The 111,533-nt window shown below is 44.9% G+C and overlaps 3 protein-coding genes across 9 annotated transcripts; all 3 read left to right on the top strand.

Annotated features, from left to right (window-relative positions):
• Positions 1-17,707: 17,707 nt before the first annotated feature.
• Positions 17,708-60,191, top strand: LOC139171451 (solute carrier family 2, facilitated glucose transporter member 5-like). Its single transcript, XM_070759690.1, has 12 exons — positions 17,708-17,971; positions 18,606-18,698; positions 27,148-27,284; positions 47,566-47,690; positions 49,779-49,931; positions 51,348-51,473; positions 51,638-51,831; positions 53,332-53,442; positions 56,266-56,367; positions 56,955-57,030; positions 58,526-58,653; positions 60,054-60,191. Exons 1-12 carry the CDS (start codon positions 17,708-17,710, stop codon positions 60,189-60,191), a joined length of 1,647 nt encoding a protein of 548 aa, XP_070615791.1.
• Positions 60,192-61,577: 1,386 nt separating this feature from the next.
• Positions 61,578-76,730, top strand: LOC139170760 (solute carrier family 2, facilitated glucose transporter member 5-like). 7 transcript variants are annotated; one of them, XM_070758262.1, is made up of 13 exons: positions 61,578-61,678; positions 64,717-64,785; positions 65,429-65,527; positions 65,665-65,825; positions 66,411-66,535; positions 66,704-66,856; positions 67,776-67,901; positions 69,503-69,690; positions 70,407-70,517; positions 72,713-72,814; positions 74,091-74,166; positions 74,881-75,008; positions 76,246-76,730. In XM_070758262.1, exons 2-13 carry the CDS (start codon positions 64,753-64,755, stop codon positions 76,384-76,386), a joined length of 1,443 nt encoding a protein of 480 aa, XP_070614363.1. In that variant the 5' UTR covers positions 61,578-61,678; positions 64,717-64,752; the 3' UTR covers positions 76,387-76,730. The 7 variants fall into 7 exon arrangements, with proteins under 7 accessions (XP_070614363.1, XP_070614361.1, XP_070614362.1 ...); XM_070758260.1 differs by lacking the exon at positions 61,578-61,678 and adding an exon at positions 64,132-64,262; XM_070758261.1 differs by lacking the exon at positions 61,578-61,678 and adding an exon at positions 64,132-64,434.
• Positions 76,731-79,294: 2,564 nt separating this feature from the next.
• Positions 79,295-107,904, top strand: LOC139170761 (solute carrier family 2, facilitated glucose transporter member 5-like). Its single transcript, XM_070758267.1, has 12 exons — positions 79,295-79,348; positions 80,542-80,640; positions 81,809-81,966; positions 85,338-85,462; positions 86,597-86,749; positions 86,843-86,968; positions 92,645-92,832; positions 95,855-95,965; positions 97,107-97,208; positions 104,225-104,300; positions 105,491-105,618; positions 107,584-107,904. The coding sequence occupies exons 1-12, from the start codon at positions 79,295-79,297 to the stop codon at positions 107,830-107,832; spliced, it is 1,569 nt and encodes a 522-aa protein (XP_070614368.1). The 3' UTR covers positions 107,833-107,904.
• The last annotated feature ends 3,629 nt before the right edge of the window (positions 107,905-111,533 follow it).

Raw genomic sequence — 111,533 nt, 5'->3', positions numbered from 1 at the left:
TTCTCTCCCTTAAAAATACTATAAATCATTCTTAGAAAAAAATAGGAGGTACAGGAATCTGCGGGCATCAAAGAGAATTTGAAGATTTACGATTTCAAGCAAGGAACAAGGAAGTGATAAGTGAGTACAATAAATCTTAAAATGGCGGAGGGAGGGAAAAAAGAAGACGTTTCCAGCTTAGCGAACATTGGAAAAAAACGGGATAAATTGCTGGACATTTGTAGTGGATTTGAACAGAGATTTAATAAAGTAGAAACTAAAATGGAACAGCTGGATTCAGAAGTAAAGCAAATTAAAAAGGACGAGGAATCCTCTGCTGGAAAGATTCTGAAATTTGAGAAACAAGTGATGGATTACGATGGAAAAATAAAACAAATAAATGATAGAATCGCAAATTTAGAGGACCGACAGAGAAGGAGGAATTTACGTTTACGTGGGTTCAGAATGGATTCGGCCTCTGATTTAAAGTTAACAGAAGCTGTCTGTGCTTGGTTAAATAAACAGACAGAAGTGCATGTCAGCTTGGAGGAGTTGTTGCGAGTTCACTGGGCGGCCCCCAGAAGAGACGGGAGGCAGAGAGATGTGGTCATCGCTTTCCTCAGTGAAAAAAAAGCAGAGATGATTTATAAAACTTTGAAGACTTCTACGAGCCTTAAACAAGACGGAAATGAGATAAGGGTTGTGAGGGATCTTTCCTGGGAAACCCTGAGAGCGAGAGCTGTTTTGAAACCAATTGCAAGCCGGTTATATCAAAGTGGAACCAGATTTAGCTGGGGCTACCCAGTGGCCATCTTGGTGTTCCAGGACAATAAAATGTACAGAGCACGTTCATTGGAGGAGGGAAAGGCTTTATTGGATCAACTGGGGATTAAGTTTGATGAAACTGGAGCACTAGCATATGAAGGAGAAGAGGCTTTTGACGGTCGGAGTACCCCAGACGAGGAGGAAAGACGAAGGGAAGAGCAGCTGAAGGAGTTAAGCGGGCAGGTGGAGGCCATCAGAAAGGAGCAGAGAAAAACACGGGCTCTGCGTGAGAAGAGAGCCAGAAAGTGATGGTGTTTGGTCCCTTGTCTTGTTGTGGGGGGGGGAGGGGGGAGGGAAAAGAATTATTACTATTACTATTACTATTATTGTTATTATTATTTTTCTTGGAGATGCCTTGGGATTCCTGTATATCTGTCATCCAGTAAGGGAAGTCTAAGGGGGAGAAAAAGGTGGTTTAAGAATTTAAAATTAAAGAAGGAATTATTTAAAGGAGAAAGGAGGGGGGGGAGAAATTTTCTCTTTATTAAAATTAAAAAGGGTTGAAAGAGGAGCTAGTTAAGTGGGAACGCAATCCAGATAATGTGCCTCATGTATGGGCAAGGTTTTTTCTTGTCGTCTCCCCTCTCAGTGGGGGGAGCACAGGGAGAGGTACGTTGGGGGGGGGGCTAATAGGGGTAAAGAAAGGGGTAAAAAATAAACCAAGGGCAAAACAAGAGGGGAAAAGGGTGATTTTGGTATATTATGACGGAGTGTAAGATAATGGTTTTAAATGTGAATGGTTTGGGATCGGATTTGAAACGTTTTAGGATATTAAGGATGGCTAAGCAATACAAGGTGGATATTATGATTTTGACAGAAACACATAAAAGAAGGGGAGGAAGGGATAACTTGATTAATGATAGAAATTGGAAATGGGTGTTTGAGTCGAGAGGAACACAAAAAAGCCGAGGCACAGCGATTCTGATTCATCGGAGGGTTAATTTTGAAGAGGTGGGAATTCAGAAAGACAGAGAAGGAAGGTGGATATTTGTTAAAGGGAAAATAAATCAAAAGAAGCTGACATTAGCAGCAATTTATGCCCCAAATGTGAAAACAAAACAATTTATAATAAATACTAAGAAGAAGTTAGACAACTTTACGGAGGGCTCAACTTTTTTGGCAGGAGATTTTAATATGCAATTAACAAATGGGACTGCAAATAGCAGGATGTTACATTTAAACAGACTTAATATGGTGGATCTACATGCAGATATTTTAAACAGAGCTACATATTATTCAGCAAGATATCATACATTTAGCTGCATAGTCTATATATTAATGAATAGGGGAGGCAATATACAAGTTAAAAAAGTAGACATTAAAAGTATATGGATATCAGATCATGCCCCACTATTGGCAGAATTGGAAATAGGTCAGGAACGTAGTCAAAGAATTTGGAGATATAATGCAGTTGTAACTGCTAGGGAACAAGATAAAGAGAAATTATCAGAATATTTTAGAATTAATGATGTGGGTGGTACTAAACAATCAATTGTATGGGATGCATGTAAGGCCTTCATGAGGGGACAATGTATATGTATGGAAGCGGATATTAGGAAGAGGTGGGGTAGAGAGAGGGAAAGGAAGATAAGGGAAATAGATTTGATACAAGAGCAGTTAAGATTAACGAAAAGTAGAGATTGGAATAGATTATTGAAATTGAAAAAGAAACAGTTGATGGTGTATGATGAGATTAAATGGAACAAGATGAGAATGACGATGCGACAAAAAATACAGAGCTGGGGGACAAGATCAATGCAGCAAATGGCGAGATATTTGAAGAAGAGGAAAGAAAAATCATGTATTTTAGCATTGAGGGACACTAGTGGAGTGGTTAGATATGGTAATGACCAGTTAGAGGAGATAACGAGGAAATATTATGAAGATTTGTATAAAGAGGAGCAAGTGAAGATAGGAGTCCTCAAGGTTGGGAAAATAGTAAGTGAAGAAGATAAACAAATTTTGAATGCAGAAATTACACAAGATGAAATTGCTAGAGTAATTAAAGGGTTAAAACAAGCCAAAGCACCGGGCCCAGATGGGTTTACAGGGGAATTCTATAAATTTTGCTCTTTCCCTCCCTCCCTCTCTCTTTCTCGTTCTCTCTTTCTCCCTCCTTCCCTCCCTCTTGCTCTCTTTCCCTCTCTCTCTCCCACCCTCCCTTTCTCTCTATTTCTCTCTCCCTCCCTTTCTCTTCCTTCCTTCCTCCCTCTCTTTCTCTCTCTTTCCCTCCCTCCTTCCCTCCCTCTTTCTCTCTCTTTATCTTTCCCTCCCTTTCTTTCTCTCTGTTTCTTCTTCCCTCTCTCTTTCTCTTTCTCCCTTCCTCTCTCTCTTTCTCTCTCCCTTCCTCCCTCTCTCTTTCTTTTTTTCTCTCCCTCCTTCTCTCCTTCTTGCTCTCTTTTGCTCCCTCCGTCCATTTCTTTCAATTTCTCTCTCTTTCTCTCTCCCTCCCTCTCTTTCTCTTCCTTCCTTTCTTTCTCTTTCTTTCTCCCGAGCTTTTATTTCTTTCCTAATGGGTTTGCATGCATTATTCGCTTTTACATTGATTTCTATGGGAAAATTTGCTTCTGCTTAAGAACTTTTCTACTTAAGAACCTGATCATGGAACGAATTAAGTTCTTAAGTAGAGGTACCACTGTACTAGCTTAAAAATATAGAATTTTTTTTCTTTAAATTATGAGCTTGATAATGTAAAGTGTTGGAGTATGAGAAGTTTTTTTTTAACCTTATTGCTCTATCCCAGGCCTACGCAGCTTGAAAACAAAGGAGGAATCCACCTGCTGATAATTCAAATCAATCTTTTTATATAGAAAGTCTCATTTAGACAAGCCGAAGTCATGCATGTGAGTTCATCTTGGCAGATTCTCAGTGAGAGTAATTAAGAGATAATAGTTCCGTGGCTACGCTTCTGCCAAAGATCAAAGCTAATTTGCAAATTCCTTCATGAGATAAGGAGTCTCCAGTTTCACAGACTTACTTTTACATCTTCCCAGCATCTCCGCAGGCACTTTTACACCAAGGATTTTAGCAGGAAAATAACAGTTGGCAAACATAACCTGGCTAAAACGTCAAATATTTATCCGACTCCATTGCAAAATGTTGAAACTCCACCCTGAAACTTCACCCATATGCCACCCAAACACCTATAGGGAATGGTCAACAATTCCCTAGAGTTACAAACTACAGACTACTTCTTTTCCCATACAAGTATTCTTGTCTTTTATTATTTATTATTTATTATTTATTATTTATTATTTATTATTTATTATTTATTATTTATTATTTATTATTTATTATTTATTATTTATTATTTATTATTTATTATTTATTATTTATTATTTATTATTTATTATTTATTATTTATTATTTATTATTTATTATTTATTATTTATTATTTATTATTTATTATTTATTATTTATTATTTATTATTTATTATTTATTATTTATTATTTATTATTTATTATTTATTATTTATTATTTATTATTTATTATTTATTATTTATTATTTATTTAATTATTTATTTATTAGATTTGTATGCCGCCCCTTTCCGTAGACTCAGGGCGGCTCACAACATAATAAAACAATTCATAACAAATCTAATAATTTAAAAGTTAAAGTAGTTAAGAAAACCCCATTCTTAAGCAGACATACCTACAAACATACCATACATAAATTATATAGGCCCGGGGGAGATATCTCAATTGCCCCATGCCTGACAACAAAGGTGGGTTTTGAGGAGTTTACGAAAGGCAAGGAGGGTAGGGGCAGTTCTAATCTCTGGGGGGAGCTGATTCCAGAGACTCGGGGCCGCCACAGAGAAGGCTCTTCCCCTGGGTCCCGCCAACCGACATTATTTAGTTGAAGGGACCCGGAAAAGGCCGACTCTGGGACCTAATCGGTTGCTGGGATTCGTGCAGCAGAAGGCGGTCCCTGAGATATTCTGGTCCGATGCCATGAAGGGCTTTATAGGTCATAACCAACACTTTGAATTGTGACCGGAAATTGATCGGCAACCAATGCAGACTGCGGAGTGTTGGTGTAACACGGGCATTTTCGGGAAAGCCCATGACTGCTCTCGCAGCTGCATTCTGCACAATCTGAAGTTTCCGAACACTTTTCAAAGATAGCCCCATGTAGAGAGCGTTACAGTAGTCGAGCCTCGAGGTGATGAGGGCATGAGTGACTGTGAGCAATGAGTCCCGGTCCAAATAGGGCCGCAATTGGTACACCAGGCGAACCTGGGCAAACGCCCCCCTTGCCACAGCTGAAAGATGGTTCTCTAATGTGAGCTGTGGATCGAGGAGGACGCCCAAGTTGTGGAGCCTCTCTGAGGGGGTCAATAATTCCCCCCCCCAGGGTGATGGATGGACAGATGGAATTGTCCTTGGGAGGCAAAACCCACAGCCACTCCGTCTTATCCGGGTTGAGTTTGAGTCTGTTGACACCCATCCGGGCCCCAACAGCCTCCAGGCACCAGCACATCACTTCCACTGCTTCGTTGATTGGACATGGGGTAGAGATGTAAAGCTGAGTATCATCAGCGTACTGATGATACCTCACCCCATGCCCTTGGATGATCTCACCCAGCGGTTTCATGTAGATATTGAATAGCAGGGGGGAGAGGACCGACCCCTGAGGCACCCCACAAGGGAGAGACCTCGGGGTCGACCTCTGACCCCCCACTAACACCGACTGTGACCGACCAGAGAGGTAGGAGGAGAACCACTGAAGATCAGTGCCTCCCACTCCCAACCCCTCCAGCCGGCGTAGAAGAATACCAGGGTCGATGGTATCAAAAGCCGCTGAGAGGTCAAGAAGCACCAGGACAGAGGATAAACCCCTGTCCCGGGCCCACCAGAGATCATCCATCAACGCGACCAAAGCAGTTTCCATGCTGTAACCAGGCCTGAAACCCGAGTGTTGAGGACCTACTAAGAAAGCATTAAAAAGACCCAAACCCCATTTATTATATATAGAAGCATTATGATGCTGATGCTGATGCTGATAATAATAATAATAATAATAATAATAATAATAATAATAATAATAATAATAATAATAATAATTTTTTAAAGGAGGTTCCACTGAGATTTGAACCCAGATTGCTGGATTCAATATCCAGAGTGCTAACCACTACACTATAGAACCAGCAATGCTTCTGCCCTCTCTTCCAAGCAAACAAAGGGAGGATCTTTCAGCAAAAGGAGCTGGGAAATCCCACAATGGGATTCCGGGGGAGGAGCTTCGACGTCACGGAGTGTTCAGGTTTGGGTTCAGGTTTGGAAATTCACAGTAAGTTCAGCCGAATTCGCCGAACCCGAACACCATTGGGTTCGCCCATCACTAATCAGAACCAAAACCCGCTACTCTGTCTTTAGACATATAGTCAGGCATATTACAGATTGTATTCATTTTCATTATAAATATCAGATTTTCTTAATAATCAAGAGTTCATGTATTATTCCAAAACAATCAGTTCAAACTTTCATATAGTAAATCTTCACATTTTCCATTTAAACATTATCTCATAAATTAGGACAATTACTAACTCAATAAATATCAAATCAGGAATTACTCCATCCTTAATCATGTAATCTTTCCTCTATAAAATAATATTCACCTTGTACAAGGAAGAACCAATCTCTCAAAAAATATATTTGTATTAATTAAATAAATCAAATCATCAGCATCAAAATTCGTACTGTTATCATGTTATCGTAACCATTGTATCATTATTAAATCTATTAAACAGCATATAGAATATATTTGCTTATTTCAAACAGAACTTTTACCTTTAAACGAATCTCTTTTATTGTGTTGTTTGTTCAAACTGATAGAAATATAGATGCCTTAGCTGACTCCTCCGGACACTTAAAAACGACTAATCCTGACAAAAAACAAGTTATCCAAAATTTTTACCAACAACTTTATAAAGCCTCAAATCTGGATGCCGATTTACTATTGAAATACTTACAAACAAATGAACAAAAAAACATGATAACAGATGATCAAAGAACACTCCTAAACAAGTCAATCTCCATCTCAGATATTGAGGCTGCAATAAATAAACAAAAAAAACAATAAAAATCCAGGACCAGACGGAATCCCATCCGAATTCTACAAATACCACATTGATACAATGGCACCTATACTTTTAGATATTTATAATAACGCACTCTTACATGCAAAATTACCTATGTCCTGGTCCGAAGCCTACATAACTCTTATCCCCAAGGATACCCAAAATAGACACCTTTTGGAGAATTATAGACCAATCGCACTACTCAATACCGACTATAAAATATTTACATCTATAATTGCGGACAGGCTAAAAAATATACTAAACAAAATTATTCACCCCGACCAAAATGGATTCTTACCAGCAAGAAACATTTCCACAAATACAAGAATCATACTGAATACCATGGAATATTACGATAAAAACTATGATAAAACAATTGCACTAATATTCATGGATCTAAAAAAGCTTTCGACAGTCTTCAGTGGCACTACCTTATAAATCAAATTGAATATATGAATTTCGGCTCCAAATTTCTCAATTTAATTAAAACCATTTATACTAAGCAATCGGTCAAAATCCTTTTCAATAACGATATTACAGACACAATCTCTATAACCAAAAGCGTGCGCCAAGGATGCCCTTTGGCCCCACTCATTTTTATTCTTGCTATAGAAACATTCCTGAAAACCATAAGAAACAATACACAAATTCAGGGTATCACGATCAAGAAAGAACATTACAAATTACAGGCCTTTGCGGACGACATTGTATTTATCTTACAAGATCCCATACAAACAGCACCCATTCTATTTGATGAAATACACAAATTTGGTGAAATATCCGGTCTGCAAATTAACAGGAATAAAACTCAAATTTTGACAAAAAATATGATACCAAAAGATATACAGTGATCCCCCGCTCGTTGCGAGGGTTCCGTTCCAGGAGCCCCCGCAACGAGCGGGTTTTCGCGAAGTAGCGCTGCGGAAGTAAAAACACCATCTGCGCATGTGCAGATGGTGTTTTTACTCCCACAGCGCTAGCGAGGAGCTGAAGATTGGGGGCAGCGCGGCTGTTTGCCGCCGGCATGGGGGGCTTCCTAGCAGCCCCCCAAACCCGGGTTGGGGGTCCGGGGGGCGCTGGCTCTCGGCGCTTTCGAGCTGAGTCCGGGAGCGAATTCGCTCCCGGACTCAGCTCGAAAGCGCCGAGAGACAGCGTGGACGAGCCGTTCCTTGGCGCTGTCTCTCGGCGCTTTCGAGCTGAGTCCGGGAGCGAATTCGCTTCAGGACTCAGCTCGAAAGCGGCGAGAATGAACGGCGTGGGCGGGCGAAGGGCGGGCGGCAGCGAGGAGTTTGCATGGGCGGTGGGGAATCTCCTCGCTGACGCCAGCAAGAGGGGAAGACCCAGGAAAGCCACCCAGCAGCTGATCTCCCGGTTGCCATCTACGCATGCGTGCCCATAGAAAAAACGCACGCATGCGTAGATGGTATTTTGACTTCCGGGTTGAAAAATCGCGAAGTACCCTGTTCGCAATGGTTGGGGACGCAATAAACGGGGGATCACTGTACTTTCCTTGGAAGAACTAATTAGAATTAAAACCACAAAAAAAATTAAATATTTAGGAATTTGGATGACCTCAAATTATACTATGATTAAAAAGGATAATTATGAACGACTTCTTAAATACAACAAGATTTCAATAAATGGTCGAAACTAAATCTATCCATTATGGGGAAAATATTTGCTATAAAATCGAACATTCTTCCAAGGTTTCTCTATCTATATAAAATTGCCCCAATAAATTTGAAGAAATCTTTCTTTAACACTCTGCACAAACAAATAAAGAAATTCATTTGGACAAAGAAAAAGGCCAGAATAAAACGGAAAAATCTTCAAGATCATAGATCCAAGGGCGGACTTGGACTTCCGGATTTCTACATTTACTACCAAGCCACAATTCTAACAATGATAAAAGATTGGATCACCCTAAAAAATACAAGACTCCTAACTCTAGAAGGTTTCGATCTTCTTGCTGGGTGGCACGCTTTTTTAACAACAGATTACCACAAAATACCTAAATACTTCAAAAATCATTATTTGCGTAAAACTCTAATAACAATTTGGTTTACTATAAAAAAAAATTACTATACTTCAATACCAAAATGGATATCTCCCAACGAATTACTAATTTTTCCCAACCTTTTCTCCCACACCAAAATTCTGAGATACCAACAATTACTTGATAAATCAGATGCTCTTATACCTAAACAACAATTGAATGATCAAGGAACTAACATAGATTGGCTAACATACTTACAAATTAAATTAAAATACGAACAACACAAAAAACAATTTGGATTCCAAAATGACAATGTGATAGATACGATTCTTTTCGGCCCCCCCACAAAAACGATTTCAAAATTATATAATTACTTACTAACACAAGAAAATTGTGAAGAACAAGTGAAAGGTTGCATGATAGCCTGGGCTCAGAATTTTGGGTATACGATCAACTTAATCGAATGGGAGAAAACCTGGACACTAAACTACAAAATGACAACAGCAATGTCTTATAAAGAGAATCAAATAAAAATGTTTTATCGATGGCATTTGCCCCCAGCAAGAATATCCAAAATGTTCCCCAACTTTTCACCTACCTGCTGGAAATGTAAAATTAAACCGGGAACATATTACCACACATGGTGGACATGCCCACTTGCGCAAAAATATTGGACAACCATCCAAAACTTAATTGACCAAGTCATGTCAATTAAATTGCCACTTAAACCTGAGCTTTACCTTTTAGGTATATTTAGGCAAAACCTTACTAAAGCACAAAAATATCTCATCCTACAAATTATAACAGCAGCTAGAATATCATACGCCTTCTTTTGGAAACGTGACCAAATACCTTCTTTATTTGTAATAATCACAAAAATCATAGAGTGTGCTGAAATGTCAAAAACAGCAATGGAAACACAAAATAAAAAAGATTCAGAATATTATGAAATATGGGAAAATTGGTATAAATGGGTTTCTCAAAAAAAAAATCAAAATTACTTATTGTAAAACCACTATCTTATTAAACTACCAAATGTACCTTCGAACACTCAAATCAACTTCAAACCAATTTAAAAATTGAGCACCAAAAACCAATTAAATTTGCAATAAAATTCATACCATATCTCTTTTTATCTGTCTTTCAACCAATTCAACACACATTATAACACTAACAACTTCCATCAACACAACTAATACATATAACTTACTTATCATACTACTTATATACTCCCCATACTACTTCCAGACAAAAGTCGTCCCTGAAAACATCTGCGCTAAACGCAGATTTTTCTTTTCTCCCTTTTCTTCTGCTTTTCCTTCCCCCCTTTTTTTCCTTTCTTTTTCCTCCCCTATCTCTCTTTTTATCCCTTCGAGATTTATTCCCCTTCTGAATTTAAAAATATGAATTTGTAAAACAGCTTGTACAATATGAAATTAAAATCCTGCTAATTTAAAAAGAAAAGAAAAAAAAGAATATATTTGTTATTTCAAACAGAACTTTTGCCTTTAAACGAATCTCTTTTATTGTGTTGTTTGTTCAAACTGCTTCTTCTGTTCCAATATTGAAACTTGCCCCTTGGATCTCCAGGGTTTTTTGCTTGTCACAAGAATTGGCCACTATAAAGCAGAAGCTGCAATATGTACCATACACATTTAATTTGATTTACTCCCTTAGATAATTTCTTAATAAATTTATTTTAAAAATGCTTGCGTTGTATTATAAAATTCGGAATTGCCTTTTTGTTAAATCCTAAAATGCCCCTGTGGGAATACTCCTTTAAACCTTGCCTAAAATATACCCGTGCTCAAATATTCATGTGAATTTTTTGACCGTAATTCTACCACGTGTAGTTTGAGAACAGGCACCGATCAGGCGAGGGCGGAGAGAGGGGCGGGGGCGGAACTTCCTTGCCTTTGGAAAGAGTGGAGAGACACTGCAGTTTTTGCTCCAGTCCACGTAATGACCATTAAATTTGGCTTGGGTGCAGCTCAGGTGGGCTGCTGCCCTGACAGGGTGGAACGCAGTGGGGTAGCGAAAATGGAGCTCCACCACAGAGCACCCAATTTGCACTGAAAGATGTTGAAAGAAAATGCAGGGCATCTTGCATAAGCCACGCCCACAGTGTGGTGGTCAAAATTTTGGTAGCCCTTCACTGCTTGGGTGTTTCAAGGAAGATAGAGGTGGCAAAAGGGGGCTCTGTAAGGAGGCAGAGCGGAGTCCTCTCTGCAGAGCCTTGGGCTCCTGGGTGTCTTGTCCTCTCCTTCCTTCCTTCCTTCCTTCCTTCCTTCCTTCCTTCCTTCCTTCCTTCCTTCCTTCCTTCCTTCCTTCCTTGGCTGATTTCAAGAGAAGCCCCCTACTCTGTTGAGGCAGGGGGGTCTTTTAGGACATGGATCTCATGGGGTGGCTCAGGGGTTCCTCTGGAGAAAACAGATGCAGGAAAGGCCTGCGGGCCCCATAGGACATACCAGGGGATTTCCTCCCAGCCTGTTGACATGGTGCAAACACACACCGCACTCACAGCCACAACTGTAACTGCCTGCTGGATAAGCTTTCTGTGCGTGGCCTCGCTTCCCTTAAAGGAACTGTTAAAGTAGCGTTGGTGGGGGATAGGGGGAGAGAAGTGGTAGAGAGTGGGGAGTGTCACTTTGTGTGTGTGTTCCCACTTTGGCATAAAGGTGCGCCCAGAACCCCCAAAAGGCAACGAAAGCCCCCTCTGGAGGGCAGGGCACTTGCAGCCTCCTCCCGCTGTTGGTTTTTCCGGGACCTCCACCCATTTCCCCACATCCGGGGCAGGACAGTTAAGCGCTACTTCTCGGGCATTGGAGTGGGGTCCCCAACGGGGCTGTTCAAGGGAAGCCTCATGCAATGGGCCCGGGATCTCCCTACTCTACTAATGTTGTGAGAGTGTTAAAATCCCCATTGAAGACAGTTGATTTCATATTTTAAAGTGAGCAGCATTATATAAAATCAGCTGTCTTCAATGGGGATTTTAGCACTCTGACAACATTAGTAGAGGACTAATGAAAGCTTAGTGAATTTTAGTAGTTTTAAATAAATTTTAAACATTCCAGACAACAAGCTCAAAATAGATGTACAGTATACTAGGCTCCCTTTCTTTTCACTTATCAGCAAAAATATGTAACTATATAATATATATGCACTACTCATTTTATGCATAGTTTGTGACTGAAAGAAATAAATGTGAGAAAAACCTATGAAGTGAAATGCACTTTGATGGTTGTGATACACTATATTGTAATATTGAGCTTGGGGTTTAAACTGTTATGTCAGTTTCACATAGACATTTACATAAACAAAATGGCAAAAATAAATTAATCATGCAAATTATTAAAAGCAATATTCAATTTATAAATAATACTGTTTACTTAGAAAATAAACGTTACAAACTTTAATATTAAAATAAAATTCCTGTTAAAATTAACTTAATATATCAAATTAACTGTGGACTATAAAATTTTTAGCATGCTTTCTTTGAATGAATGAAACAAACAAATTGAATTCAGTGTATCAAATATGTATAAGAAAGTTAATATAATTAATTTAAAATTATTTATAAAATAAATGCACTTATTATCTGGGCCACTCTCTGCTCTAAGCCCTGGTGATCTGTGGGAATTCACCTAACAGATCATTTTCTTGCTAAAATATTGACTAAGCTATAAAAGTTAATAATTGTGCTTTGGATTTTTTTCACAAATGTCTTGCTACATTGATATGCAGAGCATAAAGACATTTTTTTATATAGCTTGTACTATTAAAGGTCCAAATAAATAGAAATAAATATTGACAGAGAATGAAATAAAACAACTTGCCTGAGAGCAAGTAAAGAGAGGAGGCCCAGAAAGGAAATTTGTGAGATCTCAGAAAGTAGAGTGAAATACTGTATAAGAACAACAGTAATCTGAGAGGAAAAAAATAAAATAAATTTAAATCGCTGAATATAAGAATATTGAGGGGAAGGGAAGATTGAGAATCTTACTTGAAACAGAAGATTCTGAGGTAAAAGTCGCTGACAAGAAAGCAGGCCTCAAAGGAGCAGTCAGTGGCTTGCTGCAGTACAGAGAAGCAGTGATAGGTGGCAGCATTTTTTATTTATTTTATTTATTCGATTTTTAAAATTAGTATTAAAAGTATTTTTTAGTATTTATTAATATTAAAAGAAAAAATAATATTAACTAAGCACAGTTGAATATAATTATTCAATTATAGTCAGTATTTTGGAGAATTTAACAGATATACATTGAAGGGCGCACATTCTGCTAGAAATAAGAGACTTCTAAATAGAAATAAGAGATTAATCGGCCACCAAAACACGTATTTATCATAACAGGGGCCCTAGAACCATATGAAATGCAAAGAAGTCACTATTAATAAATAATTCTCAATTTGTCCCCCTCAAAAATCAAATTGATGAATTTGCCCCACTGTAGGGCATGCATGTTTATGTATATATACACTGTACTGTATATTTATCTATGTATTTATGTATGTATGTGTGTGTGTGTGTATACACACATATACACACATATACACATACAGTGGTACCTCTACTTAAGAATTTAATTTGTTCCGTGACCAGATTCTTAAGTAGAAACGTTCTTAAGTAGAAGCAATTTTTCCCATAGGAATCAATGTAAAAGCAAAAAATGTGTGCAAACCCATTAGGAAAGAAATAAAAGCTCGGAATTTGGGTGGGAGGAGGAGGAAGAAGAGGAGGAGGAGAGTCACTGCCGAAGGAAGAAGGTGAGGTGAACGCCCCCTTTTGCCTTTCTGCGCCCAGACGCTCCAGGAAGCAACTTCATGCCGCGTGTATGGGAAGCAGCTCGAGGGAGTCCCCACAGCGAAGTGGTTTATTCCCTCTCCAAGCGCCCAAAGAAAGGAAAATGCTCCGTTTGCTCTGGGCTGCCAAAACCTCCTTAAGCGCCACCGAAAGGCTCCTCTGGCAGCCCAGAAAACCTCAAGATGGTCAGGATTAAAGAGGGAATGTCAGGAAACTGGCCAGGCCTTCGTGCCGCTATATTTCCCAGCTCGGGTTCTTAAATAGAAAATGGTTCTTAAGTAGAGACAAAAAAATCTTGAGCACCTGGTTCTTATCTAGAAAATAATGGGTTTTTTTTACTAGTATCATATATATAAATCTTTGTATATTACCAATACGTACATTACAAAACAAATAAATAAATAAAAGTGTCCAATGCTACATGGTACTTTGGGAAAAAAAACCCCATCGGGTTGTAAGTTTAACAGATACATTTAAGCAGAGCTTTTTGGGGTGACAACCCTGCGCAGTGGGCCAAAGCAGAAAAATAAACCCTGCAGGAAGGCTAAGAAAAATGTCCATTATTGAGATTAGCCATAGAATAAGGTGACCAGACATCCCGCATTCAGCGGGACAGTCATGCTTTTTAGCAATTTGTCCCACGTTCAGGGCCATTTTTAAAAAGTCCCAATTCCCCTGCCTTTTATTTTTCGTTTTTTTTCTTCTTATTTGCTCACTTCCCTGCCCCCCCTTCCACTTCCACTGTTGCTCGCTCCTTGCCCGCGGCTTGACACCTTCCTGTGGCCACCACTACGGGGCAGAGACGCCCAGGCAGAAGGGCTCACTGGCCACGACAACAAAGGCGGGAGAAGGAAAGGGAAGCGCGGCTGAGGCATTCGCCCCCCTGCTTCTGAGTGACGTCAAGTTGGCCACCTTTAAGCTAGTCACATGACTTTTAAGCCACCCCCGGTGACATGATTATCAAGCCACTCCCACCTGGTCACATGGCTGGCAAGCCACACCCACAAAATAAGGCATGCTCGCAGTGTGGTAGTAAAATAATTTATAGCCCTTCACTGTGGGCAGCAACTGATGTGGTCAGGTGTTCCATCCCGGTAGGAAATTCCGGGATGCTCACGGAGCTGCACATCCCTGGTGTACACATGCGCACCCCGCACAAGGTTTGGCTTCTGCGCATGTGCAGTGTCAAATCACATGTGATAACACTTGCATGAGGGAGAATTGGGTGATTTTCGCTGGTTTTTTGCTTTCTCGCATACTCACTCAAATCTCACTCAAACAAGCATCCTCACACAATATTTTGCTTGCTGAGCATGCACAGAAGCCAAATTTCATGCTGCCAGGTGCACACGCTCACCAGATGCGCCCGTCCACAACGGCCTTGGAGGGCGCACTGATAGCGCCGAAGACAAGCAGCCCTTTACTGCAACGTCATTTTCCGACCTTCTGGAGAGGATTAGGGGAAAGAATCCAGCTGAAATTTCCTTTATATCAGAAATAGAGCCGGGGTGGTGCAGCAGGTAGAGTGCTGTACTGTAAGCCACTGAAGCTGACTGTAGATCTGTAGGTCAAATCTCATCACTGGCTCAAGGTTGACTCAGCCTTCCATCCTTCCGAGGTGGGTAAAATGCGGACCCAGATTGTGGGGGCAATAGGTTGGCTCTGTTAAAAAGTGCTATTACTGTACTAACATGTTGTAAGCCGCCCTGAGTCTAAGGAGAAGGAAAGCATAAAAATTGAATAAATGGATGGATGGATGGATTTCTGTCACTTCTTGCGTCCACTATCCATTGATCTCCTTTTTTTCAACAAAAGGAAATGGTATTCAGCTGGTATGGACCAGTTTGTGCAAACCGGTAACGAAGATTGGGGGCACCCACCCCAGCTCCATGCCGTCCTAGTTAGGCATATTTTTGAGTCAGGAAGCATGCACAGAAGATGCATGAATGAGCAAAGCACCTGCATGGAAGGCTGGGCGCATCCACGGAAGGCGTGTGTCCAGCAGTAATGGCCTGCTACTGGAACAGTAAGGTGCTCTGCATCCCCAATGCATGCCTTTGCACACCTGCGTGAGATTGGGCTTCTGCACATGCGCAGCAAGTGAAATCTTGTGTGAAGATGCTTACGCGAGCGAGATTTCGGCAAAAGAAGTCAAATATAGAAGTCTAAACCTATTAAAACCCAGTTAAAAACCAACAACTCAACTACCCAATCAACACACATGCCTACTATTCAATACAATTTGGCCATGATAGATGTCAATTTCAGGGCGTCCAGGCCTGCCGGCAAAGACAGGTCTTCGCAGTCTTGCGGAAGGCCAGTAGGGTGGGAGCAGTATGGACGTAGGGGGAGGAGTTGGTTCTATAGAGCTGGGAAAACAACAGATAAGGCCTTCCCCCATGGCCCCGCCAACCTGCGTTGCTTAGTCGAGGGGACCTGGAGGAGCCAACTCTGTGAGCCCTTATTGGTGTCTGGGAGGTATGCGGCAGGAGACGGTCCTGTAAATAGTCTGGCCCTAAGCCATGTAGGGCTTTATAGGTAATAACAACACCTTGAATTGTGACCAGAGACTAATAGGAAGCCACTGCAGCTCGCAGAGCGTAGGTGTTATATGGGTGTACTGAGGTACACCCATTGTTGTGGTTAACTCTGGCCCAGCTCCTGCCCCAAGGACTGTGGATGTGGGGGAGTCATCCACATGCTGCAGGCCTGTTTTGCCCCCGGTGGAATCTGATGATGAAGGCTCCTCTGACCAAGAAGTCATGAATGACAGGGAGGAGGAGAGTGTGGCAGACAGCTCAGAAGGAGATCAATTATCTAGCTCCTCCTTGGATTCAGAACAAGAGTTAATGATACAGCCACGCATGCAGAGAGCGATGCATGGGCAACAACGACTGAGAGATTATTATCAAAGAAATTGAGGCCACCTGTGGTTGGGTGGGGCTGTGGTAATTAGTGAGGCTGCTATAAAGAGCAGCCTGTGGGTTTGGCCATTGTGGAGAATTATCTGATCGTGTTTTGTGACTGCTTTACTGAATTGGACCTTTTGTGTGGTGATTTTTCCCTGCTTTCAAACAAAACCAGAGCAAAGGTTGTTTCACTTTGTGAAAGAAGAAGGATTGTAAATTGCCTCACAGCTGTAAGCTAAGTATCACAGATCTGATAAGGGACTTGTACAAATTACCAGTTTGTTTGGAGAGAGTGCTCTTTGCTATACCAAAAGAGGGCTTAATTTAAGTGAATTTTCCTTATAAATAACATTGTTTTGAACTTTCAAACGGGTGTGTGTCTGAAATTTGTACCTGTGAATTTGTGAGAAGAGTCTACCAGAGAACCCGACAGAATACCCATGATAGCTCTTGCGGCTGCATCCTGGACAATTTGCAGTCTCCGAAGATGGGAGGTGATGAGGGCCTAAGTGACCATGCACAGGGCCTCCTGGTCCAAATATGTGAAACAGGATGTGAAATAGGGGGGGGGGGGGGGGAACCATATATCCAAAGTTTAAGGTTAGGGTTGCTGGATGCCCCCTTAAGGCCTTAAGGTTGTTGGATGTCGCCTGATGTTACATTCCATATGGAAATGTATGCAAATCAGCATCTAACTGCCAACCTCTTCTCCAGGACTGTTCCCACCTCCTTTCCTCGATTGGCTTCATCTGCTGCTCCAGCATTTGTATGAAACAAAATTCAGCTGAGCAAATGTGACTTGTCCCTTTTCATGCCATGAAACACAAAAAAGCTCAGTGAGTTTGTATTTATATTTTCTTCTTCCCCCCCCCTCACCCTTAACTGATGGAAGAATGAACGAGCAGACAGATTAATATTTTTTGCTTGTCTCTTTCTCTTTTTTCTTTTGGCTCGATCAGTGTTCCTTCCCCTAGAAGGGTATATGGCAAAGAGCACAAGAAACCAGCAACACAAAATTATGTGAGTGTAGCACACTATTTCTTGAATGGCGCGCACCCCTGGGGGCGGGGGTGGAATGACGCCAGGGGAGTGCGCGTGACCCTTGGAAACATGCGTGGTCCCCCTCCATCTATTGCCCTGGACGGGGAGCATTTTCCCAGTTGTATGCTGCTCCAAGCCCGGAAGAGAAAGCGGCCAGGCGGGGTGGAGCACCTGCGTGGGTTCTTGTTATTCTTGGTGGACGCCACAATAGCCATGAATGGCATGGTGAACCTGCTGCTGGACAAGGAGGAGCATCCTCTGCAGCCGGGCGAAAGCTTCGAACGGCACCCTAAGGCCTCCTTCCACACCATTCGCTGTGTGTGCCCGGCAGAAGTAGTGCTTACGGGCCAGGCCGGCGACCCCAAAACACAGTCTTGATTAAGCTGGCCAGGCCCCATGTCAAAAGAGGGTCCTAACCACGGCAGCCTATGCCTGCCTAACCGAAAACAGGCCCCATTGAGTTCAGTGTGACTTACTCCCAGGTAAATGGGTAGAGCAGCCTTCCCCAACCAATAGTTTGCTTGCAGCTTAGAATAAGTAAAATAATAAATATGAACACTAAAATTCCATTGGGGTCCAGATCGGAGAGTTGGGGTGGGGACGTGCGAAATGTTTACTTCTTCCTAAGAGGGGGCGTAACAGAAAATAATTGAGTAGCACTGGTATAGAGTATTGGGTAAGTTGGGGTAAGACTAAATTAGATGTTCTCTCGATAGGTTATTATTTTAGCCTTCAGCACAAGCCAGGGCGGAGATCAGGGCTCAGCCCAAAATGACACAATTAAAAATTATATGTAAGGAGATTTTCTATTACTGGTACTCCAGAATATATATTTTATGGCAGCTTCCTCAGTGTGTCCATGAAGCCCGCAAGTCAGGCCTGATATAAAACCAAGTTACCTGGTTAGAAAGAAGAACCATGATTTACACCATTCCAGTAACCATTGTTTGTTTCCCTTCTGTTGAAGTTAACCAAGACATTGTTCATGTCGATGTTGGTTTCGTATCTCGGATATTTTCAATATGGCTACATTCTCTTAATGGTGACTAACCCAATTTCGGTAAGTCTCAGCAAGTCAACCAGGGTTTGTCTATAAAGTCAGTCAATAAATGGATAAGTAGAATAGAATAGAATTCTTTATTGGCCAAGAGTGATTGGATACACAAGGAATTTGTCTTGGTGCAAATGCTCTCAGTCTACATAAAGGAAAATATAGATTTGTCAAGAAGCATGTGGTACAACACTTAATGATTGTCATAGGGGTCAAATAAGCAATGAAGAAACAATCAATATTAATAAAAATTTTAGGATACAAGCAACAAGTTACAGTCATACAGTCCTGTTGTATCCTGTAATGGCTACCTTTGTATCATTGAAATGGTTTGTTCCTCTTTCTAACGCTGCCTGAGCCAAATAAGGAAGTCGCTCCTGATTGGCTCAGGCGCGCCTGGCTATTGCTTTGGCGGGAACCGCAAATGTATAAAAGGAGCGGTTTCTTCCAGGCAAAGTCAGACGGTACAGCTGAAAGTCACTTTTACTTACTGAGCTGAATAAACGTACCGTTCTCAATTCATCCCGTGTCCTGGGTCTACTTCACTGGCGACGACGGACGAAAGAGAACACGCGTGCAGGATGAACAACATCCAGATCGGCCGGGCTCCAGAGTTCTTCGACCCCGAGAAGACTTCCTGGGATGACTACCTGGCCAACTTCGAGATATTCCTCGAGGCAGCGGGAATACCGGACGCCAACGCCAACCGAAAACGGGCACTCTTCCTCAATTACTGCGGTCCAGAAATCCGCGCTCTCGCCCAGACTCTCACCGAACCTCTGCCAGCAAGAACCGTCGCTTGGGACGTCCTACAAGCCAAGCTCGCGGGCCATTTCAAGCCCACAAAACCAGCCATGGTTTTCCGGCATCAATTCTCCAGAATGGCGCAACGCGAGACAGAATCCATCAACCAGTTTGCTACGCGACTTCGTACGGTGCTAGCTCAATGCAAATTTGACAACCCGGAAGCTCGCCTCACTGATGCCTTAGTTTTCAGGATGAAAAACATTTCAGTCAGAAACAAACTCCTCACCGAGGACAACCCGTCTCTACAAACCGTGATCAAGCTAGCGCAAACCGCAGAGGTCACCGACGCCGCTGCCAAAGATTTAAAAGAGCACGAAAGACGAGAAGTCATCGCAAAGATCGACTCCACATCTCCCCGCGCCGGGAATCCAGACGACCTCAGCCCACCAGCCCGAAACAAAGACAACTGTTTCCTGCTCCAAGATCAACAGAGACAGCATAGACCGCCTCACTCCGCCGCCCCCTGCGCCGGCTGCCACGGGAGCCACCAGCGACAACGTTGCCCCTTCCGGGACGCCATATGCCGCCGCTGCAACCGACGGGGCCACATCGCCGAGGCATGCAGAGCATCTGCACCGGAGGACACCTTCTCCACGCCGTGAAACCAACGATCTCAAAATCAACCCCGAGAAAACCGACCCTTTCGCTTTTCGGGCTGAATGAATTACTCAGCCGCTAACCGCGACTACTCAAGAGGTAACACTCTATTTTCCGTGAATAACACGGCAACAAAGAATGGGGGGAAAATTGTAATTTCACTATTGCTTAACAACAAACCATGCTCTATGGAACTTGATACGGGGTCTAAATACACCATCATGCCATGAGAAAATCTCAAATTGTACATGCCTAACCTGGCTAAAGATGAGCTATTACAAACCTCACTGATAATCAGAGATTTTCAAGGGGGAATAATTTCTGTCTTGGGCATTGTGAATGTTCCTATTGTATTTAAGAATGTTAAATGTACCCTGCCTATGGTTGTTGTTACAGGGGCTAAGCACTCTCTCCTGGGTTTGGCTTGGATGGAACCTTTGGGAATTGAGGTTTCTGGTATTTGTACTGTTAACTGTGATAGCATGCCTAACTTTTTGCAAGAGTTTCCTGAAGTGTTTAGCCCCACCTTGGGATCATATAAAGGGCCCCCTATCTCATTTTCTATTGACCCCAAGGTCCCGCCTGTCCAGCTCAAACCTCGCAGGGTACCCCTTCCACTCCTCCCCAAACTAGACCTGCAGCTGGATAAGCTAATAAGCCAAGGCATTTTAGTCCCTGTGGAACAGGGGCCATGGGAGACACCCATAGTCACCCCTCTTAAGCCAGATGGCTCCTTAAGGGTTTGCGCTGACTACAAACCTACCTTAAACAAAGCCCTCCAACACCACCCTTACCCCATTCCAGTGGTACAACAACTCCTGCACTCTCTGGGGGAAGGGAAAAGGTTTGCAAAGATTGACCTCGCGCAAGCTTACCAGCAGCTTCCTGTCGATGAAGCAACAGCAAACGCGCAAACGATTGTGACCCACAGGGGTGCTTTCAAATGTACCAGATTACAGTTTGGAGTAAGCATAGCCCCAGGGATATTCCAGAGCATAATGGAACGATTGTTATCAGGGATAAAAGGGGCCATTCCTTATTTTGATGACATCTTAATTGCAGGAGAGAACCAAGAGCAACTCAACAAAAGGATAAGGGAAGTACTTAAGAGACTTCAGGACAAGGGATTAAGAATCAAGCCTGATAAATGCATTTGGGGAACCAACAGCGTAGAATTCCTAGGTTATAAAATTGATAAGGAAGGGATCCACCCCACAACCGAGAAACTGAGAGCAATTAGGGAAGCCCCAGAGCCACAGAGTAAAACCGAATTACAAGCTTTTTTAGGCCTTCTTAATTTTTACTCCGTTTTTTTAAAACAGAAGGCAACAGCAGCAGAGCCTCTACACCGTTTACTCCAGAAGGAAACTCCTTGGACATGGGGGAAAACTGAGCATGAAGCCTTTGTACAAATAAAACAGTTGTTAACTTCCAAAAGTGTGGTAGTCCAGTATAGCACTTCGCTACCCATTAGGCTCACGTGCGATGCTTCCCCGTACGGCGTGGGAGGAGTTTTGGCCCACGTGTTACCGAATAATACAGAGGCACCAATTGCGTTCTTTTCCATAACGATGACCAGTACTGAGAGGAATTATAGCCAGCTAGATAAGGAGGCTCTAGCTTTAGTGGCAGGGGTGAAAAAGTTTCATAATTACCTTTTTGGAAGGGGTTTTGAATTGGTTACCGACCACAAGCCGCTACTTGGTCTTTTAGCCCCCAACAAGCCCACTCCCCCATTTATGTCCCCAAGGTTAATCAGATGGGCCCTTTTCCTCTCTGGATACCAGTACGAACTCATCCATAAAGGGGGTAAATCCATCAACCACGCTGATGGTCTCAGTAGGTGCCCAATGCCAGAGTTAGTGGTAGACCCTGCCCCATCTGCTGATGTGTTAATGATAGAACTTGAAGACAACCCACTAACTACTGCAAAGGAGGTGGCTGCACACACGCAGCAAGACCCAATACTAAAACAAGTGGTAAATTGTGTACTCAAGGGTTGGCAAAATGATTCTGTAAAACCTGAACTGTGTGATTTCAAAACCAAGAGACTTGAACTGTCATAAGTAAAAGGTTGTCTATTGTGGGGAGACAGAGTGATTATTCCAAAAAACCTAAGGGTAAAGGTACTTGAAATGTTACATGTGGGCCATCCTGGGATTGTCAGGATGAAAGGCCTAGCTAGAAGCCATTTATGGTGGCCAGGTTTGGATGCTGATATTGAAGACTGGGTAGCCAAATGTGACCCATGTCAAGAATCACGGCCTAACCCCCCCAAAACAACTCCAGCAGAGTGGGAGCAACCTGCAGGGCCTTGGTCACGGGTCCATATTGATTTTGCAGGGCCAGTGGGGTCACAATATTTCCTAATAGTGGTTGATGCATTTTCCAAATGGGTGGAAATCATAGCAATGAACAACATAACCACAAGTGCCACCATCAAGGTTTTGCGCAGACTGTTCGCTACCCATGGTTGCCCCGATATCCTAGTGTCTGACAATGGGCCTCAATTAACGGCCAGGCAGTTTGAATTATTTTTAGATAACCTAGGGGTCAGACATGCACTCATCTCACCTTACTCGCCCTGGGCTAATGGGTTGGCGGAACGTTATGTTCGCGTGGCTAAGGAAGCATTACGCAAGTCAGGCCCAGGAGATGTACAACAGAATTTGGACCAGTTCTTGTTAACCCAGCACATTACCCCAAACTCTCACACGCACGTGAGTCCTGCTGAGTTACTAATGGGAAGGAAATTAAGGTCCCCACTGGATAGGTTACACCCAAGGTTTTGTACTAATGACCCAATATATGTGAACCCGGAAAGACAAATGTATTTGGGACAAAATGTATTTGTAAAAAATTTTGATGGAGGTGTAAACTGGATGAAAGGAATTGTTGTTAAACAGACTGCTCCAAAAACATATTTGGTGAAACTGGAGGATGGTCGAATGTGGAAACGGCACATTGATCACATTCGGAAACGCATGGGAAACCCCCTGGAGCAAACCGCTGACAAAAACTCTCCCATTCCAGCAGACTGTAACTCACAACCCGGTTTACTAGACATTCAAATGGACTTATCGGGTCAGGGGGAATCCTCCAGCGACGCCAAACCATCGTCCTCCTCCGAAGCCATCGTCGTGCCGGCCAGGCCGAATCAACAGGCCGGAGCCCCAACTAGGCCCCAGCCGCGCCGTGGGAGCAACAGCGAGCCAACCTCCACCGCCGATAGCGAGGACGCAACTGAACTGCGCAGGTCGGAGCGAGCCTCGCGGCGACCCAACAGATTGGACGACTTCGTCACATAGCTTTCATGATGGATGCATCCAACTAAGGAGGGAGGGGTGTTGTATCCTGTAATGGCTACCTTGTATCTCTGTAAATAGTTTGTTCCTTGCTAAAGCGCTGTCTGAGCTGGAAATCAGGAAGTCGCTCCTGATTGGCTCAGACGCGCCCTGCTCTTGCTTTGGCGGGAACCGCAAATGTATAAAAGAAGCGGTTTCTCCCAAGCAGAGCAGACGGTACTCGCTGAAAGTCACTTACCTATGCTAAGCTGAATAAAAGTACCGTTCTAACCAACCCTGCCTCTGGGTTTACTTCACCTTCCCCCCTGAGCTCCCAGGAGCATTCTGCAGGCCACCCAATCTCTCTGCTTACCCCATTTTGTTTTGCAAAAAATGTGTGAAAAATGGGCCCACTTTTTGTGAAAAAACCCTGGTGGAAACTGGGCCCCAAAAACCTGAGTGTGCAGTGGGTTTGGGAGGCCTGCAGGGCGCTCCTGAAGGTGGGGGGGGACAGAAACTTTTTTTTTCTTACTTATCCCTTTGAAATATTAGTGTGTCTCATAGTCTGAAAAATATAGCAGAGTGGGAGCAGCCTGCAGGGCCATGGTCCAGAGTCCATATTGATTTTGCAGGCCCAGTGGGATCACAATATTTCCTGATAGTGGTCGATGCATTCTCCAAATGGGTGGAAATTATAGCAATGAGCAGACTGTTTGCTACCCATGGTTGCCCTGATCTCCTAGTGTCTGACAACGGGCCACAATTAACGGCCAGACAGTTTGAATTGTTCCTGGACAGTCTGGGAGTCAGACACGCACTCATCTCGCCTTACTCGCCCTGGGCTAATGGCTTGGCAGAACGTTATGTTCGTGTGGCTAAAGAAGCTTTGCGCAGGTCAGGCCCTGGAGATGTGCAACAGAATTTAGACCAGTTCTTGCTAACCCAGCACATCACCCCAAATTCTCAAACGCACGTAAGCCCTGCAGAGTTACTAATGGGGAGGAAATTAAGGTCCCCACTGGATAGGTTACACCCAAGGTTTTGTACTAATAATCCTATGTATGTGAACCCTGAAAGGGAAATGTATTTGGGACAGAATGTATTTGTAAAAAAATTTGATGGAGGTGTTAACTGGATGAAGGGAATTATTGTTAAACAAAATGCTCCAAAGACATATATGGTAAAACTAGAGGATGGTCGATTGTGGAAACGACACATTGACCACATTCGGAAACGCACAGAAAACCCTCTGCAGCAACCCGCTGACACAGACTCTCCCATTTCTACAGACTTTAACACGCAACCCGATTTAATGGACATTCAAATGGACTTATCGGGTCAGGGAGAGTCGTCCGGCGATGCCGAGCCATCTTCCTCCTCCGAAGCCTTCGTTGGGCCGGCCAGGCCGAGTCAACAGACCGAGGCCCCAAGCAGGCCTCAGCCGCGCCGGGGGAGCTACAGCGAGCCGTCCTCCACCATCAATAGCGAGGAATCAACTGGACTGCGCAGGTCGGAGCGAGCCTTGCGAAGACCCAACAGATTGGACGATTTCGTCACGTGGCTTTCGTGATGGATGTCTCCAACTAAGGAGGGAGGGGTGTTGTATCCTGTAATGGCTACCTTTGTATCATTGAAATGGTTTGTTCCTCTTTCTAACGCTGCCTGAGCCAAATAAGGAAGTCGCTCCTGATTGGCTCAGGCACGCCTGGCTATTGCTTTGGCGGGAACCGCAAATGTATAAAAGGAGCGGTTTCTTCCAGGCAAAGTCAGACAGTACAGCTGAAAGTCACTTTTACTTACTGAGCTGAATAAACGTACCGTTCTCAATTCATCCCGTGTCCTGGGTCTACTTCAAGTCCTAAGTGGGATGAAAAGGATGATAGGAATGTTGAAAAAAACCCTAGTAGAAATAGAAGTTTGACAGTGTTGAGGGAATTATTTATTTTTATTTATTTATTTTGTCCAATACACAATAATACACAATGAAGGTTATAGAGGATATAGTAGAGAAGAAATATGAGATATAGGAGAGACTATAGGACAGGGGATAGAAGGCACTCTAGTGTGCTTATGTACGCCCCTTACTGACCTCTTAGGAATCCGGAGAGGTCAACCGTGGATAATCTAAGGGCAAAATGTTGGGGGTTAGGGGATGATACTACGGAGTCCGGTAATGAGTTCCGTGCTTCAACAACCGGATTACTAAAGTCATATTTTTTACAGTCAAGTTTGGAGCTGTTAATGTTAAGCTTGAATCTGTTGTGTGCTCTTGTGTTGTTGTGGTTGAAACTGAAGTAGTCTTTGACAGGCAGGACATTGCAACATATGATCTTGTGGGCAATACTTAGATCATGTTTAAGGCGTCGTAGTTCTAAGCTTTCAAGACCCAGGATTGTAAGTCTAGTTTCGTAGGGTATTCTGTTTCGAGTGGAGGAATGAAGGGCTCTTCTTGTGAAGTATCTTTGAACATTTTCAAGGGTGTTAATGTCTGAGATGTGATATGGGTTCCAAACAGATGAGCTGTATTCGAGAATGGGTCTGGCGAAAGTTTTGTAAGCTCTGGTAAGTAGTGTGAGATTTCCAGAGCAGAAGCTACGTAGGATTAGATTAACAACTCTTGAGGCCTTCTTAGCGATGTTGTTGCAGTGAATTATTTGTTTAGTAGAGTGATGGCGTTCGGGGAAAAACTGTTCTTGCGTCTAGTAGTATCACCCCCTAACCCCCAACACTTTACCCTTAGACAATCTACAGTTGACCTCACCAGGTTCCTAAGAGGTCAGTAAGGGGCGTACATAAGTGCGCCAGAGTGCATACCGTCCCGTGTCCTATAGTCTCTCCTATATCTCCTATATCTTCTCTTCTATCCCTTCTATCTCTTCTATCTTTTCTGCTATTCTCTCTAGTTATATTTTACTCCTAGATTTTACTCCTCTCTTTGATACATTCTACTCGTATATATCCTCTATAACCTTCATTGTGTATTATTGTGTATTGGACAAAACAAATAAATAAATAAACAAATAAATAAAATAAATTTTGAGGGTAGGAGTTGAAACCGTATGTGTCCAGAGTGCGAGGGGTCAGTAAATATTTTCACAGCTCTCTTTTTGACTCGTGCAGTATACAGGTCCTCAGTGGAAGGCAGGTTGGCAGCCATTGTTTTTTCTGCAGTTCTGATTCTCCTCTGAAGTCTACCAATCCCCAATTATAAAGGTCCCCAAAGTCTCTCTCTAAGCCCTGTTCAAATGTTTTGTGTGAACCCAGGTAGCGTGACGCCCCGGCTGAGGTTTTGTTATTTTTTAATTAAGCATATAACATACAAAGGAAAACAAATCTAAGTTATAGGAAGGTGGGAAAAGAAAAGAGAGAGAATTATGGGGAAAAATAGAATCCCCAAACCTCAATATTTTAATGGCCCCAACTTAAGGATTATGTCATAAGTGTTTGTATATATGAGTATATGCACAATGGTTATATTTGAGAGCTGAATGCAATGAAATTTTGTTTTAATGTATGCTGATTAGTGTACATTTAAAGTGGCAATACAGTTTTCTATTCTATTCTATTCTATTCCATTCTTTCTGTATTCTATCCTGTCCTATCCTATCCTATCCTCTGGTGCTAAACTTTCTGAAGTCCACCCCCGATTTTAAGCCTTTGCTTTTGTACTCCCACCCACGTCTTAAATTTAATTTCTGGCTGATCCAAAAATGGGCCATCTCTTCTTTGCTTCCTCACTGTGCTCATTTTTCCATTTTTTCTCCCCCAAGGTCCCTGTCTCCAACTTGACCAAAGAGGAAGTACAGAGAAAGAAAGGGGTCGACGCAATACCCGTGGGTGTATTCTTCCCCATAGGAGGGGTGTTTGGCATTATATTGTTCACATGCCTGGTGGACAGATACGGCAGGTAACAGAAGTGGCGAAATGATTCGGGCAGGGGGTTGCATGCAATTTCTCCATACTGTGATGCTGAACCTATGGCACGTGCGCCACAAGTGGCGTGCGGACCCCTCTCTAAAGGAAGTGATCCATGGACCGGCTCACTTCCACTGCGCATATGCCTGTGCGTCCTGCCAGCCCGATTAGACAAACTCATGCTTTCTCCTCACTCTCTGCGGCCTGTGTTGTGTTCCGGGCCTATGCGGATGGAAAACTGTTGGGAATTGTATAGTAAAAGGTATTAGTGTACTGATTTAGCCACTTTGGGGTGTGAGATCACTGCCGGGCAATATGAAGGCAAAGGATCTTGGGAAATTGGGTGTGGAATTTCAACATTGTTCAATGGAAGAGATGTGAGACTGGGGGTGTGATTGAACAAGGCTTTAAAACCATTACAGTGGTACCTCTACTTAAGAACTTAATTCGTTCCGTGACCAGGTTCTTAAGTAGAAAAGTGTGTAAGTAGAAGCAATTTTTCCCATAGGGATCAATGTAAATAATGCGTGCAAACCGATTAGGAAAGAAACAAAAGCTCGGAATTTGGGTAGGAGGAGGAAGAAGAAGAAGAGGAGGAGGACAGTTGCTTGCCAAAGGAAGAAGGTGAGGTGATGGAAATAAAAAAAATCCCAAACTTTAAGGCTTTAAAAAAAAAAGAGGGACTCTGAGGTGGCGAGGAGGAGCATGCACCTCCCATACACCCGGCACGAGGCTGCCTCCCATACACTGGCTGCTGCTGCTGCTACCTGCTTCCTCTTCCCTTCCCATGCTGAAGGGCTCCATTCTCCTCTTGCTCGCTCGCTTTGTAGCCGGCACCTTTCCTTCGCAGTGGTGACTCCTCCTCTGCCCAAAGCGAAGGGAGTGTTTCTTTTCTCTGGGCATTGGCAGAGGTTTACTCCCTGTCCAAGCGCCCAGAGAAAGGAAAATGCTTTGTTCGCTCTGGACTGCCAAAGCCTCCTTAAACGCCAGCAAAAGGCTCCTCTGGCAGCCTAGATGGCTGGGGTTAAAGGGGGAATTGCAGGAAACTGTCCGGGCCTTCATGCCGCTCTCAAATTTCCTGGAAAATTTTTCCGGGCTTGGGTTCTTAAGTAGAAAATGGTTCTTAAGTAGAGGCAAAAAATCTTGAATACCTGGTTCTTATATAGAAAAGTTCTTAAGTAGAGGTGTTCTTAAGTAGAGGTACCACTGTATTTCTGCCACAATAAAACTCTTTTCTCTGCTGGATGCTTGTTGCCAGGACTCCGGTGACTAGAAACCATAGGCTTAAATGATAAATGGACTTTGTTATCTAAGGAATACTGGTTAGGCCAAGTTTGGTGCCTTTCCCTGGACATTGTTGACGTTTAGCTCCCAAGAGACATAACTCCTTTTTTCCTGGCCGTTTAAAATCTGCTTCTCGTTATGTGTGCTTATATCAATAAAGAGTTTGATTTATTCATAAGCTGAAGGATTTTTGAGTCAGGGGTTTTACTCCGAGGGCCGTGCACAGAACAAGAAAATCAAGGAAGAATTCCACTCGGTGCTATTTTAAAGCAAACTCTTTATATAAAAAGCAGCATTTTTACAAGCAATTATAGTTCAGGTTGACCGTTTTCCCAGTGAAAGCGCAGGAGAGATTAGAGTCCCAGCTGATCAAAGCCAATTAACATTCCAAAGGGATGAGATCAATGTTTTTCTGAGTCACAGGGACACTTACAATTTTTCTAGGTCAGGGGTCCCCAAACATTTTACACAGGGGGCCAGTTCACTGTCCCCCAGACTGTTGGAGGGCCGGAGTATAAAAAAACCCTATGAACAAATCCCTATGCACACTGCACATACCTTATTTAAAGTAAAAAACAAAATGGGAAGAAATACAATATTTAAAATAAAGAAGTAATAAAGTAATAAAGTAATTTATACCTTTTTATTAACAAGTAAATTTAAACTTAAATCAACAAACTCCCTTCATTTCTCCTTCCTTCCTTCCCTCCCTCCTTCCTCTCCACTTCTCTCTTTCCTCTCCGTTTTTTTCCTTCTCTTTCATGTTTCATTTTCCTCTCCTCGTTCTTTCCCTCCATCATTTTCTCATTTTTCTCTTCCTCTTTTCTCTCTCTCTCTCTTTCCATCTCTCCCTCTTCCTTTCTCTCTCCCTCTCTATCTGTCCCTCAGCCCCCCTCTCTCTTTCTCTCTGTCCCTTTCTTTTTCTCTGTCCCTCTCTTTCTCTCACTCACTCTCTTTCTATCTCTCCCTCTTTGTATCTCTCCCTCTTTTTCTCTCTCCCTCTCTCTCTCTCTCCCTCTTTCTCTCTCTCTTTCCCTTTCTATCTCTCCCCCTTCTTTTCTCTCTCCCTTTCTATCTCTCATTTTCTCTCTCTCTCTCTTTCTTTCTCTCTCTCTCACTCTTTCTATCTCTCCCTATCTCTTTCTCTCTCTCCCTCTTTCTCTCTCTCCCTCTTTCACTCTCTTGCTTTCTTTCTTTCTCTCTCTCTCTCTTTCTCTCTCTCCTCCTTCCTTTCTCTCTCCCTCTCTCTCTCTTTCTTTCTCAATGCAGCACTGAGAAGGACCGACTGTTGGGCCCTTGAAGTCGCTGCCGCCGCCTCCATTTGGGTGAATTCGAAGGGTTCCTGAATCTCCTGTCCACTCACCGTGGAGGAGGAGGTGGGGAGGAGGAGGTGAGCTGAGCTTCCTTCTGCTTCCTTCGAGGTGGCAGGTGAGCTTTGCAGCTTTGCCTCCAAGGAAGTGGAAGGAAGCTCAGCTCGGGGGCGGTCCTGGAGCAGCAGCAGCCGCTTCCACCACCTACCCTGCCCCGCGCTTCGGCCGTACCAGGGCCAAGTAAGCTGAGGCTAGACCCGTCGCCCCTGGCTCCAAGCGCAGGACCTGGACAGCGGGCGAGCGTTGGTAGGGCCTCGCCGTCGCCTGGCCAGGGAAGAGCTCCCCTCCCCACGATCAGGGACGGCATGGCTGTCAACCAGTTAGTGCGGGAAGGGGAGGGTCCTGTTCCCTTGCTTACAGCCCCAAAGGTACTCGCCCTGCAGTACCTTCAGCACCTCCAGCCGCTCTTGCAGAACTTCCAGGCTGAGGGCAGAGGCCAGCGCCCTCCCTGCGGGGCGGCGAAGAAGCAAAAAAGCAGCACTCTCCTGCTCTCTCTCTCTCCCTCTCTTTCTTGCTTTATTTCTCTCTCTCTCTCCCTCTCCGCAGCAGACCCCCCTCCAAAGCCAAAAGTGCCCAAACGCACGCAATCCTCAGCGGTGCAAAATCCCTGAAGAAAAAAAAAGTAAAAAAGCGTCACTGGAGGGACCAAGACAGCCTGCAGCTCAGCGTCTGGAGGAGGAGAAAGGCCAGGGGGCGGGGAGGAAAACGGGCCTGCAATTGGCCCCTTTCTTTCTCGCTTTTAGGGAGAGGAACTGTTGCTGCTCTGCCATAGGGCAGCAACAGTTTATCTCCCTAAAGGCGGCAAAGAAAGGGGCCAATTGCAGGCCCGCTTTCCTCCCTGCCCCATGGCTTTCCTCCTCCTCCTTGCCGCCACCAGACGCTGAGCAGCAGAGTGGACGGAATATTCGGGAGCTTATTATATAGATCGGTAAAATTTCGTACGCTGCCACGGACCGGATAAATGGCCTCAGCGGGCCGCATCTCGTCCGCAGCCCGTAGTTTGGGGACCGCTGCTCTAAGTGTTCAACAGACAAGGGCATTTCGACTCCATGGATTTTAACAGAGAAATAGCTGGGTGCTAGCATGGTATGTCTGGAGACCCCAAACATCAAACTGACTCCATTACAAATGTTGGAACTCTATCCTAATTTTTCCATGACACCACCTTTAAATGCCTATGGGTGGTGGTGGTGGTCACAATTCCCTAGAATTAAAAGCTACAGATTATTTCTTTTTCCTCTCCTCCAAGCTCCATTGGGGAAAGAGGCTTTTTCCTCTCTTCCAAGCTCCATTTGGGGAAGGGAGGTTTGTCCTCACTCCAAGCTCCATTTGGGTAAAGAGGCTTTTTCCTCTTCTTCAAGCTCCATTGGGGAAAAAGACTTTTTCCTCTCCTCCAAGTTCCATTGGGGAAAGAGGCTTTTTCCTCTCCTCCAAGCTCCATTGGGGAAAGAGGCTTTTTCCTCTCCTCCAAGCTCCATTGGGGAAAGAGGCCTTTTCCTCTCCTCCAAGCTCCATTGGGGAAAGAGGCTTTTTCCTCTCCTCCAAGCTCCATTGGGGAAAGAAGCTTTTTCCTCTCCTCCAAGCTCCATTGGGGCAAGAGGCTTTTTCCTCTCCTCCAAGCTCCATTTGGGGAAGGGATGTTTGTCATCCCTCCAAGCTCCATTTGAGTAAAGAGGCTTTTTCCTCTTCTCCCAGCTCCATTTGGAGAAAGAGGCTTTTTCCTCTCCTCCAAGCTCCATTGGGTAAAGAGGCTTTTCCTCCCTCTCCCAGCTTCGTTTGGGGAAAGAGGCTTTTTCCTCTCCTCCAAGCTCATTTGGGGAAAAAGACTTTTTCCTCTCCTCCAAGCTCCATTGGGTAAAGAGGCTTTTCCTCCCTCTCCCAGCTCCATTTGGGGAAAGAGACTTTTTCCTCTCCTCCAAGCTCCATTTGGGGAAGGGAGGTTTGTCCTCCCTCCAAGCTCCATTTGGGTAAAGAGGCTTTTTCCTCATCTCCCAGCTCCATTGGGGGAAGATGCTTTTTCCTCTCCTCCATCCTCCATTGGGGAAAGAGGCTTTTTCCTCTCTTCCAAGCTCCATTTGGGTAAAGAGGCTTTTTCCTCTCCTCCAAGCTCCATTGGGGAAAGGGGCTTTTTCCTCTCCTCCCAGCTCCATTAGGGAAAGAGGCTTTTTACTCTCCTCCAAGCTCCATTTGGGGAAGGGAGGTTTGTCCTCCCTCCAAGTTCCATTGGGTAAAGAGGCTTTTCCTCCCACTCCCAGCTCTGTTTGGGGAAAGAGGCTTTTTCCTCTCTTCCAAGCTCCATTTGGGTAAAGAGGCTTTTTCCTCTCCTCCAAGCACCATTGGGGAAAGAGGCTTTTTCCTCTCCTCCAAGCTCCATTTGGGGAAGGGAGGTTTGTCTTCCCTCCAAGCTCCATTGGGTAAAGAGGCTTTTTCCTCTCCTCCAAGCTCCATTGGGGAAAGAGGCTTTTTCTTCCCTCTCCCAGCTCTGTTTGGCGAAAGAGTCTTTCCCCCCTCCCAGCTCCATTGGGGAAAGAGGCTTTTTCCTCTCCTCCAAGCTCCATTTGGGGAAGGGAGGTTTGTCCTCCCTCCAAGCTCCATTTGAGTAAAGAGGCTTTTTCCTCTTCTGCCAGCTCCATTGGGGAAAGAGGCTTTTTCCTCTCCTCCAAGCTCCATTGGGGAAAGAGGCTTTTTCCTCTCCTCCAAGCTCCATTGGGGAAAGCGGCTTTTTCCTCTGCTCCCAGCTCCATTTGGGGAAGGGAGGTTTGTCCTCCCTCCAAGCTCCATTTGGGTAAAGAGGCTTTTTCCTCTCTCTCCCAGCTCTGTTTGGGGAAAGAGTCTTTTCCCCAGCTCCATTGGGGAAAGAGGCTTTTTCCTCTCCTCCAAGCTCCATTTGGGGAAGGGAGGTTTGTCCTCCCTCCAAGCTCCATTTGAGTAAAGAGGCTTTTTCCTCTTCCCCCAGCTCCATTGGAGAAAGAGGCTTTTTCCTCTCCTCCAAGCTCCATTGGGTAAAGAGGCTTTTCCTCCCTCTCCCAGCTCCGTTTGGGGAAAGAGGCTTTTTCCTCTCCTCCAAGCTCCATTGGGGAAAAAGGCTTTTTCCTCTCCTTCAAGCTCCATTGGGTAAAGACGCTTTTCCTCCCTCTCCCAGCTCCATTGGGTAAAGAGGCTTTTTCCTTTCCTCCAAGCTCCATTGGGGAAAGAGGCTTTTTCCTCCCTCTCCCAGCTCTGTTTGGCGAAAGAGTCTTTCCCCCCTCCCAGCTCCATTGGGGAAAGAGGCTTTTTCCTCTCCTCCAAGCTCCATTTGGGGATAGAGGCTTTTTCCTCTTCTCCCAGCTCCATTGGAGAAAGAGGCTTTTTCCCCTCCTCCAAGCTCCATTGGGGAAAGAGGCTTTTTCCTCTTCTCCCAGCTCCATTGGAGAAAAAGGCTTTTTCCTCTCCTCCAAGCTCCATTGGGGAAAGAGGCTTTTTCCTCTCCTCCAAGCTCCATTTGGGGAAGGGAGGTTTGTCCTCCCTCCAAGCTCCATTGGGAAAAGAGGCTTTTTCCTCTCCTCCAAGCTCCATTGGGGAAAGAGGCTTTTTCCTCTCCTCCAAGCTCCATTGGGGAAAGAGGCTTTTTCCTCTCCTCCAAGCTCCATTGGGGAAAGAGGCCTTTTCCTCTCCTCCAAGCTCCATTTGGGGAAAGAGGGTTTTTCCTCTCTTCCAAGCTCCATTTGGGTAAAGAGGCTTTTTCCTCTCCTCCAAGCTCCATTGGGGAAAGAGGCTTTTTCCTCTCCTCCAAGCTCCATTTGGGGAAGGGAGGTTTGTCCTCCCTCCAAGCTCCATTTGAGTAAAGAGGCTTTTTCCTCTTCTCCCAGCTCCATTTGGAGAAAGAGGCTTTTTCCTCTCCTCCAAGCTCCATTGGGTAAAGAGGCTTTTCCTCCCTCTCCCAGCTTCGTTTGGGGAAAGAGGCTTTTTCCTCTCTTCCAAGCTCATTTGGGGAAAAAGACTTTTTCCTCTCCTCCAAGCTCCATTGGGTAAAGAGGCTTTTCCTCCCTCTCCCAGCTCCATTTGGGGAAAGAGACTTTTTCCTCTCCTACAAGCTCCATTTGGGGAAGGGAGGTTTGTCCTCCCTCCAAGCTCCATTTGGGTAAAGAGGCTTTTTCCTCATCTCCCAGCTCCATTGGGGGAAGATGCTTTTTCCTCTCCTCCATCCTCCATTGGGGAAAGAGGCTTTTTCCTCTCTTCCAAGCTCCATTTGGGTAAAGAGGCTTTTTCCTCTCCTCCAAGCTCCATTGGGGAAAGGGGCTTTTTCTTCTCCTCCCAGCTCCATTAGGGAAAGAGGCTTTTTCCTCTCCTCCAAGCTCCATTTGGGGAAGGGAGGTTTGTCCTCCCTCCAAGTTCCATTGGGTAAAGAGGCTTTTCCTCCCACTCTCAGCTCTGTTTGGGGAAAGAGGCTTTTTCCTCTCTTCCAAGCTCCATTTGGGCAAAGAGGCTTTTTCCTCTCCTCCAAGCACCATTGGGGAAAGAGGCTTTTTCCTCTCCTCCAAGCTCCATTTGGGGAAGGGAGGTTTGTCCTCCCTCCAAGCTCCATTGGGTAAAGAGGCTTTTTCCTCTCCTCCAAGCTCCATTGGGGAAAGAGGCTTTTTCTTCCCTCTAGCAGCTCTGTTTGGCGAAAGAGTCTTTCCCCCCTCCCAGCTCCATTGGGGAAAGAGGCTTTTTCCTCTCCTCCAAGCTCCATTTGGGGAAGGGAGGTTTGTCCTCCCTCCAAGCTCCATTTGAGTAAAGAGGCTTTTTCCTCTTCTCCCAGCTCCATTGGGGAAAGAGGCTTTTTCCTCTCCTCCAAGCTCCATTGGGGAAAGAGGCTTTTTCCTCTCCTCCAAGCTCCATTGGGGAAAGCGGCTTTTTCCTCTGCTCCCAGCTCCATTTGGGGAAGGGAGGTTTGTCCTCCCTCCAAGCTCCATTTGGGTAAAGAGGCTTTTTCCTCTCTCTCCCAGCTCTGTTTGGGGAAAGAGTCTTTTCCCCAGCTCCATTGGGGAAAGAGGCTTTTTCCTCTACTCCAAGCTCCATTTGGGGAAGGGAGGTTTGTCCTCCCTCCAAGCTCCATTTGAGTAAAGAGGCTTTTTCCTCTTCCCCCAGCTCCATTGGAGAAAGAGGCTTTTTCCTCTCCTCCAAGCTCCATTGGGGAAAAAGGCTTTTTCCTCTCCTTCAAGCTCCATTGGGTAAAGAGGCTTTTCCTCCCTCTCCCAGCTCCATTGGGGAAAGAGGCTTTTTCCTCTACTCCAAGCTCCATTTGGGGAAGGGAGGTTTGTCCTCCCTCCAAGCTCCATTTGAGTAAAGAGGCTTTTTCCTCTTCCCCCAGCTCCATTGGAGAAAGAGGCTTTTTCCTCTCCTCCAAGCTCCATTGGGGAAAAAGGCTTTTTCCTCTCCTTCAAGCTCCATTGGGTAAAGAGGCTTTTCCTCCCTCTCCCAGCTACGTTTGTGGAAAGAGGCTTTTTCCTCTCCTCCAAGCTCCATTGGGGAAAAAGGCTTTTTCCTCTCCTTCAAGCTTCATTGGGTAAAGAGGCTTTTCCTCCCTCTCCCAGCTCCATTTGGGGAAAGAGGCTTTTTCCTCTTCTCCAAGCTCCATTTGGGGAAGGGAGGTTTGTCCTCCCTCCAAGCTCCATTTGGGTAAAGAGGCTTTTTCCTCTCCTCCAAGCTCCATTGGGGAAAGAGGCTTTTTCCTCTCCTCCAAGCTCCATTTTGGGAAGGGAGGTTTGTCCTCCCTCAAAGCTCCATTGGGGAAAGAGGCTTTTTCCTCCCTCTCCCAGCTCTGTTTGGCGAAAGAGTCTTTTCCCCCTCCCAGCTCCATTGGGGAAAGAGGCTTTTTCCTCTCCTCCAAGCTCCATTTGGGGATAGAGGCTTTTTCCTCTTCTCCCAGCTCCATTTGGAGAAAGAGGCTTTTTCCTCTCCTCCAAGCTCCATTGGGTAAAGAGGCTTTTCCTCCCTCTCCCAGCTTCGTTTGGGGAAAGAGGCTTTTTCCTCTCTTCCAAGCTCCATTTGGGCAAAGAGGCTTTTTCCTCTCCTCCAAGCACCATTGGGGAAAGAGGCTTTTTCCTCTCCTCCAAGCTCCATTTGGGGAAGGGAGGTTTGTCCTCCCTCCAAGCTCCATTGGGTAAAGAGGCTTTTTCCTCTCCTCCAAGCTCCATTGGGGAAAGAGGCTTTTTCTTCCCTCTAGCAGCTCTGTTTGGCGAAAGAGTCTTTCCCCCCTCCCAGCTCCATTGGGGAAAGAGGCTTTTTCCTCTCCTCCAAGCTCCATTTGGGGAAGGGAGGTTTGTCCTCCCTCCAAGCTCCATTTGAGTAAAGAGGCTTTTTCCTCTTCTCCCAGCTCCATTGGGGAAAGAGGCTTTTTCCTCTCCTTCAAGCTCCATTGGGTAAAGAGGCTTTTCCTCCCTCTCCCAGCTCCATTTGGGGAAAGAGGCTTTTTCCTCTTCTCCAAGCTCCATTTGGGGAAGGGAGGTTTGTCCTCCCTCCAAGCTCCATTTGGGTAAAGAGGCTTTTTCCTCTCCTCCAAGCTCCATTGGGGAAAGAGGCTTTTTCCTCTCCTCCAAGCTCCATTTTGGGAAGGGAGGTTTGTCCTCCCTCAAAGCTCCATTGGGGAAAGAGGCTTTTTCCTCCCTCTCCCAGCTCTGTTTGGCGAAAGAGTCTTTTCCCCCTCCCAGCTCCATTGGGGAAAGAGGCTTTTTCCTCTCCTCCAAGCTCCATTTGGGGATAGAGGCTTTTTCCTCTTCTCCCAGCTCCATTGGAGAAAGAGGCTTTTTCCTCTCCTCCAAGCTCCATTGGGGAAAGAGGCTTTTTCCTCTTCTCCCAGCTCCATTGGAGAAAAGGGCTTTTTCCTCTCCTCCAAGCTCCATTGGAGAAAGAGGCTTTTTCCTCTCCTCCAAGCTCCATTTGGGGAAGGGAGGTTTGTCCTCCCTCCAAGCTCCATTTGAGTAAAGAGGCTTTTTCCTCTCCTCCAAGCTCCATTTGGGGAAGGGAGGTTTGTCCTCCCTCCAAGCTCCATTGGGAAAAGAGGCTTTTTCCTCTCCTCCAAGCTCCATTGGGGAAAGAGGCTTTCCCCCCCTTCCAGCTCCATTGGGGGAAGAGGCTTTTTCCTCTCTTCCAAGCTCTGTTTGGCGAAAGAGTCTTTCCCCCCTCCCAGCTCCATTGGGTAAAGAGCCTTTTTCCTCTCCTCCAAGCTCCATTTGGGGAAGGGAGGTTTGTCCTCCCTCCAAGCTCCATTTGGGTAAAGAGGCTTTTCCCTCTTTTCCCAGCTCCATTGGGGACAGAGGCTTTTTCCTCTCCTCCAAGCTCCATTGGGGAAAGAGGCTTTCCCCCCCCTTCCAGCTCCATTGAGGGAAGAGGCTTTTTCCTCTTGTCCAAGCTCCATTGGGGAAAGAGGCTTTTTCCTCTCCTCCAAGCTCCATTTGGGGAAGGGAGGTTTGTCCTCCTTCCAAGCTCCATTGGGTAAAGAGGCTTTTTCCTCTCCTCCAAGTTCCATTGGGGAAAGAGGCTTTTTCCTCCCTCTCCCAGCTCTGTTTGGCGAAAGAGTCTTTTCCCACTCCCAGCTCCATTGGGGAAAGAGGCTTTTTCCTATCCCCCAAGCTCCATTTGGGGAAAGGAGGTTTGTCCTCCCTCCAAGCTCCATTTGAGTAAAGAGGCTTTTTCCTCTTCTCCCAGCTCCATTGGAGAAAAAGGCTTTTTCCTCTCCTCCAAGCTCCATTGGGGAAAGAGGCTTTTTCATCTCCTCCAAGTTCCATTTGGGGAAGGGAGGTTTGTCCTCCCTCCAAGCTCCATTTGAGTAAAGAGGCTTTTTCCTCTCCTCCAAGCTCCATTTGGGGAAGGGAGGTTTGTCCTCCCTCCAAGCTCCATTGGGGAAAAAGGCTTTTTCCTCTCCTCCAAGCTCACTTGGGTAAAGAGGCTTTTCCTCCCTCTCCCAGCTCCATTTGGGGAAAGAGGCTTTTTCCTCTCCTCCAAGCTCCATTTGGGGAAGGGAGGTTTGTCCTCCCTCCAAGCTCCATTGGGGAAAAAGGCTTTTTCCTCTCCTCCAAGCTCAATTGGGTAAAGAGGCTTTTCCTCCCTCTCCCAGCTCCATTTGGGGAAAGAGGCTTTTTCCTCTCCTCCAAGCTCCATTTGGGGAAGGGAGGTTTGTCCTCCCTCCAAGCTCCATTTGGGTAAAGAGGCTTTTCCCTCTTCTCCCAGCTCCATTGGGGAAAGAGGCTTTTTCCTCTCCTCCAAGCTCCATTGGGGAAAGAGCCTTTCCCCCCCTTCCAGCTCCATTGGGGGAAGAGGCTTTTTCCTCTTGTCCAAGCTCCATTTGGGGAAAGAGGCTTTTTCCTCTCTTCCAAGCTCTGTTTGGCGAAAGAGTCTTTCCCCCCTCCCAGCTCCATTGGGGAAAGAGGCTTTTTCCTCTCCTCCAAGCTCTATTTGGGGAAGGGAGGTTTGTCCTCCCTCCAAGCTCCATTTGGGTAAAGAGGCTTTTCCCTCTTCTCCCAGCTCCATTGGGGACAGAGGCTTTTTCCTCTCCTCCAAGCTCCATTGGGGAAAGAGGCTTTCCCCCCCTTCCAGCTCCATTGAGGGAAGAGGCTTTTTCCTCTTGTCCAAGCTCCATTGGGGAAGGGAGGTTTGTCCTCCCTCCAAGTTCCATTTGGGTAAAGAGGCTTTTTCCTCCCTCTCCCAGCTCTGTTTGGGGAAAGAGTCTTTTCCCCCTCCCAGCTCCATTGGGGAAAGAGGCCTTTTCCTCTCCTCCAAGCTCCATTTGGGGAAGGGAGGTTTGTCCTCCTTCCAAGCTCCATTGGGTAAAGTGGCTTTTTCCTCTCCTCCAAGTTCCATTGGGGAAAGAGGCTTTTTCCTCCCTCTCCCAGCTCTGTTTGGCGAAAGAGTCTTTTCCCCCTCCCAGCTCCATTGGGGAAAGAGGCTTTTTCCTATCCCCCAAGCTCCATTTGGGGAAAGGAGGTTTGTCCTCCCTCCAAGCTCCATTTGAGAAAAGAGGCTTTTTCCTCTTCTCCCAGCTCCATTGGAGAAAGAGGATTTTTCCTCTCCTCCAAGCTCGGTTGGGGAAAGAGGCTTTTTCCTCTTCTCCAAGCTCCATTGGAGAAAAAGGCTTTTTCCTCTCCTCCAAGCTCCATTGGGGAAAGAGGCTTTTTCCTCTCCTCCAAGTTCCAGTTGGGGAAGGGAGGTTTGTCCTCCCTCCAAGCTCCATTTGAGTAAAGAGGCTTTTTCCTCTCCTCCAAGCTCCATTTGGGGAAGGGAGGTTTGTCCTCCCTCCAAGCTCCATTGGGGAAAAAGGCTTTTTCCTCTCCTCCAAGCTCAATTGGGTAAAGAGGCTTTTCCTCCCTCTCCCAGCTCCATTTGGGGAAAGAGGCTTTTTCCTCTCCTCCAATCTCCATTTGGGGAAGGGAGGTTTGTCCTCCCTCCAAGCTCCATTTGGGTAAAGAGGCTTTTCCCTCTTCTCCCAGCTCCATTGGGGAAAGAGGCTTTTTCCTCTCCTCCAAGCTCCATTGGGGAAACAGCCTTTCCCCCCCTTCCAGCTCCATTGGGGGAAGAGGCTTTTTCCTCTTGTCCAAGCTCCATTTGGGGAAAGAGGTTTTTTCCTCTCTTCCAAGCTCTGTTTGGCGAAAGAGTCTTTTCCCCCTCCCAGCTCCATTGGGGAAAGAGGCTTTTTCCTCTTCTCCAAGCTCCATTTGGGGAAAGGAGGTTTGTCCTCCCTCCAAGCTCCATTTGAGTAAAGAGGCTTTTTCCTCTTCTCCAAGCTCCATTTGGGGAAAGGAGGTTTGTCCTCCCTCCAAGCTCCATTTGAGTAAAGAGGCTTTTTCCTCTTCTCCCAGCTCCATTGGAGAAAAAGGCTTTTTCCTCTCCTCCAAGCTCCATTGGGGAAAGAGGCTTTTTCCTCTCCTCCAAGCTCCATTTGGGGAAGGGAGGTTTGTCCTCCCTCCAAGCTCCATTTGAGTAAAGAGGCTTTTTCCTTTCCTCCAAACTCCATTTGGGGAAGGGAGGTTTGTCCTCCCTCCAAGCTCCATTGGGGAAAAAGGCTTTTTCCTCTTCTCCCAGCTCCATTGGAGAAAGAGGCTTTTTCCTCTCCTCCAAGCTCCATTTGAGTAAAGAGGCTTTTTCCTCTCCTCCAAGCTCCATTTGGGGAAGGGAGGTTTGTCCTCCCTCCAAGCTCCATTGGGGAAAAAGGCTTTTTCCTCTCCTCCAAGCTCCATTGGGTAAAGAGGCTTTTCCTCCCTCTCCCAGGTCCATTGAGGGAAGAGGCTTTTTCCTCTTGTCCAAGCTCCATTTGGGGAAAGAGGCTTTTTCATCTCCTCCAAGCTCTGTTTGGCGAAAGAGTCTTTCCCCCCCTCCCAGCTCCATTGGGGAAAGAGGCTTTTTCCTCTCCTCCAAGCTCCATTTGGGGAAGGGAGGTTTGTCCTCCCTCCTAGCTCCATTGGAGAAAGAGGCGTTTTCCTCTCCTCCAAACTCCATTGGGGAAAGAGGCTTTTTCCTCTTCTCCCAGCTCCATTGGAGAAAAAGGCTTTTTCCTCTTCTCCCAGCTCCATTGGGGAAAGAGGCTTTTTCCTCTCCTCCAAGCTCCATTTGCGGAAAGAGGCTTTTTCCTCTCTTTCAAGCTCCATTTGGGTAAAGAGGCTTTTTCCTCTCCTCCCAGCTCCATTGGGGAAAGAGGCTTTTTCCTCTCCTCCAAGCTCCATTTGGGGAAGGGAGGTTCGTCCTCCCTCCAACTTCCATTGGGTAAAGAGGCTTTTCCTCCCACTCCCAGCTCCGTTTGGGGAAAGAGGCTTTTTCCTCTCTTCCCAGCTCCATTTGGGTAAAGAGGCTTTTTCCTCTCCTCCATTGGGGAAAGAGGCTTTTTCCTCTCCTCCAAGCTCCATTTGGGGAGGGGAGGTTTGTCCTCCCTCCAAGCTCCATTTGGGTAAAGAAGCTTTTTCCTCCCTCTCCCAGCTCTGTTTGGGGAAAGAGTCTTTTCCCCCTCCCAGCTCCATTGGGGAAAGAGGCTTTTTCCTCTCCTCCAAGCTCCATTTAGGGAAGGGAGGTTTGTCCTCCTTCCACGCTCCATTGGGTAAAGAGGCTTTTTCCTCTCCTCCAAGCTCCATTGGGGAAAGAGGCTTTTTCCTCCCTCTCCCAGCTCTGTTTAGCGAAAGAGTCTTTCCCCCCTCCTAGCTCCATTGGGGATAGAGGCTTTTCCCTCTCCTCCAAGCTCCATTTGGGGAAGGGAGGTTTGTCCTCCCTCCAAGCTCCATTTGAGTAAAGAGGCTTTTTCCTCTTCTCCCAGCTCCATTGGAGAAAGAGGCTTTTTCCTCTTCTCCAAGCTCCATTGGGGAAAAGGGCTTTTTCCTCTCCTCCAAGCTCCATTGGGTAAAGAGCATTTTCCTCCCTCTGCCAGCTCCGTTTCAGGAAAGAGGCTTTTTCCTCTCCTCCAACCTCCATTTGGGGAAGGGAGGTTTGTCCTCCCTCCAAGCTCCATTTGGGTAAAAAGGCTTTTTCCTCTTCTCCCAGCTCCATTGGGGAAAGAGGCTTTTTCCTCTCCTTCAAGCTCCATTGGGTAAAGAGGCTTTTTCCTCTCCTCCAAGCTCCATTTGGGGAAAGGAGGTTTGTCCTCCCTCCAAGCTCCATTGGGTAAAGAGGCCTTTCCTCCCTCTCCAAGCTCCATTTGGGGAAAGACGCTTTTTCCTCCCTCTCCTAGCTCTGTTTGGGGAAGGCAGGTTTGTCCTCCCTCTCCTGTTTTGCTCCATTTTACAACCGTTCATGCCACAATGGTGGTTAAGGAAATCTGGTTTCTTCCTCCCCTCCCCTCCTGTTGACTTTATTGACCGAAACAAATGAATTTTGTGCCGTTTAATGACTTTCTTTGCTACTGTTAAGTGAATCACTGCAGCTATTTAAAATTAGCCAGACATCTGGCTTCCCCACTGACTTGGCTCGTCGGAAGGTCCCCAGGACCTAGGGACACTGTGACCATAAGTATGAGTCAAGCCACTGAATTTTGATCAGGAGACCCACAGGGAGCCTGCAATGTAGTAGTAGGCTCTAAAACCCATTGCCACCAGCTTGCACAAGCACAGAAGCCTCCTGGGCCTCCTGCCACTGCAGCTACCAGTTCGCAGATCCAGGCCGAACCGGGAGCAACCCACCACTGTTGCAATGGCCCTAAGTGTGAAAAACCTACTATATTTTTCAGACTATGAGACACACTAATATTTCAAAGGGATAAGTAAGAAAAAAAAAGTTTCTGTCCCCCCCCACCTTCAGGAGCGCCCTGCAGGCCTCCCAAACCCACTGCACACTCAGGTTTTTGGGGCCCAGTTTCCACCAGGGTTTTTTCACAAAAAGTGGGCCCATTTTTCACACATTTTTTGCAAAACAAAATGGGGTAAGCAGAGAGATTGGGTGGCCTGCAGAATGCTCCTGGGAGCTCAGGGGGGAAGGTGAAGTAAACCCAGAGGCAGGGTTGGTTAGAACGGTACTTTTATTCAGCTTAGCATAGGTAAGTGACTTTCAGCGAGTACCGTCTGCTCTGCTTGGGAGAAACCGCTTCTTTTATACATTTGCGGTTCCCGCCAAAGCAAGAGCAGGGCGCGTCTGAGCCAATCAGGAGCGACTTCCTGATTTCCAGCTCAGACAGCGCTTTAGCAAGGAACAAACTATTTACAGAGATACAAGGTAGCCATTACAGGATACAACACCCCTCCCTCCTTAGTTGGATGCATCCATCATGAAAGCTATGTGACGAAGTCGTCCAATCTGTTGGGTCGCCGCGAGGCTCGCTCCGACCTGCGCAGTTCAGTTGCGTCCTCGCTATCGGCGGTGGAGGTTGGCTCGCTGTTGCTCCCACGGCGCGGCTGGGGCCTAGTTGGGGCTCCGGCCTGTTGATTCGGCCTGGCCGGCACGACGATGGCTTCGGAGGAGGACGATGGTTTGGCGTCGCTGGAGGATTCCCCCTGACCCGATAAGTCCATTTGAATGTCTAGTAAACCGGGTTGTGAGTTACAGTCTGCTGGAATGGGAGAGTTTTTGTCAGCGGTTTGCTCCAGGGGGTTTCCCATGCGTTTCCGAATGTGATCAATGTGCCGTTTCCACATTCGACCATCCTCCAGTTTCACCAAATATGTTTTTGGAGCAGTCTGTTTAACAACAATTCCTTTCATCCAGTTTACACCTCCATCAAAATTTTTTACAAATACATTTTGTCCCAAATACATTTGTCTTTCCGGGTTCACATATATTGGGTCATTAGTACAAAACCTTGGGTGTAACCTATCCAGTGGGGACCTTAATTTCCTTCCCATTAGTAACTCAGCAGGACTCACGTGCGTGTGAGAGTTTGGGGTAATGTGCTGGGTTAACAAGAACTGGTCCAAATTCTGTTGTACATCTCCTGGGCCTGACTTGCGTAATGCTTCCTTAGCCACGCGAACATAACGTTCCGCCAACCCATTAGCCCAGGGCGAGTAAGGTGAGATGAGTGCATGTCTGACCCCTAGGTTATCTAAAAATAATTCAAACTGCCTGGCCGTTAATTGAGGCCCATTGTCAGACACTAGGATATCGGGGCAACCATGGGTAGCGAACAGTCTGCGCAAAACCTTGATGGTGGCACTTGTGGTTATGTTGTTCATTGCTATGATTTCCACCCATTTGGAAAATGCATCAACCACTATTAGGAAATATTGTGACCCCACTGGCCCTGCAAAATCAATATGGACCCGTGACCAAGGCCCTGCAGGTTGCTCCCACTCTGCTGGAGTTGTTTTGGGGGGGTTAGGCCGTGATTCTTGGCATGGGTCAAATTTGGCTACCCAATTTTCAATATCAGCATCCAAACTGGCCACCATAAATGCCCTCTAGCTAGGCCTTTCATCCTGACAATCCCAGGATGGCCCACATGTAACATTTCAAGTACCTTTTCCCTTAGGCTTTTAGGAACGATCACTCTATCCCCCCACAATAGACAACCTTTTACATATGACAATTCAAGTCTTTTGGTTTTGAAGTCACACAATTCAGGTTTCACAGAGTCATATTGCCATCCTTTTAGTACACAGTTAACCACCTGTTTTAGGATTGGATCTTGCTGCGTATGTGCAGCCACCTCCCTTGCAGTAGTTAGTGGGTTGTCTTCGAGCTCTATCATTAAGACATCCGCAGAAGGGGCAGGGTCCTCCACTAACTCTGCCATGGGGCACCTACTGAGGCCATCTGCGTGGTTGATGGTTTTACCCCCTTTATGGATGAGCTCGTACTGGTATCCTGAGAGGAAAAGGGCCCATCTGATTAATCTTGGGGACATAAATGGAGGAGTAGGCTTGTTGGGGGCTAAAAGGCCTAATAAGGGCTTGTGGTCGGTAACCAATTCGAAACTCCTCCCAAAAAGGTAATTATGAAACTTTTTTACTCCTGCCACTAGAGCTAGAGCCTCCTTATCTAGCTGGCTATAGTTCCTTTCAGTATTGGTCATCGTTCTGGAAAAGAAAGCAATTGGGGCCTCTGTTTTGTTAGGCAAAACGTGAGCCAAGACTCCTCCCACGCCGTACGGGGAGGCGTCGCACGTAAGCCTGATAGGTAGCGAAGTACTATACTGGACTACCACACTTTTAGAGGTCAATAATTGTTTTATTTGTACAAAGGCTTCGTGTTCAGTTCTCCCCCATGTCCAAGGGGTTTCTTTCTGTAGCAAACGGTGTAGAGGCTCTGCTGCTGTTGCCTTCTGTTTTAAAAAAACGGAGTAAAAGTTAAGAAGGCCTAAAAAGGCTTGCAATTCAGTCTTATTTTGTGGCTCTGGGGCTTCTCTAATAGCTCTCAGTTTCTCAGTGGTGGGGTGGATACCTTCCTTGTCGATTTTGTACCCTAGGAATTCTACACTGTTGGTCCCCCATACACATTTATCAGGATTAATTCTCAACCCTTTGTCTTGAAGTCTCTGGAGTACTTCCCTAATCCTTTTGTTGAGCTGTTCTTGGTTTTCCCCTGCAATTAAGATGCCATCAAAATAGGGAATGGCCCCTTTAATCACTGATAACAATCTTTCCATTATGCTTTGGAATATCCCTGGGGCTATGCTTACTCCAAACTGTAATCTGGTACATTTAAAGGCACCCCTGTGGGTCACAATCGTTTGCGCGTTTGCTGTCGCTTCATCGACCGGCAGTTGCTGATAAGCCTGGGCGAGGTCGATCTTTGCAAACCTTTTCCCTTCCCCCAGGGAGTGCAGGAGTTGTTGTACCACTGGAATGGGGTAAGGGTGGTGTTGGAGGGCCTTATTTAGCGTAGATTTATAGTCAGCGCAAACTCTTAAGGAGCCATCCGGTTTTAGAGGGGTGACTATGGGTGTTTCCCATGGTCCCTGCTCCACAGGAACTAGAATGCCCTGGCTTATGAGCTTATCCAGCTGCAGGTCAAGTTTGGGGAGTAGCGGAAGGGGTACCCTGCGAGGTTTGATCTGGACAGGTGGGACCTTGGGATCGATGGAAAACGAGATAGGGGGCCCTTTATACGACCCCAAGGTGGGGCTAAACACTTCAGGGAACTCTTGTAAAAAGTTAGGCATGCTATCACAGTTAACATTGCAAATACCAGAAATTTCAATTCCCAAAGGTTCCATCCAAGCCAACCCCAGGAGAGAGTGTTTAGCCGCTGTAACAACAATCATGGGTAGGGTACATTTAACATTCTTAAATATGATAGGTACATTCACTTTGCCCAGAACAGAGATTATCCCCCCTTGAAAATCTCTAATTACCAACGAGGTTTGCAATAGCTCAGAATTAGACAGGCTAGGCATGTACAATTTAAGCTTTTCCCACGGCATAATGGTGTATTTAGACCCCGTGTCAAGTTCCATAGAACATGGCTTGTTATTTAAAAGTAAAGAAATAACAATCTTGCCCCCATTTTCTGTTGCCGTGGTATTCACGGAAAATTGAGTGTTACCTCTTGAGTAGTCGCGGTTAGCGGCTGAGTAGTTCTTACGGCTCGAAAAACGAAAAGGTCGGTTTTCTCGCGGTTGCGGTGTTTGATTCTGGGGTCGTTGGTGGCGCGGTGTGGAGAAGGTTTCCTCCGGTGCTGATGCTCTGCAGGCTTCGGCGATGTGGCCCCGTCGGTTGCAGCGGCGGCATATGGCGTCCCGGAAGGGGCAACGTTGGCGCTGATGGTTTCCTCGGCAGCCGGCGCAGGGGGTGGCGGGGTGAGGAAGTCTGTGTTGTCTCGGCTGGTCTTGCAGCAGGAAACAGCTGTCCTCGTTGCGAGCTGGTGGGCTGCGGTCATCTGGGTCCTCGGCGCGGGAGAACGTGGAGTCTATCTTGGCGATGACTTCTTTCTTTTCGTGATCTATCAGCTCTTTAGCAGCGGCGTCGGCGACCTCTGCGGTTTGCGCTAGCTTAATCACTGTTTGTAGGGTCGGTTCGTCTTCGGTGAGGAGTTTATTCCTGACCGCGGCGTTTCTCATGCCAAAGACTAAGGCATCGGTGAGGCGAGCTTCCGGGTTGTCAAACTTGCATTTCGCAAGCACTGTTCGAAGTCGCGTTGCAAATTGGTTGATTGATTCCGCTTCGCGCTGAGCCATTCTCGAAAACTGGTGCCGGAAAACCATGGCTGGTTTTGTTGGCCTGAAGTGGCTTGCGAGCTTGTCTTGTAGGACGTCCCAAGTGACGGATCTTGCCGGCAGCGGGTCGGTGAGAGTCTGGGCGAGGGCGTGGATTTCTGGACCGCAGTAATTTAGGAAAATGGCCCATCTTCGATCGGCGTCGGCGTCCCGTATTCCTGCTGCCTCGAGGAAGATCTCGAAGCTGGCTAGGTAGTCGTCCCAGGAAGTCTTTTCTGGGTCGAAGAACTCAGGAGCCCAGCCGATTTGGAGATTGTTCATGTTGCACGCGTAGTTTCTTTCGTCCCTCGTCGCCAGTGAAGTAAACCCAGAGGCAGGGTTGGTTAGAACGGTACTTTTATTCAGCTCACCATAGGTAAGTGACTTTCAGCGAGTACCGTCTGCTCTACTTGGGAGAAACCGCTTCTTTTATACATTTGCAGTTCCCGCCAAAGCAAGAGCAGGGCGCATCTGATCCAATCAGGAGCGACTTCCTGATTTCCAGCTCAGACAGCGCTTTAGCAAGGAACAAACTATTTACAGAGATACAAGGTAGCCATTACAGGATACAACAGAAGGCAAAAATGCCTCAGTTTTAGCTAAAAACAGCCCATTTTTCAAAAAAACTGGCTGGGCAGAACGTTTGGGAGGCCCACAGAGAGGTCCTGGGAGCTGGGAGGAAGGCGAAAACATGCTGCATGCCTCCCAAACTCTCAATGCACTCCTTCTTTGCGAAAACCGGGCCCATTTATTTATTTTTTGCCAAAAATGGGATGCGGAGGGTGGCTGGGGCTTTCAGTGGCCAAAAATGGTTGTATTCAGTGTATAAGACACATCAACGTTTTCCCCTCTTTTAAAGGAAAAGGGTGCATCTTATACTCTGAAAAATAGGCTGAGTCTTCTTCTTCTTTTGCAATTACATTGTAACCTGAAATGGCCAACAAACGAACTGCTTGTAAGTCAAACACTACCTGTATTTGTCCATGAGATTGCCGATACCTTTTTGCACCTGCTTCTCCCGCCCAGCCACACACTTTTTTTTTTTTACCTTTCTGCAGAAAGTGTGTCTTGGTGTTGAATAACATCTTTGTTTTATTCGCTTTGGGGTTTTTCTGCACTGCCAATGCCATCCAACTTCTCAAATTCGCCATCGTTGCCAACCTACTGGCTGGGATCGCTGCAGGTGAGTTGACCTCCAAGACGTTTGAGGGATTATCTTCCTCTGGGAATTGGGCTCCGGGATTGGTTTTGTTGTGGTTGGATCACAGACAGGTCCTTTGACAATAGACTTCAAGCCAGATGAAAGGGGTCCGTCTAGGCATGGTCAGCCTGTGTGGCTGTCGGACAGTGAGGAGGAGGGAGAAATAGGGTGTGAGGGTCCCGCAGAGGCTGTAGAACCCCCAACTGGGGCTTTGCCTGGGTCTGATGAGGAAGAGGAGATGAGGGGTCCTATCCTGGACGCAAGAGTGAGACGGATGCTGGAGAGGCAAGAGCAGTTATGGAGACTCAGAAGGAGGACTTGAGCACAGTGGTGCACAGTCTACAATCCCAGCATGTCTATGAGGGGAGGAGATTGGGAGGTTCCCTTTGCAGGAAATCAGCATTTGATCCTTCAAAGGAAAAGAGCACGTGAAGAGTATTTGCCTTTCGTACAAACATATCTTTCTGCAGTACTGGGCCACATAAAGATAAGAAGCCTGTGAGTAATTTTGCTTTGAAAGCTTTGCTTTGGAAACCTCGCTTATCCGTTCTGCCACCCACTTTGAACTTTGGCAGCTGATGGACATTCCTTTGTACAATAGACAATTTCATTTCAAAACCCTGTGTCTGAGCCTTAATTGAAAGCTAATTGCTGCTCGTTTGCCGTGTGAGACCAAAGAGGTTTGTTGATATTTGCCATGGCCATTTGGGGGTGCTGAAGAGGCTGGCCGCTTTTCTTTGAGATCTGGCTCTTCAGCAGTGAAGCTAATAGTAGATTATGCAGACCTGTTCTGACCCAGCTCTGCAAACATGCTTCTACATGGGGCTACCTTTGAAAAGTGTTCGGAAACTTCAGATTGTGCAGAATGCGGCCGTGAGAGCAATCATGGGCTTTCCCAGATATGCCCATGTCTCGTCAACACTGTCAATCAGTTTCCGGTCACAATTCAAAGTGTTGGTTATGACCTATAAAGCCCTACATGGCATCAGACCAGAATATCTTTGGGACCGCCTTCTGCTGCACAAATCCTAGCAACCGATTAGGTCCCACAGAGTTGGCCTTCTCCGGGTCCCATCGACTAAACAATGCCGTCTGGCGGGACCCAGGGGAAGAGCCTTCTCTGTGGTGGCCCAGGCCCTCTGGAATCAACTCCTCCCAGAGATTAGGACTGTCTCCACCCTCCTTGCCTTTCGAAAGCTCCTGAAAGCCCACCTATGTCGCCAGGCATGGGGGAACTGATATACCCCTTAGCTATTATAGTTTTTTATATATGATCTGTTAGGTTGTGTGATTATTTTTTATAAATAAGGGTTTTAAATTGTTTTTTAACATTAGATTTGTACATTGTGTACTCTTGTGAGCCATTCTGAGTCCTCAAAGAGGGGCGGCATACAAATCTAATGAATTGTTGTTGTTGTTGTTGTTGTTGCTGTTGCTGTTGCTGTTGCTGTTGCTGTTGCTGTTGCTGTTGCTGTTGCTGTTGCTGTTGCTGTTGCTGTTGCTGTTGTTATTATTATTATTATTATTATTATTATTATTATTATTATTATTTCATCTGTTTTTAAATCAATGATTCCTTTATTAGGAACACTGGCAACCCCAGCAAAAAGATCCTCTCTCACTACAGGCTAACAAGTCCATCCGGCTGGGAGATGACTAGTTGTCTGCCCCATCTATTCATCTCCATCCTCCGAGCTAGGGTGGACTTTGCTAGCAGCAGTGGCTCTTCTATACCAAGGACTAGCCCATAGATTTCCACTGCTCTCCTCTCCTCTGCCTTCTGTGCATCCATCTGGCACAGGACCCAGAAGTTCTTTCTCCTCCTCATCACCCATCTCCAGACCTGGAGGCTGTTGATTCTCCACCTGAGGACTGACACACGACCCAGGTTCTGTCTCTCTCTTTCTCTGTCAGCTCCATTCCCTCTTCCCGCTCGAAGCTCTCAAGTTGCCTTGATGCTGACCCTGACTCCCATGCCTCCTTGTCATCTGATTCAGCCGCTGGAGAGGCCGTGGCTGACAGGCCACAAAAAGACCCCTCATCGCTGTTCAATTTCCTTGTTCGACTTAGGGACCTTTTCCTGCGTTGTTCCGCTGTACCTCTTAGAGATCTCTCCCACCCCCGTAAGAGGGGCGATGACTTCAACCTCAGCCTTCTTCTTCAACCTCAGCTTTTTGTTTTACAATGTGCTAAAGCTTCCGTGGATTTTGGGGCACAAAGAAGGTACGTGCGTGGACTAGAATCGCCATTGCGACAAATCTTTGCAAGAGCCATAGTTAATTCCCTCATAGCAGTCTGCAAATCCTGACCCATTAGCACTCTTCTGCCCAAGTCAGGCATAGATTCTAAAAAACAGCAGAATGTAGAAGATGACCAGGCTGAGTTAGGGATCAAATGCATCATAAGCAGTAATGGGCAGCCAAAATGTTTACTGCCACGCTGTGGGTGTGGCTTATTTTGTGAGTGTGGCTTGATGGTCATGTGACTGGGTAGGAGTGGGTTAGCGGCCATGTGACCAGGTGGGAGTGGCTTGAACGATCATCATCGTTCAAGTGAACTGTTAAGTCCTCGACTTACAACCTCACCAGTGTCACTCTCTCGGGTGACAATTTGCTTCGCGTCTCCTGTGCTCCCCTTCCTGGGTCGCCCCCTGCCTCAGGCTGGGTAGCGAGGTGAATGGGTGCCAATTAGCTGTTGAGGAAAGATGGGGGGAGGAAGTGGGCCCCCTGCAACTCCTGCCGGTGCTGGTCTCCCTGCCGCTTTCTGAGGAGGAGGAGGATGGGAGGGTGGGATGGTCAGCTGGAGTTGGGCACACAGCTTCATTTATGTTGTGAGCCACCCCGAGTCCTCGGAGATGGGCGGCATGCAAATCCAATAAATAAATAAATAAATTTCCACTGGCGGAACTGTGTTCTGCCCCGTCCTGCCTGCTGCCCACTCCTGGTCATAAGTCACAAGTCCCTGCACGCCCTGTGGTGAAATCCAATTTTTTTTAAAAAACTACTGGTTCTGTGGGCGTGGCTTGGTGGGTGTGATGTGGCTTGGTGAGCATGGCAGGGGAAAGATGCTGCAAAATCTCCGTTCCCTCCCAACCTCTGGGGGAAGGCTATTGCAAAATCTCCATTCCCGCTCCACTCTGGAGCCAGCCAAAGGTATTTGCTGGTTCTCCAAACAACTCAAAATTTCCACTTCCAGGTCTCCAGAACCTGTCAGAACCTGCTGGATTTTACCCCTGGTCTAGCCCATCTTGAACGGCTGTCTTATCGCCTATGCATTTCCCTTGAGCATTAGTAGGTTAGATTCTTGTAGAGAACCTAAGCTTGCGATGGACCTTTATAGGCCGCTCAGAGTCCACAAGGAGTTGGGTGGCTTAAAAGTCAATTGAATAAAAAAATTAAAAATTAATTAAAAACTAATTAAAAACTAATTAAAAACTAATTAAAAACTAATTAACTAATTAAAAACTAATTAAAAACTAATTAAAAACTGATTAAAAATTAATTAATAATTAAGTAAAAATTAAGTAAAAATTAATTAAAAATAAAAAATTAAATAAAAATAAAAAATTATCCTAAATCCTTTGATTTCACCAGAGCTTGAAATTATCCATCCAAAAGGCCTCTCCCCCTTTCTTCACAGGTTTCTCGTACATAGCTGCTATACCATGTGTCGTTTCTACCACTTCTCTTTTGCTCCTCCTGAATTGTCCAGAAAGTCCTCGGTTTATTTTCATCCAGAAGAAGAACGAAATCAAGGCAAGAGAAGGTAAATAGATTCCAGTCATTAGCAAAAGCCTCCCAGCTGGATTGCAAATATGAACTCCCCGGCTGGAAATCGCAAAGTCGATACTCTTTTTGCCCTTGTTATATGATGAAAATTTATTCTTTGCCTCTGCCCCCATGCTCACAGCCTTCCCTCTTTCCAACCAGTTTTAAAAAGTCTGAGGACTCAAGAGGACATAGGGAATGAGATCCGGGAACTCCAGGAAGAAGATTTTTACGAAGTCATGGCCAACGAGAAAAAGATGACACTCAGGAAATTTTTAAGTGTTGAGAAATTCCAGGGGGCCTTAATCACCATCATCGTGTTGATGGCCGGAAGTCAGCTTTCTGGCGTTAGTGAGGTAGAGACAGTAATGGGCAGCCAAAATTATACTGCCACACTGTGGGTGTGGCTTATTTTGTGGGTGTGGCTTGGTGGTCATGTGACTGGGTAGAAGTGGTTTGCTGGCCATGTGACCAGGTGGGAGTGGCTTGAACGATCATTGTGCAAGTGAACTGTTAAGTCCTCGACTTACAACCTTACCAGTGTCGCTCTCTGGGGTGACAATTTGCTTTGCGTTTCCCGCGTTCTCCTTCCTGGGTTGCCCCCTGCCTCAGACTGGGTAGCAAGGCAGACAGTTGCCGATCAGCTGTTGAGAAAAGAGGGGGGAGGAAAAGGGCCCCCCGCAACTCCTGCTGGTGCTGGTCTCTCTGTCGCTTTCCAAGGAAGAGGAGGAAAAGGAGGAGGATGGGAGGGGGGATAGTCAGCTGGAGCTGGGCACACAGCTTCATTTCCGCCGGTGGAACTGCGTTCCACCCCGTCCTGCCTACTGCCTACCCAGGGGTGGAAAACATCCCAACTACATGGGTGTTGGGAGAGAGAACCCAAACCAACTACAATATGGATTCCAGGGTTTGTGTTAATGTACGTGCAAAGCAGGAACAGGTAACAGAGTGTTGCAAGGGGGACATGAATGCGCATGAGATTTTGGTGATTTTTTTTGTTTGCAACTGTGTGCAGCTCAATTTTTGCTACCAACAGAGTTATAGTTATAGTTTATTAGATTTGTATGCCGCCCTTCTCTGAATACTCGGGGCGGCTCACAACATAACAGTAATACAATACATTACAAATCCAAAAGTAGAAAATTAAATCAATTTAAAAAACATTAATAACATAGTAAAATCCCTAACTATACAATCATACACATTCAACCTAATCCATCATACAGTAAGGCCAAAAGCATAATAAAAAGTGGGGAGAAGGTGGTAATTATCCCCACGCCTAGCGACAAAGGTGGGTCTTCAGCATTTTACGGAAGGCGAGGAGGGTGGGGGCTGTTCGAATCTCTGGAGGGAGTTGATTCCAGAGGGCCAGGGCCACCACAGAGAAGGCTCTTCCCCTGAGTCCCGCCAGCCAACTGTTTGGTCGACGGGACCTGGAGAAAGTCAACTCTGTGGGACCTAATCGGCCGCTGGGATTCATGCGGCAGAAGGCGGTCTCGGAGATATTTTGGTCTGATGCCATGTAGGGCTCTATAGGTCATAACCAACACTTTGAATTGCATCCTTTACCGTTCTGGTAGCAACCCACTACTGGCATAAAGTAACCTTTGAATAACAGGGATATGCACCCAGAAACATTTATGAGAGTAGTCATTATTCAGCCACAAACACATACTCTAAGTTGAACTAAACTTTACTTCAAGAAATAGCACAGTCCAATGAACAATCCAGTTCATAGACGTAATAGTCATAATAACAGCCAAAAAGAATATCAGATTACGAAATCTTTTGACCAGTTGTCTTTGTCATGAACAGTGTCATCTTCATCACAACTTCTCTTTTTCATATGGACACAGATACCCACTTATACCGCGGGAGTCTACAAGGCAATGGACGTAAGCATGGATATCAAGGAAATAATTGTTATAAACATGTATGCAGTCTTTCTCGTCATTATTGCCTACACAGTAAGTGGCTTGCTTTCTCCAGCTGACTTCACAGCAAAAACTCAGGGCAAAATGTTGTATTTCTCCCCCAACCCCCTGCATTAATAATAAAACAAAATAAATCCAAACGTTTTGATCTGTGAACGAGTCTGAGGAACAGGAAATAAAGGTTTTTATTTGGAGGAATGGCTCTGTTTGGTAGAGACAACCAGTGGCGGTATTCTGCCAGTTCAGGCAAACCAATAGAGTGTGTTTGTGTGTGTGTGTGTGTGTGTTTATTTGAAGATTAAAAAATAGAGACAACCAGTCATGGTATTCTGCCAGTTCAGGCAAACCGATAGAGTGTGTTTGTGTGTTTGTGTTTATTTGGAGGATAAAGAAATAGAGACAACCAGTGGTGGTATTCTGCCAGTTCAGGCAAACCGATAGTGTGTGTGTGTGTGTGTGTGTGTGTGTTTATTTGGAGGATAAAGAAATAGAGACAACCAGTGGTGGTATTCTGCCAGTTCGGGCAAACCGATTGGAATATGGTAAAAGTATAGATACAAGAAATGTTAGACTCTAAAACTGAATTCAAACCAGAGTTACATTTATTAGGGATTTTTAGAGGACAAAGGACCAAAGAAAATCAATATCTCATTCTTTATACACATTTTGACCGCTGCTAGAATAGCCTTCGCACAATTATGGAAACCTAAAAGCCCCCACACACACGGAGAATATGATAATTTTAAAAAATATTGGTTTGCGCAGAAATGACAAAATTGACCTTAAAGTTACAAAACCCTGAAGAAAGAGTGTGTTACATAGTGTGGGATAAATTCTACAATTGGCAAAAAATCAGAAAGAACAAGTAAACTTTCAAATAATGGTTAATGTAAATATTAATGTAAATATAAAATGACAATATGATGGAACCAGGGGTGGGCAGCTCGTAGAAATTTCTGGGATGTGTCCACATCTGCATGCCTCTGATGTGCCCCGGTGTGAGATTTGGCCACTGTGCATGCGCAGGAAGTGAAATCTTGTGTGAGGACGCTCGTGCAAATATACAGTGTTATCTCTTCTTATGAACCCGTCTACTAACAAACTTTTCGAGATATGAACCCGGTGTTTAAGATTTTTTTGCTTCTTCTTCCGAACTATTTTCACGTTACGAACCCGAGCCACCGCCACTGGGATGCCCCGCCTTCGGACTTCCGTTGCCAGCCAAAGCGCTGGGATTCCCCTGAGCCTCCCCTCGCTGGGAAACCCCACCTCTGGACTTCTCCGGACTTCCGTTGCCAGCCGAAGTGCCTGTTCTTGCATTGCTGGGATTCCCTTGAGGCTCCCCTTGCTGGGATTCCCTTCATTTTTGCAGTGCTGCTTTGAATCCCAGCGAGGGGAGGCGAGGGAAAATCCCAGCAACACAAGAATGGGCGCTTCGGCTGGCAACGGAAGAGAGAAACCTAGGTGGGCAAGAGGGGGGAACCTCCCACTCTTTTGACCGAAAGGTGGCTGCTGCTGCTAACTGCTTCCCCTTCCTTCCCATGCTGAAGGGCTCCCCACTCCTCTCGCTCGCTTTGTAGCCGGCACCTTTCCTTCACTGTGGTGACTCGGTTTAGCTAAAGACAAGTTGATCTGGATGGGGCAAAGCACCTCCCTTTATCTTTCTCACCCAGACACTCTGGGAGGCAACCTCGTGCTGGGTGAGTGGGAGGCAGCGCGAGGGAGTCACCACAGAGAAGTGGTTTATTCCCTCATCAGGTGCCCAGAGAAAGGAAAATGCTTCATTCGCTCTGGGCTGCCAAAGCCTCCTTAAGGGCTACCGAAAGGCTCCTCTTGCAGCCCAGAAAAGCCTGAGATGGCCAGGATTAAAGGGGGAAACTGGCTGGGCCTTCATGCTGCTCTCAAATTTTCTGGGAAATTTTTCTGGACTCGGATTATTAAGTAGAAAATGGTTATTGAGAAGAGGCAAAAAAAAATTGAATACCCTGTTCTTATCTAGAAAAGTTCTTAAGTAGAGGTACCATTGTATATGTGTCTGCATGTATGCATGTATACATACATACATACATACATACATACATACATACATGTGTGTGTATGTGTGTGAGTGTATTTCTGTTGAATCACCCTGGTGTACCCAAATATGGGAGGAGCTTAATGCTTCCTTTTGTCTCTCGGCCCAACCCAGGGCCATTTCCAAGGCAGTTAATTAAGAGGGGACCTTAATTAAGAGGCCAGAACATTAGATCTATCCTAGTCTGCCTTAATTTTCAAATTCAGTAAAAACATGTGACACATATAGAATATAGTTTGTCGGCTATGAATAAATTAATTAACTGCCTTGGAAATGGCCCTGGGTTGGGCCGAGAGCCAAAAGGAAGAATTAAGCTCCTCCCATATTGGGTATACCAGGGTGATTTGACAGAGCAAACATATAACACTTCCCTGGTACAAAGATGAAAGAATGAGATCCTGTACCATAGAGGTTAATTCACTGCCTTACAAGGCAAAGGCTGCAAGTTCAAAGCCCATTGGAGGTATGGCTACGTGATGAGGCCAGAACAAGGCCGAACTAGATCTATCCTAGTCTCCCTTAGTTTTCAAATTCAGGAGAAACCTGTGACATATATATAAAGACCTGTCAATTTCTAGTGGCAGTCGATCCTGAAGAATGGATAATTATGGGGGGGGGGTTTGTGGGGTTTTGTTTTGTTTTTTGGTCTGCCGTGGGGAAAAGCTACCACAAGGTGCTGAGAACCAGCCAACCATGCCAGAATCTAGGGCTCTGATCTCCATTGCCTTGTTCTTTAGATCCCTCTCCCACCATACCTCTGTCTCCTTGATTTTCCCCCCTAGATCAGTATGATTGACAAGTGGGGCCGGCGAATTCTTCTAATCACAGGTTTTATGATCTGTAGCATGACCTGTATTCTTTTAACCTTCACGCTGGAATTCCAGGTTTGACCATGCGCCGCTTCCAGCAGGGAAGTTCCCTTCTTCCTGAGCCCCACACCCAGCGGCAAGCAGATGCTTACCTCGCTACTTTGTCTTTGGTGGCTGGCACAGGGGTGCACACTCCTATGTGAGATTTGGGCTCATGTGCAGAAGCAAAAAACAGTGAAAATGAGATTTCAGCAATTTTCACTAGTGTTCTTGCTTTCGCATATGCGCAGAAGCAAAAAAAAACCAGGCGATTTTCGAATAACCCACACCCAGTAATGGGCTGCCAAAATCTTTATTGCCACACTGTGGGTGTGGCTTATATTGTGGGTGTGGCTTGATGGTCATATGCCTGGGTAGGAGTGGCTTGCTGGCCATGTGACCAGGTGGGAGTGGTTTGAACAATCTGTCCGTCGTGCCATTCCTGGGCCATTTCCGCTTCCTGTTTGGCGTTCCCCCCCATGACAGCCCACACCCCCCCAATTTTATCTTTGCTGGGAGGGCGTGGCTGGTGGGAGCACCTAAAGCTTAGAGAAAGCTGGGTGCTGGAGCAGGAAGAAGGAGGTCACCCTCCCACGTCTCCTCTTCTCGCTTTCTTTCCACAGGTCGATAATTTCCTAATGGCTATCTCCAGCCTGCTTTTCATTACTATCTTTGTAATCGGACACATGCTAGGACCAGGTAGGCGAACAGGCTGAACGATGCCGAAACTTCGCTAGAAACCCCAGGCGGCCATGGTGACTGGAAAAAAACCCCCTAGCAAATGAATAAAACACGGTTTTGCTGGAAGGGGCCCGGGAGAGCTTCTCGCCCATTGACGCCGAACCTTTTTCCCCCTCGGGTGCTGAAAGATCGTGCGTGCGTGCTATGGCACGCGCACGAGTAACCCACATCCAGTAATGGGCTGCAAAAAATGTTACTGCCACACTCTGGATGTGGCTTATTTTGTGGGTGTGGCTTGATGGTTTTGTGACTAGGTAGGAGTGGCTTGCTGGCCATGTGACCAGGTGGGAGTGGCTTGAACGATCATCATCCTTCAAGTGAACTGTTAAGTCCTCGACTTACAACCTCACCAGTGTCGCTCTCTGGGGTAACAATATGCTTCGCGTTTCCCACGCTCTCCTTCCTGGGTTGCCCTCTGCCTCAGGCTGGGTAGCTAGGCAAACGGGTGCCAATCAGCTGTTGAGAAAAGAGGGGGGAGGAAAAGGCAACTCCTGCTGGTGCTGGTCTCCCTGCCACTTTCCAAGGAGGAGGAAAATGATGGGGGGGGGGGATTTAAAAATATCGGAAAGCCGAGAGAGAGTTACATGGTTATTATTGCCTTATGATGCCTTTTCATCTCAGCTGCAGGTAAAGTGAGGGCTTTGCAAAGGGAAAAAGACTACAGACCAGACTGCTTTGGCGCGGCTCAGCTCTCCTTTTCTCCCTGCTGCTGCTGCTGCAGGTTCCTTGCTTTTTTCCTCTTTCCTCCTTCCTGGCCTTGGGAGGTGGCTGTGTGAGGCTGGAGGGGAGCCAGGCAGGAGAGAGGGAAGCTTGTCCAAGGCCAGGAAGGAGGAAAGTGGAAAAAAGCGAGAAGCACATGTGCCGCAGCAGGGGGAAAAATGGAGAGCCCAGTCGAGACCGGTAATCCCGGAAGTGACTGCCACCAGTCAGCTGGATCTGGGCAGGCAGCTTCAATTCCGCCGGTGGAACTGCATTCCATCCCATCCTGCCTGCTGCCCCCCCTGTCTCCCCCATCATTCAATCCCCGGGGAGGGTGAAAACAGCTTCCCCCGCCTCCTGGAGGCCCTCTGGAGGCCAGAAACGGCCTCTTTCCCAACTTCTGGTGGGCCCAGTAGGCTCGTGTTTCACCTTCCTGAGGCTCCAAAGGCTTCCCTGGAGCCAGGGGGAGTGTAAAAATGCCCTCCCCATCCCTGAGAGGGTCTCTGGAAGCCAAAAAATGCCCTCCCAGAACTTCTGTGCAAGCCAAAAATCAGTTGGCTGGCACACACATGCCCTTTGGAGCTGACCTAGGGCAACAGCTCACGTGCCAGCAGATATGGCTCCACATGCCACCTGTGGCACCCATTCCATAGGTTCACCATCACTGTTCTAGTCTAACCCCCCTGAAGGCTGAAGGCAGGAGACTCTATCCCACCCTTGTCAAGTCCTTCCATTCCCTTCCTTTCTTCTCCAGGTTCGCTCAGTTTGCTCATCGTGGGAGAACTTTTCCTGCAGTCATCCCGCTCCTTGGCTATTACCGTAGGATTCACTGCCATGTGGCTTGCGCACATTACGTCTGCTATTGCCTACGCCAAGCTGGAGGTGAGTCCTCATACAAACCAGAGTGGGTGAGGTAGGTGGTTTCAGAGGTGATATTCTGCCTGTTTGGACACTTTCGGTATAGAGCAGAGCAGAGCAGAATAGAATTTTTTATTGGTCAAGTTTGATTGGACACACAAGGAATTTGTCTTTGGTGGAGATGCTCTCAGTGTACATAAAAGAAAAAGAGTCAAGAGTCATGAGGTATAACACTTAATGATTGTCATAGGGGTCAAATAAGCAATGAAGAAGCAATCAATATTGATAAAGCAGCAAGTTACAGTCATACAGTCCTAAGTGGGAGGAAAACGGTGATAGGAATGATGAGAAAAAACTAGTAGAAATAGAAGTGCAGACTTAGTAAAACTTTGACAGTGTTGAGGGAATTATTTGTACGTGGGCCTGCTCACCCACCCTGGCACTATACCATCCTATTTAGGCACATTTTGAAGTGCGTGTACGTGTATAAGCCGAGTGCATGAGAAAAACACGTGCGCGGAATGTCGTGTACACCAGAGGTGGGTTCCTACAGGTGCGCAACCGGTATGGTAGTCCGATAGTGGCCCACCGGTTACGCAATTTGCCCGTGATAGCTCCGGTGCTGTTTTGCCGATCCATGCGCGGCACCATTTTTTAAAATAATAATAATAATTTTCAACTTTTTTTTTGCTTCTGTGCATGTGCAGAAGCAAAATCGCATGAGGGGACGCTCACCCGCATGCGATTTTCAGTGAATTTTTTTTGCTTCTGCATACGTCTGGAAGCAAAATAGCATGATGGGACACTCGTGTGTGAGTGATTTTCACTGATTTTTTTTTTTGCTTTGGTGCATGTGTGGAAGCAAAATTGTGTGAGGGGATGCTCTGGCGCATACGCATGAAATGATGCAATGCACGTGCAGCGCACCAGTACGGAGATAAGAGGAATCCACCCCTGGCGCACATGCACGGGAGGGGCGCGTGCATTCACCTTTGTGAACCACTAGAGAAAGGAAGTGAATACCAACCTTGGGTTGGCTGCACTTTTACAAGATCCTTCAGAAGACCTTCGGGGCCTTCCGCTCTCCGAAATCTTCTCCGAGACCTTCAGAGTCATGATTCTGGGTTGCACCGATTTGTGGGCTTGGATACAAACCAGATTTACCCCAGAGAGAGGTTGTGAGCTGGGAATTGTAGTGTGGAAAGGAGAATATGTGAGGGAGTTACATCCTCGGATGGGATTGATCCGAGCCAATTCATTCAATTGTTGGGTTTGCTATCGAGATTAGATTTTTTTTTTTTTTTAAATTGATGTGGGCAGGAGCTGAATTTCAGCCTGGCCAACAGGAAGCGAGTTTTGAAATATTGTTGAGTTTTTTTGTTTTGTTTTTTAAAACCTCTCATGTCATTTTGCTCCCTTCCTAGGCACTCCTGGGGCCTTACGCTCTACTGGCCTACTGGCCCGTCAGTGTAGCTACCTTCATTTATCTTTTCAAAATGCTCCCTGAAACCAAGGGCAAAACTTTTCTACAGATCCAGTTTGCCTTAAAAGAACAAAAGTGAAACCAAAGAATACAGCTACATCGATTTAAAAGAAACGACGGCCGGTTTATAAATAGCGGCCTCCCGGGATGCCTTGTTACGGCCTTTCCATGGATGTCGTCCACTGTTTATTTTTTGAGGAGGAGGGAGGGGGAGAAATTGTAGGTGTCCTTTCCCCCCTGGATCTCAGCTCTTCCGTTCCACCAGGATATACAAACCAAAAATTTGGCCCTACGTATTTGAAGCCTCTTCCTTCGGCAAGGAACTAAGAACTAAGAACTAAGAATAGATCTCTGTGGAAGATCACTCCTGCACATTAGGGACTGCTGGATGTGCCTTGGGCCCTTTCCCAAAATGGCTACCGAGGAGGGGCGTAGCCAGGAGAAGAGCCACGCCTATTTGTGTGATTTCATGGCCCAAATCTTTCACCCCCCCCCCCCCAGGCATTTGAGCCCTCAGTACTGCTAGCAATAAAGATCTTGGGCTATTTTCTGTTGTGTTGCCCTTCCTTTCAGTTTTGCTTTGTTTTTTAATTATTATTTGTTTTAGAACTTTACGTTTTATTATTTATTAATAAATATTATTTATATATAGGCCATCCAACTCCTGGCGTACAAAAATAAAAACAGTGTACCACTGTTAGCATCCCACACTGGGCTTATAACCAATGTTAGAATCCTAAACTTAAAACAGAGTATAGGTGGCAGTGGTGGCTATTCAGCCAATAACCCAGACTAATAAGTAGAGTATAAATATTATTTACATATATTCAATAGTAGTAAGTAGACAGTTCACATCATACATATACAAGTCAAGCAATCATATACAAACCAGATATCAGAATATGCAGTTCTATACATACAGCAGATAACTGATATTTATTTGTTTGTTTGTTTGTTTGTTTGTTTGTTTATTTGTTTGTTTGTTTGTTTGTTTGCTTGTATGCCTGATATATTCCCCTTTGGAACACATAGTTTTATATAGATATATAATTCTACAATTTTTCTCTCCAGCAGAACACACAGTTCTATATAATATCATAAGTATTGCTTACATACATAATATATAGACCAACATTTATGCATATGATTGTTTGATTTTAACGATTAGTTTTAAGATAATTTTTAAATTAACTATTCTACTAATTGTCTTAGAAATGTTTTATATGTTGTATCTTTTTTATCGAAATGTTGTGAGCCGCCCCGAGTCCACGGAGAGGGGCGGCATATAAATCCAATTAATAAATAAAATTAATAAATAGATTTAGCACACAGCAAGTCTATAGTATAGTCACACAGTACTTCTCTCCTCTAGAAAACACAGATCTATATAATACCATAAGTATTACTTACATACATAATTAAGGTGACCGGATTTTAACATTGGTAAAGTGGGACACCATTGATGGGGGGGGGGGGTCGTTCCTGGATTAAAAATTTGGTCTAAATTGTAAATGTAAAAGCCTTCAGAGGCATGCCAGAATGATTGATGGTACAGAAATTTGATAAGTAAGTGAAATCTAGATGATCTTTGTATTTGAGAGTTAAATGTTAAGATTTTTTTAAAAAAAATTGAAAGAGGTACAAAACAATTAGAAATAGAAAATTACTTGGAAATCTAAAAAGAATCATGGATAGAAGCATTCAGAAGAAACCAAAATTTAGGACATGATACTGGGAAGTTTAAAAATTGCAGCCATAAAACCAAGCATGAACCTGGTCAATGTAGTAATAGCTTGTCTAAGATGTGGGCTTGATTTGGCAGTATCAATTCAAACTGGGGGGGGGGGAGTTGCTTTATATTGCAAACATTACAAACATTTATATTTTTTTAAAAGCTAAGAGGACCAATCTTACTTTATTTCTGTTGCACACTAGCTCTCTTAAGGTAAGCCTACAGGTCTGCCTGGATTGCAAAAATAGTGGTCTAGTGGTCATTTGGATTTTTTGCAACCCAGATCTTGTCACTTAATTTCAGCAGAATACGCAGGACGGAAGCTTTCTTTCTTTCTTTCTTTCTTTCTTTCTTTCTTTCTTTCTTTCTTTCTTTCTTTCATTCATTTATTTATTATTTATTTATTTATTTATTTCTTTATTTATTTATTTCTATACTTACTTACTTACTTACTTACTTACTTACTTACTTACTTACTTACTTACTTACTTACTTACTTGATTTGTATGCTGCCCCTCTCCGAAGACTTGGAGCGGCTCACAACAACAGAACAATGCAAATCCAATAGTTAAAAACAATTTAAACCCCTCAATATAAAAAACAATCATACATCTCATACAAACGGGAACGGCCCAGAGGAATCAATTTCCCCATCCCTGACGGCAGAGGTGGGTTTTAAGGAATTTGCACAAGGCAAGGAGGGTGGGGGCAATCCTAATCTCTGGGGGGAATTGATTCCAGATGGTCGGGGCCACCAAAGAGAAGGCTCTTCCCCTGGGTCCCGCCAGATGACATTGTTGACTACAAGTTGACTCAACTTGTAGTTTCAAACTAAATTTTGCTCTCTCCCTTCTTCCCTCTCTCTTTCTCGTTCTCTCTCCCCCTTCCCTCTCTCTTGCTTTCTTTCGCTCGCTCGCTCCCTTTCTCTCTATTTCCCTCTCGTTCTCTCTCTCTCCCTCCCTTTCTTTCTATCTCTTCCTTCCTCCCTCTCTCTCTCTCCCTCCTTTCCTCCCTCTTGCTCTCTTTCTCTCTCCTTCCCTTTCTATTTCTCTTTTTCTCTCCCTCCCTTTCTTTCCCTCTCTTCCTTCCTCCCTCTCTCTTTCTCTTTCTCTCCCTCCTTCCCAAATGGAGCAAAACTCACTATCTGCATCTCACTTAACAGCAGAAATGTTGGGCTCAATTGTGGTCGTAAGTTGAGGACTTCCCACAATTTTTTTCTTGGAATGGCCAAGACCCCCCCCACAATTAATTAATTAATTAATTAATTAATTTGCCTTATGTTCCCCTGCCACAATTGTCCATTCTTTTTTCTTTATTTGAAACCCCCCCCCCCCTTTACAGCTGCAATGCAACAGGAGGTCAGTGTGTTCCACATTTATAAATTTTCCTCCGGCACTTGAATTATTTTTATTGCAATTGTAACACATTAAACAAAGTTGGAAGGGACCTTGCGGTTCATCTAGTCCAACCCTCTGCCCAAGCAGGAGACCCCTACCTAGGATTGAATTTACACCTGCCTCTACCAAGGATCGAACTCACTAGCTCCTGATTGTGAGCCAAGAGCTCCACCAGTGTAAATATTGTTGAAAACAACTTTAATTAATAATTGCATGAACTTTTTAAAAAAGTGATCACACGAAGGCAGAGTTTTTTGCATTCATATTCCTTCTCTAGCATGGAAACACTTGACCGATATATTAATATTACCAATAACGTTCAGAATGATCAAAATAATGTGAAGAATAATCTGAGAAAATAATCAGAAATCCTTTGATGGCTGCTACTCCGCAAATGGCCATGGGGTGGAAGCGTTTTCTGCCATTGCAATCTTTTCAATTTTGAACAGCCGGTTTTAAACTGGGTTTGACGTGGTTTAACTTAGTTTCCCATGTTGTTCAGCACCGGGGCTTATTATTATTATTATTATTATTATTATTATTATTATTATTATTATTATTATTGTTGTTGTTGTTGTTGTTGTTGTTGTTGTTGTTGTTGTTATTGTTATTATTGATGATGATGATGAACATTGGTGAAAACAACGTGAATAATAGTGTGCCCAAGTGCACCAGACTTTCTCTTTTACTAATATCATGTATATCAATATTATCATATCTTTGTATACCACCAATACGTATTTGACTAAATCAATAAATCCATAAATCAATAAATAAAATAACCATCCCAGGAAAGAAAAGAATAAAATCCTTGGGCGGTTGCAACGCCGCAAATGGCCACGAGATGGCGGCGTTTTAAAGGTCTCCAGCCGTCTGCCATGTCGCTTTGAATGGCTCATTGAAACCCCAGTTTAACGACCTTTAAACCCAGTTCCCAGCTTCATCCCCCAGCAGCCAAATCTTATGATCCTGGTTTCTTTCTCCTCCTCTTTCCTGGTTTTGAGGCAGAGGGCAGAACCAGGTTCAAATCCACCCCACCCCCACAAAAAAGAGCCAAGCTGAATTTACAATTTAAAGTCATCATAAGTTACATTTTTAAAAACAGTGGTCAGAAGATTTTTTTGGGGGGGGGGAGCAGAAATTTTTCAAGCCCGGGTGACTCCGAAGCCCATAATCCTCCACCTGAACATCAGGTGGGATAGGATGGCAGTTGGGAGTCCAAATGGTCCTGGGACTCTCCAGGTTATCTTGCCCATGGAATGTCCGTTACTGGAAATTACTGGCCACTTTTTCTTGACTTTGTAGTGGCGGATTGGGGATCCTGGGAATTGCAGTCCTTCCCCCCAAAAACCACCAGATACGGGAGATTGCAATTTGAGGGGGGGGGGGGTGAGGAGGAAGTTTGCAGAGTCCGTCTGGGGGGGAGTTTGAAAAACTTCCCCCCTTGCCCCCCTCTTTTTTCTTTGCTTCCAAAGTTTGAAACCCCGAGTTAAGAGAGGTGGAATCCCAGAATGGCAGATGAGAGTGGTACCATTTCGGGACAGGTAAGCCTGGAGTTTTGGGGAAAGGAGGGTGGTAGTGGTCCCCCCCCCTTCTTCCAGGGAGAGGCGGAAGTTAAACGGGACCCCGTTCAACCCAAGGCGAGGTTGTGTTGAAGAGGGGGTTTTGCCACTCAAAGAGTAGAGATGTTCGGAGTTTCTGTACTCCAGACTCTGGAGGATGGTGCCCAGCGTGGTTGACCCTGCCCTGTGTTCCCTTCCTCAAGTATCCTTGATCCGTCCCTCGCGGTCTTCTCTTCTCTTTTGTTGATGCTTCTGTCTCCTTCTCTCGCTTCTGCCATTCCTCGCCCTCCATTTCCTCTTCCTCTTCCGCCTTCTGTTGCCGCCTCTTCTTACTCCTCCCTGTCTCCATCTCCTCCTCCTCCATTTTCCTCCCCATGTCCTCCTCCTCCTCCTTCTCCTCCTCAACCTGGTCGACCTCCTGGTCTAGCTCCTGGACCATTTCTTCCTCCACCGACTCCTCCTTGTCTCTTCCTCCCCCTCCTCCTCCTCGTCCCCCATCTTCTCCTCCTCGGAGAAGGGTGAGTAGCGACCCAGCCTGGCAAGGGAGACCAGTAGGCCTCAGTTGGGATGGGATCTCCAAAGCTGACCCCCATCTCCCTGTGGTCTTCCTTACTCCCCTCCTCAGATGCTTACCAGGCCCCTTGTACTGGTGACCCTCATTGCTGCCTTTGGCTCCTTGGTCCAGTATGGTTACAACGCCTTTGTCATCTTCTATCCAGCCAAGGTGACATAGCCACCCCCCCCCCAAATACTCCTCTTGTCCCAAGGGATGGATACCCCGGTGGGTGGGTGGGTATGAAAAGAAAGACACACAAACACACACACACCTCTGAACTGGTGTCACTCTGCTTCTCCCCATAGTACATCCAAGACTTTTACAATGAGACCTATCGGTTCAGGAATGTGATCAGCATTGACCACGGCTTGCTGAGGTTCCAGTGGGGTCTCACCGTGGCCTTTTTCTCATTTGGGGGTTTTTGTGGGAGTCTCTTCGTTGGACCTCTGGTGGACAGCATTGGCAGGTACGCCCTCCCTCCCTTGTCTCTTTCCTTCATTCCTTCCTTCCTTCCTTCCTTCTTTCTTTCCATCCATCCATCCATCCCTCTACCTACCTTGTCTCTTCTTCTTCCTTCCTATCTTCCTTCCTCCCCCTTTCCTCCCTGTCTCTTCCTTCCTTCCTTCCTTTCTTCCCTTCTTCCTTCCTTCCACCTTGTCTCCCTTCCATCTACCTACCTTGTCTCTGCTTCCTTTGTTCATTCATTCATTCTTCCTACTTTGTCTCTTTTTCTTTCCTTCCTTCCCTCTCCTTCCTTCCCTTCTTCCTTCCTTCTACCTTGTCTCTCCTTCTTTCCTTCCTACTTTGTCTCCCCTTCCTTCCTTGTCTGTACTTCCTTCCTTCCCTCCTTCCTGTCTCTCCTTCCTTTCCTTCCTTCCTTCCTTCCTTCCTTCCTCCCTACCTTGTCCTTTCTCTTTCTTTCTTTCTTTCTTTCTCTCTCTGTCTCTCTCTCTCTCTTTCTCTCCCTCCCTCTACTTACTCCCTCCCTCCTGCTGTCCTCCCTCCCTCTTCTTCCCTTCCCTCCTCTTTTCTTGTCCACTTTGTTTTCCAGGAAAAAAACACTGCTGATCAATAACATTTTGCCCATTGCTGCGGCAGTCCTGGTCATTTGCAGCAAACCGAGGCGCTCCCATGAACTTCTCATTTGTTCACGCTTCTTTGTGGGAATCTGTTCCGGTGAGTGACAGCCCAGACGTAGCTGGCGTCGGTGCCCCCCACCCCTCAAAACTCCGCAAAGCTGCCTGCTCTCCCAACCCTACCCCAGGGCCCTCTGGCCCCACAGTGAAGCCAAGAGCCACCTCAAACGGTGAGGGTTTAATTCCTTCTCTTGCCTCTCCAAAACAGGGATTGCCTTCAGCGTGGTCCCCATGTACCTGGCTGAGATCGCCCCCCAAAATCTGCGAGGGGCGCTCTGCACGGTGGCTGACCTCTTCATCACCTTTGGCATTTTCTTGGCAGAAGTCATAGGCTTCCGCGAAGTCCTTGGGACCGAAGAAGGTAAGGGAGAAAGAGACTATACCTTGGATAGAGGAGTAGAATGGAATAGGATAGGATAGAGAACAGAATATAGGATAGAATATAGGAAAGACAGAATAGGGTAGGGTAAGGTAGGGTAGAAGAGAAGAGAAGAGGAATAGAACAGAATAGAATAAAATAGAATAGAGATATAAAATAGGATAGACAGAATAGGATAGAATTAGAGTAGAGTAGAGTGGACTGGAGTAGACTAGACTAGACTAGACTAGACTAGACTAGACTAGAATAGACTAGAATAGACTAGACTAGAATAGAATAGAATAGAAAGGGATGGGATGGGATGGGATAGAAAGAATAGAATAGAATGGGATGGGATAGAAAGAATAGGATAGGATTATTTATTGGCCAAGTGTGATTGGAGACACAAGGAATTGGTCTTTGGTACAGATGCTCTCAGTGTACATAAAAGAAAAGAGACATTTGTCAAGAATCATGAGGTACCACACTTAATGATTGTCATAGGATGCAAATAAGCAATCAGCAAACAATCGATATTCATATAAATTGTAAGGATACAAGCAACAAGTACAGTCATACGGTCGTAAGTGGGAGGAGATGGGTGATAGGAAGGATGAGAAGATTAATAGTAGTGCAGCCTTAGTGAGTAGTTTGACAGTGGTGAGGGAATTATTGGTTTAGCAGAGTAATGGCGTTCGGGGGGGGGGGAACTGTTCTTGTGTCTAGTTGTCTTGGTGTGAAGTGCTCTGTTGCGATGTTTTGAGGGTAGGGGTTGAAACAATTTACCTCCAGGATGCGAGAGGTTCCATAAATATTTCAACGGCCTCCCTCGCATTTAAATTGGGACGATTCTGGTGTGGGTTGTGTATGTTTGTGAGTGTGTACACGTCAGTGATTCTGAGCAAGTCTACATCATCTTCAGGTTGGCCTATCTTGTTAAGCCTCACTGGCATCCCGGCAGTGGTCCAGTTACTATTGCTCCCGTTTTTCCCCGAAAGCCCTCGATTTCTCCTGATTCAGAAGAAGGAGGAAGAAGAAGCCAGGATGGGTAAATGATCGACCGACTATTGATTATTGATTGTGTCCAGTTCTTCTCAAGCCAGTTTTGACCATTCCCAAAGCCACTCGCCTCCATCCGCAAATGGTCGGGAGATCTCACCTACAAAAAATGATTGATCAAATTGAACAGGGTCCAAAGACAGGCTACAAAAATGGTGGAAGGTCTTAAGCATCAAACATACCAGGAAAGACTTCATGAACTCCATCTGTAGAGTCTGGAGGACAGAAGGGAAAAGGGGGACACGATCAAAACATTTAAATAAGTTAAAAGGTTATAAGTTAAGGAGGGAAGTGTTTTTAATAGGAAAGTGGATACAAGAACAAGGGGGCACAATCTGAGGTCAGTTGGGGGGAAGATCAGAAGCAACGTGAGAAAATATTATTTGACTGAAAGAGTAGTAGATGCTTGGAACAAACTTCCAGCAGATGTGGTTGGGAAATCCACAGTAACTGAATTGAAACATGCCTGGGATAAACATGTATCCATCCTAAGATAAAATACAGGAAATAGTGTAAGGGCAGACTAGATGGACCAGGAGGTCTTTTTCTGCCGTCAGTCTTCTATGTTTGTATGTTTCTATGTCCAGCTTCCGCATCCCACATGGGGGGCTTCAAACTAGCGATTGTCCTCATCTTTAACTTCTCTTTACTTCAGCCTTGCAAGGAAAAAGGGCCTTGTAGGAAGCCAGGAGAAGGCCTTGGGCTTTGATTTGCAGGCAAGCGGTGATTTCAGGGGTGCCGAATCAAAGGGGGAGGCCTCTTTGCAAGGCGGGAATCAACCATTGGGGATGGCCAAATTGGGGTGACCCAGTCCTCTGAAAAATGAATCAGTGGACCTCTAAACTTTTGGGTATATATTTATTTATATTATTTATTTTATTTATTTATTCGATTTTTTAATGCCGCCCTTCTCCTTAGACTCAGGGTGGCTTACAACATGTTAGCAATAGCCCTTTTTAAAACAGAGCCAGCCTATTGCCCCCCCCCCACAATCCGGGTCCTCATTTTACCCACCTCGGAAGGATGGAAGGCTGAGTTAACTTTGAGCCGGTGGTGAGATTTGAACCACTGATCTACAGATCTACATTCAGCTTCAGTGGCCTGCAGTACAGCACTCTACCTGCTGCGCCACCCCGGCTCTTATCAGGTTTTCTCAAATATGAGTGGTTTTTGAGGAGATGGAGATGGAGTACAGTGGTGGGTCCCTACCCATGCGGTCCAGTGCGCTGCTCCAGTTGCGGCCCACTAATTGCCCAATTCTCACGCGACAGTTGCAGTCCGTCTTTGCCAGTCTATGTGCACCATCTTTTCTAAATAACTGTCCATGATTTTCGGCGCTCTGAGCATGTACAGAAGAGAAATTGTCCCTCTGTGCATGTGCAGAAACAAAATCACACTGGGGACAGCACATGTGCGCACAAGTGAAACGTCACAATGAGCACGCAGTGTACCGGTAGGAAAAGGTAAGCAACCCGTCCCTGCTCCAGAGGATGGGGTTTTCTTGTTGTCCTCTCTCAATAATGTCTGGGCCTCCTCCTCTTCTTCCTCCTCCTCTTCCTCTTCTTCCTCCTCCTCCTCTTCCTCCTGTAGCTTTGAAGACGCTGAGGTGCTCAGAGGATGTGGAAGAAGAGATGGAAGTACTCCGACAAGAGGAACTGGCGGACAAGGCCGAGAAAGACATGGACGTGATGAAAATCCTGTATTATCCAGGCCTTCGGTGGCACGTGGTGTCGATCATGGTTGTGATGGCGGGCCAGCAGCTCTCGGGGATCAACGCGGTATGGAAACCTTCTGGAGAACTTCCCCTCTGTTTATCTGGAGTGTGTCTCTCACGTTTCTCAGGACCATCTGAGGTGGTTGGGTCCAGGTGGGGGTTGACGCTACCGCTGTCACCGGTGTGCTAAGTGCGCAGCTTCTTGTCTCTGATGTGCATGTGTGGCCCCGTGAGATTTTGCTTCTACGCATGTACAGGAAGCAATATCTCACAAGGGAACAAGCGCGAGAGAGATTTCGGCAATATTTTTGCTTCTGTGCATGCGCAGGAGCAAAAAATTCCTGATATCTCATGCACGCATGCATCCCCTTGCATGATTTTGCTTCCTGAGCATGCTCAGAAGCAAAATCTTATTGGGACGCATGCACGCTGCATACCAGAGGCCTGAATCTGCACGTGCCGCTTCAGTTTTACTACCCTTGCGGCATGCTCATCCGTGGGTCCCTGGTGGAGCAGCCTGACGATCCAACCTTGACAAAAGTTGAACAGTCATGGACTTCAACTCCCAGAATTCCCCAGCCAGCCACAGTGGGGAATTCTGGGAGTTAAAAGGCCGTATCTCTTCAATTTGCCAAGGTTGAGACAAATCGATCCGAAGACTGCTCTACCAGGAACCTCCCGCCTCTGATGGTCCAACCTCAGGAGACCAGAGGCCTGGTCTTTCATATCGTATGTCAATGAAAGAGCGGGATGAAATATGGGCTTTGTTGTCCTTCCTAGGCCCACCATTATGCGAAGCGGATCTACTTATCCTCGGGGGTTGGCGAGGTGGTTGTGTGGTACATCAGCATAGCGCTGTCATTCTTCCTGATGGTCGTCACAGCGCTAGTGGTAAGAGACTGGTGGCGGGCGACCTTGTCATCCAAGATCTGAATGGGTCCAGATTTTAAGACGTTTCCTCTGGCTAGAAGAGAAGACAGAGCTGACTCAGTCATGGGTCAGGGAAACATGGGGTGAGGAACAATCAGATTCAGGAGAAAGGGATGAAATTGATCAATGGCTTCCAGGGATCAGCAACTCAAAGAACACTCAAACAGCCACTGGAAGACACACACCCCATTCAATTATGGAGCCAACCAGAAGTCCGGTTCCCCCACCATAGAATCTCCTCCTAGCCTGGCATCCTGTTTCCTCTGCCAACCAGAAGTCTACTTCTCCCACCATAGAGTCTCCTTCTAGCACAGCATCCTTTTTCTTCTGCCAACCAGAAGTCTACTTCTCCCACCATAGAGTCTCCTCCAGCGCAGCATCCTTTTTCCTCTGCCAACCAGAAGTCTACTTCTCCCACCATAGAGTCTCCTCCTAGCACAGCATCCTTTTTCCTCTACCTGTCCTAACTTATCAGTTTATCACTTTTGGTGATAAAAAATCATGTGCGTATATATGTATATGTATGTGTATGCATATGTACATACATACATACATATATGGGAGGAGCATACTGTTTTCTTTTTGCCTCTCAGCCCCTCCAGGGGCCATATCCAAGGCAGTTAAACTTTTATAGTCGACAAACTATAATCTATACGTGTAACATATTTTTGCTGATAATGAAAAGGAAGGGAGACTAGTATAGTTCAATTTTGAGCTATTTATGCTCTCATCACTAACCATACCCTTACCGGGATTTGAACCTCCACAGTCTGCCTTGTAAGGCAGTAGCTTTAACTAAAAAGGTTAAAGCAAAAAGGAAGCAGTATTCTCCTCCCATGTTTGGATATACCAGGGAGATTCAACAGAAAAAACCCCAAAACATATAATTCTTCCCTGGTACAAACTGAGAGGAGGAGAGTCTGTGGTCTAGAGGTTAAAACTACTGCTTTACAAGGCAGACTCTGCATATATACACAAGCACTGTACTTTTTGGAATATAGGACGCAACTTCTTCCTCCCTAAAAGAGGCTGAAAATTTGGGTGCGTCTTATACTCTGCACAAAGCCTTTTTTTGAAGCTTTTTTTTTACAGCCTTAACTAGGTGCTAACGAATTTCCCAGCTCTTATCTTGCAGGCTCTTTCATTGTTACTCTCTGCGAAGAATGTTTTCCGAGCCCTAAGTCTTTGCAGGTTTTTTTTTCATTGCTCTAACTTGCTCCGAATGTTTTTTTTCCAGCTCTAGCAAGGTGGTAACGATGTTCCTAGCTCTTACTGCTTGCAAGCACTTTCATTGCTACTCTCCCCGAATAAGGTTTTTTTAAAGAAAAGCCCTAACAGGGGATAAAATAATGTACTAAAGCTGACCAGACTAAGGATGCTAGTCAGATGAATATCTGGTAGCCAGATTTTTTCCTTATTTTCCTCCCCCAAAATTAAGTGTGTATGTGTGTGTGTGTGTATGTATGTACGTATGTGTGTATATGTATGTGTATGTGTATGTGTATGTGTATGCATATGCATATGTATATGTATATGTACTTGTATATTTCTATTTCTATTTCTATCTATCTATCTATCTATCTATCTATCTATCTATCTATCTATCATCTATCTATCTATCTATCTATCATCTATCTATCTATCTATCTATCTATCTCTATCTATTATCTACCTACCTACCTACCTACCTGTCTGTCTGTCTGTCTGTCTGTCTCTATCTATCTATCTATCTATCTATCTATCTATCTATCTATCTATCTATCTAAATATATATATGTATGTATGTATGTATAAGACATACATACATACATACATACATTGAAACACACTTACAAAGCAACTGATAAAGAAATTAAGGGAAACTAGTATAGATCTATTTCAAGCTATTTAGCTCTCATCAGCTAGCCATATCCTTCTAGGATTTGAACTTGGGCCTTGAAAGCAGTATGCTCCTTCCCATATTCGGACATACCGGGTGACTCGACAGAAAAACACCCAGAATTAAAACTTTGAGGTGGGATGCACAACCTTTTTATGACAGCTGGGAATAATTGATGGGCAGTGAAGCAAACTAACCCCGAACTATTGTTTAAGCAATCGGTCATAACACGAGGACTACCTATGCAGATAATTTTTTTTTTTAAAAAAATCTCTAGATCTGCATCATCGAATCCTCAGGACGACGGATTCTCCTGCTCACCGGCTTTGGCATCTGCACAATTGCCTGTATTTTTTTGACGATGTGTATACAACTTCAGGTGAGTTATTCCCTAAAACCTTAATTTTTTAAAAAAAAATTGTGGCAACCTGGGGAGATTTTTTGGGGTGGTGGTGGTGAAAGCCAAGATATTTTCCCTCTTGGCTTGATGCCCCGAATTGGTTTTGCTAAGCGAAACATTTCATTATTTTTCTGCCGGGCTCTCTGATAGGAGCCTCCCGAAAATTCAAGGGTACAAATTTCAGACACACACACGCTTGAAAATTCAAAACAATGTTCCTTAGCACAAAAGTCAAAATAAACACAGCACTCTTTTTGTATTGCAAAGAGCACTCTTCCCAAAACAACCAGGTAGTCTGTACAACTTCCCTTAATCAGTCTTTAAGTACTTAGCTAGCAGCTGTGAAGAAACTTCACGCCCCTTCTTCTTCCAACGAAGTGAGACACACACACACACACGTTGCTCTGCTTTGTTTTCCAAGGCGTCAAAAAGCAACAAAGTCCAAAAAACACAGGATTCCTGACAAACTCCGATCAGATATTCTTCCACAACGGCAAAACCCACATGCTGCTATTTATAGCAGCAGCCCTAATTACTGGAGCCCCACCCAAACACAGGTGGCCTCCCTTATTTCCTGTAATATGTTCTTACTTGGTCTCTTCTACGCATAATTCGGCGCTTGCGTGGGTCCAAAACGTTATCATCTGAATCAATGGAAGATAAGGGAGATTGACTTTGAAACTGTAACCGGAAAAGGCAGGGAGAAGCCTCCGTGGGGCTTCTCTAGGAATCTCCTGGGAGGAAACAGGGCCTCCACCCTCTCTGTGGTTTCCCCAATCGCACGCATTATTTGCTTTTACATTGATTCCTATGGGGAAAATTGCTTCTTCTTACCAACTTTTCTACTTAAGAACCTGGTCACGGAACGGATTAAGTTTGTAAGTACCACTGTATATCAATGCGTTGGCCACGGAAATGAATGCTTAGTGGCTTCAAGAGTTTTTATTTTTATTTTTTTAAAAAATATTTTTTGTTGAATTTAAAACACATCAACGTACAACATACAAAATACAAATACAAAATACAAAATATACATATATACAAGACCAACATATATTTTAAAAAGAAAAAAAGTTTATATATGTGTATTATAGCATCATGTATCACTATTGGTAAGTCTATTATGTTCTACTTCCTTTCCTTATTGTCTTTCCTTATTGTCTTTGTCATATTCAGTAATATATAGTCATAAACAGGGAGAGCTTTTAAAGAGCTCCGTGCCCTGATTTGGTGGCTTTTTTAACCCCTCTGACAGAAAAACATTTCCAGCATGGCGTATATGAGCGTGTCATTCCACACCATCTTCCTTATCGGACAAGCTACCGGTCCCAGTAAGTATCTCGGTGCCAAACACTTGCAGGGGTGTTGTAAACTCAAAGAGGTGTGTGTTTTGAGTTCGGGTCAGGAAGGAAGGAAGGAGGAAAGGAAGTAAGGAAGGAGGGAGGGAGTGAGGAAGGAAGGAGGGAGGAAGGAAGGAAGGAGGGAAGAAGGGAGGGAGGAATGAAGGAAGGAGGGAAGGAGGGAGGGAGGAAGGAAGGAAGGAGGGAAGGAAGAAAGGAAGGAAGGACGGAAGGAAGGATGGATGGAAGGAAGGAAAGAGGGAGGTGGAAGGAGGAAGGGCTGGAGAGAGAGAGGAGGGAGGGAGGAAGAAAGGAAGGAAGGAAGGAGAGAGAGAGGAAGGAAAGAAGGAAGAAATTTGAAGAAATGATAGACATCATGATCTCTTTATTTTCAAACTACTAAAAAGTTACTAAGCTTTCATCATTCGTCAGAGTGTAAAACCTTACATTCTGACGGTCAAGACGGAGTGATGCAAGCTTAGTAACCTTTTAGCAGTTTTAAAATAAATTGTAAACCTTCCAGAGATGGTGATGGCCACTGCCTCTTTATTTATTTATATATAAATAAATATATTTATGTAGATTGTTCTGAGTTCGGGTTTTACCCCATGTAATATTTTGAGTGTCTTTGCAAAGACCCATGAAAATCTATGAAAGCAAATATATATCAAACCAGTTGTTGAAACATGCTGTTTTTGCACCCAGATCCTGTTCCCAGCGTACTGGTAGCCGAGTATTTCCTCCAGTCATGTCGGTCCACGGCTTTCGTGATCGCCGGAAGCATCCACTGGTTCCTCAAATTCCTCATTGTTGTAACATATCTCCACATGGACGTGAGTCCTTTAAAAAAAAAAAACTCTTATTTTTGCTTTGCTTTGACTGAGCCTCACCATTTCTGGGCCTTTCTCTGATTTCATGTAGGCCCCGCCCACTATTTGAGGCCCTCCTGCTCTGGGTACCATCCCTCCTGTTTGACTTAGCCCCACCCATCCTAGGCCATAGCCCCACCCATTTTGACTTAGCCCCACCCATCTTCAGTCCTACCCCACCCATCCTCTGTCATATCCCCACCCTTCCTCAGCCATAGCTCCACCCACTTTGACCTAGCCCCACCCATTCTGGGTACCAGCCCTCCTATTTGACCTAGCCCCACCCATCTTCAGTCTTAGCCCCACCCATAATTGTAAGCCTCACCCATTCTGGGTTACCATTTTTCCTGTTTGAGTTAGTTCCACTCAATCCTAGCCCCTCCCATTTTTTCTTGGCCCCACCCACCCTCGTTTTTAGCCCCAACCCCTCCTTGATCAGCCCTACCCATTTCCAATCCCTTCTCCGCCCATTTCGACATAACCCCGCCCATTCTGGTGAGCACCCCATCCAGTTTTTGAACATCTCGGTCCATCCGTCACAAATCCCAGCTCCACCTACTGGCCTATAGCTCCACCCATTCTCACTCTAGCCCAGGGGTAGGCAAAGTTGGCTCTTCTATGACGTGGCCTTCAACTCCCAGAATTCCTGAGCCAATCATGCTAGCTCAGGAATTCTGGGAGTTGAAGTCTACATGTCATAGAAGAGCCAACTTGGCCTACTCCTGCTCTAGACCCACCCCTTCTTCCAACTTAGCCCCACCCTTTCCATGCATCTCCCAAGACCTTGTCTTCAATTGAGCATAAGCTTTGATAGTAAATGGAAAGCAGAACTCCCGGCCCAGATGTTGAAAGAGAAGGTCCCACCACGAAACTCCTCTAGAAGATGCGGTCTGCTCCTGAATCACTCCAGGGCTAAAACTCCTAGTTCCTGGTTCAAACACTCCAGCAACTGCTGGGTGGAAGAGGAAAGGCAGAACTTCTTCTCTTTTGGTAGGGCCAGAAAGCTGCTGTGGCCTAAAGGTGGAGCTCTTGCCTCACAATCCAGGAGATTGTGAGTTCTATCCTAGGTAGAAGCAGGTGTAAGGTCTCCTGCTTGGGGCAGGGGGTTGGACTAGATGACCCGCAAGGTCTCCCTTCTAAGTCTGTACAACTCTGTCAAGATGGACCCGTACATTAACTGTGACTTCTTTTATTTTCCTAGGTCGAACTGGAATCCTACAGCTTCCTCTTCTTCTGGCCGTTCAACATCGCCACCTTTATATACGTAGCCAAGATGATCCCGGAGACCAAGGGCAGAAGCTTCTTGGAGATCCGGAGGATCTTGTCCCAGCACCTGGCCTAATGGTTTTAAAAATGGACGATCCTTGGTGCCCAGAAGGAAAAGATCTTTTCTGATGACCTTTTCACTGGGGTGGGGGAAAATTTGGAAAGGCCTTGCTCAACTGACCCCCACCCCACCCCCATCCCTGGGCCTCTCAACGGGATCCTGCAGACATCAAAACACATTCTGCCATGTGGGTTTTTTTCACAATGTTTTTTCTTGAACTTCATTCTTCTTGTTTTTAACTACCGTTTTTCTGTTTGGGGTTCAGTTGACCCAAATTTTCTCGGCGGTTTATTTGCTTTTAAAATATTAGTTTTTAAAATAATAATAATACATTTCAGTAAATGACCTTTATGTTCTTTTTTGTGGTTCTCCTGTGTTCTTTTCTTCTTTTATCTTTTACAAAAAGATATGGATAAAATTGAACAGGGTCCAAAGACGGGCTACAAAAATGGTGGAAGGTCTGAAGCATAAAATGTATCAAGAAAGACTTCATGAACTCAATCTGTATAGTCTGGAGGACAGAAGGGAAAGTGGGGTCAAGATCGAAACATTTAAATATGTTAAAGGGTTAAATAAGGTTCAGGAGGGAAGTGTTTTTAATAGGAAAGTGAACCCAAGAAAAAGGGGGCACAATCTGAGGTCAGTTGGGGGAATGATCAGAAGCAACATGAGAAAATATTATTTGACTGAAAGAGCAGTAGATGCTTGGAACAAACTTCCAGCAGACGTGGTTGGTAAATCCACAGTAACTGAATTTAAACATGCCTGGAATAAACATAAATCCATCCTAAGATAAAATACAGGAAATAGTATAAGGACACAATAGATGGACCAGGAGGTCTTTTTCTGCCGTCAATCTTCTATGTTTCTATTTATTTATTGGATTTATATGTCACCCCTCTCTGAGGACTCAGGGCGGCTTACAACATATAAAACAAACAATGAAACACAATAGCTAAATTGAATTAATTAAACTAAATAAGCTGGTCTGAAATCCCCAATTTTGTTAAAAAATCAATCATACCCATTCATGCAACAATCAAACATGACATTTGTCAGCTAGGGGGCTAAGATCTAATCGCTTCAAGCCTGGTGGTATAAATGAGTTTTAAGATTCTTACAGAAGGCAAGGAGGGTGGAGGCGGTGCGAATCTCAGGGGGAGCTGATTCCAGAGGGCCGGGACCCCCACAGAGAAGGCTCTTCCCCTAGGCCCTGCCAAGTGACATTGTCTAGTTGACGGGACCTGGAGAAGGCTGACTCTGTGGGACCGGACCGGTCGCTGGGACTCATGCGGCAGGAGGCGGTCCCGCAAGTAATCTGGCCCGATGCCATGTAGGGCTTTATAGGTCATTACCAACACTGAATTGTGTCCAGAAACCAATCGGCAACTAATGCAGACCATGGAATGTTGGAGAGAGGAGCCCCTATTAGATGCCTCGTGTCATAAGGTCAAGAAGCAGACAGGAAAGTGAGTCTACAAAAGAAAGTCTAGTCCGTTATAGCTCTAGGAAACAGTTGACCACACCCAGTCTGTATATAAGGGAGGGTTTTTGGGTAAAGGGGCGTGGAGTTTCAATGTTCGTCACGGTGGAGGATTCAGATCCGGAGTTCCAGAACTGCCTTGCTGAGAAACTGTTGTAGCTCCTTTAAGAGTCATGCAGAGATGCTGATGAATGAGAAAGAAACCTGGAAAGGTAGGTGTATGTGATTTACAAACCTTATCTCAAGGAAGAATGTGCAAATTAGCTCTGCCTCTCGGCTGCCGGGCCGTTTGTTATCTCTTGGCCAAGTTGAGTGGGACCTCTGCCAACATGAACGGAAAAGTCTCCTCCTGTTTGTAGAAAGCATCTTTAACTACCATATTTTTCATATTATAAGATGCACCTTTATCCTCCCTAAAAGAGGCTGATAATTTGGGTGTGTCTTATACTCTGAATGTATCTTTCCCCCCCCCCCCCAGCGCTGTCTAGCTGCTAATGATCTCACCAGCTCTTACCAGCTTGCAAGCTCTTTCTTTGTTGCTCTCTGCAAAGAATGTTTTCCAAACCCTGTCTTTGTAGTTTTAAATAAATTGGTCTAACTTTATCCAAATGTTTCTCTCTAGTCCTAACTAGGTGCTAACGATGTTCCCAGATTTTACCGGCTTGCAAACTCTTTCACTATTACTCTCTGCAAAGAATGTTCTCCAAACCCTGTCTTTGTAGATTTGTTTTTCATTGCTTTACTTGCTCTGCATAAGTTTCTTTCCAGCCCTAACCAGGTACTAACAATGTTCCCACCTCTTACCGGCTTGCAAGCTCTTTCATTGTTACTCCCTACAAAGAATGTTTTCCAAGCCCAAAGTCTTTGCAGGGTTTTTTTTCCATTGCTCTACTTGCTCCAAATGTTTCTTTCCAGGTGCTAATGATTTTCCCAGCTCTTACTGGCTTGCAAGCTCTTTCACTGTTATTCTCTCTGAATAAAGTTTTTTTAAAGCCCTTATATATATGAGAGAATCTGAATGCCGGCGTGCCTTCTTACAGCCAACTGTTTTGCTTCTAGAATCTTTTCAGTTTGGCTGCCTGATTGGCTTGGAATCCAACCACTTTCCAACAATCCACAGCCTAAGGGCCGGTTGGTAGGCTGTGTTTCTTCCACCCGACTGGCAAGGGGAGATGGAGCTTCCCCGTTCAGAGGCAGTCTATCTGCAAAAAACGGGGGAAGGGGTCCAAAGGGATATCGGAGAAAAGCAAAAGGAACGGGGGCCTGGCCTGGCTTCTGAGCTGCCCCAAACTCTGAGCAGGGATGCTGGGTTGATAATCCAGTTCAAAAATTCTGTTTTTAATTTTTAATTTTTTTAAAAAAAAATTAAATTTCCTTAAGTAGAGGGAACTGTACAGTCAGGAATCTTGAGTTCGGATACTGCTCCCTCTCCCCAAAGCTATGGCGCTAGATCCCGAAAAGGCCAAAGCGATTACTCCGAGGTTCCTCAATCCGGTGAGCTGGGTTTGGGCCCGTCGCGTTGGTGAGTCATTCAGGGGGCGGGGGGACCACGATCCATGTGTTTTATCCCGAGACCCTGGTTTCCAAGGCATGTAGTCCTCGACTTAATGGCCACAGTTGAGCCCAACACTTCCGATGCGAAAGGAGACAAATTTGGTCCCGTTTTGTTGAAACTTATCTCGCCGTAGTTGTTAAGTGAATCCCTGTACTAGGGTAAGTCAGTCACACAGTTGGTAAGTGAATTTGGCTTTCCCCCATGGAGGCTCTCTTCCATCCCTTCCTTCCTTTCTGCATTTCATCCTTCCCTTCCCTCTCTACTTGTCTCCATTTATTCCTTCCGTTCTTCCATCATCCCTCCCTCCATTTTATTCTTCCCTCCTCTCTACTCCATATATCCCTCCCTCCCTCTCTCCCTCCCTCCCTCTCTTCCTTCCTGCCTCCCTTTTATCCTTTTGTCCCTCTCTACTTCTCTCCATTTATCTCTCCAGCCCTCCATTTCATCCTTCCCTCCCTCTCTACTTGTCTCCATTTATTCCTTCCGTTCTTCCATCATCCCTCCCTCCATTTTATTCTTCCCTCCTCTCTACTTCATATATCCCTCCCTCCCTCTCTCCCTCCCTCTCTTCCTTCCTGCCTCCCTTTTATCCTTTTGTCCCTCTCTACTTGTCTCCATTCCTTCCTCCCTTCCTCCCTCCATTTTATCCTTCCCTCCCTCTCTACTTATCTCCCTCCCTCCCTTCCTTCCATTCCTTCTATGTACCCACCCTCCTTCTATTTTATCTTTCCTTTCCGTTCTCCATCCCTCCTTTCAGGAAGAGACTGAAACAGCCCCCTAGTCAGAAATGGTATATAGGGTTTCCTGCTTGAGCAGGGGGTTGGACTAGATGACCTGCAAGGTCCCTTCCAGCTCCACCTAGTCTGTATTCTATTCCGTATTCCCTCCTTGATAAAAAATATCAAACTAAATCCAAGAACGAAAGGTGTGTGTGGGAGGGGGGAGAAAACCTAAAGGCTCAACTCCCATCGCTTTCTGTTGCTGTCTCCGCTAAAGCCTCCCCAAACCTCCCTCCCTTCAAAGCCCTGACCCACAAAGACTCCCACCCCCCACCAATTCCCCCCCTGGCCTTGGCCACTGAGCTTCTGAAACCCCCCCCCTCCTTCTCTCTCTCTCTTCCTCCCTCTTGCAGGAACTCACTAGGCCACTGCTGATGGTGACCATAGTCTTAACCTTCGGGTCCTCTCTGCAATATGGTTACAACTTCTGGGTGGTGAACCATCCCGCATCGGTAAGTGGTGCCCTGTGGGGTTCAGGTATGACCTCCAAGTCCCCACCCCACTTCCCTTTTTGGTAAAGGTCCCCAGAAGTCCGCAGGTTTGACACTTGTCTGCTGGAAGCGCAGCGACCCCTGGATGCGTTGACCCAAAGAGAATTTATTTTTCTGGAGAAATAATAATAACAATGATGATAATGATAACAATAATAACAACAACACAACAACAACAAACAAACAACAACAAGAAGAATGCACTCACTCAAAGCAAAAAATATGAAATAGTTTTGGTATTTTATTTATTTATTTATTTATTTGTCTGTCTGTCGGTCCGCCGGTCCGTCCATCCATCCATCCATCCATCCATCCATCCATCCATCCATCCATCCATCCATCCATCCATCCATCCATCTATCTATCTATCTATCTATCTATCTATCTATCTATCTATCTATCTATCTAATACGTTTTTTATGCCGCCCTTCTCCTTAGACTCAGGGTGGCTTACAACCTGTTAGCAATAGCCCTTTTTAAAACAGAGCCAGCCTATTGCCCCCACAATCCGGGTCCTCATTTTACTCACCTCAGAAGGATGGAAGGCTGAGTCAACCTGGAGCCGGTGATGAGATTTGAACCGCTGATCTACAGATCTACAGTCAGCTTCAGTGGCCTGCAGTACAGCACTCTACCTGCTGCACCACCCTGGCTATTGTTGTACTTACGACTGTTGATAGACGCTCTGAGTCTGTTATGGAATGAGCGGCTCAATGAATCAATGAATCAGTCAGTCAGTCAATCAATCAATCAATCAATCAAAAATAAAAAAATTAAAAAAATTAAAAAAATTTAAAAAATCAATAAAAAGATGGCCACTGAAGTTGTCGTGCACAAATTGCGTGATCTAGTGCAGTGTTTCCCAACCTTGGCAACTTGAAGGTATCTGGACTTCAACTCACAGAATTCCCCAGCCAGCTGGCTGGGGAATTCTGGGAGTTGAAGTCCAGATACCTTCAAGTTGTCAAGGTTGGGAAACACTGCGCTAGCGGTAGCACCAGTAGCAACCCACTACTGCCCCTGCCCAAACAGAACGTCATCTTCTGCATTTATATACATTTCTATATACTGTTTCGTCTTTTGAATGTTGTTCTACCTTCCGCCGCTGTGCGCGCTGTTTTCTATCCAGCTGATCGAAGACTACTACAACCTCACTCTGAGGATGAAGAAGGGCGATCAAGCGGCCATCGATCAGAATTTCCTGTTTACTTTGACAAATGTGATGTACTCCCTGGGAGCCGGCACTGGAGCTCTCATGGTTTGCCCCATGGCTGATACCTGCGGCAGGTAATACGAGACCCCAGGTGAAATAAACCTGGCCCTCTTCTGTTGCCCCCCCGCCCCCGGCTGTAAATCCATCGCCATTGGTCCAAACTTTTTAAAATTTTTTTTACGGATTAAACCTTGCGTTGTAAGCAGGGGTGGGCTATGAGCCGGAATGCTAAATTGTGCTTGCCACCATGTCTCATAGGTTTTAAGTGCAGTTTTGCTGCTGCCCCTGTGGTGCACCTGCGTTTCGGCATGCGCGAAAGCAAAAATACATTGAAATGAAACACGGGCGCACCTGCGGCTCCGGGTGCAATTTTGCTACCTCCATAGGTGCGGCAGCAAAATCGCGCTGGCCTCGTAAGTTTACTTACAAGCCACCGTGGCGAGCGCAATTTAGTGTTCCGGCTTATAGCCCACCGCTGATTCTAAGGTTCCACTCAGTGAAGTTCGCCATTTACCTTTTCCTACCGGTACCGGGATCCGGAGGCTGGTGAGGATACTCGGGCTCCTGCGTGAGATTTTGCTTTTGTGCATGTTCCCGAAGTGAAATCTTGCGCAAAGGTGAGATCTCGGCAATTTACGTCTTTTTTTTGCTTCTGCTTTTGGTGGGTTCTGGAGGCCGGTGGGGCGTCCCCCCCAATCAGGGCCGCCATCAGGAATTTTGGGGCCCCATACAGCCTAAGTGTCTGCCCCCCCGCCACTTTAAAACTACTGCCCCCCAAATCCCGTGCCATGCCCACCATGGCCACACACCCTGGGCAAGCCCTCTCCTGGCCCTCTGAGGTCAAACACAGCTCTGATGTGGCCCACAATGAAATTGAGTTTGACACCCCTGGCCTAGAGGCTAAGTCCTATGAACAAGGGCTAAGAGAATGAGTATGTTTAGTTCAACAAATAGAAAACTGAGGGGGAATATAATAGTAGTTTCCCAACCCTTAAAGGGCTGCCACAGAGCAGATGGCATCTATTTATTCTCCATGCCACCTGAAGGTAGTAAAAGAAGCAATGGGCAGAACCTCACCAAGAAGAAATGCAATCTGGAAATAAGGAAAAACTTGGGACTGGGCGGCAAATAAATAAATGAATGAATGAATGAATGAATAAACAAACAAACAAACTAACTAACTAACTAACTAACTAACTAACTAACTAACTAACTAACCAACCCCTTCTTTTTTATTAAAAGAAATTAATAATTAAAAAAACCCAAAATCCATTACTATTAAAACTAAAACAACCAGCAAAACTATTAATAAAAACAGGTGAGGGCTGGGGGGTTTTTCTGTTATTATTTAAGAGATTTTACCATATGCTTTAAATCAAGAGTCACTTCTCTATCTGCTTCTCTCTCTTTCCTGTCATTCTCTGCCTCAATCATTTTCTCATTTCTCTTTTTTTCCTCCCCTTTTTTCTTTCATTTCTCTCTCTCTCTTCCTTCCACTCTTCTCTCTCTCTCTCTCTTTCTTCCTCTCTCTCACTCTCTCACTCTCTCCCTTCCTCTCTCATCTCTCTCTCTCTCTTTCTTCCTCTATCTTGCTTTCTTCCTCTCTCTCACTCTCTTCCTTCCTCTCTCATCTCTTTCTTTCTTTCTTTCTTTCTTTCTCTCTCTCTCTTTCTCTATCTTGCTTTCTTCCTCTCTCTCACTCTCTTCCTTCCTCTCTCATCTCTTTCTTTCTTTCTTTCTTTCTCTCTCTCTCTTTCTCTATCTTGCTTTCTTCCTCTCTCTCACTCTCTCGGCGAAGGTTTTTCTTACTTTGAATGTTCCAGGTGGGCTGGCAGGGGGATGGGGAGAGCGCGCGCCGGCCCGCGCGCCTGACATTGAAAATCACTTTCGCTGGCCCCCGCTGTGATAATGCCTGCCCTGCCTCTCCTGCAGCCCCCTCGCTGAGTGCCTGGGACAAAAGCGCTCTTGGCGAAGGGACTGCGAGAGCGGCAAGGCGGGCGTTCCCGCTGCAGGAGGAGCCGCGCTCCAAGGCGGGAAGCGGAGGAGAAAGAGAGGTGGATCGGGCGGGTGGGGGGCAGCGGTGAGTAGCCAGGGGCGCAAGGGGGCTAGAGGCGCGGGGGGGCGGGGGGGGCCATGGCTTCATGCACGCCCTTGGAGAAGGGTGCACAGGGGGCGTTTTGGGGTGCGCTGGCGCAGGCGTGCACAGCCTACAGGGAACGGTGCTGGGCACAATGACTGCTGCGGGCGCCAGGGGGCCGGCATATGGTGGCGTGCCAAAACTGCCCCCCCATTTTTCAATTTGGCCGGGCCCCTGACGCCAGTAGCAGTAATACTGGCCTATCGGCGGTCCTGCCCCCAATAGATGTATGTGCAACCCCGCACAAGATTTCGCTTCTACACATACGCCCGAAATGAAACCCTGCACGAAGATGTTTGCATAGGAAGGATTTTGGCAATTTTCGCCTTTTTTTTGCTTCTGCTTCTGGTGGGTTCCAGAGCCTGTTGGGGCGTGTGAGACAAGTGTGCACGAACCCGCATGAGATTTTGCTTCTGCGCATGCGCCCAAAGTGAAACCTTGTGGGAGGACTTGTGCAGAAGCAAAAAAAGAGGCAAAAATTGCCGAAATCTCATCCGTACAATCATCCTCATGCGAGATTTCACTTCAGGCGTATGTGCAAAAGCGAAATCTTGTGCAGGGGTGCACAGGCCCCACCGGCCTTCAGATCCCACCCAAAATTCCTACCGGATCCTATTTGTACTGGTTCCGCTTCTCCCTGGGATTTTTTTTAAAAGTGGAGGGGGACCCGTTACTTCACAGCGAAATCCTTTCAATTTCTCTAACGTGACTTGATTGTCCTTGGAACAAACTTCCAGCAGACGTAGTTGGGAAATCCACAGGAACTGAATGTAAACATGCCTGCGATAAACATAGATCCATCCTAAGATAAAATACACAAAATAGTATAAGGGCAGATTAGATGGACCAGGAGGTCTTTTTCTGCTGTCAATCTTCTATGTTTCTATCAGATTGCTACCAGAAGAGTGGGAGGGATGGCGTTCCGGTAGCAAAAATGGAGCCAGGTGACTGGCTGACGAGCGCACACGTCGGAGCAAGCTTTGGCTTCTGTGCATGTTCAGGAAAAAGAATTTCATGAGAGGACACGCGGGCGCATGATATTTTGGCGATTTTCAGCTATTTTTTGCTTCCGTCTGGGGAAAAAATGGTCAAAATCTCACGTACCCAAGCACCCTCTAGTGAGATTTGCTTCCTGCGCATGCACAGAAGGCCAATCTTGGTCCAACGCATGCATGCACATCAGCACCAGTAGCGGAGGTAATTGGCAACCTCCGCTTGCATCATAAGTGCAAGAAACGGTCGTTATTGTTGTCAGTTTGAACCGTTGTAAACCAAGGAATTCCTGTATGTCTATTTTTTTTCGTTCAGGAAAGGGACCCTAGTCATAGCGAACCTCTTAGCTTTCGTGTCCGCCATGTTTATGGGTTTTTCAACCATCGTCTACACTTCCGAATATGCCATATTTTCACGCCTGCTGAGTGGGGTCTGTTCAGGTGAGAAAGACCAAATTGTTTTGGGGTTCGGGGGACAAACCAAACCATGGTTAGGTGGGGACTAGAAGCCGCACCGGCACGAATGTTGGCTAAAAAACATTGCACGTTTCTTCTTTCTGCCTGTAGTTGCTTGCTAGGGAAAAACACTCTTTACATGCTCAGAGTCACCTTGACTTTGCTGATTAACGCCTGAATTGGCAGTCGGCCCAAATGCCAATGATCTCATCGCTGTTTCTAGCACATTTCTTTGTAAACAGACAAATGTATATGTTCTGCCTGGCCTCAAGCCACCCAAGAGCAAAGTAATGAATCAAACACACACACTCAGATTTGTAAAAATCAAACAAGGATTGTTCTTTATGTTCAGAAAACTGCAAACCACAAAGTTTAGGAGCAATGTGAGTTTAAGTAGGCAATAGGTCAGAGTTAATTACTGCAGTCTGTGCAGGAGCCTTTCAGGCTTACAGCAACCAGGAATAACTCACAATTGGAATGTCAGAATGTCACAGAGATCCAAAGGCCACAACAAAACCATGATGCATCAATATCTCTCTCCAAAGCTGAACGATAATCTCCCACACAAATCACTCCAACCTTCCCCTTTTTCAAGGTTCCAGAAGCATCATTAAATCTTATCACCTGTGCCCTATAATTTGTTTCTGCGTTTGAGCTGCTGTTCTTGTCTTCCCAGCATTTTCCGCACCCAAGCATTCAGAATAGGGTTATTCATTAACTCTTCCCCTTCTGATTCAGATGAAACTCTGGCTGGAGAAGTCATTGAATCCATTCCCCTCTCTGTCACTGCTGTCCCTTCCTGTTCCCTGTCTCTCCCTGTCTCTGCTTCTGGTTCACTGTCTGAATTGTCCTGCAGCCAGACTGGTCTTCTGTGAACAGACATCCCCCACTCCTCTGTGTGAAAATCAGCTGGCCTGAAGCCACCCACAACAGTATAAAGTGTTTTTGCTTCTTAATTGGGGATTAATTACTGAGAAATAACCAGGCCGGACAGAACAACACCCACCCAGCTACTGGGCAGAGAAAACCCTTGCTAAAATTTTTGAAGCCCACTCCCTGACTGATTTTTACATCACCCGGAGTTCATTGGTCTCCTCTCTGTCTCCCGCTTTAAACCAGGCATCTTCTCCTGCGCTGTACCATTGTACCTTGCTGAAATCGCTCCCCGAAATTTGAGAGGGGGCATCATGACCATGGCGATGGTCGCCTTGACTGGCGGGGTGCTGTTCTCGCAGATCCTCGGCCTTCAACAATTCCTAGGTTCCAAGCGAAGTAAGTTGGAAGGGCAGGATTGGGATTTCTTAGCGGGGGGCTTTGAGGAATGGGCCAACGTCGATGACTGGGTTTCATCTCCATTTGCCGCAGAATGGTCCATCTTGCTGAGTGTAACCGGGATTCTGGCGACATTCCAGCTCTTTATCTTGCCCAAGTTCCCCGAAAGTCCACGTTTTCTGTTGATACAGAGGAAGAACGAGGAGAAAGCAAGAAAAGGTACAGTGGTACCTCTACTTTAAAAAGCCTCTACTTAAGAACTTTTCTAGATAAGAACTGGGTGTTCAAGATTTTTTTGCCTCTTCTCAAAAACCATTTTCTACTTAAGAATCCGAGCCCAGAAGGTTTTCCTTCTATCATGTGGCGTGTGTCTTTTTGGACTAATTACCCTATAATTATGGGTGTTTGCGACACGCCGGCAGAACATCTATTTATCTGGAGGTATTCAAACATCTAGAGGTGTTTTGTAACATGGTCTCAGAAAGAATTTGGATTGTTGTGAAGTAAGTTTCCAAAAAGTTACAGGTAAGATCGTTTTCTTTTTTTTATTTTTCTTATTACCTGAATAATCCATCTTACTATCGGCTTTTGCATTAAAGTCTCCGATTATGATCATATTATCAATAGATAATTCTGTTATTTTCTCATGTAGTTCTTTATAAAATAATTTTTGATTTTCATTTGGAGCATAAATCGATATAATGACGAGAGGTCCTGTTTCTAGATTTATTTGTAAAATTAAAATTCTACCATCATCATCACTGTAGAGTTGTTTGACCTCAATCATTTCATCAATATATACCGCTATACCTCTCCTTTTTTTCGCAGCTAGACTGGTAAACAAGTTACCTAATTTGGAATTGCATAGTAAATCTCTATTCGTATTTTTAATATGAACTTCTTGTAAAATCATAATTTGAGCTCTTAGTTTTTTAAGTTTTGAAAATATTTGTTTTCTTTTTCTTGGGTGATTCAATCCATTTACATTTACAGAGAAAATTTTTAAGTCTGAGTACATTTCTGTTAATAGTACTTTTTAGCTTCTCTAGGTTCTCGAAGTCTAGTACTTAGTACCAATTCTTCTTGTGGTTGAGATTGCTTGTTCTTAGGGTCTTGAGTTACTTCCTCCTCCCTTGCGGTCACTCCCTTCTCCTCCTGCTCCAATTTCTTTGTATAATATATCATGCCTACTCAGTCCAAATTGTTCATAAAAAAACTCTTGCTTCTTCAACTGTTTCTATTTTTATTCTGGATCTTTGCCAAAAAAAGGAAATTCCTTCTGGAATCAACCATCTGAAAATTATTTTTTCTTTAATTAGAATTCTCGTTAGGAAGTAATATTCCCTCCTGCTTTCACGAACTCTTCTTGGTACCTGTTTTAATATTATAACGTCTTTACCTCCATATTTTAAACTTTCGTCTCTTGACCAGTGCAGGATGTCATCTCTTATGGTTTTCCTAATAAATTTGATGTGTACTTCCCTTGGTAAGTTGTGTTTTCTCGCATAGCTAGTTGAAATTCGGTAAATTTCGTCAATCTCTTTGATTACATCCTGAGGGTCCATCTGTAGAATTTCACCCACTATTTCAGCCATTTTCGAGCCTAAGTTTTCATCTTTTTTTTCGTGCACATTTTGGAACCTCAGCCCGTGTGAGGCTCGTTGCAATTCAAGATTGGTGATGGCTTCATCAAATCCTCTGTTGGCCACTTGTTGTGATTCCGTCTGAGGCCCCTCAGGGAACGGCTGATCCTCTGCCGGCTTCCTGCTCAGAGGGGGAGGATGAGGAACAGGAGGTTCAGGCAGACGGGGAGGAGGAATCTCAGGCTGAGGGAGAGGGAGGACAGCCAGAGTCCCCTGAGAGGGAGCTCTCCCCAGCAAGCAGCCTGGATTCCTTAGATGAAAATGCACAAGCAATAATCGATCTCCGGCAGAGAAGAGCAACACAACGAAGGAGACAATTAGCCAGGTACTTTCAGCACTAAAGAGGCAACAGCTGGGTTTGGGTGTGGTGCTCTCTGGAAAGGCTGAAAAGACAGACCCACCCTTCCTGGCTTGTGGAGTATTATCTTTGGGAGTCCTGGGACCTGGCTGTGATCTTTGGCGTCTTGGAATTCTGGTTTGTGACTTTGAATACTGAAACCTTGGGGGGGAAAGGTGTGGGTCTTATTCTCTACAGTGGTGGGTGTGCCAGCAAGAAGTCTGCTGTATTGTCTGGCCATCAGGACTCTGCTGTGAAGTCTCATAGCCTGCCTGTTGGGAAGAACAGGTTTTTCTCTGTGTTTATTTTTCAAACTATAAAGTGCTTTTGCTTTTACCAGTGTGTCTGGCTGCTTTTTCCAGTTGGTGTTGAAGTCTGGGGGCACCCAGACAGAACAGCCACTATACTGTGATCCTCGAATTTATCCATTCTCTTTTCGGCTTTCTCTATTTTGTCGTCCACCTTCTTCTTCCATTGTTCATTTTCTTTTAAGATTTGTTGCATCGCTTCAATTTTCCCGTCCATTGCTTGAACACTTCCTTTCACATTTCCCATCTCAGACTTCAAATTGCTAATTTCTGCTTTTATACCTTCGTAGTGTTTCTGGGCCTCTTCCCGTGCATCATCTCTATTAGCTTGCATAGAAACTTGAAGCAAGGCCAGTGTATCTTGAATAGTCTGCAGAATTGGTTGTGCTGGAGTTTTTTCTTTTTCTTTCTCCTTGGCCAACATACTTGTTATTGGTCTTTGTGGGAGAGAAGATGGCGATGGAGAAGGAGAGCTTTGTGGTGTAGCAGTTGGAGTTGTAGATTGCTTCTTTGAAGTTTTTATAATGGTCGAGGTGGTGGACATCTTCAACGCTTTTCTGAGTCTTCTGAAATCTGTAAGTTTTAATCTTTTCCAAAGTGACATCAACTTAAGAGTCTTTCAATCTTTAGTATTACTATTATAAAATTAGTATTAGTATTAAAATTCAATAAACACAATAAAACAGAAAACTTTAAAAGAGAAAAAGAAAAAGGTACAAGGAAAAATATATCAACAACATAGCAATGAATCAATATATCTAGTAGTGTTCAAAAAACCTTCAATATTATATAAAATCAATTTCAGTTAGACAGAAGTAAGAAATGTATAGTTATAGTATCAAATGGTTTCAAATAGTTTCAAATAACTAACTCTCTAATAAGTACTTACTTAAAATCTATTTAAAATAAAGATAAGAAAATCTATTTAAAAAGATTGAAAGAATAGATCCCCCCCCCAAAAAAAAGAGGAGGAAAAGAAGAAAAAGAAAGGAAAAAATGTAAAATGTAAAAAATGTAAATCTACTTTAAAAAAGGAGAAAACAATTAAAAGAACAATTAATAAAACACTTACAATTCTATATATATATAGTAACAATCTAAACAATCTTAATACCTAAGAAAAAAAAGAATAAAGAAAGAAAAAAAACATGAAAGATGAAGAAACACACAGGTAATATCAAAAAATATATTAAAAGAGGTACGGGGGGGGGCAATCAAACAAGGGAGGAAGGAAGCAGGAAATTTAGCAATTCATTTATAGACTTAGAAAGACTTAGAAAGAGGGGAAAAAAGATCCAAAATGTATTTAAATTCTTTAGTTGCTCTTCTTATGATTGGAGTATATCAATTAAATCAGTGTTCAAAGTTCCAATATCATTTAATTCATTTGATATTTATAAGTCCAGATCCAAAAGTACCAAAAAACAAAAAATATCAAAAATACTAAAAAGAAAAAGGCAGACAGACTTTAGTTCCAAATGGTCCAACTAATCCAAATAGTAATTCAAAGAAGTCCAAATAATAACCCAATTGGTTCCAGTAGTCCAAGTAAATAATCCAAATGACACTTTAATTTCAGGTTAAAAAAAGAGAATATCTTCATTAGCAATGCTTCTCAGAAACCAGCCAAAAAAAAAAAGAAAAATCAGAAGTAATGCTCTACAATCCAAACAGAATATAATATAATATTCAAAAAGGAAAAAAAAAGATAATAATAATGAAGGCAAAGGGGGAAAGAGAAAAAAGAATCAATCTAACGTAACCAAAACTAGTCCATCATTCCTACTTCAAAAGACATATCATTAGGAAAGCACTTATAGATGTTTGGAATGAGGTTAAAAAAGATCACTTTTTAGTCATGCCGGAATGGATATCTCCCATTGAAGCCATAACCTTTCCAAATTTATTACAAGAGAATAAGATCTGGAGATATAAAGATTTAGTAGATAATCAGTGGAATTTGAAAACAAAGCAGGAACTGCTGGAATCAGGTCTGGCAATAGACTGGTGGCAATATACACAGATCAAGTCGAGATTTCATAAAGAAAAAACAACATATATACTTAGGAAGGATAATAATATATTAGGTAAATTACTAACCACAGATCAAAGAAAATTGATAGGGAAAACATATACATTTTTGATTAATAGTAAAAATATAGAATGGATATTAAAGGACAACATGATTAGTTGGTGTAGAAATTTAAACAGAGAGATAGATCTGAAAACCTGGGAAAAGGTCTGGACGTATAACTGGAAAATAACAAAGTCAACTGCCTATAAAGAAAACCAGATCAAGATGTTTGTTTTATAGATGGCACCTACCACCAAGTAGAATTGCAAAAATGTACCAAACTAATTCGCCTAATTGTTGGAAATGTAAAATAGAAATAGGTAGCTATTATCACTGTTGGTGGACTTGCCCAAAAGCTAAAGAGTACTGGAACATGATAGAAAAATGGCTGAAAGAAATAACTCAATTAGATATTAAGAAAGCACCAGATTTTTTTTTTACTGGGTATATCAAATTATAAATATAAAAAAGACATATATTATTTAATAGTTCATATATTAGTAGCAGCTAGGTTAGTTTTTGCACAAAAATGGAAAGATAGTGAGATTCTAAAAGAAACAGATATTTTTAAGAAGATCTTAGACTGTGCCGAATTAGATATGATGACGAGACGGTTAAATAATCAAGAAGAATCAGAATTTTATGATATCTGGCAGAAAGTATATATCTGGTGGGAAACAAGGAATAAGAGATGAGTGTGTTGCTATATTATTTGCATATTTGAATTTAGTACTAGAACTGTATAAGATGGTAATTAGTACAAATGCAAATTTCTTTCATTCTTTTTCTCTTTTTCTTTTTTCTTTCTTTTTTTTCCTCTTTGACTTTACATTAAAACTTTTTTCTTTTCATATATATCTTTATAAATTTTGATACTGATTTAGATTTATATTAAGATTGAATTTTTTTACTCTAATAACAATATGTATTTTTACTCTAATAACAATATGTATTCTACTTCGAGCGGAGCGACTGTAGCTCCATTAAGTGTTATATGTTTTGTTTGTTGTGTTTGTTACTTTGAAAAAATCAATTAAAATATTTCACACACAAAAAAAAAGAATTTGGATTGTTGTAGAGGATCACAATTCTCTATTATTTTGAGGATGTGGGCTGGGTTTTGACCATTGGCGTAGGTCTACAGTAATTCCTCGCTCCTTTGCAATTCATCTTTTGCGGATTTGCAATTTCACAGGTTTTTTCAAAGGGTTTTTTCAAAGGGAAAAGAATGCTGGGGCAGGGACAGGGGAACGCCGGGGCAGGGGGGAGGAACTGCAGCGGCAGCCTACTTCAGCACGGTAACTGAGAAAAGCTGGTCTCTCTCAGCGGTCAACAACAGTGGATTGTTAACAATACAGGGATGGTTTAAAGTCCAAATACTCGTTAAATACATAAAAAGTATCTTTCGTCTACTTTGCGGAAATTCGTTTTTCATGGGTGGTCTTGTAACGCATCCTCCACGAAAAACGAGGGATCAGTGAACTAACATGTTTTTTGGGGGGCATCCTTTTGCTCATTATTTTCCCCCTGCAGTCTTGAGGCTCCTACGAGCAAAGGACGACGTCCAAGAAGAGATCGAAGAACTTCACCAAGAAGACATAGCCGAGTTGGAAGAAAAAGGACTGAGTCCGTTGAATAGGCTTTCCTACCAAGGTCTACGGAGGCAAATGGTTTCTGTTATCATCTTGATGGCTGGTCAACAATTCACAGGAGTCAGCGCTGTAAGGTTCAGGCTGGGGCTGGCTTGAGAGGGAGGAGAAGGGGGGCTTATTTTGAGGTCTGCTCAATGGCCATTTGGGTTTTCCACCCTGTTCTGCCTGGTGTGACAGCGGAGCAGTGATTATGGTCAAAATCAAACATACCGACTTAAGTTTCAGAGACACCAAAATATATTTCCTTAACAAGTTGGCTGAGAACCGCAATTACTGCAAAATAATGTCTGTTTACTGACAAAGAGTTGGAGTTATTTTCAATGCCAATAACAAATGTCCAAAACCTCCCAAGGTTTGTAAATAATGTCTCTGAACTGGACTGAAGCAAGGGTACTCACTCTTTTTTTTGCAATAGCTACAGTTTTTCATAAAACAATTGTCCAAAGGCTGGATTTCTCCAAGGAAGCAGGGATGTTGGTTGAGAGAAAACTCTGGATCTGCTTCTCTTTCTCTGTTAAACCACAAACGATAACTCCTGCAAAGAACACTCCCATAAACCTCCCCTCTTATGCATACTGCAGAATTCCTTATTACTCTCAGCTGTGATCAAATCTCCTCCTGCATCAGCGTAGCTACTCCTGTCTCCCCCTAATGCTGCACACCCACGCATTGAGGATGGGGTCATTAATCACCCCTTCCTCATCCGACCTAGACCAGGCCCTAGCTGGGGGTTCCACAGGCACTGCAGGGGCCTCCACCTCTATTGCTCCAGCACCTTCAGCTTCCATCTCTCATTCCCCCTCACTGGCCGAATCCTCTGATGGCCATACAGGTCTCCGATACTCGGATGGACTCAGCTCATCTGGTTCAAAATCTGTTACCAGAGGAGCTGGCTGTGGTCCAACCACAACACACCTTGTCCTGCTGCAAACCACCAGACCCCTTCAAGAGATCTGGGAGGCTGCGATGACCCCAGTGCCCATCCCACCATGCCAGGCAGAGGTTGCTACTTACCACTGCTACTGGTGCGATATTCAGGCAGCTTCGGGTTGCCATTGATGCGCATGTGAGAGAGATTTCGGCCATTTTTATTGCTTCTGCGCATGCACAGAAGCGAAAATTGCCAAAATGTCATGTGCGCAAGCATCCCCTCACAAGATTTTGCTTCCTGCCCATGCGCAGAAGTAAAAACAACCTGGGACGCATTAGTGTATATGCAAGCTAAGTGTGGCTGCACATGCAGTGTAGTGATCTCTACCACTGTGCTGTCCTTTACTGTACCGGTAGCAACTGCTACTGTGCCCGAGGTCAAACACAACCCTGTTTGCGGCTCTCAAAATGAAATGGAGTTTGACTCCTTCTGAAGAAGGAATAATTAAGAAAATTTTGGACTGTGCGGAGGTGAATAGAAGGACAATGTGAAAATTAAAGATAAGGAAGACCCAGAAGAGTAGGGATGAAATTTTATGATTGGATAGAGAATGCACACACACAAAAATTGAATTGAATTAGAATACAGTGGTCCTTCTACTTAAGAACTTAATTCGTTCCGTGACCAGGTTGTTAAGTAGAAAAGTTTGTAAGTAGAAACAATTTTTCCCATAGGAATCAATGTAAAAGCAAATAATGTGTTCAAACGCATTAGGAAAGAAAAAAAACTCGGAATTTGGGTGGGAGGAGGAGGAGGAAGAAGAGGAGGAGGACAGTCGCTGCCCAGAGCGAAGGGAGCGTTTCTTTTCTTTGGGCGCTGGCAAAGGTTTATTCCCTCTCCAAATGCCCAGAGAAAGGAAAATGCTTCGTTCGCTCTGGGCTGCCAAAGCCTCCTTAAGCGCCACCAAAAGGCTCCTCTGGCAGCCCAGAAAAGCCTGAGATGGCCGGGATTAAAGGGGGAATGGCAGGAAACTGGCTGGGCCTTCATTCTGCTCTCAAATTTCCTGGGAAATTTTTCCGGGCTCGGATTCTGAAGTAGAAAATGGTTCTTAAGAATAGGCAAAAAGATCTTGAACACCTGGTTCTTATCTTTAAAAAGTTCTTAAGTAAAGGTGGTCTTAAGTAGAGGTACCATTGTAATTTTTGTTTTTAAAAGGAAAAATAGAGAATGAATTATGGGAGATCCAGATAAGGAAACTAGGTTTTCAGGAGGCAGCACTAAAGGAGCGGCATATACCTAAAAGAAAGAACTGTACACATAGAAATGATTAATAATAATAAACTCGGGGGTAAAGTGTCAGTCTGTTAAATGAGAAAGGGATTAAATTAAGGTTCACTCAGGGAAGGATAAAGAAGGAGGAGGAGGAAGCAGAAAGGCAGAAGGAGAAGAGGAGGGGAGGGGAGTAGTAAGGGGAGAGGAGGAGGAAGAAAGTAGAGGGGAGAGATCAGGCGGAAGTTCCTACTTACCGCCACCACCGGTGCGATGCGTGCACAGCTTTGACTCGCTGGCGTATACTATTATTTTTATTTATTAAATTTGTATGCCGCCCCTCTCCGTAGACTCGCATGCGTCCCAGCAAGATTTTGCTTCTCCGCCTGCGCATGCGCTAGAAGCAAAATCTCGCGAGAGGACATCCGTGCATGAGATATTTCTGGTATCTTTTTCTTCTGCGCATGCACAGAAGCAATAAAATTGGTGAAATGCATGCATATGCAAAAGCAAAATCTCGCTGGGACACTCACGGACACATGCTGGCAATGCAGAGCTGCGCATTTTTGCTACCGGGTAGCTACACGATACTGGGAGAAGTGGAGTAAGAGGGAGGGGAGTGTGAAATGAAGAATAACATATAAATCCATAACATGAAATTGACTTTAGAATGATGGAGCGGGGAAAGGGGGGGTATAATTATGTACATTATTGATATATTGATATATATTGATATATTGATATATTGATATATTTTTTAAAAGAAGTAAAAAAAATTCAAAAAATATTTCAAAAAAATTCAAAAAATAGTTCAAAAAAATGCAAAAAATAGTTCAAAAAATGTTTCCATTTTTAAATATTTTTTTTTAAAAAAGAAGTCTAGTTTGACACCCCTACCTCAGAGGGTCTTTTGAACAATGGAATTGTTGGCGGCGGTATTTCTCTTTCCAGGTGCTTTTTTACTCCGAGAATATCTACAGATCCAAGTGGCTGAACGGGTTCAAAGCTCGGCACATCATCATCGTAATTTCCATCTTTGTCTTACTGACCTTATTATTTGTGGTGAGTTCTCCAACCTTCGGTGTTCTGTCTGGGTTTTCCCAGACCTCCACACCCACTGAAAAAACAGCCAGACACTCTGGTAAAATCCCAAAAGTATTTTATAGCAGGAAAAAATAAGCACAAAGGAAAACCTGTCTTCACAGCAGACAGGTTACAATACGTTACAACAGGGTCCTGATGTCCAGTCAATTTCACAAGCTTCTTGCTGGCACACCCCCCCAAGGTTTCAATAGTCCAAGGCACAAACCAGGATTGTAGCCACCAAAGTTCACAGACAGGTCTCACGAATCTCCAAGATAAAACTCCACAAGCCAGGAAGGGTGGGGCCGCCTTTTATCCTTTCCCAAGCACCACACCCAAACCCAGCTGTGACCTCTAATGCTGGAAATACCTAGCCAATTGAGTTCGTCTCTGATTAGCTCTCCTGTGTCGCATATCTATGATGTCATGAGCATCTTCCCCCAGGGAATCCAGGCTGCTTGCTGGGGAGAGCTCCCCCTGGTGGAACTCTGGCTGTCCTTCTTCTTCAGCCTGGGATTCCGCTTCCTCGTCAGTCTGCACCTCCTGGTCCTCAGCCTCTCCCTCTGAGCTGGAAGCCGACAGCAAATCAGCCATTCCCGGAGGGGTCCCAGGCTGAACCACAACACTTCGGGTTTCTGTCGATGAGGCTTCCTCTGTTGTCACTTCCGTTCAAATCCGGCAGGGTTTTCCGACTAGAAAAGCATCCAGTCAGAGCTGAGGATGCTTCTCGGATGAGAAGCGAAACGCCTTTGAAGAAAAACCATAAAGCCCAGTTACCTCTTGAGAAAAAATAAAATACCTTTATTTATTTATTTATTTATTTATTTATTTATTTATTTATTTATTTATTATTTAGATTTATATGCCGCCCCTCTCCGCGAACTCCGCGAACTTTGGGATGTCCATCGCTGTAAGAACTGGGAAGACCATTAGCAGCTAGTTACGTCTGAAAAAACCCCCTACATTTTGAGTATAAGAATGATAATAAAACTATCAGCCTCTTTTAGGGAGGAAAAACGCGCATCTTATACTCCAAAAATACAATATGTATGGTTTTATGTTGGAGAAATTTTTTTAAAAAATTATTTTTTAAAAAAATCTTGGATTTTCTACCCTGTAGAGCTATACCGTCGACAGCTTGGGCCGGAGACTCTTAATCTTGGTGGGCTTTGGTGTCTGTAGCACCTTCTGTGTCCTGTTGGCTATATCTCAAGAACTTCAGGTAGGCAATCGGAACGTCTTCAAAAATCATGGAAGCCTGCTCCCTCCCCCTTCTTTGGGGGGGAAAAAATCCCAACCCAACAGGCCGATTGCACCCCAATATTTGGATTTGAGACGAGGGCTCTGTTCTTAAAATATGAAAATTGATCCCAACAACAAACATCAGGGTTGCGGTGAAGTTATTGAGGGTGGGGGGTTAGTCAGTGATTGACTCCTACGGGTACGGTCAGGTACGCAGAACCGGTAGAATTTTTTTTTCTTTTTTTCCCTTCTAGGCTCTGGGCATGATTTTCCTATTGCAGTTGAATGTGTATAATTTTAGAAGAGCTGTACACTTCATATAGTAGATCAGTGTTTCCCAACCTTGGCAACTTGAAGATATTTGGACTTCAACTCCCAGAATTCTGGGAGCTGAAGTCCAAATATCTTAAAGAACTCGCTGGAGGGAGCTTGCCTGTGTCAGTTGCAAAGCCAAAAGACTCTTGAAACGCCTGGAAACACCGAGGCACCTGGGGTGGTGGCCAGTGGGAGTGGCTGCTGTCTTGGGGGGAGTGCCCAGCAGAAGCTTTAAAGAACGCGCTGGAGGGAGCTTGCCTGTGTCAGTTGCAAAGCCAAAAGACTCTTGAAACGCCTGGGAACACCGAGGCACTTGGGGGGGTGGCCAGTGGGAGTGGCTGCTGTCTTGGGGGGAGTGCCCAGCAGAAGCTTTAAAGAACGTGCTGGAGGGAGCTTGCCTGTGTCAGTTGCAAAGCCAAAAGACTCTTGAAACGCCTGGAAACACCGAGGCACTTGGGGTGGTGGCCAGTGGGAGTGGCTGCTGTCTTGGGGGGGGAGCCCAGCAGAAGCTTTAAGAACATGCTGGATGGAGCCTGCTTGTGTCAGCTGGGTGGGATGGGAGGACTACATGGATGTTTGGACCTGCTGGACGATAAAATCACGAAAGAGAAATGAGAAAGATGGAACTGGTTGCTTGGGAATTGGGACATTGCTAATATGAACTTGCAAATGACTATCATTGTCTGTCCCTCCCCCCTCCTCCCCCCCTCCTGACTTCTGTGCACTTCTATGCACTTTATTGAAGATCCACGCCCCCTAGTGGACCGGCTGGGGAAAAACAGCAGCTTTTTAAGACCTTTTTAAACTCCTTTAAGATCTAAGACTTATTGAAGCCAGACAAAGACACTTCACCTGGACCGACTGACTAACCGATGATTAACTAACTAATAATTAGTATTAAGATCTGACTTTTACTATTTTACCATTTTTACCATGTTATACTACTAATTATTAATCTTGTGAATTTTTCTATTTCTATTTATATGTATTCATTTTATTAGCTTTTTACTTATTACTAATTTAATCTTTTTTTAATATTGGGAGGGTTCGCTAATTAATGGATGATTGGAATGGAGTTAATCTTGTGCATGGAATGAATGATTGGTATGAGTGTGATGGTTGGGGTGGGTGGGAGTACAGTATGGATGAGATGATTGTGAGTAGTATGAATGATAGGTTTGGCCCACCTGACGCTCGGGAGACAGGAGAGGAAGGGGCACCGATCTCTGGGGTGGCAGAGGGCTGGAATATCCCTGTGTTGCTGGGGAGAGGCAGATACGGTGGGGGCCACAGAGTTAGCCGTTCCAGGGGAACGAGAGACCGTTGCTTAATAACGGTCCCTTGTTCCGGCTCTGTGAGCCCAATCTTGGGTACTGGTGATGAGTGTAACTCTGGCCCTGGACTCAGGTTGCTGCTGCTCAATGCCAGGTCGGTAGTAAATAAAGCTCTCCTCATCCGGGATCTGATCCTGGATGAGGAGGCCGACCTGGCTTGTATTACTGAAACCTGACTGGGCCCGGAGGGAGGTGTCCCTCTCTCTGAAATTTGCCCAGCCGGGTTTCAGATATGGCATCAACCTCGACCCCAGGGAAGGAGGGGAGGAGTGGCTATTATAGCCAGGGAGAGCCTTTGCCTGCGTAGACTCATTGCTCCGGAAATTGCAGGTTGCGAGTCTCTCTTGCTGAAGTTGGACTTAGGGGTTCAGGTGGGCTTATTTCTCACGTACCTGCCTCCCAGCTGCGTGTCAAAAGCCCTGCCTGTGCTACTCGAGGAGGTAGCCGGGTTGGCGGTGGAGTTCCCCGGACTCATTGTCCTGGGGGACTTCAACCTGCCGTCACTCAGCGAAACCTCTGGGCTGGCACAGGAGTTCATGGCCACCATGACAGCCATGGACCTGACTCAAGTAATACAGGGTCCGACTCACGAGGGAGGGCACGCACCTGACATGGTATTCCTTTCCGAGCAATTGAGCAATGGTCCGAGACTAAGGGGCTTAGAAGCGTTGCCTTTGTCATGGTCAGACCATTTTCTGCTACGGCTTGACTTCCTGGCTCCAATCCTTCCCCGCAGGGAGGCAGAACCAATGAAGATGTTCCGCCCCAGACGCCTGATGGACCCAGAGGGCTTTCAGACGGCGCTTGGGGTTATTCCAGAGGCACTTGTCCACAGTTCGGCGGAGTCCTTTGCTGAGGCCTGGAACAGGGCTGCGGCAGGGGCTCTTGACCGGATTGCGCCTTTGCGACCTCTCCGCGGCGCTAGACCCCGTAGAGCCCCATGGTTCAACGAGGAGCTCCGGGTGTTGAAACGCCAAAAGAGACGTCTAGAGAAGCGATGGAGGAAGAGTAGGTCCGAATCTGATCGAACACTTGTAAGAGCTTTTATTAAGACTTACAAAGTGGCGCTCAAGGCGGCAAGATGCGCGTACCATGCCGCCTTGATTGCATCAGCGGAATCCCGCCCGGCTGCTCTGTTTAGGGTGACCCGCTCCCTTCTTAATCAGGGGGGAGTTGGGGAGCCCTTGCAGAGTAGTGCCGAGGAGTTTAACACGTTTTTCGCTGATAAAGTCGCTCAGATCCGGGCCGACCTCGACTCCAATTGTAAAACAGAGTCGACTGACAACGAGTCAGTCGAGGTGACTGGGGCACGTACTTGTCCACCTGTCTGGGAAGAGTTTGATCTGGTGACACCTGATGAAGTGGACAAGGCCATCGGAGCTGTGAGTTCTGCCACCTGCTTACTGGATCCGTGTCCCTCCTGGTTGGTCTCGGCCAGCAGGGAGGTGACACGGAGCTGGGCCCAGGAGATTACCAACGCTTCCTTGGGGAGGGGAGTTTTTCCATCACTCTATAAAGAAGCGCTTGTGCGCCCCCTCCTCAAGAAGCCCTCCCTGGACCCAGCCGTACTTAACAACTATCGTCCAGTCTCCAACCTTCCCTTTATGGGGAAGGTTGTCGAGAAGGTGGTGGCACTCCAGCTCCAGCGGTCCTTGGAAGAAGCTGATTATCTAGGTCCCCAGCAGTCGGGTTTCAGGCCCGGTTACAGCACGGAAACCGCTTTGGTCGCGTTGATGGATGATCTCTGGCGGGCCCGGGATAGGGGTTTATCCTCTGTCCTGGTGCTCCTCGATCTCTCAGCGGCTTTCGATACCATCGACCATGGTATCCTTCTGCGCCGGTTGGAGGGGCTGGGGGTGGGAGGCACTGTTCTTCAGTGGTTCTCCTCCTACCTCTCTGGCCGGTCGCAGTCGGTGTTAGTGGGGGGGTCAGAGGTCGGCTCCGAGGTCTCTCCCTTGTGGGGTGCCTCAGGGGTCAGTCCTCTCCCCCTTGCTATTTAACATCTACATGAAACCGCTGGGTGAGATCATCCAAGGACATGGGGTGAGGTATCATCAATATGCCGATGATACCCAGCTTTACATCTCCACCCCATGCCCAGTCAACGAAGCGGTGGAAGTGATGTGCCGGTGCCTGGAGGCTGTTGGGGCCTGGATGGGTGTCAACAGACTCAAACTCAACCCGGATAAGACGGAGTGGCTGTGGGTTTTGCCTCCCAAGGACAATTCCATCTGTCCGTCCATTACCCTGGGGGGGGAATTATTGACCCCCTCAGAGAGGGTCCGCAACTTGGGCGTCCTCCTCGATCCACAGCTCACATTAGAAAACCATCTCTCAGCTGTGGCGAGGGGGGCGTTTGCCCAGGTTCGCCTGGTGCACCAGTTGCGGCCCTATCTGGACCGGGACTCATTGCTCACAGTCACTCATGCCCTCATCACCTCGAGGTTCAACTACTGTAATGCTCTCTACATGGGGCTACCTTTGAAAAGTGTTCGGAAACTTCAGATCGTGCAGAATGCAGCTGCGAGAGCAGTCATGGGGTTACCTAGGTACGCCCATGTTTCACCATCACTCCGCAGTCTGCATTGGCTGCCAATCAATTTCCGGTCACAATTCAAAGTGTTGGTTATGACCTTTAAAGCCCTTCATGGCATCGGACCAGAATATCTCCGAGACCGCCTGCTGCCGCACGAATCCCAGCGACCGATTAGGTCCCACAGAGTGGGCCTTCTCCGGGTCCCGTCAACTAAACAATGCCGGTTGGCGGGTCCCAGGGGAAGAGCCTTCTCTGTGGCGGCGCCGGCTCTCTGGAACCAACTCCCCCCGGAGATTAGAACTGCCCCTACTCTTCCTGCCTTCCGAAAACTCCTTAAGACTCACCTTTGCCGTCAGGCATGGGGAAACTAAACATCTCCCCTGGGCATGTTAATTATACATGGTATGCTTGTGTGTGTGTTTGCTATTACATGGGGTTTTCTTAAATCGTTAAATATTTTAATTAATTGGATTGTTGTGACTGTTTTTACTTGTTGTGAGCCCCCCTGAGTCTCCGGAGAGGGGCGGCATACAAGTCCAACTAATAAATAAATAAATAAATAAATAAAATCTTCAAGTTGCCAAGGTTGGGAAACACTGTAGATAATGTATATTTTTGTGTGCCTGTGTGTAATATGTATGTACACACATAGCATATATACATAAAATTAAATACTGTAGTATATTTTGGATGTTCAGTAATAGTAAATAGAGAGGGAAATTGTATCTCTTTGAGGCGAGGAGAGGCCAGGCCCCTAACCCTAACCCTTGACATGAGTGACGTCAAGTTGGCCACCTTTAAGCCAGTCACATGACCTTTAAGCCATTCCCCGGTCACATGATTGTCAAGCCACTCCCACCTGGTCACATGTCTGGCAAGCCACACCCACAAAATAAGCCACGCCCCATAGTGTGGTAGTAAAAAAATTTGCAGCCCTTCACTGGCGTTAGTTTGTGTCTTCTGAGCAAATGTGTTTTGTCCATCACTTAGATTGTCTCAAATTGATTGATTGATTGATTGATTTAATATATTAAAGATATTTATGTGCCACCCAACTGCCGAAGGACTCTGCGCGGCTCCCAACAGATTGGGAGGACCAATTTCAGAGGGTCTGAGATAGCAAAGTGTGGGGTCATCCTCCTTTCCTTATAATGACCCCATAATCCACTGTGGGGTGGATTTCTGGGCAACTGAATGGAGCCAGCATAATGTTTTACTCGCTGGATGCTCTACCTATCGCCGCTGTAGAGTCTTGTTCGGCAGATATATTCTCCATGTGCCCAAAGAGAGAAATATTTGCCTCTACCTAGGATCGAATCCACAGCCTCCTGACTGGGAGGCAAGAGCTTCACCTCTGGGCCACTGGGCCACTCATAGCAAAGCGTGGGATGCGCTCCCTCCACAATCGCATAATTTCTGGCAACTCTGTTGTCCTGCTGGATGGACCTTAAAATTTGACATTTTATGAACCAGTGAGATAGCCGGGGTGGGAGGGGGGGGAATACAGGTATTTAATCTATATAAATAAAATGCAAATGTTTGTTCAAAATCTTAAATCTCTGAAAGTTCTTCACTGATTGCTTTGAAATTTTGACACAACATTGCATTTGAATACACACATGTTTTTATATTTGATTCATCTATTTATCTATTTATCTATTTATCTATCTATCTATCTATCTATCTATCTATCTATCTATCTATTTATCTATTATTTATCTATTTATTGGATTTGTATGCCGCCCCTCTCCGAGGACTCAGGTTGGCTCACAACACGTCAAAAAAACAATATAATAATATTGTTAATATTATTATATTATAGTTAATAATAATATCATAACATATATTATATAGATGTCACACCTGTGACAGGTAAAAACATACAGGTGCTTAAAAGGGGGCCTTCTTCGCCAATTGCTTTGAAATTTTGACACAATGTTGCCTTCGAATACATGCATACGTTTAGATCTACACATGGATTGTTTCTCACATAGACAATTATATGTTGCGTGTTAGAGTCGGCAAATCAGACAAACCAGACTGAGCCACAACAACACGTGGTGGGTATAGCTAGTAGTAGTAGTAGTAGTAATAGTAGCAGCAGCAATAATAATAATAATAATAATAATAATAATAATAACAACAACAACAACAACAACAACAATGTGGTCCCCAAGGTCTTTGGCACGCTGGGCACAGTGCCAAAGGATCTCAGCGGACATTTGAAAACCATCGGAATTGACAAAATCTCCAACTGTCAATTACAAAAGGCCACTTTACTGGGATTGGCAAACATAATTCGCTGCTACATCATGCAGTCCTAGGTGCTTGGAAAGCGCCCGACTGGTGATGAAATACGAAATCCAGCATAGTGATCTCGTCTGCTGTGTTGTAATGATGATGATGATGATGATGACGACGACAACAACAACAATAATAATAATAATATGATGATGAAATATGAAATCGAGCAGTGATCTTGTTTGCTGTGTTGTATTGATAATAATTATAATAATATAATAATAATGTGTTTATGTATAATTGTTTGTCTTAAGTGTTTATATGTTCTGTTTTTAAAGTATATATTTCAATTAAAAAATATTTTTAAAAAAGTAAAAAATAAATTTGGGGGCTCCATTGCAGCCATAGGTCGAGGGCTACTGTAATTAAGATTTCACCGTTCAGACCTTTGGTTTATAGTTTTCTCCTTTTTTAAAAATACGATCCTTGTTCGTTTTAATTGCTCTTGTGTTTTTTGGAAACACGTCCTGCAAATTGAATAAATAAATATCAATAAACTTCCTCCAACAGACGACGATTTCCTGGCTGTCTTACGTCACGTATATTTTCATGCTCATCTTCCTCATCGGACACGTCTTAGGTCCAGGTAGGGCATTTTCATCTGGGGGGCAGGGGGTAGGGCTGGGCCCCCACCCACTGAGGCGGAGGATAATTGGGGGTGGGCCCCTCTGACTGCCATCTTTCCCTCTTCCTCCTCCTCTTTCATCCCCTCCCCATCTCCCACCTTCCCCTCCCCTTCTTTCTCTTCTCTTCCTCTTCCTCCTCTTCCTACAACTCCCCCCACACCCCACCTCCTCCCCTTCTTCCTCCTTCCTTCCTTCTGCTCTTCCCCTTATTCCTCTCCTCCTCCTCTCCTCTTCCTCCTCCTCATCTTTCCCTTCCTCCTCCTCTTCCTCTCCCTTTCCTCTCCCACCTCCTCATCTTCTTCCCATTCTTCCTCTTCTCCTCCTCTTCCCCTCTTTCTTCTCCTCTTCCTCCTCTTCTTCCACTTCTTCCTCTTCTTCCTCTCCATCACCCACCTTCTCCTGTACCTCTCCTCCTCTTTTCCCCCTTCTTTCCCTTCTTCCTCTCCCTTCTCCTCCTCCTCTTTCGCCCCTCCCTTCCCCTCCTCACCTTCCCCTCTCCTTCTCCTCAGTCCCTTCGTTCTCTTCTCTTCCTCCTCCCACTCCTTCCTCCTCCTCTTCTCCCCCCTCTTCTCTTCCTACTCCTCTTTCCCTTCTTCCTGCTTCTCTCCTATCCACCACCTCCTCCTCCTTTTCTTCCCCTTCTTCTTCTTCTCTTCCTCCTCCTGTCCTTTTCTTCCTCCCCAATCCTCCTCCTCTTCTTCCCATTCGTCCTCTTCTCTTCCTCCTCCTCTTTTCCTTCTTCTTCTTCCTCCCCCTCTCCTCCTTTCCTCCTCTTTCCCCCTTCTTCTTTCCTTTCTTCCTCTTCTCTTTCTCCTCCTCCTCTTCCCCTTCTTCCTCTTCTTTTCCTCCTCTTCCTCCTCCTCTCCTCTTCTTCCTCCCCCTCCTTCCTCCTCCTCCCCTTCTTCCTCTTCTCTTTCTCTTCCTCTTCTCTTCCTCTTCCTCCTCTCCTCCTCTTCTCCCTCTTCTCTTCCTCTTCTTCCTACCCACCCCCACCTTTTCCTGCCGCTATCCTTCCCCCTCCTCTCATCTCCTCCCTCCCCTTCTTTTCCCCCCTTCTTCCTCTTCTCTTCCTCCTCACCCCTCCCCTCTTCCTCCCCTTCTTCCTCTTCCTCTCCTCCTCTTCCCCCTCCTCCTCTTCCTCCTCCTGCAGGTCCATTACCAAATATCATCCTAGCTGAACTGTTCCTCCAATCATCCAGGTCAACGGGACTTGCCCTCGGGTGTTTTATCCATTGGTTTCTAAATTTTGTAACTGGGGTTGTGGTCCTTCAGGTGGAGGTGAGTGAATCTGAACACACACATACACACACACAAATATATATCCCCAGGAATGTTTTCAGTCATCCAGGTTACAATTCTCCCAAAAGCGTTTTTTCAAGAGGCAACTCAACTTTCTTAATCCTATTTGAAGACCATTGTTATCTCTCTCCTTCTGACCCTTTGAGTCTTAATTTTTTTAAAAAATACCCTTTCAGTCTACTAAGAGTGAGGGTATTTTTTTAAAAATTAACCTTGCTTTTTAAAACCTCCATCCAGTTCGTTTTCCATTTTCCCTTAACAACAAAAGGAACAGAATAGAATAAGGAAGAGGAGAGAATATGGAATAGAATAGAATAATGAATAGAATAGAATAGAATAGAATAGAATAGAATAGAATAGAATAGAATAGAATAGGAGTGTGGGGTGGAAGGAAAGGGAAGAGAAGAGAATATAGAAGAAAATTCCTATTTTGACCACTTCTTGTCTGTTTGACAGGAATGCTGTAATCCAGCTGTGGAGGGATCCTGAGATGCCATAGGATTAGATTTTTAGGAGTAGTTTGTCATGGACCACTGAATCAAAGGCTTTGCAGAAGTCGATATAAATTGCATCTTTAGATTTTCCTTGATCTAGATGAATTGTCCATATGTTTGTGCAGTGGAGGAGTTGACAAAGTTGAAGAAGGCTCGATTAGCTTTGGTGCACAGGAGGTTTTCCTCTTGATTGCTGTGGTAGTTGAGACATTCTGCTTTTATTTGATTGCATATGCTTTTATATCATGTTTTGAAGTTGGCTACTTGTCCTTTTTTTGTTTTTCCACTAGAGAGATTTTTTTCTTGTTTGTAATTTTCTTATTGAGATGGGAAGTTTATTTTTCCTGTTTGTGGTAGATGTTAGTGGTATGTGAAGTCTGATAATTACTACGTTATTTTCGTTTCAAGCAAGAATGTGTTGTAGAGAACATCAGTAGAGCTGCAGTCAGAGAATAGAGTTTGCCCGGGTCCACCTGGTGCACCAGTTGCGGCCCTACTTGGACAAGAAGTCTTTGCTCATGGTCACTCATGACCTTATCACCTCGAGCTTCGACTACTGCAATGCTCCCTACATGGGGCTACCTTTGAAGAGTGTTCGGAAACTTCAGCTCGTCCAAAATACAGCCGCGTGAGCAGTCATGGGCCTCCCAAGAAATACCCATATCTCACCATCACTCCATGGACTGCATTGACTACCAATCTGTTTCCAGGCACAATTCAAAGTGTTGGTTCTGACTTACAAAGCCCTACATGGCATAGGACCAGACTATCTCCGAGACCGCCTTCTGCCACACGAATCCCAGCAACCGCTTAGGTCCCATAGAGTTGGTCTCCTTAGGGTCCCATCGACCAAACAATGTCGGCGTATGATTGATTGTGTGCTTGTTTTTTATATATCGGGGTTTCTTTTTTGGACTTTTTAACCTAAAACTGTAATTTAGATTGCTAAATATTAGATTTGTTACTATGTACTGTTTTTACCATTGTTGTGAGCCGCCCCGAGTCTGCGGAGAGGGGCGGCATATAAATCCAATAAATCTAATCTAATCTATGGGAAGAGCCTTCTCTGTGGGGGTGCCGGCCCTCTGGAATTGGCTCCCCACGGAGATTCGCATTGCCCCCATCCTCCTTGCCCTCTGAAAGAGTTTAAAAAATCATCTTTGCCGCCAGGCCTGGGGTTCCTTAGATCTTCACCCCTGACCAATGAATGTTTTCAATATGATTGTTGAATGATTGGTTTGATAGGTTTTCTTTTAGCTAGAATTTTAATGATTGTTTTAATGTATTATTAATTGGATTCATATTATTGTTCTGTTTTTGCACATGCTGTGAGCCACCCCAATTAAATAAATAAAAATAAGAGATGGGCTTCAATGAGTTCATAGTTTGCTTTTTTGAAATTGAAATTTATGCTGACCGCTGTCACTTTTTGCTCAATTTTTCCCTCCAGAGCAAGATTGGGTCCTACAGCTTTCTACTCTTCTCGCCTCTCTGCCTCGTCTCCTTCGTCTTTATCTTTAGGACCATCCCTGAGACCAAACAAAAGACTTTTCTGCAGATCCGGAACCTCCTGGCCATCCAGAGAATCAAAGTCCAGGGGTCTCATCGGACCTCCAATCCATTCCGAGGGCTGAACAGAGGCAGGCCTAAAAAACCCAGGACCTTAATGTCCCAAGTCCCATCCGTGCCTGCAATTTAAAGATGGGGGCCCTTTCGTCTCCCGCTCGGTTGCGGTTATTTCTACTTCTCTTGTTTGGAATTTTAAAAATAAAATGAGTTTTCTTTCTTGCGAGAGAGAATTGCTTGCCTTGATGTCCGGGTTTGGTCAAGGCGGATGGGGGAGACAGGTGGGAGAGAAGCCAGCAGGGATAACTGGATGCCTCAGCCCACAAAGGACGGGGGGAAGAGGTAGGTGGGAATCAAAGAAGAAATTACCTTCCTCCAGTCCAAATGGTCCCCAGATACTTCGGAGAGGGGCGGCATACAAATCCAAATAATAAATAAAATAAATAATAAAGATACATCTGTTTAATGACTTAAATGACTCCGATGAAGGAGTAGGGTAGAGTATAGAAGAGTGGAGTGGAGTGGAAGGGAATGGAAGGGAAGGGAATGGTATGGTATAGAATGGAATAGAATAGAATAGAATAGAATAGAATAGAATAGAAATCTATCGCTATCTAACAAAATGAAATTCAAGGGTGAAAAAAGTAAGCTTCTACGTTTAGGCAAGAAAAACAAAATGCACAGGTATAGTATGTATGTATGTATGTATGTATGTATGTATGTATGTATGTATGTATGTATTTATTTATTTATTTATTCTATTTTTATGTTGCCCTTCTCCTTAGACTCAGGGTGGCTTACAACATGTTAGCAATAGCACTTTTTAACAGAGCCAGCCTATTGCCCCCACAATCCGGGTCCACATTTTACCCACCTTGGAAGGATGGAAGGCTGAGTCAACCTTATGTGGTACATTGCTCAACAGTAGTAACTACGAGAGGGATCTTGGAGTCCTGGTGGATAACCGTTTAAATAGGAGCCAGCCGTGTGCAGCAGCTGCCAAAAAAGCCAACACAGTTCTAGGCTGCATCAACAGAGGGATAGAATAAAGATCATGTGAAGTGTTAATACCACTTTATAAGGCCTTGGTAAGGCCACATTTGGAATACTGCATTCAGTTTTGGTCGCCACAATGCAAAAAGGATGTTGAGACTCTAGAAAAAGTGCAGAAAAGAGCGACAAAGATGATTGCGGGACTGGAGGTTTAAACATATGAAGAACGGTTGCAGGAACTGGGTATCTCTGAAAAAGAAGGACCAGGGGAAACATGATTTATTTTAGTGTTTTGTTTTGTTTTGTTTTGTTTTGTTTTATCCAATAATACACAATGAAGGCCATAGAGGAGAGAATAGAAGAAATAGGAGATAGGAAAAATACGAGATAGGAAAAAGATATATGAGAAGTGATGGGTGAACTCAACGGTGTTCGGGTTCAGCAAGTTCAGACAAACTTTGTGCAAAATTCGGCCGAACCCAAACCCGAACAGTTTGTGGCACCAAAGCTCTGCCCCCGGAATCCCATCATTTTTTATTTTTATGGATTTTTTAAAATTTATTTTTATTTTTACGAAAAAGGACGCTGCAGCAGTGCCGCAAGCAAAGGGTGGTCCTTTCACGTGAAAATAAAAACTTTTATTTTTACATGAAAATACCTCCCTTTGCTTGCGGCGCTGCTGCGGCGTCCTTTTTCGTAAAAATATATTTTTTTAAAAATGAAAAGACCTCCCTTTGAAGGAGCTGGGGAATCCCTCCCACAAAGAGATTCCGGGGGTGGAGCTTTGACATCACGTATACCGGCAGGTTACTAAGGATGCCAAAGTGATCACTTCCTGGATTCCATTGTGCATACGCTCTCAGTGTACATACATTGTCAAGAATCATGAGATACAACACTTAATGATTGTCACAGGAGTCAAATAAGCAATCAGGAAACAATCAATATTAATATAAATAGTAAGGATACAAGCAAGCAAGTTACAGCCATACTGTCATAAGTGGGAGGAAATGGGGTATAGGAATGATGAGAAGACTTAGTAGTAGTAACGCAGTAGGTCACTTTTTCAGTGCTGGTATAACTTTGAATATTCACTAAATAAGTTTTGTAAATCAAGGACTATCATTGTAGTTGCATCATTAATAGGTTCTCCTGCTTGGGCAGGGGGGTTGGACTAGATGACCTACAAGGTCCCTTCCAACTCTGTTAATCTGTTAAACCTGCTTGTGATTATTTTAACCCTGCTGCTCATTTCAAACAAACTCCCTAATCTTATGTTCTGGGGTCTATTTGACCCTGACTGCAAATTGATCATTTTAGGTACTTATATTTGGTCTTTTTGAAAACTTTTTTCACCTGGAAACAAGTTTGAACATTTCTGCACATAATGGAATGAAAAGTGAACTGAAAAAATTAATCCTTATTGGTTTATTTTGCACATAAATGTGCCTCCCCCCCCCCCGTGTTTGTGGATTTTTTTTAGGTTTATAAGGCCGGGGGGGGGGCTTTTGTGGCAAAAATAAACCAATAAGAATCATTTTTTTCAGTTCATTTCTATTTTTCATATGTTCAGGATTGTTCAATTTAGTATATCAAAACTTTTGGGGGAATATTCCTTAGAGATTTGTAGCCTAAAAAAAGTATAAATTGAAACACAATTCATGGGGGGAGAGGTTTTTGATAAAAATAAAAATATAAGCCTCAATTTTTTCAGTTCAATTTTCATATCATTATGTTCATAAATGTTCAAACTAGTTTTCCAGTTGAAAAAGTTTTCAAAAAGATCAAATTCAAGTACCTAAAAAAATTCTTTTTGGTCCGGTCATATACGACCAGAAACAGACTAAGTGATTTTTTTTTGCCCAGAAAAGAATTAACCACCACCCCAAAAATATTGTTTTGATGATCAGCAATGTTAAATTGAGTAAATGAATGCATAAGATATTAAAAATATTTTGGATTTGAAGCTTGCGTAAATAAAAAAGTGAAAATGTTTGCAAGCAGCCAAGGGGGGGGGGTATTTATGATTGTAAACAACCAATAAGAAACATTTCTTTCAGTTCATTTATATTTTTCTTATATTCAGAAATGTTCAAACTACCAATCCCACACCAACTTTAGTAAAATTGAACACATTTTGCAAGCAAAACTATCCATAAATTGAAAAATATTTCACAAAAACGGGGGGGGCATACATTCTATCAGCAAAATAAACCAATAAGAATTACTTTTTTCATTTCAATTTTAATATCATTGTGTGCAGAAATGTTCAGACTACTTTCCAAGTGAAAAAAGTATTCAAATTGACCAAACATAAGCACTTCAAATGAAGAGTTTTCGGTCCGGGTCAGGGTGACCCGGGAACACAAGAAGTGTGACTTTTTGTTTTTCAGCAAGAAAGAAACCCCCCACCCCCCAAAAAAAATTCTCATAGAGAGAACCCCTGAAATGATGAAAAGTCATGAAATTTCAAGTTTCAGATATGCAGGGAAAAATTTTTACAGGGACTCAAACTTGGCTTCAGGTCACATACGACCTGAACTGAGCAGTATAAAATACAGTGGTGCCTCTACTTACGAACTTAATTCATTCCGTGACCAAATTCTTAAGTAGAAAGGTTTGTAAGAAGAAGCAATTTTTCCCATAGGAATCAATGTAAAAGCAAATAATGTGTGCGATTGGGGAAACAACAGGGAGGGTGGAGGCCCTGTTTCCTCCCAGGAGATTCCTAGAGAGGCCCCACGGAGGCTTCTCCCCACCTTTTCCGGTTGCAGTTTTGGAGGCCCGGGTTTGTAAATGGAAAATGGTTCTTGACAAGAGGCAAAAAAATCTTGAACACCC

Source organism: Erythrolamprus reginae, chromosome 8 (assembly GCF_031021105.1).
Source record: "Erythrolamprus reginae isolate rEryReg1 chromosome 8, rEryReg1.hap1, whole genome shotgun sequence".
Taxonomy (NCBI): Eukaryota; Metazoa; Chordata; class Lepidosauria; order Squamata; family Dipsadidae; genus Erythrolamprus; species Erythrolamprus reginae.
The sequence above is the reverse complement of the archived record's forward strand: the minus strand, read 5'-3'. Positions and strand labels throughout refer to the sequence as shown.

What these genes read in the sequence shown, in the direction of transcription:
- LOC139171451 (XM_070759690.1), top strand. Translation starts at nt 17,708, where the DNA reads ATGCGTGGTCCCCCTCCATCTATTGCCCTGGACGGGGAGCATTTTCCC. An exon ending in GATTTTGGGGCACAAAGAAG is followed by an intron (nt 49,932 to 51,347) that starts GTACGTGCGTGG and finishes CTTTCTTCACAG; the next exon opens with GTTTCTCGTACATAGCTGCT. An exon ending in CCTTCACGCTGGAATTCCAG is followed by an intron (nt 56,368 to 56,954) that starts GTTTGACCATGC and finishes TTCTTTCCACAG; the next exon opens with GTCGATAATTTCCTAATGGC.
- LOC139170760 (XM_070758262.1), top strand. Translation starts at nt 64,753, where the DNA reads ATGGCAGATGAGAGTGGTACCATTTCGGGACAG. An exon ending in CTTTGTGGGAATCTGTTCCG is followed by an intron (nt 66,536 to 66,703) that starts GTGAGTGACAGC and finishes TCTCCAAAACAG; the next exon opens with GGATTGCCTTCAGCGTGGTC. An exon ending in AGCTCTCGGGGATCAACGCG is followed by an intron (nt 69,691 to 70,406) that starts GTATGGAAACCT and finishes TGTCCTTCCTAG; the next exon opens with GCCCACCATTATGCGAAGCG.
- LOC139170761 (XM_070758267.1), top strand. Translation starts at nt 79,295, where the DNA reads ATGGCGCTAGATCCCGAAAAGGCCAAAGCGATTACTCCGAGGTTCCTC. An exon ending in CTCCGAGGTTCCTCAATCCG is followed by an intron (nt 79,349 to 80,541) that starts GTGAGCTGGGTT and finishes TCCCTCTTGCAG; the next exon opens with GAACTCACTAGGCCACTGCT. An exon ending in CGAGGAGAAAGCAAGAAAAG is followed by an intron (nt 86,969 to 92,644) that starts GTACAGTGGTAC and finishes TTCCCCCTGCAG; the next exon opens with TCTTGAGGCTCCTACGAGCA.